This window comes from Diadema antillarum, unplaced genomic scaffold (assembly GCF_040938485.1).
Source record: "Diadema antillarum isolate AM-2024a unplaced genomic scaffold, OU_Dant_1.0 seq00000243_RagTag, whole genome shotgun sequence".
Lineage (NCBI taxonomy): Eukaryota > Metazoa > Echinodermata > Echinoidea > Diadematoida > Diadematidae > Diadema > Diadema antillarum.
Window position 1 is genome coordinate 1,002,064 of NW_027271287.1, and position 144,179 is coordinate 1,146,242.

The following is a 144,179-nucleotide window of genomic DNA, read 5'->3' on the forward strand; positions in this document are numbered from 1 at the left end:
TAAGCACTTGGCGGGATTCAAACTCTGGTCCTCCGATTGGGAATCAGGAGTCTTATCCACTATGCCACAGCGCCCCCACGAATTGAATTGATTTTATCACAGTTGATGGCTATGTTTCCCTAAGATAACAAATCATTACATAAGATATTGTAATAGCTGTATACTGTAACAAAATACTGTTCCTTAGTAAACCAGGGACTTTCCACAGACAAAAGATATAACTTGGCAACAGTCCGATTATGAGCATTTTTGTTTGCTTGATTGGTTTAAACCAGCCACCTTTATATTTACTTCCCTGTGAAAAGTTGAAATATATATGATCCAGTCAATAAAATCTAGATGTCTTCATGACTGAAGCAATCAATGAATCAATGAGTTCGCATATTTTCCTCAAACGTACGACTGCACTCAAACCCATCAATAAATTGCAAATGCCACAGTACACATAACCATAACTTTTTTTAAACTTTTAATTGCAGCAAACCTGGCAAATTTTCTCTACAACTTTGCTGCACAGCATTTCTAGCATAAAAACTTCTATAAAAAAGTTAGCGGTACATGGCCATGATAAACAATGTTTTCCAAATGTGCTCGTATGTTGGGTCTCAGAACAATGTGGTACACAGGGGGTTTACACGGTGGCACAAAAAGAGCTAAAATACATATGCTGCATGTTTGTTGTGTATACAAGATTTTTTTAGACCCTGGCAGAGAAAATCTTGCTGAGTTTGCCTTTTACACACAATCATTTGATGCAAAATACAGTACAGATTGCCCTGGACTAGTTTTCAATTGTATACGACTAAGCACATGAGTCACTGGTAATGTCATACTACATAGAATAGTTGGGTCAGATGGATATTCCCCCGCAACAACAAACCTGATCAAGTATTTACTATGGAAAGGAAATGTTTGAGGAGGAAGAACCTGTTTCAAGAGGTAAAATGTTAATTTAAGAAGCTGATACACGTGTTTACCCGTTTCATTGACCAAGATGGGCAACTACTGGTTATACAAAATATATGCTGGCCTGCAACCTGTGTGACACAGTCCAAACAGCCAAAACCTTGTTGATATTTGCGGCACTAAATGTGATGAACACAACTTGGCCAGTTTGATGAAATACTGCTGGCATCATTGCAGTATGTTACCAGCCTAGACCGGTGGACCACTGGGATGGCATCATTGTATTCTGGCATCCTTTGACCATCCACAAAAATGACCTCATGTCCGTAGGACCAATTCATACCTCCTCAAGAGGTCTGTCCATTCAATGTCCATTCACTCCAAACTAGACGGCTGCTGAGAAGATTTTTTCTTCTTATTCCTCTTCTTGTGTTTGGACTTCCTCGCTGCCGACGACGAAGAGGCCGATGACGTCCCTGATGCCACTGATGGTGTGACGCTCTCCTCTGCATTATCCTCTTCATCGCCTCCTTGGGAGCACGCTGCCGGCTGCCCATACGTGACTTCCGACGGGTGAGGAATGACGGGTTCTCTCCGGCGGTCCTCAAAACGTTTGGTGACTGCATTGAGGCAAAACAAATGCATACTGTTCAGCACCCTTGACACATGGACAGACCAGTGGTAACGTGATCACATTTTAGGAACAAAATAGTTTGACACCATGGAAACTGGTTATACAATGGTCCCTGGTAGTGGAAAAGTCGGTCATTATATAGCGGTTTTCTCTCAGTATCCCAAAACTGGAAGATCTGTTCAGTTATATCATTTGGGAAAAAAAAAGTGTCATATGGCATGAGATGTGTTTTGTCACATTAGATCTCTTTTAAAGGGATGGTAAAGTTTTGGTTAGGATAGGGCTGCAGGTTTCCAACTTTTTTTGTAAAATAATGAGAAACCTCGAATGAAATATGAATGAGCATGTAATTCTCACAGGGGTTCAAAATTTATTTGATGAAAATTGGTTTTGAAATGGCCAAGATATCCAAAACAAAAGGAGTCTAATAAAAGATGGGACTCACCTTTTATTAGGATTGCTTTGTTTTAACTTGTTTTTGGACACCTCAGCCATCTCAAAATTCCTCTTAGCATTGTATGATCTGTAACATGCATATTAAAGGAGTTTCTTAGTATCACCCAAAAGTTAAACGCTCAGTCCTAATCTCACCCAATACTATACCATCCCTTTAATAAGCTTTTGCTGTACATGGATAAAGTTTCAATTGGTCCATTTACCTGGTGCATGCTGGGCGAGATCCATAAGCCTCAGGCTGTCTCTCTCACCCCCCATGGCAACCAGGAAGGGAGAGTCTGGACAGAAGACAGCATTGTTGATCACTCCCATCTTGGGATCTTTAGACACAATTAGTGCTGGCTTGTTGTCCTAGAAGGAAAGAACAGAAGACATATTAACTGTATTAAAGCTTTAAAAAAAGAAGACAACTGGATTATACTTGTGTAACTCAATACCGTGAAACCATAAATTTTTGCATGCATGAAACTTTTGCAAATTTCTTGAGGAGCCAAGATTTGCGAAAGTAAATGCATTTGTAAGTAATTTTTTTTTTCATTTTATTTTTGCCTGATATCTCAACCCACCTGCTAGAGTTTCACTGGTTGAGAAGTGCTGGGGCCTGTCTTATAAAGACTTGTGATAGAAATCAATCACAAGTTTTTTGAGAGCTGCAATGCAAGTTGTGATTGATTTGAGGACTTGTGATCGATTTGAAGGCTTTATAAGACGGGGCCCGGACTACACAAAGCATTGAATGCCGGTGCGGTGCTGTACAACGTACAAGTAGTGTACTAGTACGCATATTAGTACTGCATGTTCATTTGCATATTTAGTAGTGCACATTCAGTTTTGTTGTGTGTTTCATATCGACAAGCAGCATGTGTTCTACAAATCCCTGAATCACTCGTGCATGTAGTGTACTCGCAATTTTTTTGTGTGTGTTTTTTTTTTTGTGGTTGACAATTCATGAAGGTTTCATGCTGCAAAAAAGGCAGTGGGCTGCAATTCACATAAGTTTAAAGGGACTGTACAGTACTGGTTGAGGTGAGGATTCAGGTTTATAACATTCCTAAGTAAGATAATGAGAAACCTCTTATGAATTGTGAAAGATCTTGTAATTTTAAGAAGGATCCAACATTCATTTGATGAAAATTGGTTTTCAAATGGCTGAGATATCCAATAAAGTGAAAACAATAAAAGGCGACAGGCCACGCCTTTTATTAGGATCTCTTTGTTTCACCTTGTTTTTGGATATCTCAGCCACTTCAAAACCGATTTTCATCAAATAAACTTTTGATTCCCCTGAGAATTGCATGCTCTTTGACATCTCATAGAGTGGTTTCTGAATATCTCGCAAAATGTTAAAAGCTAAATTCTCACCTCAACCAGAACTGTACAGTCCCTTTAAAGAAAGTTTCATATTGTGAATGTTGCTGGTTATACATATTCAGTGTTTCCCTGTTATTTTTTCTCCTACCTCCCTATCCATCTAGCTATCTATGAATGTTTACATAAAATACAAACAGAACACACAAGTCTGTGAGTCACATACGTACCTGGATGTCCCAGACTTTGTAGGAGGTATCGGCTGAGCAGGTCACCAAGAGGTCGGGGATGGTGGGTGAGAGGGAGACACCTGTGACTGCCTTCTCGTGGGCGTGGAGGCGGAAGAGAGGCTTGTCTGCTCTGATGTCAAAGTTGTACACGAAGCCTTTCTCGGTGCTCGCCTGTAACAGAAAGACAGAAGGGGAATATATCATCACCCAGGTGTTATATATACAGTGAACATTTGGTACAAAGAGATCTGATACAGTGTCATTCTTGATATAAAAACTCCTTTTTGGGGGCAAAAGGGAAATAACTTTTCTCTGTATTGTTCGTCTGTTTTTTTTGTGTATGCTTCTTTTTGGTACAAGTAAGATATAGTGAGGACGGGCTGATTTTGCTACAACACGCATTCCCATGGACCCCTGCCCGAGTATACTCAGGACTCGTTCTCAACGGGTTAAAAGCTAAACTCAATTTCTAGTTCTCCAGGCCCTTGTTGTATTAAAAGTCCATAAACAACAATGTAAAACTTTCATAAAGGAGAGATCTGAGGAATACATTCATTGTGCATGTTCCTGTCACATGAAAATTATGATTGACATCAAAAGTGCGAGTCAGACGCGACTCCTCCAGGCGAAATTTGCAATTTTTTTTTCATTTTAAGTTCATGGTATCATTGAGTGCTAATTTTTCTTAATTTTCACCGAAAATTGTTACGCCACATGACAACGGCACAGACATTTGAGAGAGATGAAGAAAGAAAGGTACAACAGGCCTTTATTGTTTCTTGCACTTGTGCTCAAATGTGATATAGTGGTTTATACAGCTTCTTAGAACTTAGAAGTGCACAGAACTTGTACAGAAGTAATGGTCAAAAGTACATCTTTAAATAAAGCTTTATGGAAGGTAATAATTATGTGCAGCATTATCTGATAAATCCTTCTGCTTACTGTTCTGATACATGTCTTCAGGGGTTATAGCCAAAGAACCATTTGCATCATCAATTTCAACATAGTTGGCATTAACTTTGCTGTTGAAACTACATGTTAAACCCCCACCCACAACAACAACAAAAGCAAACAAACAAACAAACAAACATCTAAAACATTTTATGCGTGATTATGTAGTATCATATTCTTCCCATCCATAAAAGAAAATAAGTATAAATTCACATACTCTTTATGACTCTGGGTGACAACCCCCCAGTCGGCAAAACTCACCAGGAAATTGAAGGGTTGATAGTGGTGCCACATGACCCTCTCAACCTCACCATCCACAGACCAGGTCCGGAAGCTGTCATCGGTCCTACAGTCACACACAGTCACTCTCCTGGGGGGAGACAACAATTTCACAGGCATGAATCAAGAAAATGTACAGACAGGCTTACACTCGTATCTATTGTAATGTGATTGGAAACACTGTGTTGCCTCTTTTCTATAAAGTGTGAGTTTGCAATTACTGTGTTTTCATGTTCTACATGGACCAACATATTCTAAGAAACTAAAATGTGATGGGCAGTATTTACCAAATGATAACAAGGCATTTTCAATGTACTGTCCATTTCATTTCATAAGCAGGTTATATAGAAAACAAACTGAACATGTGCTAACTTTTGTCAATGGAAAAAAAAAATGAATTAGCATGTGTACCTTTTCTGGGTTTTTTCTTACACCTGTTGGACAAAGCCAACCAACTCTGTCCTGACTGTCTAAATCCAAGGCAGACAATTTACTGAAAGCCTTAATTCAGCCATTACACCATACTTACTCATCAAAGCCACCACTCAGTAAAGACTGAAGTTCAAATGGATGCCATTCTATCGTTTGAACCTGTTTGACAAAAAAAAGAAAGAAGAAAACACCTCATACTACTATAGAATCACACTTGCACATGAGATCACCTTTTTTCAATTCATACATGTACTGACATTACAATTTGTTCCCTTTATTGTACATCCCTAGACTAGACATACATTGCACATCTTGAAATCAACTCATTTGCTCAACTATATCTAAACACTAAACAAAAAGTAAGTTCCGCCTAAAACAAACCCCTGTAATTTATGAATCAGGAACCTTTGAGGAAATCAGAATACAGGATTATGTAGCTGTATTTCTCGGCTACCTTTTATGTGAAATTCAGTGGAAATCATTTTGTCACACTTGAGTGAGCATGACTTCAAGTAAAAATGGTCACTTTTTGAAGTTCACCAGCCCAATTTTGCATCTTTGATTTGGTGATATCAGAACAAATTTAAATTTTCCAGGATAAAAAGACATTCAACATATAATTATGTACTTCTTATTGTACCATGTGACTTGTGCACAAAATTTAATGGTTGAGTGACCACGAGGTGAAAATTGCAAAAATGGCCGATTTAACATACAGTTGAACCTCTCTTATCCGGCCTCCCTTTATCCGGATCTCTCTATTATACGGACGCAATCTCGCCGTGATTTTTTTTTAATAATTGCGGAAAGGGGGATTCCCAACTCCTTGAGAACTCCTACACAAACACACATGAATTACATATTACTTCCAACATGATGATCGAATTTTGAAGCGTAGTTTCGTCGACTCGTACTGTTTATTTTCAAGTTCTATTTGATACATTTCTTAGTAATTATTTAGGTATATCATCCCAAGAATTTATAAAAGAAAATGATTTCATTCTTGCAAACATGAACCTCTATTTTGGGGTCTGTTACCGAGTGTAACAATGAAAAGGTTGCGGTATACACATTACTACATGTGGTACTACAATGGGCAACATCAGTATTATTGTGTATATATATATATGTACATGTATAAGGCATTGAGTCTCCCGTATCCGGCCAAATCCCTTATCCGGATGAGTCCCGGTCGCGACTTGTCCGGATACGAGAGGTTCAACTGTATTTCTCGTGATAATTTCTATCAATTGAGATTGAATCCATGTATTGAACAGTTTTTACACACAATTCACATAATTTCATGGTTGAATGAGCACATTAAAAACAAAGAAAAATAACAATCTAAATTGTGCAGTAAGAATTGCGATAATTTTGCGCACTGAAATCAACGTATGATGCTTTTTTACAGTTGAACCTCTCGTATCCGGACAAGTCGGGACCAGGCCTCATCCGGATAAGGGATTTGGCCGGATACGGGAGACTCAATGCTTTATACATGTACATATACATACACATGTACTGATGTAGCCCATTGTAGTACCACATGTAGTAATGTGTATACTGCAACCTTTTCATTGTTACACTTAGTAACAGATCCCAAAATAGAGGTTCATGTTTGCAAGAATGAAATCATTTTCTTTTATAAATTCTTGGGATGATTTACCAAAATAATTATTAAGAAATGTATCGAGTAGATCTTGAAAATAAACAGTACGAGTCGACGAAACTACGCTTCAAAATTCAATCATCACGGCTCGGCAAAGTCGACTGTAGGTCGCCATTGTTAGATGGTCTCCCTCTCTCTCTTTGAGTGTGTACTGTGTGTGAACAATTTATGAGTGTTTAATATCATTCGTTGCTCAGCCAATGACTCGAAACAATGCATGTCTATCTAGTCATATCGACGGCTGTGTATGGACCTATATATGGCAATGCGATATGAGAGGACTCGAGCGCATAATCTGTCCATGTTCTTGCGATGATTTGGGGATGTTTGGGGATGTTAAAATGTCTGAAGGTAAGCAATTTGGAAGGAAATTTGATGTAATGTATATTAATCATGTTGGAAGTAATATGTAATTCATGTGTGTTTGTGTAGGGGTTCTCAAGGAGTTGGGAATCCCCCTTTCCTCCCGTAATAATTTTAAAAAAATCACAGCGAGATTGCGTCCGTATAATAGAGAGATCCGGATAAAGGGAGGCCGGAAAAGAGAGGTTCAACTGTATATTGTGCTAATACCCACACGCATATCAGCGACCACCTGACATTTCAGTCACGCTTCAATAAGCATGTGAGGCTGGAAAACCCCCTTTTTTTTACCCTACATAATGAAAAATTGGCAGTTTGGCCTTCATCCCCATGGTAAGTTCATGTGAAGAGGGGGAATTTACGTTCTCGAAAGCTAATAATGGCATTTGCATGCAATGTGGTTTATTTTACTGTTGAATGACCATATCATGAAACAATGATTTATCTTATTGAAATCATCCATCTGGTGTTGCATTGATATTCTGCATTTAAAATCAACTGAAAAACATTTCATTATTGCGTTTGTTGCGTTTATTGCATGGGACCGAAACCCCCCTTATAATCCATGGCTACCTTTGATTAAATATTGAAGTATTCATGGGAAATTGGTCTGCCTTTACTTTGATGAAATACCCTTGTTGGGGCAGAGATGAGAAATTGTGCAAATGAAATCTCTGGGCCTTTTTTTTCGCTACTGGATACTAATTTTGGCATTAAATTCTTGATGTCTTTGTGATGTCATGGAGTCATGCATTAACTCAAGGGAAAATAAATGCATTTACTTGACATGGTGCCAAATTTCACTTTTGTTAAACATCAATATCCTCCCGTGCTGAAAATATGAACTGAGAGTCTGGAGACAAAAGTTCGAACACCTGCCCTCTCATGAATGAGTGACCACAGAATGCATGTCCAGAACTTGGACAATAAGATTACATACCACAGTCAACACACATGAAATGAACATGATCAGATTTGTGAAGAAAAAAATGTCTGATTTTTTTGTACACAAATATATGAGAGTCAAGAACATAGGGAATAATGCACCTTTATGCCTAGGCTGTCTATACAGCACAGGGGAATCGCCATAGGGCTTCTTCAAGCAGGAACTCCTGTGAAGGAGGTTGCTGGGAGGGTAAGGGTGTCACCCAATGCGATTAGGAAGCTGAGAGCCAAATATGAGCAAACTGGAGAAGTTGGCGATGCGGCACGAACAGGAAGACCAAAAGTTACCACTCCAAGAGAAGATCGGGCCATTACAATGAATGCATTGCGACGGAGGTCACTTACAGGTATAATCAAGATCTTTATTAATTTTAATGTTAAAGATGCTTTCCAATATGGTTGTCGACATAATTGTGACCATTTTGATGACCATTTTGTTTCGATTACTTCGAAGTCTCGCTAGGCTAGCTGACATTGAATTTAAATGCATTCCATAAGTTATCGTTAAATTACAGCATGAATTACTGTCATGTCTTTATCCCCATTTAAGCGCCACAGATTCAAAGGGAACTTCGTCCGCGTCATCAGCAGAGAGTAAGTGCCGGAACGATAAGGAACCGGTTACATCATGCCGGCCTTCGATCCCGCCGCAAAGTTAAGAAGACCGAACTCAAGGCACTCCACAGGCAAGCCAGACTAAGTTGGGCCCGGGAACATGCCCGCTGGACACAGAGAGAATGGGGATATGTCCTCTTCTCAGATGAGACTTGTCTGTGTCTGAGACACATTGATGGCAGGAACGTGTTTGGCGCCAGAGAGGTGAGAAGCACACAGAGTGCTGCATCCAGCCTGTTACAGCGTGAGGTGGTGGCAGCGCCATGGTGTGGGCTGGCATCAGTCTGGGAAACACAACACCTCTGGTTCAGGTTAATGGGAACCTGAATGGACACAGGTACGTGGAGGAGATCCTGCGTTCCCACGTCCTCCCTTATGCAGCGGCCCATGGCCATGGATTCGTCTTCATGGATGACAATGCCCGTCCACATCGTTGTCGAGAGGCGAACACTGTCTTGCGCAAAGAGGGGATCCGGAGGATGGCATGGCCTGCCAATTCACCTGACCTGAGCCCCATTGAACACTTATGGGACCAACTGAAACAGGCTGTGTATAGGCGAGTGAACGAGGTTACCACTGTCGAGGACCTGACACAGATCTTGCAGGAGGAGTGGTTAGCCATCCCCCAGGAGAGAGTGGCAAAGCTCATCCGCACCATGAGGATGAGATGCAATGCTGTCATCGAGCAAAATGGTGGCTACACTCGCTATTGAAAGAGACTAGTAGAACTCTAACTTATTTACGCCGAACCGAAATTAGACATGTCGGGATAAAATTTCACTTAGATGTTTGTGCTGCTAATAATTGGTTTCCTTGATTATGAGGGAAGTGCTATGTTTCCCTGCACTTAAGTCCATATTTTTTGTTTGTACATCTTGTATTATTCTCCTTTGAAAGTGTTTTCTAGTGTCAAGAATTTTAGTGCTTTATCCATCTTTATTCATTTTCTATTAAGCTTTTTGTTTTCGTATTGTTTTTCATTATTTCCATGTGAAAAATCATTGACGGACACAATCTGGAAAAACTATACTAAGAATAAAAGTTTGAATTTATCAGCGAACACAGATGAGTAAAAGTTGGGTTCATTTATTTGTCCATTCATATATCTTCTTTATTTTCCTCACTGTCTCCTCCCTCTTCATTTATCTGACTTCCTGCTCCATCTGCTCCTTGTCTTCCTTCTTCTTTTTCTTCACTTTTTTAAAAATTTTCTTTCTCTTCCTCTTCTTTGTTCATTGTCTCTACTTTTTATCTTTCACAAGGTTCCGCATTCATAGTGAATCATGTTGTTTAAAGGGAAGGTCCTGTTTTGGTTGATGATGGCACGTCGGGATGAAATTTTTTGGCAAGATAATGAGAAACTACTTATGAAATATGAAAGAGCATTGAAATTTATGGGGAATTCAAAGTTTGTTTGACAAAAATTGGTCTAGAAATGGCTGAGAAATGCAAAAATACGTCGTCCGATAAAAGTGTGGGACCCACACTTTCCCCCGTGATACGACCTTACCTCCCTCTACCGTTTGAATTTGACTACATTGGGCTTGGGGCTTTTTCAACCGTTATCTTCCGCACACGCGAGCGATGTGTACCGCACGGCTTGGTCTGGGAGGTTGACCTTTTCACCTCCGTGAATTTGGGAGAGAGACGGCGCGGCGAGGGAATATTGCGTAATCATGGGGGTTCATGGCACATTTGCAGACCTGTATGCACGTCGTGTCTGCGTGGAGTTCTGTGATCGCACTGCGCTATCAGCCGTCGCGTCGTTCCGTTTGTTTACTTGAGGGCACATAGTCTCTTTTCCTCGGTGTGATGCTGCGTATAGAGCTCTACGGATTCCGACTCGAGAGCAACTGAAACAGTTAGGTTTTGCAAGACGAGGTATACATACGTCTCCGACCCAGAAATCTCGCAAAAGAATATAGAATCTTTCGAAATGAGGCGTAGGGGACAACGAAGGGATCGCGATTATTGAAACTGGACAAGATGCCTTCATCCCGTAGAAATGAACCGACGCGACACCTGGATTACCGACCCCAGCTCGCGATGTCCTGAGTGAAAAAGTGAGTATACAGGCATTTAGTGTAGAAGTTAGTCAGTCCGACCCATCTTTATCCGTAATTGCATGATGTGAGAGCTTGAAGTTTATCTCGTGAAGAATATCCTGTGCCTGCTAGAAAAGATGTATGTAGGATGACCCACAAAAGACTTGATTATTTTATTTTTTCACCTTGATTTTCAAGGTTTTATGCGTGTAAAAAGCTCAGAAAAATAGATTTCTGAATAATGAAATTCGCAAGGGGTAATCGGCCAAACGAGAATGAAGTAGGGTCCCTTAGTGCCGAGTGTTCGTTGATCTGAAAATGAAATAAATTTCGTTATTCTGAAGCGTCCATAGTATTCTCAAGATTATGTGTATCGATCCGAAAACGAAATAAGGCTCGTTATTCCAAAAAGGAGATTCGTTAGTCAAAAATGAAGGAATATTCGTTATTAATTCTAAAAGTGAATAATATGTGCCCAAAGAGAATGGGGGAAGGGGTGATCATAATTTCTGTCGAGTATAGTTTACATGAGATTTGGAAGGGGATGATCTACACTGTATACTACTAGGTAGTATCAGAAACAGGGGAACACAATGGCGCGGCAGCATTACACCCTCGTCGCGTCATTTTCTTTTCCCTACCTTTGAGTAGCCCCTATTTATAATAACCGTTTCTATATCATATTACAAAGCTCATCCTTATAATGTAATTAATTGTTAATCTGTCATATCATAATCATAAAAATGAAGCATACAATACCTGCAACATAACGACTAACGCTGGCCGTTTGGCGGAGGTTCAGTGGTCCGATGCATCATGGTAATGTGCGTGTGTTTGCGTATCATTTTCATTCAATTTTCTCTGCGTAGTATCCTACACTGTAAAAACATCGGTGTTAGATTTAACACCACGGGTGTTAAATCTAACACCGATCAAACTTCAATAAAGGACCACACCCAAAGGTGTTAAAAATGCACTGTGATGGTGTTGAAAAGTGTTCACCTGACACTTCGTGGTGTTAATTTGACACTGTGCCTGGTGTTATTTTGACACTGTACTGGTGTTAATTGAAAAATGACACCACATGGTGTTGATTTGATATCTGTTGGTGTTAATATCAATGGTTTAACATCCGTCCAGCTTCAATAAGAGACCACACCAGCTGGTGTTACTTTGGTGTAAATTTATTTTCACATTTTTTCAAAAATCTAGTATTTTAATGTAAAATTCTTGATCGTCTTGTTTAAATTAAAAATCAACAAGAAGTGCAGTTACTAAGAAACTCTTCAAAAAACAGTTTAAAATTTGGAAATGACACCCGGAGGTGTTAATTTAACACCATAAATGAGCACCGAAAATTTAACACCAGCTCGGTGTTCACTATTTAACACCGGACTCTTTGCAGTATATATACTTTTTTATATGTATTTTGATTTGTTTGCTTTTGTTTTCAAAGCTCTTCAATTACTGTTTGTTATTATTAAATTGACTGAGACTCTACATGTATATGCCGTAGAAGACTGTAGGTTGTTCATTCACTGTGTCAGTTTTGTCCATCTGTAGATCGTACATATTGTACATAAATCCATCATGATGAATTGCTGTTTGCTTTGATGTGCCCTTTTCTTTGAAGTGCTGAATAATTATGAAAGTTATAATAAATGGAAATATGAAATAGATTTTGTAATTTGACAAGCTATAAGATGATTTGCAGGTTGCATAATTCCATTTCCATTTCATAATTTGTTATCACAGTCAGTGAGAACAGCTTGATGTCAGGTTCTTAAACTTTTTAGGATGCTATGATTATGTTCCCCGGATGAATCCCTTCTTCATCCTGGGAACAATGCGTGCATATAATTTTTCATAGATTGTCGGTTGTAAATGCAACCAATGTCTTTTCCTTTTACACTTTCAGTAGGCTATGGATACTCTACATCTCAAATGGCACTTTAGTGGTTTCTCGGGACCTCTGAAAATGAAATCAGACCACCAAACTTCTAAACAGTTTATATTTTGACGGTTCCATCGGAGAACTGTGTCGGAAAAAAAAATTAATGTTTCCTTTCATTGGTAGGCCACGATACATTTCTTTTTTCGGGTCGTCAAAATTCGAATTGAACGTTTTTGTAAGCGATCCGAACAGGACACCAAAAATAAATGAATAAATAAAACTCAAGTTTGTCTCGGAATTAACTTGTGAAAACTCAATTGATTCCATTAACAGGGAACGCGGGATATTGCGATGAATCATGGTAGTCAATGAGATACGTTGTATGACCCGACGTTACTCTTTCAATATACGTTTACGCGTGAAAAAAGAATGAATCTCTAATTCCACTGTATCAATTTTTTTTTTATAGGTCTCAGGAGCAAATCGAGAAAAGACAGGAATGCGCATTGGAAGCCAGTCAACAAAGGTAATGTTATTCTAATAAATATATCAACAAACGTGACCTGTTCTTTTTCGCATTGTGTGTGTGTGTGTGTGTGTGTGTGCATGTGTATTTGTGTTTTTGTTTTATTTTGTTTTGTGGTTTTTTTTTTGTAGAATGTGAAAACACGTAAGGCCTATATCGGCCTATATGACGCTTATTTTTATTCCGCGAATTTCTTATTAGTCAGAATGGAAGGCATTGTGTGAATATCATTTTACTCTGGTACATAAACTACGGGATGTGCAATTGAATCGTATATTAGTTGAAGAAAATGTCTACTCATGGAACCATGGTAATGATAAAATTATATATGAAAATGTTTCTGTTTTGTTCTTTATTACACAGGCAGATGTGTTCAACAAAATAACAAAACCAAAACCAAAAGCACTAAAAAAAATTGGAGAGGTTCGGACATGCCGATTTTCTATTCCCGGCCACGAAGTATCGCCAGAGACAAGTCGCTTTATCCATCTGTCTTTCTCCTGAAAAGTTTCTTCCTCCACCTCTCCGAAGTTCGGCTGAGCCCCTTCAGAGCCTGAACGTTCCTGGCGAAAACCATGCCCAGCCCGAGGCCTGTCATTCCATCTGGCCCGCTGCTACCACTGCCCACCTGTCTAAAGAGTTGAACATTGGGGAACGACGTTGATGGCATCACAGCGAGTATCCACGGTGGTTGTTCAAACTGTGTGAACAGTTCCTTTGGTAATCTACTCTGCTGTGGAATCGGCAGTAGACTATATCATGGTGTACTATTAGGCCGTAATTTTTTTTAATACAGTGTACTGTACATTGTTCTAAGTTTTGCACGCAACTATATCCCCACAAACACAAGAGCCACTATTAGGGTTCGCGCGTATGCCAAAAAGCGGGACACAAATCTCGAGATTTACATGACCATCGTAATCTCGAGAGTTTTGCAAATGTGCACACAAAATCCCACTAATTTGCGCGATCAGCATCGCGACGGTACCCCCAACAAATCTTGCACTTGATTTCTGAAATAGTGCGCTGATTTGTTCCCGGTGACCGCGTAAACGGCTGACCGAAAATACTTTACTCATCTCCAGATTTTATATTCCATCATTCAAGCGAGCATCACAATAATGGGTAAATGACAACATCACGCTACTGTGTGGTACCTGCGTAAATATTGTCGGTACATGCAAACGCGTGAAGAGGGGGAAAAATCTTGAGATTTGGAGTTCAATCGTCATCCTGGGTCGTCATCCCGCTATGTTATACGTGTGGATCCGGCTAATGGCGCGTAGATATTCTACATACTGGAAAGATAGTACACACAATATCAAGACATGCATGATCATGAATGCGAACGATCCGGGTGAACAAGCGCATGTTGTATCATTGTACTGATAGGGTATTATGAAGGAAATTGTACGTATAAGGTCCACGAGTGTTACTTTAGTAGCCGCGTTTGTACGTACCATATAGCGGGTTACCAAGCTCCCCGAAACTCGAGTTTTTATTTTGTTTTTTTTTTTATTTGTTTTCTTTGTTTTTGTTGAAACCGTTAATCGACACTCTCCAAATTAATTGGTTAGTAGAGTATACTATGCGCTCGGAAACTAGAGTTTGTTGGGCTTTTTGTCTGTTTCTTTATTTGTCTGTTTTTATTTTTGCAGCCTTTCTCCCTTACAGAAATACTAGTAACTCGCTAATTGCCTATCGATAAATCGATAAAACTACAAGCATTGTTCTTGAACCTCACATACATTGTCGAGTGTACGCCGTTGTGGCGTGCGCTATGAATGATGGGATATGAAAGATTCGAGTTTTTGTGGGCGACCGTTCACACGTATCTGCGGGACAAAGATTAGCGCGCTAATAACAGCAAGATTTCTTGGGTTTAGCATTGCGCTGCTGACCGCGCTTTGTTGGGTTTTTGTCCACTCGTGCAAAGAACTCAGTTTACTAGCGGGTTACAAATTTCTCGTTTTGTTACCCAGCAATTTTTATACGTGTGAATCCCCCTATAGGCGTGTATAGATGGGTAATGAATGCCAGCGCGTTTTCACTTATTTTTCATGTTTATTTAGGCTGTATAAATGTTTGTTTATTATTGCCCTTGTCATATTCAACAAAACAACAAATTACGATACAAAATAATAATATTATACTCAGTATACATTACGCAACAGTCACTCCAAAGATATTACCCTGAATGCCCATCCCCCGTCACATGGACGTAGGGCCTAATTTACACTGTACAGCGACGTTCAAACAGTAAAAACATTGACTCAACGATCAATCATTAGTTCACACATTGTATACACACATGTTTACATGACTGTATGCTGGTTAATTTCTTTGGTAGTGGAATACGCTGTACAGGCCTGCTGGTAAATTCCCACAAGATGTTCGTAATCTGTCCTTTTTAGTACCTCGGATAAGCTTGATTTTCAGACATTTCCTTTTTTATGTCGAAGGTATATTTTCTCTCTTCCTTTTCTCATATTATCCCTGTGAATTATCCCTGGATGAATTTTCTTAGCAAATATATGTGGCTGGACCGTAAGTTTCTTATAGATAATTACATCGGTAAGTATGTAAATTTTGCTATTAACAAACAGGCAATGTTCGCACCTCTTTAAAATAATGGCAGAGAGAAGTTTAAATTTGCGCTTTCAAGCACAGCGATATGCTTGACGTAGAATTAGGTGATATATTGAATACGACTGGGAAGAACACTGTCGAACCGAAGATAATGATAATTCACATGTTACTGCTCAGTATTATCAGTGTAATTCATTTTTGTATAATATTCACATTATTAGTATTATGTCTCGCCATCGTTGTTGTTCCTGTTACAGGTCATTGGTCATTGGTGTTTTTTGTTTTTGTATGTGTGCTATATGCCTATATCTCGCGAATCGTGAAGAGGCTAATGGCTGGGAACCAAATGATATCAGATAATTATTGTCGATAGCATTAGCACTAACTGGAACGGATTCCACGTACTCTGGCGTTATGAGCATCAAAATAATCTTGACAAAACATATTTTCTCCTCAATCAAAACAGAGGTTCTCAGGAGGTTTGTAATGACAACTTATATAGAGAATGAAATTATTTCTGATGATGATAATAGTAACAGTATTCATGATAATCATTACAATGGTATAAAAAACGGTAACAACAAAGGCAATAATTTCAAGCGGCAATACCAATTCCAGGAGTTAGCTGTTTTGTTTAGATATAACCTCGATTTTTTTTTTAATACCACGAACTGCGTGTTTGTGATTGATGAAAAAAAAAAGTTAAGTGCATTAATTACTTCACGCAACCACATTGGCCTCATTAGCTGTTATGCGAGTTGATAAGAATAATCACAGAAATATTCATTTTCAAAAGTGATTGACACTTCGTCTTGTAATTGTACTTACATTTCCCTTGAAATGTTGGTATGTACGGTCCGATATCACCATCTCCGGTTCTGTCCGAGGTCATAATGTGCTGTAATCGTGGATACTGGTTAGCTCGGTTAGCTTCAAGAGGGATAATTTTAAAGCGAGATGCCGATCCAGAGCACTTGCAAGATAAGCTTTATACACTGACGAGAAACTAACTGTAAACAATCGAGGGAACTTGATTAACCACAACTGAAATGCTCTTCCAGGGAATATAAAGCATATGAAAATATGTATGTAGGGTTCACCTTCAAGATCAACTGTTCTTGTTTTGTTCTAATTCATTTATTTTGTAATTCAATTATTTTTTAGTGTCTTTTTATTGCACTTCATTGTACTTGAATGATGGTGAATAAAACTAGACTGAACTAAACTATAACCGAGTTTGTAATCCTTGACAAGATCAACCTTGTTTCGTTATGTTCGTCAAGTTCACAGCTTTGTCGACCTCATGTTTCAGCAAGGAACTATGAACGGAAAGATATCCCCTCCCTCTCCCTCCCTCCCTCTCCCTCCCTCCCTCTCCCTCTCTCTCTCTCTCTCTCTCTCTTTCTGACCTTAGTTTCAGGCTTACAGTGTTGTTTTGTTTCAGTTTTTACATCAGAATTGTCGGAAAAGATTTGAATGTAATCCATGGTCGGGGAGGTGTGCTGCCGCACATTTTCAGCCCTCGTCTTACTGCATCCGATTGAAAAATTGCCTTTTATACATCGACGTTTATAAGCATTAGAAATCTGATCAGTGTTTTTGAAGTATCTTTGACAAAATAAATCATGGATGTACATAATCGAGAAGAATTCAAACCTACGACCTCCTGATCTCCGGATTTTCAGGAATATATTGACATACTACACAAAATTTTGGTACACTGTCTTTTACATCTATGTATCTGTGTATGCCCGAAATGAGTTGGATGTGATGTATACAATTTCTATAAAATGATACATGCATCTATAGTTCACACCAATGTCTCATCTGTATTATGGTTTGCGAATTGTCTCATGTTGATACTTCATAGTTTTCCCCTCCAAAATAGCCCAAAAGAGTCTTGCTATTTAATTTAAAGAGAATTGCTGCAGTCTGTAGGCCTATCGTATTTTTATACTATGTGAAAATTATTTACCATAATACACGCATTTTTTTAAATATTACAATGTTATTGTATATAAGATCAACAGATTTATCATTATTTATTATAAGCCTTGTTTCTTATACTACTTACCTTTCCACATCAAACAAGATACATTGTTTAGCACTGTCAGAATTGTGATTGAAAAAAAAATTATGTGGTGTGGTTTACGTAGGTACATGTATACAAGTATTTAATATATATATAGATATATATATATATATATTATATAAATATATATGTATATTATATATTATATTTATATTATATATATATTATATATATATATATATATATATATATTATATATATATAAATATATATATATATATATATATATATATATATATATATATTATATATATATAAATATATATATATATATATAGTAATTATATATATATATTATATATATATATATATATATATATATATACACTACTCAAAAAAAGTTAAGGACCACTTTTTAATGTGTGTATACAATTTTCAAACCGGGTGTTGTATTTCTAGAAATACCCGAATATGGCTGTCTTGAATCTCCTCAAACACCCTGTAACAATTTCACACATGGGTGGTTTCAGTTGTTGCATGATGTCTCTCGCATTATTGCATATCCTGAAAAGTGGGCCCATTGTGAAGTGGTACAAATGTGGATTCAAATGCATTTTCTGTCTTTAGTCTCTACAATCAACAAATTGCTGACAACAGCAATGCCAAGATACAGCTGTCCAGGATGCCATCAAACACAATGAAATCAATTTCACACATGCAGTTCTTTCATGTCTCTTGCATCATTGCAATGTGCCCGTACAAAAGTGGCTTCCAAAGCATTTTCTGTCTTTAGTCTCTACAATCAACAACTTGCTGACAATAGCAATGCCAAGATACAGCTGTCCAGAATGCCATCAAACACAATGACATCAATTTCACACATGCAGTTCTTTCATGATGTCTCTGGCATCATTGCAGTGGGCCATAAGACAAGTGTCTTCCAAAGCATTTTCTGTCTTTAGTCTGTACAATCAACAACTTGCCGACAACAGCAATGCCAAGACACCACCTAAGTGAAACAGATGTAGCCAGAGCCCTAGGGATGCTGGAAGCTGGCCTCAGTCAGCGAAGAGTAGCCAGAATGATGGGCGTGTCACACAGTGTCATTAGCAGAGCAAATCAAAGACACCGAGAGACAGGGCTATACTCCGAGAGACCCCGCAGTGGCCGACCAGTTTCGACAACCCCTAGAGATGATCGCTACTTGACGAATCTCAGCCTCCGCAACCGCTTTCACAGTGCACGACGCCTCAACAATGACTTCGCTGCAGCAACTGGAGTGATTGTTTCCACTCAAACAATCCGTAACCGACTTCACAGAGCCAATATGCATGCCAGACGGCCAGCTCAGTGTGTCCCACTCACCCCTGCTCACAGAAGAATTCGTCTCAACTGGGCCCGGGAGCATGTCAGATGGACCAGACAGCAATGGCGTAGAGTTCTGTTCACAGATGAGAGCAGATTTTCCCTTGACCACAATGATGGACGTTCGAGAGTCTGGAGGCGACCAGGGGAGAGATTTGCAGACCCCTGTATTGCAGAACATGACCGTTATGGGGGAGGCAGCGTCATGGTGTGGGGAGGCATCACCTACGCCAACCGTACTCGTCTCTACGTGGTCCCAGGGGGAGCAATGACAGGAGTGAGGTACAGGGATGAGGTCCTTGAACCTATAGTGGTGCCATTTGCAGAAAATGTGGGACAAAACATCATTTTCATGGATGACAATGCCCGTGCCCACCGAGCTAGGGTGGTGACCGAGTTCCTTGAGGGCCAGGGGATTGAGCGTATGGAGTGGCCAGCGAGGTCCCCGGACTTAAACCCGATAGAGCACGTCTGGGACATGATGGGGAGGAGTCTCGAGCAGCTCGAAGCCCATCCACTTGGACTGCAGCAGCTGGGTGTTGCTCTGGAGGCTGCATGGGATGCACTGGATGTCAGAGACATCAATCGCCTCATCAGCTCCATGAGACAGCGCTGTGAAGCCGTTATTGCTGCAGGAGGTGGTCACACTCGTTACTGAACTGCCTGAAAGACACTCAGACATTCGTTTTTACCACTTCATGTCGGTAGCTGATACCCCTCGGGGCCCACTTTTCAGGATGTGCAGTGATGCGAGAGACATTGTGCAACAACTGAAACCACCCATGCGTGAAATTGATTACAGCGTGTTTAAGGACATTTAGGACAGTTGTACTGAGGTATTTCCAGAAATAAAACACCTTGTATAAAATTTTTATGTACGTTAAAAAGTGGTCCTTAACTTTTTTTGAGTAGTGTATATATAAAGTAAAAGAATTAGTAGAAGAAAAACGCCGTAAAAAATAAATTATAGATCTTGAAGATCTTAAAAATGGAGCATAGCTCTCAAATACTGAAAGGCAAGGTCACACTCTTCATCAGTTCAAGAGTGTGACCTTGCCTTTCAGTATTTGAGAGCTATGCTCCGTTTTTAATATTATCTTCAAGATCTATGATTTATTTTTTTTAACGGCGTTCTTCTTCTACTAATTCTTTTACTTATTATCATCAAGATGCCGAGCAGACCAATTTTCTTATTACATTTCTGTATATATATATATATATATATATATATATATTGGCCTCTTGTTATTACTATTTCTATTTCTGTTCAAATGCATGCAAATTGGTTGCTATTTTGTTTTTATGTTTATGTCTCATCAAGCCCTTGAAAAAGGCTGGTGAAACAGCCGAAAGCTTGGGGAATAAAGGCAAGACTGAACATCACTGCAACGTCTATACTGCAAGTTTTCCTTCCGTCACACACACACACACACACACACATACATATATATACTGTATATATATATACGTAAAACTGTCTCGAAATTACTCAAATTTCCAGTACTATTCTGAAGACTGGGAAAAGACACGCGAATACAAGCGGTGTTCAAAATTTACAACAAATACACATGTACACACATCTCTGTATGAACACTGTCAAACACTGTACAGTTTGTGATATGATGGTCACTGCATGTTATAGATTTTGCTTGTGGAGATAGATTGACAAGAGTTTTTGCTTGACGGCATCGTCTTCCATACGGTTACAGCTCGTTATTCCGAAGGTTCGTTATCCCGAAGGCTCGTTATTCCGAGGCTCTTCAGTCCGAAGTTTAGTTATTCCGAAGGTTCGTTATTCCGAATTTCATTTTCGGATTAACAAAATCTTCGGAATAGCGAACCTTCTGAATAACGCTACAAAAATGTTCGGATTAACGAACCCTTTTTCATTTTCAGATTAACCAACCTCTAGGTATAGGGAATTTGTGTGTTTCGGATTAAGGAACCTTCGGAATAACGAACCTTCGGAATAAAGAACCTTCGGAATAACGAACAGCACCCTTCCATGTACAGCCAAGATTTCAACCTGCAGATGAGCCAAGACACCTTGTTTCATACGTGAGTATATAGGTATCATAAAAAGCTGTCATTGATTTGAAATTGTAACACGACATTTCCATATAGAATAATGTAAACCTAAATATAGAATCATATAAAATGTCTTTCAGGGTGTCTTACTAAAAATTGTTTGATTAAAACATTGCTGATTTCTCCGTACCGAAACTTTTATGGATCATCACATCGCCTCCAATGTATACGTTGTTTATAACAAACGCTCAGTAAGATTTGTGTAATATGAACCATGACTCCATTCTGTCAATATATTTCGAGTTTTGCAGTCGAATTTCACTGTGGGGTGTTTGAGAGATGTACATCATGATAACTGCTAGGGGGTTGAATGTTCCAGCATGATCCTGTCGAATTTACTTGTATTATAGGTATACATCGGAGCTCCGTATTGTAGCTCGATCCACTAAACATGGGCAAGTCAGTTTGCATGCTATATGCACAGTGAAATCAGTGAAATTTCGGCCACTATAATTATACTGAACAAAACATACGATCCCATCGCTGACAAAAACCTGACAATTGATATTATAGATAGCATTCTAACTAGAAGTTTCCATGAAGTATAATAGAACATAAATATGTAATCAAGTCACTGCCAGGGGGTCTTACCAAAAACAATTCTGAGTAAAATATTTTTGATTCAATGATTCATCACATCGCGTTCGGTACGTGTTTACTTATTTTGTTTACACGCGCTAAGCAGAATAAAGCAGAATGAACCATTTGTCAAGCAGGTAAGTCGTATTATTCATGACGTGATTGACAATACAGACTTTGCCACAATAGTTCCGTAACGGTAATTAACACAAAATCTATAATCATCGTTTGATGATAAGAAACCAAGTGTTGTCTTTATTATATTCCATGAATACTTCACGTATAAAACGTTGTGACACTATTATACGTACGATACCTGCCCGTTATATGGATCATTCACGTAAACAAATCCCCGCTCTTATTTTTTTTTCGGCAGTTGTAACGGGGAAGTGACTGTATGTGTATCAGACACAGCTATTAAAAAAAAGGTGATTTCATTCATGCAAACTTGTATTATGACTATTTTGTCGCATGATTTCGGACATGAATTTCATACAGTTCAGAAGCAGCAGTGAGATTGAAATATTAACATACCTATAGAGATGACCCTTGGTTGCTAAACATACCGATTTGGCAGTCCAAATCAAGGAACCAGCCAATAAATGGTATATGTTTTCCTTCTCTAATTCAATTCAATGTATTAATTTCTTTATTTCCATCTTTGAAAAGACATGATTAAGAAAAAACTTTTGAATTTCAGAAACTCAAGTCCTACAGGCCTACCGGTAATTGCAGTGTCGTTGATTTTCAATTGATAATTACAAATGTATGTCGCATAACTCACATTATTATCAAACATAACTCTCTAAAAAAAAAGATCGAGTGAAAATATTCACTCTCGAAAGAGTGAATACAAAAAAAAGTGAATTTCGAGTGAAATTGGAGTGAATTTCGAGTGAACATGTTCATTTTCACTCATTTTGGAGCGACCGCAGGGATCACTCGAAGATTTTGGACTTGTTATTCCGTAACAGTAAATTAACACAAAATCTATAATCATCGTTTGATGATAAGAAACCAAGTGTTGTCTTTATCATATTCTATAAATACTTCACGTATACGTTGTGATACCAAGGAGGTACTACGTACGATACCTGCCCGTAATATGGGTCATTCACGTAAACAAAAATCTCGGCCTCGAATTATACAATTGGTAACAAAAGCTATCATTGATTTGAAATTGTAACACGAAATTTCCATAAAGAATAATTAATAAACCTAAATAAAATGTCTTTCAGGGGGTCTTACTAAAAATTATTTGATTAAAACATTGTTGATTCCTCCGTACCGAAACTTGTGTATGGTTCTATCACATCGCCTCCAACGTATACATTGTTTATAACAATATAACGCTCAGTAAGACTCAATAGGCGCTTTCACATCAGCCCGATGTTTCGAAATAGCGCGCTATTTTCTGACTTGGGAAATTAGAAAATATCTCGAGCTTGGATTTTTATCGGGCTGATGTGAAAACGCCTATTGTGAACCATATAAGCATTATAACTCCATTCTGTCAATATCGCCGGTGGAGCTCTATTGTAGCTCGATCCATGGCATGGGCAAGTCAGTTTGTATGCTATGCACAGTGAAATCAGTGAAATCTCGACCACTATAATTATACTGAACAAAACATACGATCCCATCGGTGACAAAAACCCGACAATTGATAGTACAAGTATATATAGCATTCTAACTAGACGTTTCCACGAAGTATATACAACATAAATATGTAATCAAGTCACTGCCAGGGGGTCTTACTTAAAATAATTCTGATTAAAATATTTTTGATTCAAATGATTCATCACATCGCGTTCGGTACGTGTTTACTTATTTTGTTTACACGCGCTAAGCAGAATAAAGCAGAATGAACCATTTGTCAAGCAGGTAAGTCATATCATTCATGACGCGATTGACAATACAGACTTTGCCACAATAGTTCCGTAACAGTAAATTAACACTAAATCTATAATCATCGATTGATGATAAGAAACCAAGTATTGTCTCTATTATATTCTATAAATACTTCACGTATTATACAAAACGTTGTGATACCAAGGAAGTACTCCGTGATACCTGCCCGAAATATGGGTCATTCACGTAAACAAATCTCTGCTCGTTAGCTTTTTTTTCGGCAGTTGTAACGGGAAGTGACTGTATGCGGTAAATTTTGATTAAAAAATGATAATGACCGGACGATAGATTGCCTGAATTTCACCCCAGCACTACATTTTTTTTTTTTGGGGGGGGGGGGGCTGTAACTTCACAATTAATTTCTATAAAAATGTAGTGTCTATACTAATGTATTTTGGCTCATTTGGAGGTTGAAATCTTGATGCAAACTTCTTTCGTTTCATGTGTGTGAAGCTGCAGCCTGCAATATAGGTGTAGCGTTTCAAATATTGGCGTCGTCTATCTGTTTGGATACTTTCTGAAATGTCTTGACACACACAAAAAAATCGGAAGTTTCCGATCGAGTTTTTTTCCTACTTTTGAGAATTGTGAGGGTGGCTAGTCGCGATTATTCAATAGTGCCTCACATGCGCTGATCAAGCCTGTGTCAAGACAGTCATAAACATATCTCTGAACTGGCGGTTTGAACATCAAAAATTCAATCGAAATCCATCTAGGATCTTTTTTTCTCTGTGTGTGTAGTAGCTAGTACACGTGTGTCTAGTCTTCAAACTTTCATGTTCGAATAGATGATAAAATCGTTGATGCCGGTGGTTCTCAAGTACAGACATACGCGAAATATCTACAGTCGGTGCCATAATCATTCAATTACTTTCTTCGGACTCACAAAGTTTAGTACCCAATGGAACAACCTTGGATACATAGTATTCAATGGATGGAGTTGTACATTACTAGACATTCGGATCATTTCCATAACCAGGTAGGTAGGGATACTGGTATCGGCGACCCAACACGTTCAATGGGGTTACGATACCGGTGTGTGTTCCACCGTACACCAAATGAAGCAAGTGGCTGGGCATTGGGTATTGTGTGTGTTTCTCTGGTGTGTGTAGGCCTGTACGGCGAGAGTTGGGAGAAGGGGAGAGAGATTCTGCCGAGAGTCCTTGGGGAGCTCGCAGAGTGATAGGAAAGCCTAAAAATAGATGTGTTTCGGTCAAGGGGTCAGGAGGGCCTGTCGCTTGGTGGAATGGAAGGCGTGGAAGGTGGCTGGAGTTTGGCTCGCAAAACGCAGAGACAGTATCGTATTGCAATGGAAACGGCAGGTGGCGCTCTGTATGTAACGGTCATCCTGATAGATGTTGGAAAGATTTTGCCTTCTTGCAGCAAATTACTATGTACTAAATTCGTAATTTTCTCATCTATTTTACCCTGTAATGTGAAACGAACCATCGTGGATGTTGATACTATCCTTCCTCAACACAATTTCATCAAGTATTCTGCAAATACTAGCAAATAACATTCTGATACGCCACATAAACAGGAACAGGACCATCCCTTTAAAGGGGATGGCTAGTAACTGATCAGTGGGAATCAGTGGGAATGCTGGAGGACGATTGTTCCAATCCATGTGGGATTCATTTAAGAGTACATTATATATCTATTGTTGTGTGAAAATTATTTGCTTCAGAATGATCTCATATTCAAGTAATATGCAATTTAATGTTTCCAGGTTAGCGTGCCTGGTCAGTGACGGGGTATTAATCTGCATATTACTTGAATATGAGACCGTTCTGAAGCAAATAATTTTCACACAACAGTAGATATGTAATGTACTCTTAAATGAATCCAACAAGGATTGGAACAATCATCCCTCAGCATTCCCACAGATCGGTTACTAGCCATCCCCTTTAACAAACAAAAGGAGAGTTATTGCTACTTACTGTTGGTATTGACTGTGATGAGATAGTAGCCTTTGTTGTTCATGTGGTGTTCATAATTGTTATGGTGATGATAGTTGCTTAAAATGTTGGTTGACTATTATGTGATTGTTATGGCAACATAACACAGATTGGGTAGCATAGAATCTGCACTCACTTTTTAGGCTCTATCCGCTAACACCGCTGAACACGTCTTCATTTACAAAACAAATATAATCTTATAGGAATTTCAGCCAAGAAAAATGGTTTTGACCTGTATACTATGCTCATCTTATGTGCTCACTGAAGCATGTCGCAACGGCATTTTTTATTGAAATGTTATATTTTTCATTGAAATCAGAGTAAATTCCCAACATTTCAACTAAAACATAAAAAAAAACAATGAATATTTTTTATTATATAGGATAAAAAGGATTTTCCAGCCCAACATGCTCATTGAAGCATGACTGAAATGTCAGGTGATCACTGTATGCACATGGGTATTAAACACAATACAAAAAAATGAAACAGTTGATTTCAGTGCACAAAATTATCGCAATTCTTACTGCACAATTTAAATTGTTATTTTTCTTTGTTTTTAATGTGCTCATTCACCTATGAAATTATGTGAATTGTGTGTAAGAGCTGTTCAACACACGAATTCAATCTCAACTGATAGAAATTACCACGAGAAACATGTCAAATCGGCCATTTTGGCAATTTTTACCTCATGGTCACTCCACCATGAAATTTTGTGCACTAGTCACATGGTACAATAAAAAGTACATAATTATATGTTGAATGCCTTTTTATCCTGGAAAATTTAAATTTGTTCCGATATCACCAAATCAAAGTTGCAAAATTGGGCTGGTGAACTTCTAAGAGTGACCATTTTGACTTTAAGTCATGCTCATTCAAGCATGACCGAATGATTTCCACTGAATTTCACATGAAAGGTAGCCGAGAAATACAGCTACATGATCCTGTATTCAGATTTCCTCAAAGGTCCCTGATTCATAAATTACAGAGGTTTGTTTTAGGGGGAACTTACTTTTTGTTTAGGGTTTAGATCCTGTCAGAGCCTTTGTTATTGACATTCTGCAAAACTTGATATTTAAGGTATGGTAGTGAACTCAAACTCTATTAAATGATACCTGAACCTAGATACTGAGTACCTTGTCAAAATTTGTATTTTGGTAGGTTTTATTCATTCCATACATGCATTAAAACTGATGCATTGTCAAAGAGATTGGGAAAGAGGAAGAATGAGAGAGGAAACTTGATTAAAAAAAAAAAAAAAGACTCACCTTGTCTGAGTGTCTGCGCAAGGCTGAAACTGCCTTGCCCTGTCCAAGGTCCCACAGTAAGACTGTATGGTCAGCCGATGCACTTGCTAGGCCGTGCCCAAGCTGGTAATTCCAGGACAAATCCAGCACAGCGTCACTGTGGCCCAGCGATGCTACAGGGGTCTGATTATGTTTAAATTCAAAACAGGATGCTTCAGGCCTCTTCCCACTTCAAACTAGGGTATTCCACTCATTCTTATGCAACAACCTCAAACAGACACTTGCAATTATCATTTCATTTCATTTTTCATTTTATTGTTTCTGTATGGTACAATATAATCAACTTTGATCACTTTCAGAGATAAACACATGATTCATAATAATTCATGCCTGATTTTGCACATGACAGGTAATCAAATCATTGTGACAAAGAACGAAGACATAATGATGATAAACAAAAAGTCAAGGTACCATACAGAAGGATCCCCAGTAAGCCGAGCTTGATATTGGGGCCTCGTACACAAATAAATAGATAAACAGTTTCAACCAACTGTCGGTTTACTTAACTACAACAAGACAAACTAGTTTTACACAACAAAAACAGTTACACAACAAAACATACACGGACATGTACGCAGGTGATGCTAAGAAAGAAAAACAAAGAAGAAGGGGACAGCGATAATGAAAAAATGGTGAGAAAGAACAGAAGAGAGAGAAATAGAAAGACTCCTTGTTATCAGCATCAGACATTAACCATAATGGAAATTATCTCAGCCCTCGCGGAAGTGATTGTGTAACTTTCCTCTGTATCAGGTGACCTTTTTCAATTTAAACTGCTGGAGTAAAAAAAAAAAAAAAAAAAGGGGGAAAAAAATCCCCCAAATTCGTGTTGAAATTCCATAGGCTGCCAAAAAAAAAAAAAGGATTGACACTTTGGACATTTATCAACAGGAATTTAAATATACTCATGTCAAGATAAAGTGAGAGTAAGATGTATTGAAGCTTTCAACAGAAAATCTTAAATCTTATCAGTGGTTGGAATATGAGTATCTCATTTCCTGTTCACAAGACCTCCTTCAAAAGTACACACATTCTCTCAGATTGTTCTCTGCTGTGAGGAGGCAGACATACCTTTCTAGATTTCTTTTTGACTTTCTTTCCCAGGGTATATGCTGGCTCCACTGAGTTGATAATGTCTAGATCCCAAACTTCGATCACCGGTGTCATGTTACCGATAGCAACCAGATTTCCTGCAAATTAGTGAGTGAGGATAACATATCAAGTACAAATATCAGGTCCTGAAATCTGTCAGACTGTTCAGCAGATGGAAACTTTAATTTGCAAATCAGGAATGGGTTAGGGAGGAGGGGAGGGAGAGGTGTAGCAATCCATAAAACGACACAAAGTCATTGAAATTGAAGCGATGAACAGTATGTTGACCACATTTGACAAGGTTCTTACCTGATCATGTCAAGGCCATCAAATAATGTCTTTGAAAACAATAGAAATGAAATAAATTCAATGAACATTTTCCTTCTCACTTGACACATCCTCTGGCAGTATGCACTAATTGTGCTTTGTGCTACAAAATGCCATCTTTCAACAAATATGGGGCATTGCTGGAAGAGTGAATGATGCTGTTGTTGAATTTGTGAAATTCTTGTGGAAGCATTGACTGTTTTGCACAGAGATTCTGAGCTAATAATCAATGTTGCTATGCTAACATCTTGATTGTTACCTAAAATCAAGAGGGTCAGTACCTGGTTGTGCTTCCATGGGGTCAAAGTTCAGCCATTCCAGAGCAAGGGGGAAGGACGACAGGAGAATATCATGGTGAACGTAAAGCACTCCTTCTGTCTCGTTGAACACTATGTGAATAAAGTAACAACATAAATCATTCAACACAAATAAAACTACTGACTTGTCATTCATGTTTACTTGAACAAAAGACTAAATGCACAAGGACATTCATGAGCAAAAAAAAAAAAAAAAAAAAAAATCCTGGTTTCTGACCTGGACACAATGAACAAAGGTTTCTGTCATGATACCAACACACAATATTAAAATCAGTAAATTTAACATCTAGGCATAAACAGATTAAGAACATATTTTTCCTAACATGTCACCCAGGAGGAGAAGGAGAGAGGAACAGTTGAAGAGTTTGTTTGCAAAAAACAATAAGTCCATATTTGTCAAATGGAGATATTTGCCATTAAAGGGAAGGTAAACCCAAAGAGCAATGTGGATTGAGTGAAAGCAGCAAAATTAGTAGAACACATCCGTGAAAGTTTGAGGAAAATCGGACAATCGATGCAAAAGTTATGGATTTTTAAAGTTTTGGTGTTGGAACCGCTGGATGAGGAGACTACTAGAGGATATGACGTATGAGTGGACAACGATACAAAGAAAATATAAAGAAATTCAACAAAAATTCACTTTTCTAGAATTATGAAAGAGCAATGGACTAACCGCTTTCAGAAAGCGGGGGGAATAATTGCTACCCTTAATATATGTAAATATCAAGTTGATGGAATTTGTAATGTTCATGAAAAATGGATTTTTGTAGTATTTTCTTTATATTTTCTTGGTATTGTTGTCCACTCATACGTCATAACCTCTAGTAGTCTCCTCATCCAGCGGTTCCAACACCAAAACTTTAAAAATTCATAACTTTTGCATCGATTGTCCGATTTTCTTCAAACTTTCACTGATGTGTTCTACTAATGCTGCTGCTTTCACTCAATCCACATTGCTCATGGGGTTTATCTTCCCTTTAAAGGTCAAGAAAAATAAAGAGAATAATTAGATTTTTTTTGCTTCTTTTGACCATAACTTCAAAAATGTACCTTTATATGTAGTGACCAACATATCATTTAAAAGGTATTATTTTGTACCTTATAACAGAGACCGTACTTCAAAATCTTTAAAAATGGACTTATCGGTTTTTGCAAACAAACTCTTCAGTTGGAGAGACAGACAAGCAACAGTTTTGCAATATCATTTCCTATATGACGGTTGATTAATGCACTTCAGCAGATACACAAATCACAACAAATTTGTGCACCATTTCATATGTAAGCAATCAACAAAACAACACACACAATAGTTGCAGCTGTAGATGTTTACAGGCAAGCAACAGCCAACCAACTTTCAGCATTTCAGAGATTATCACCAATGGTGACTGCAGTCAAGGCAACCCTGGGTTGCGAGGTGTTTTCATGATGTGGCATGATGTTAGAATTTCCCATCTTCGAGAAATCTTAGACTATTAATTTACACGGTTACGCACGCTGCCTAATTATCTATAATCTGAATAGCAGCAATGAACTTTTAGTACACATTATAGAATGGGTAGCGAGAACCCTGTGATCTGATTGGTCGAGAGCTATGTGTTCATTTTTTACTGGCCACACGCTGAGTCACAGTGGTAAACATGTTATCGCGCACTTAGCAAGAGTACGCGTACTTGTAACAAAGGTTCGCGCACTAAAGCAAGCGTTCGCGCACTCACTTGGCCATGCATCCAGTAAACGCTGATGCATGGCTGGCCATGCATCCAGTAAAAACGCCATGCATCCAGTAAAAACGCCATGCATCCAGTAAAAACGCCATGCATCCAGTAAAAACGGTAAGTACGGGTATGCATGCCCGTTTACGGCAAGCCAAAAGGAAATGCATCCAGTAATTTTGTCATCGGGTAACACGATAGAAAAATGGGTTTTTGACAAGAAAATTACCCATTCTATAAATCAGATGACGCACATGTCTTTCGTGCGTCAGTCGGAATATAGTGTGCATGCAGTAACTATGGAATTTAGCCTAAACCCACTCGGCTTCGCCTCGTGGGTTAAGCATTCCATAGTTACCTTATGCACACAATTCCGACTGACGCACTCAGACCTGTGCGTCATTTGTATATTACTTCTAGCGACTGTTTTCTCACCATATACTTCTAAATTGCAGAAGTCCTCTTCGGCTTTCCCGATCACTATCATGTTGTCAGATGGCTTGATATTGATATCTTCTCTGTCGATATCATCTTCCTGCACAACAAAAGCATGAAATACTTCAGATCTGAAGGTGCTTTACATCAAATGCTTTCTACTACAGTGGACTCCCGTTACAACATAAGTCCTCAGGAGTCCATTTTCATCTGGCCTTTGACCCTAAAATTCATATGATAATCACTGTCAGGCAGAAGATGCATGAATATGTAGTACGTTTCAAGATAACTTGAGCCACTTCCGAGATATGGAGGAAAAACTTAGTTCAGCACTTCACTTGATCTTTGACCTTTTGACCTTTGAGGCATAAACAAAAGAAAAAAAAAAAACTATCCAGAGAATCTCTATTAGGTTAAACATGCATACACCTAGTGTAAAAAAAAAAAATAATAATCCTGCTGGCATTGCATAAACATGAGGGAAATATTTAGTAAAATTTTGAAGTGTTGCCCTTGACCTTTGACCCCTGACCTTTGACCCCATGAACCCTAAATTCTCTAGATAATCACTGCCAGTCAGTACATGTATATATGTGACCCGCTACAACAAAAAGGTCCTAAAGTCGCGCACGATCGAAGCCGTGAAAATCGAGTTTGAAGTCAGAGCATTAAAATTGGTCAAAACTTACGATTTTCTGATTTTGATATATTATTGAAGTCTAACATGTCTTCTATCATCTGTCGAAATTTTGAAGCAAAATGATCAAAGGAAAGACCAAAAAATAGCGTTTTTCTGAGCCATGTTTTTTGGCATTTCAACGAAGCAGAAACTGGTTCGAAAATGTGGATTGAGCGCCACAGATAGGTTCCGCCCCTAACAACGACCAGAGTGATCTCATTGGTCGGTTTGCTGCTTGCTGCTAACCGAAGCGTGAAGCTCGCACATTGCCCAGTCGACTGGTGCGTGCGGGCAAGGTGCGCTATGCTCAGCCGCTTCTCACATCCTGGTCACTGATTGGTTGGTGAGGAGACCACCGACGCTGATGTGCTTGAATGAACTCTTCGGGGGTTGCTAGGGCTTACCTTCTATTGTCCAGAGGTGAAAACTGACTTGCGTGTCCCTTGATCGCGATTGCGTCGAAAGGAAGACTTTTAGGGCGCTTTTCTCGAAACAGTGATTTTCCAGACGTCTCGACATGCTCTCTGTTAAACATCGATATCTCCGCAGCCGATTATTTTTTATGAAATGTGTTATATATCAATTTAAAGCAGAAAGATTAGGGGATTATATCATGCAGTTTTCAAATAATCGACCTCGCCTGACTTTAGGATCATTTTGTTGTAGCGGGTCACATATACTATGCTCCATGAAGAGACCTTGAACAATTTCCAAGGTACAGAGAAAAAAGGTCAAGTTTTAATATTTTTACTAGACCTTTTGACCTTTGACCTTTTGACCCAAACTTTCACCAGAGAATCTTAATTGGGTAATACATGTATACACTAAGTTTCAAGAAAATATCTTCAGGCATTGCATAGATATGATGGAAATAGTGAAATTTTATGTATTTGACCTTGACCTTTTGACCTTTGACCTTGAGCATGTGCCCCCAAGAGTTGATAGGCACAACTTCACCCCCTAATACACATACATGCCAAGTTTCATTAGGATACCTCAAAAGGTTTTGATAGTTACCTTGTCCACAAAATTCATTACGGACGGAAGGACGGATTGACGGACGGACAACCCGAAAACATAATGCCTCTGGCACCACTTCGTTGCGGAGGCATAAAAAATAATAAATGGAGGGGAGAAAGATAAACTAAAAGTGTTGTGTGGATGCTAACTTTATGGTATAGTGATCAATGGTTTACTGAAGAAGAAAACAGAACAGAAGAATTTCTGCCAGGGATCCATCAAGCAAATTGTCACTCACTGTCCAGGAAGATGTAATTTAAACATGACAACAGCAGAAGGAATTGATTTGATTCCTACAAAGGACTTACCTCATCATCTTTTATACTTATGTAGGGATCATCATCATTGTCTGTGAAGGTGGCAAAGTTCCGAAACCCTGATCCAAGCACATCAGAAACTGGGGGAAAAAAACACCCACACAAACATAATAGAAAGTTTTTATGTCTAAAGTTTGATATATTATGCATTCAGTTTATGTAATGTCATAGCAGCAATGCAATTTTGGCCAAACAAGATGTCCATCCAAAAATATTCAATCCATGTGAAGGAGAGTGTATGTCACAGAGAGTTACTTTAGGCTACTGGCTCAGAACACAGGGCAAAGCTTTAAACTTAAAATGCAAGCAAAAAAAAAAAGCAAACTATTATTACTCACTTATATGATGCCAGAGAGTCAGACAGGCAACTACATCACATGGGGCCAAAAGACAACTAAAGAACGAACAGTCCTAGGACTCTGCTCTTATTTAACACTACTCCTAATTTCAGCATTGTGCATGAATGTCACAGATGTAACAAATCTCTAGACCACTCTCTTTTACCTGGAGGGCTAAAGATTTGAATCTGTCTTTCCACAGCTAATCCACATACATCTTTTTTTTTTTCAAAGTGTTTCAGGTCATGAACGAGATTTCACCACATTCTTACCTTCTGGCTCCTGGTCGTACTTGTCCAGGCCATATTCTGCCAGGTCCGCATCCACATCGGCTCCAGCCTCTTCCATATCTTCCTGACTTTCACCATCTGCTGTGCCAGCTGTCCTGGTGGCAGCATCCATTTCTCCATCAGGTTCCTGGTCCCCCACCTCCTCCTCGTCATCATTATCATCATCATCATCATCTCCCAGCATCAGGTTACTGAGGGACCTTTGGCTGTCCTCTACCAGAGCTTTCAGTTCATCCTTGGACAATTCCAGCTGCGGAAGATTGGATACTTACCATATTACTTCCAACAATATGAACTAGCTAGTAAATCTTTTTTTTTTTTTTTTTTTTGACAAACTTCATATTGTGTTTGCTGGATGCAGTGATTCTGTCATCGGTCAAATTATGGACGTACAATAAAACTTAACTAATGCAAATCACACATAATTTATATGAACATGATACATGATTACAACTAAGGAGAACATTGTGAGTCTGTAATAAAATAGTACTATTAACTATCAATACATAGCAGAGTTTACAGTAACATATATTTTTGTAATTCAAATTTTCTGTTATCAAATATTGCATTATAATCCTGTGACTTTAATGGTACTGTTTATCATTGGGAGCAGTCATTTAAAAAAAAAAACTGTTTGAGTTATCACATTTGATGGATATGTGTAGGTCAGGTGTACGGCAAAACATCCTACCATATAAAAATTTCGCAATAAAGCCTAAAATATAAGGAGATGTCTCTATTTTTCTCAATAAACCGTAACTGTAGATGCTTTAGTCTATAAAAAAAAAATTCTATTTATAACTATTGTTCACATTTTGTATATTTTACAATACTTAACATTGATTATACTGATTCATTTTTTTTTTTTTTTTACATTGGTTGTTTCTATCCCTAACTCACATTTTAGAACTATTTTGAAGCACTAAAGCTGGGTTTTTGTTTCATTTACAAATGATAAATAATGCCTTTAAAGCTTGGCACTTTCTGAAAGCATGGGATCCTCAAAGAATATAAAATCCTACACACCTGATGATCATTGATGGAGAAACTCTAGAAATCTATAACAATTTGTCTATCATTTCTTAAATAGTACTTCTCATTTCAAAATTGCAGATTGCAATCACACATAGTTGCCTTGCCTTTGGATGTGATGAGGTTAATGGAATCAATGTTCAGTGGTATTACCACCTTGCTGCGCCACACAATTACCTTGTCTGGAATATGCTTTGCAACGTTTCTCCTAACCCACGTCAGACTTGTTACAATAGCACTGGCCATGGCTTCTCAGTGTCTCAGCAGATTCATGGAATGAGCCTGTGACAAAAACATACAAGAAATAGAATTGATGCAAGTATGCAAGTGAAGGGGAAAAGATAGAACGAAACAGTGCATGAGGCTACTTAAAGGACTTTAAGCCCCAAATTGTCAAAATCTGACTAACTTCAGCTAACAATCCTCCTAACTTTCCTAGGACCTTGTGCACTACTGCTAATGCCAATGGCCTCTAGTCTCTAGAGTTTGCAGTTGCACTTAAATCAAAAGCTGCTGTATTTCATGAACTACATGTAGGCCTAAATCCAGTGACTTAAAGGGATGGTACAGTATTGGTAGAGATGAAAATTGGGCTCTAACTTTTTTTCTTGCGAGATACCAAGAAAACACTTACAAAATAGTACAGAGCATACCATTTTAAGAGGAATTCAAAGTTTATTTAATAAAAAATCAGATTTGGAATAGCTGAAACATCCACAAACAAAGTAAATCAAAACAATCGTAATACAATGTGGGTCCCACACTTTAATAGGATTGATCTGTTTTGGATATCTCAGCCATTTCAAAAGCAATTTTCATCAAATAAACATTGAATCCCTCTTGGAATTAAATGCTCTTTCATATTTAATAAGAGATTTCTCACTATTTCACCAAAAAAAAATGATAAAAACTTGAAGTTACACAATTGCAAGTCTCAACCAAAACTATACGATCATGATCCCTTTAACTGTGTGTATCTTAATCCACAAAATATAACAGGTTAAAAGACTACAGAGTTAGATCACCAAATCCTGCAGCATGATCTCACCCAGCTGTCTACCTGGTCATCTGTCTGGCAAATGAGCTTCAATGTAAAGAAATGCGGTGTTCTGTCGATCACTCGCAAACGTTCCCCAAGCATCTTCAACTACAGTCTACACAACGATGTAATACCAAGGCCCACTGAGTACAAATACCTAGGAGTTACGGTTACACCAGATCTGAGATGGAATACGCACTGTCAGAATACCAGACGCAAAGCAAGCCGTACTCTCGGTCTTATCCGGCGAACACTGTCACCATGTTCTATGGAGGTCAAGACCAGAGCTTATGCTGCGTTAATCCGCCCACAACTGGAATACGCAACTGAAGCATGGAATCCACACACTGTTACAGCCATAAATGCACTTGAACTAGTCCAGAAAGCAGCGGCCCGTTTCGTGCATGGGGACTATAGAAGAACAACATCTTCCTCAGCCCTAGTTTCTGCCCTAGGCTGGCACACCCTTCATAACCGTCGACTTCTAGCACAGTGTGTCCTATTCCATAAAATTCATTATCAACTGGTTTGCATCCCACACCCACAAGTCATCACACCTGCAACTTATATTGGAAGACATGACCACAAACTCAAGTACACAGTACCCACAGCAACCATCGACCCCTACAAGTTTTCACCATTTCCAAGAGCAACAAGACTGTGGAACAGTTTGCCAGGCGCAGCTGTTCAACTCACCAACCCAACAGAATTCAGAGAGGCTGCACTCCAACATATCATCATAATGCAGCCTTCTTCTGGTTCCAGTGTCCTGTAAGGAGCCAACCTTATTTTTACTTGCACGGGTTCAACCACTTTTATTGTAAATATGTGGGTTATGATTATGGCACCTCTGCACCCTTGTTGACACACAGCAGGGATTGTTCATCCCGGTATAGCTTCAACGGAGCTGCAGTTTTGGGATTATTTCAACAAGTAACAAGTAACAAGCCCACACACATCATATCTGCTTTCTTCAAAACAAAACATAAATGTGAACTGCATAAGGATCCTATGTAAACAAACTTAGTCAAAAAGATAGTCATGTGTAAAACTTACAGATGATTGCTAGTAATTGCATGTCTATTAGACTTGTATTAGTTGTATGACAGGCCTAACCTTTACACGATATTAAGGAGTCATGTTTTTCTAAAAAACAATCAGATTTTGCAGGCCAGTGCAGTAGCAGTTAATACAAGCATCTATAAAAAAAAAAATCCCATATCAAATACTTATTAAATCTAATCAGAATAATTTTACAAGCCATCAACTGATTAGATAGACTCGTCTACCAAATGGGCAATGACGCGACTATTTTTATTAGTAGAAGTGACACTGTAGAGGTGTGAAACTGCACCATCCATGATACCGACCGATTTAACAGAATACTCTAACTTGTGAGTTTCATGTTTTTGTTGGTACAATGGTAATAGCTAACCAGGTTCTACTTTTTTTTTTTCTTTTTGCTACACCATTTGTACACGTATGCTATTGAGCATGTTAAGTACACAACTACCACACTAGTCCACAGTTCATCTTTTGTTACACTGAAGAAAATTTTAGTAGGACATAGAGGGGAAGGGGAAAACAGGGCGAGCTAAACAGAAGAAGAGGGAGGGAGCAAAGCATGACTATTAAAATGTGATAAAACCAGGCCAGGGTCTACGCAAATTGCGCAAATGTGACTAGATCTAGACCCCCTAGCTAGGTTGGCCTAGTCTAGATCTAACGTTAGATCTAGCTAGTTTTCTCAGACTGTGCTAACACCCATATACATGCATGGGACTAAACAAACCACACCAGCATATCGAGGTTCGTGATTACCAACAAATCTTATTTGAGCAAGCATCAAATGAATGACGTACATAAACTATTAATCAGTAAATACGACTACTTTTTAAATGACTTCTCCAACGAGACTTTGTTTCTTATAATATTACCTCTGAAGCGGTATCACTCCTTGTTTGTGTACATGTGTTCCCACTTCTAGCTCACTGATTGCAACACATTTGACACACATGTGCACCTTACACACATAGCGCGTCCCTATACAGAATCGGTCAATACACAGTACATGACAGTACAGGCGAGGCACACACGTGGACTCTTTTGCTTTGATTGCTGCTGTGTGTGTAATCGAGAGGGTGGTGACGAACACTGAGGGAAGCAAACAAGTTACTAGTACATGTACTACTGTATGTTTCGCTTCATGACCAAGGAGTATACAATCATGTACAGTTGTAGTTCTATTACTGCAATATCAGTTATCTTTTTATGTATAAAAAAAGAATAAAACTGACCATCTTCCAGTGTTTCAACTTGGCAACTCTATACTCTTTGATTATGACTAGATGAAGACTAAAAGCGTTCTTTTTCTTCTTTTCTACTTTTTTTTTGTTTCCTTCATCACTTCTTGGCATCTTTCTTTTTCTTTTTCTTCTTCTTCTTCTTCTTCTTCTTCTCCTTCTTCTTCTTCTTCTTCTTCTTCTTCTTCTTCTTCTTCTCCTTCTCCTTCTCCTTCTTCTTCTTCTTCTTCTTCTTCCTCTTCTTCTTTTTCTATCTTCATCCTTTCTTCTTCGTTTCACTTCTTGTTAATTTGACAAGGTCAATTGCATTTCATTTAATTATTTACCATGCCTTGCTTTGTATGTCTCAAGAGACTGTCTCCCCCACTTATAAACAGTGGGATAATACAATTAGGGCTGTGATCCCTGGAGTGTAAATATCCAACGAAATGATATCATGTTATTTGATAACATCTCTTCACTTTATGAACGAGCACTAGATTAAAAAAAAACAACAACTCGTGATAAAGATCCCTTTTCACAGTTACTTGTCTAATTTGTTACGGTACATTATACTTATGATTCATAATGTATGACTATGTGCGCATGTAATGTGTGTGCAATCTATCATAAATTAGGTCCATCTATTATCATTATTCATTGTTGTTAGGCAACTCTGTTGGCAAAGATATCATAAATTTATTCCAATAGTTCACTACACGCCATTGTCTGTTGCAACTGTTTTAGTAGTAGCTATGATAAAAAAAAAAAAAAATCATGGTGACTTCTATTTAAAAACAAAACAAACCACTGATCAATTCAGCGCTAATTTACGTCGATGTAGGGCAATACTTGTCAATCAGTTGCAATGAAAACACCTCGACCGAAGAATATTTCATGAATTTAATTAGCTACGGCGCTGTATACCCGATACATGCTACAAGGATTAGAACCAATTCACTTGCTGTCGGGTGGAAGCTCGGTGTTCTAGTGGAGATGACACCTGTCCGGAGAACCAGGAGGTCGTAGGTTCGAATCCTGTTCGAGTATGTGAGCCCAGGCAAGATTTCTTTTATCATGGCTACTATTAAAAAAACCTACTCAATTCAGTGCTTATTTGCGTCGATGTAGGACAAGGTTTTGTCAATCAGTTGCATTGAAAACATCTCGACGGAAGAATTTCATGAATTTGAACGCCATTTTCCTCTTTATGAAAGGCATTAATTACGAAAGGAAGCATGATACAAAACATCCCTTGCTTTCTATTGTCATATAATTTCATGTATATTTTTCTAAAAGAGTCAATTGTATGCGATTCCCACCCCCAGCTGCTCGCATGCACTTGTGGGCCAAAATTGCTACCGTACTGCTGAAGGCGATTCAATGAAGACCTTCGTACATCGAACAGTTCGTGTTTGTTGCAAATGACCTTTGTTCTTGAGTGTTTGCTATTTCCTACCTGAGCTAAGTTTTTATCCCCTTTTTCTTTCTTTCTTTTCTTCTTTCTCTCTCTTCTTTCTTCCACACACGCACTCTTCACTTGCCCGTTACAGTCGACGATGTCCCATGGAGGGTAAACACGGCTTGGTTGTTATGTGAACTACTCTTGGGGGTAACATGTGTTTAGGGTGGTGAATTACTAAATGGTGACACCCGAGTGCATCGAGTCAATAGCCAGATTGGGACCAGTCACAATCTGGGCTTTGCCGGTATTCACGTTTTCTCTGCCTCGCTGCTGGTGAGATACGGATTGAATGGACGGTAAATAGGAGATCAGTTGCCCCCCTGCAAGCTTTAAAAGTGATGGCACAATGTGAGCTGGTATTGTCACGTTGCTTTTGTATAATGCATGCATGCCGAGATTGGGTATCAACAGGAAAACAAGTGCTTGAAGAAACGCAATTTTGATATGAGAGGGATAACGCCTCACGTGCGTGACGTCAGAGATATCATTGCTGCTTCAGCATGAATCAGCATTGATTTAATAAAACAAACATGCGAGGACATCTAATTCGTGGAATATCTACTACTAACTGCCGTCCACTGTGATCGAGTACCTTCGATTCAAGGCTGTGCCAAGAATGAACTTGCCAACGTATACTCCAAACGGACATGTTGGGTGAGTACACCTGTAATTCGCTATCATCAGTTTCCCTAAACTCCTTGCTTTATCGTTGCCCATATGTGGTCGAAGAATGAGACACTCTTCCACGTTAAAATTAACTCAAACAGATGGAAAAGCACAGTTTCAACCAATATAACTATGATAAGGCAAAAACAGTTTCAAGTGTTTCGAAGACAGGCATGGTTCCAATCAAAATATCATAAGATGAGTTGCAGTTGTCAGGGTCTGAAACGTCAATTTGACTTGCACAAAAAATTTCACCACATTCGATTCATCTTTTTAAATGGAAATGGCATGACAGTAAACAATGGAGTAATACTATTACATTGTATTAAAATAGATTGTATTCGCACTCAAACATAAGATAATGCAAACTGAACATGGAGTGATCATACCGTACTCTTTTAGATTTCAAACATTCCAAAAGGCATTGGGTTTTTGAAGTATAGTGACAACTATGTCATCGTTACACGCTCAGAATTAATACGGATGCGTAAGAAATTTCTGCACGAAGAATTATTCTATCACATTTCAATATGTGTATATATATATATATATATATATATATATATGCCCACAATGTATAATGTTTTGGATGTGAGTTCACCAAAAAAGTTCGTGTAAATACAGAGGTACAAGAGTAATAACGTGTCATCAATTCAGTAGTTTAAAAGGGCATGTTTAAAAGCATCTTACTTAAATTTCATATGCACATTGCATATAGCAATAATAGCTATATAGCGCATTTCAGACTTGTTAAGAACTTCACTGGGCTTTACAGACTATTATTACCCCAGACACTGGATAAAGTATTTCCAGCCAGCACTGGCAGTGATCACTTTCGACTCCCTAATCAAGGAATATTTTGTGAAATTTAGCGAAACTTGACATTTTCAGAACTTATTCGGGTTTTTTTTTTACAGATTTTGAGAAAAATTTTACTGTGGTGCTTATGCATTTTGCTCTTTTTTATCAGACTGATTTAATTTTCTGATCTGGAACTCCCCTTTAATAACATTGATTTGCCGATAATTCAATCAACTCAACATGATATGAAGATCTTGATTCAAAAAGTGTCAAGTCCATGATACAATCGCATGAAAATGAAGTAACAAAAATGAAGTTATGAATGTTTACTTGTCAGTCTAAAGAAACAGACACTAGGAAATTTGAATTTTAGGAATGAAACACTTGATGCGATTTGACCATGCATTATAGGCTTACCTAAACACAAAAATAAAAAGGGTATGTGCAATGAATTTCATACATTACGATAGTAACTAACACAATCAAGTCCCCATCACATCATTCCAAATGAATCCTCTTCTTCGTCCTACAACGACGCAGTGCGAAAACATTTTTTTCTTTTCACCTGCCATGCCAATACAGAATCAGTTTGTTATGTTAAACAGATGAGCCTTCATGTAAGTCTCTCAGGGCCATCATCTTGATATGTTTTTGACAATGTAAATACACGTGTTGTCGATGGGTCCTGTAAGGATTTGAAAGGACTATGCGATGCAAATGGATGTTGACTTGTAATGGTTGATGGTAACCTGATCATCACTTATGTAATGAAAAGATATTGATATGTCCCACATATCTTTTTTTTTCTGGTATTTTTCTTTAGATTGTACCTAGATACGCCCACAAAACATCATTCAAACCAAGATTCTGTCGATAAACGTCATCTGTCAATTACTGCATACTAATTTGATTAATAAAAACATTATGCCCCAGTCACATAGACATCCCGGATCACCCCGGACCACCCCGGATCTGATCCGGGGAGAGATCCGTGTTGACGCCGGGAGGCCAACACGGCAATTTTTGGAGGTCAAAAACATCCGGCGTCATCCGGGGATTGCCGTGTTGGCAGAGCAATCCGGGGTGGTCCGTGTGGCTGCCGTGTAGCTGCCGTGTTGATCCGTGTAGATGCCGTGTTTGTCCGTGTAGACGCTGCGCTCTTCCTGCCTTATCCGTGTAGCTGCCGTGTTGATACCGTGTGTACAGTCATACCAAAATCCCGGATCTCCCGGATCTCCCGGACGTCCCCGGATCTTCCCGGATCACCGTGTAGATCCTTGAGCATCCATGTTTATATGTGACTGGGGCATTAGAATGCACCTTCCTCTGACCTGACTATACTTGCATGTTTCCATACAGTATCTTTTGTTGATCTTAGGCCTAGTAGTAAAGATACGGAAACATATTCAGTTCAGGGGAATGTGAAATCCAAATTTGGATATAATGCAGCAGTGATTGACAGATGATGTCATCGACGGAATCTTGGCTAAGAAGATTTTTTTTTAATTCATTTTTCTTTTGTTTTGTTTTGTTTTGTTTGGGGTGTCTACAATGTAAGTAATCTAAATAATAATAGCACATAACGTATCATAAAGTTTACATGGACATAATTATTATTCATATCTTCTATTTGCCACGTATAAGTGATGATCATCGTATCATTATATCAACGCAAGTCAACATACATTTGTAATATATGCATAAGTCATTTATCACAAAATACAACGATGAGACTAATACCATCATGACCGCATACAGTCAATGAGAACAACGATTGCTGTCTTATATGACAGTGGATCTCTGTGGGATATTTTATTTCTGACATTATGGAACTTGAATCTTCTCATTATTTTGATGTTGCAAGAGAATATCAAGTAGAGAGGTGAAGGTTGAGGTTTGAATTTTCTTCCGTTTGTCTCCCTCTAACGAATGAAATTTGTAAGATTGCAACTGCTGATCTGTAATTTATAAACAAACATGTCGGAAAAAAGGAACCACGGGGCTCGAACCTCTCATCTTCTGGTTTCAGGGCAGCGACACTACCACCAGGCTATCACTGGTTGCCGGCAGTGACACGATGAACTTGTAACAAATACCCCAGCTCCGAAATTCCGACATGTATATGTTAAGTATTCCAAGGCGGACAAGGCATCTATGAATACAAGAGAAAAATGATGTCTTTGTGCCATACAAAGATCACTTGTTATTTGTACAACAGTCAATGATTGTTATCAATTTGTCCTGCCTTGTGTCGGAAATAATTAGTACAATACGCAAAAATGGTTCGTACCTAACCCTTTTTTACTGACACAAATTTTGATGCGACACCTCGCGCCGTTCTTTCCTAAATAAACGACATTATTATAATTATGTCATGATTGCTTTGGTGTTGAAACGGCATTGTTATTAGCGTCGCATTTGGCTCTCCAGTATTAAGCTATCCCGATGAGGATGACAAACTCATGTCATTCTTGGACAATGTTGTAGCGCAGTCGACAAGTAGGGTCATTAATTCGGAGAGTCTTTGTGAACCAAACGGGAGATAATTAGTATCGATTCATGCAATGGTGCCTCTTGCATTGACTGAGCTGTGAAATAACCTGTGAACGAGCTAGCAATATCCGTTTGCAATTTAATCACAACGATAGCTTGCAGTTAATGAGAAAAATTAATGGACTGGTCTAAAGCGAACAATACACCAATTCTATAGTCAAGTGTTTCAGTTCCGTGAAAACACACAATGTACTCTCTTTTTTTGTTACAATGTATGCATTATTTCTCTGAATTGGATCACTGAAATGACATATATTATCTCAAGCAAATATAATGTTAGAATGCCGACATTTTTTTCCCAGGGCAGTCAACGCCGATGGCTAAACATTAAGTCTGCCATTCAAGCAAATGCACGAGACTTGTAATGCTCTTAGATGGTAGGTGTCTGTACGAACTGATGGCGTCTATACACTCTTCTTATAATAAGAGTGGTTATAACTGACAAAGGGAATGTGCATCTCTTCTTCATTTTTTTTTTTATGAGAAGTCATCTTAGCTTGCAATGAAAGCAAGGCAGAACTTTCTACCTACCGGAAACAAAACTAAGAGAACAACATCTTGTCTATCGATTTCTTACCGCCTTATACTTGCAGATATTTTCTATCCACTTAAAATGATACACACCTGACCAACATTGAATCACAGAATTAAAGATACGAATGTGCAAGGGGTGACATGATACAGTGTATATCATGCAAAATATTCAGAGATTCGGCAGCCATGAATCTAATTTGAGCAGGTTGAGACATTCGAGCTTACCTTAAAGTAGCGCTTTCTGAGATTCTAGCTCAGAAGCATACATCGTTCTCAAAACGATAATCTGTGAAGAAATTGCATGGCATGAGAACGAGGTTAATTTGTTTTTGGAGAGAGTGCAAGCTAAATACAGTACTTCTTTCTTCTTCACTTGGCGCTAATGATAATACATATCGAGAGTACGATATTATTCATGGAGAGTAACAGAAAAAAGACAAGAAAAAGAAACCTCTGTAAATTTTAAATTCTGAGAAGAAAAATGCATGAAGATTTTTTTTTTCATTTTTCTTGTCATGTAAGTTTTAATCATGTAATCTTTTTGAGGCAACTCCTTAAACAATTATTGAGACGTTGATTTCGTTGAATTAGAAATGAGAACAAGAAAGAATTGATGAACAAATTCAGGAAAAATGAAACGAAAGAAAGGAATGGTATTGCTTTTACCAGCTTAGTGCTGTCATAACGTGGATTGGAAATGTTTCGATAACGTGATTGCACATCGACCCCCATCTCTCTCCCTCTCCTTTTTTTTTTTTTTTTGGGGGGGGGGGGGTATCAAAAGATGTATTTTGATGGGCAGAATTTGTGATGAAGAAACTTGTTAGAACAATGAAGCGACATCAGTGAATAATTTTGCAAAGGTTTATATTTGCCAGAGTACAAGTATGTATATTCACAAACAGAGAAAAAAGACGGACAGACAGACAGACAGACAGACAGACAGACAGACAGACAGACACAAACTTTTAGTATTGCACACACGCATAATACACAATCATAAAATGCATGTATGGTCCTCTGTGTGGTGCATGATGCATACAATGTACTTCTTTCATTTCTCTTCTTTCAGGTGCATCGAATAGTTTATAGTTTTGTGAACTGAAAGAAAATGTACGTGGCATCTCCGGGCAGAGGAGTAGTGAGCGTGAGTCCCTGTGGCCAGAAGCAAACGAGTGCCAAACGGTCGAGCCCCATCAGGTCTTCGGGGCCTCGACCTCTGGGCACCCCAGCCAACGACATCTCCGTCCACCTGGACAGGCGGATGGTGTTTCTCGGGAGGCGGGGCGGTGGAGCGAGCACCCGTCATGGCAAGTCAAAGTCGGCAGACATGGAGCGAAGGCAACGTGTCACACACCACACAAGGTACCCAAAGTCACCCTGTCTCATTTTCAGAGATTTTAAAATAAAATGGGTCACGTCGTTCATTACACGCGTGTTTAGATCTTGATGAAGAAAGAATATCGTACCTTCGCATTCACGGCGTATACTTTTGGGACCATCTAAGAAATATTGTATGTTCACGATTAACGTTATGTGACAAAAAAAAAGGCAAATGTGTAATTGTGCCTATTCTTGGGAGCGTTTTTCTGGGAAGATTTAAGTAAAAAGATTTAAGTGGGGGCACTGTGGTATTTCAGTGGATCATGGAACTGACTTTAGAAGTCCCGAGTTCGAATCCGGCCAAGTGCTTGAGTCCTTATAGACAAGATATTTTTACCCGCGAGGTCCATCTCAACCAAGACGTAGAACGGGTACTGTCCAAAGCTGGGGTAATAATAATGGCAGGGCCCTGGAGGCGCAGTGCTAACACTAAAGAGACCAACCCTATAACGAGCTGTAAGACCATTAAGGATAATATCAAATTACATACATCTCTATCATTACAGGCTACAAGCAACACATGAGAAATGTCATTATAAGAAGCATAAAACTGAGGCAACTTTGCTTTCCGTCATCAACACACACTTTACAATCTATCTCCGTGACACAGCTAAGTCCGCCAATGTATGTGCATGATGATATATTTCGGTCTTTACGACATGAATACTGATCTCTTCCTATAGTTGCCTTGTGTTCCTTGTGAGCACATAATGCTAGGCAGACACCAAAGGCAGGAACCTATATAATTCTCGAGAACTACATTAACGGATGTACCATGCACTCTCTGCGTCATCCCTCTACTTTGCCTTATAGGCAACTTGAGGGCGTTCTGCCTAATTCTCTAAAAAATCGACTTTGCAAGAAGACCGTCACGAAGGAAAGATTAAAAAAAAAATTGTCTTAAGTCGATGAACATGAAACCAACAACAGCTTCAAATGCTTTCACTGAATGACATATCGGTTGTATGGTTGCACAGCAAGGAGAAGTGCTATTTCACTTCAGAGGTTTCCATTGAGCCAAAACCTTTGTGGTAAAAAAGAAGGCCATTGGCTTAGTAGCTACTCGAGAAATGTTAGGTTCCTTAACATCGGACAATGTCCTGGCATGTTTGGGTATGGTTAGCTCTTTACCGCTGCGGTATAAGGAAGGTCAGCGGCTTCATGGGACTCTGGTGTTCTATTGCATAGGTTCTTTAACTTCAGACAAAGTGGAAGGAAGATTGAGACTTGTATTGTTTACGGGATTTCGATCGCTGGTTTGATAAAGGATGTCTTGACCGCTGCCGTCCGGTGGATTTAGGTCAAAACATGACACAACTTCTGCGGCGGTATAGCAAATATTGTATTGCAAAAATAAATGCAGATGTTATGAGCATATGATCAGGAACATTGAGCCTAACTTCAACCTAATTAAGAACATACATCATTTGCTTTAAAACATTGTTTGCTTCATGCTTTTTGAAATATGTGTACTCTTTGGAGGGAAAAGAGAAATAGATAGAAAACTTTTTCCAGAAGACTATTTTTAAAAGTATTGTCAGATTATTTCGTTTCCTAAAACTCCTATGTTAATATCAAAGAGGACAGATTATTGAAGTGAACAGAGAAGTATAAAATAGCCTGAACAACCTTAACTGTCATGCAGCAATGAGATTTTATAGAACAAATTATTCACTGAACATGCTAAACAATAGTTTAAGCACTCCATAAGTTAACACAATGAAGCTTTTAACAATAACCCCCAAATTTTAAGGAATGGGTAACTAAAATATAGTTAACAGATCCGGAGATAATCATGAATTCATTTGAATATCACAAACAATCATTTGGGTCTGAAATCTTTGAATACTAATAGCGGGGAGACAGTATATGTCTTCCCTCATGTAATAGAAGTTCCTGTATGTTATCATGTACTCACATATTAGCGAAATACAGTATGAGGTTGACTCACTGGAACGAAATGACCGTTAATATCACTCTCAGGCTTTTGTGCACAGTATACTGTTTACACGCACAGTATAATTAGAGTAATTCTACAGTGATATAGAAATGACCTTGACACTAGCATGACCTGGTCAACTAGTTTGATGCTCTTGCAAAGGAGATTGTGCTATACTGCAACTCCTAATTGAATACAGACCCCCGGTGTCCCCGACTCGTTGCACTTACAAAATAAGACCCCATCCATAGCTATCAGAGCGTATATAGGGTGCAGATTTATTAACATATTGCACGGACTAAGTGACAATAGAAATATTTGTTACAATTTAGGATCCCACCCAAGTCTCGCTGATGGGAACGGAGGGGGTAAAAACAAAGGGTAAAGGTCCAATCTACGAGTGTGCTTCTTTTATACCCCTTCCATTTTCTCAGAGGATCCCTATCATATACCTCAGTGTCAGAGATCAATTGCTCTATGGATATCCGAACACGTTAATCGATCCAGGACCAAGGGTCGGTCCTTTCAGCTGTATCATCCAACATCTTGGTCTTTTGTGTTCGCTGATGCGTCCTGCTTTTATCCCAGGTGACAACTCGTATAAATCAATACTAACATTTCTTCTCTCGATCTCGCTCTCTTTTTGACTGAATACAAAGGGAATCATGTTCGAATCCCTTTCAAGGCGATATCTCTCCCTTGCCTGGCAATCTGACGATTGATTTAAAAAAAGAGAGAGAAATATGAAACAAAATCAAGTCAATAGTAATTCCTTCATTTTGTATTTGACAAGTTCGATGCCAAGTGCTTATGTCCTCAAAGATATATGCGCTCCGTTCCATCAATTTCGTTTCTACGAATATTAAAACCAACCAAAGATTAAGTATTTCATTTAATTAGTTTGTCTTCTTGTTCAACACACATTTGTCCATGTCTCATCAAAACAAATCTCAAACTGATAGCTCATTCTCCTTGGAGATAACGGTATAATTCTGAAGAAATTACCATGAAAATTCAGCGCCTCTTGTCTCGCGGACAATGCCAGGGTCCTTATTCCTATATAATTACATTCATCCACTCACAGCTACATTGAACATCCCAGGTAAACCTCTAGGGAAGAGGAAAAATCCTAACAAAAAGAAAAGAGAACAAGAAAAGTTGAATCAGTACAAGTCGGGCTGCCGAATCGCCCGTGGCTAGTCTTTTGTCTGTCCGTCGAAATGAGAGACTCACAAAGAAACTTCACAAGACGGCGGCCAGTCGATAAACATCGATTGTGACGACTTGCTTGCAGACATCAGTCAACGATTTTAAGATTGTTTACGCGTACATCCATGTCGGTACCTGTCGTGGTGGGAGAACGTGTTCCTGGTTGTCTGCCGGTGTCATTACACCTGTTGTTCATCGCTACCAACACACACATACACACAACAGGACTTGGATGTTATCTGGAGTCATTACATGGACACGACACGAGAAGTGGCGGTTTCCCTTCTGACGTCATGTGACCAGGAAATTGAGGAGTTGGTATAAACTTGTTGTCATGGCATTTGGAAGCGGGTGCATTGACACTTGTCTCGTGAGGACTCACCTGCAGTAAATGGTGAGCGGTTGGCAACCACTTTCTCCCAGGCTCCAAGTGTCATGAGAAAGAAGAATTGCGCCAAAGGAGAGGGAATAAAGACACACTTCCAGTCATCCAAAGCTTATCATCTGATTCGTAATCAGAGCGGTATCATTATGTTTGGTTTTGATGTTGTAGTTGTATAGGTGTACATTGTCGGACCATTCATGAAGTTTTCCCACGTGAATATTCTGGGAACTTGCTCAAACTTTCTCGACGGTCAGGTCATATTTCTTCTGCTGTTGGTACTGTCTCAAGTGTGGCGAATGCAACATCATTGTGTCATACGACCAAAATGATATAACTCGATACACTAAACTAGCAGTCTACCATAAACGGATAACATGGAGACGGTATCCTGGTCAGTTCCCCATACGTCTTTTCATGGTAGAAAAGTTGTGGACGGCATTTGACATCACAGCGACACATGACGTTGAAAGATCCTTCCAACCGGCTGTGCATAGCCACATAAACTTCCATGGAAAAGAATTAAAAATCACGCTATCCTAAAATGGATTGCGTTTGCATCGCTGGCTGAGGCAAAGACGCCGAATTTCACCATGACTACGCAGTAAGTTCTGAGTTTCTTACGAGAACGAGAGAATAATAACTGTCTGCTACGCCGGGATATAGCCTCCTCGCAGTATTAGCACTGTTTTCTTGCCCTACCAGTTTTATTATCCAAACTTTGCTAGGTAGGCATTAATGCTCTGCCAAAAGTTAATGAGCATAAATTTCTCACACTACCTATGGACAAGAAATTGATGTGGTACGCACAATTTTGAGTTAGAAAAAGTGAGCAATGTATAATATCAACGGTTGAGCGCGCAGAGCAGCAATCGAACCTCGTATCTCCAGTTGATAGTCCAAAACCTTGTTCACACGGCTATGATAGGCCCTACCCACATACATATATTTATGACGGTGTGAATGTTACACAGATTTGCAGTAATTCGTGGAAATCTCTGTCCAAGGTGACACCTATCCACATGGATATACATATTCAGGAATGCCAGTGACTTTGTCAAACATCATGAATGTAAGATTTGATTTTATGGGAAAATGAGAATTGAAGCGCATTTCCAGATAGATGATTGCTGTTCCATAAACCTCTATAGCTAATTTTTCATTCACTGTGCATCTGGCGTTCTTGCATTCCGTTCTGTGATAAATACACTCGATATTGATTTATTACATGAGATTTCAGAGGGTAAAAGTTCCCTAACCTATTGCAGGTATAGAGGTAACCCGGGAATAAAGTTTCATATCTATATTGTTCGTTTTTCCCACAATATTTTCACATGATTGTGTTAGAACGTATTATCACTTGTAATTTTATGTTACATCGAGTCTGACCAAAAAAGTTGGACAAAAACGTTTACTACTTTACGACAATATAGAACCCTGACCAAACACACACAAACACACACAAATCAATTTCGAATTTACATTGTAATAATTGATAGACAATGGCATGTTTGCAAAACGGATCACCCAAAACGTAGTACCCGCGTCTACCCATCAAAATGGAGAATGAAAAATATAAGATTTGAAGTGTATGACACTGTTCTAAGAAATAACTGCAGATTGCTTCCATAAGTGGCTATATTATGATACTTGACATCACCATTTAGATAATGGGTTAAAGGGTCCCCCACTCACCTCGAGATAAAAATGTGTAATAAATAGTTTGTGAGGTACAATCTGTATATTCACTCGGAAAAGTATCGGAATTCATGCTATTCTTTTCTATACCTTCGAGACCCTACGACAAATTGCAAATATATCAAGAAAACTGCATGGGTTTTTTTTTGCAACGAACACCACATATTTTCCCTTTGTTTCCGCCAGAAACTGGTCGCAGATTGGTGCTAACGCAGAGGACCAGGCCTTTGTTGCTCTGGTCTCTCCACAGCTATACCGCCGCCAGGACCGCTGCAGCTTGCCTTCCGCAGTCAACGATCGGACGAAGAACGGACGGACGTCCCGCGGGCTGGGCCTGCTGAGATCGCACACCGTAGCCGAATTCCGAACGCCCAAGATCAACCTTACCGGTGTCGTGGGCGAGCGGCCGCGTCCGAATTTGCCGCGATCGTCAACGTGGTGCGCGTCCTCCAAACTGTCTTCGATCTCGACGTCGAGTCTGCCGGTGATCTCGACTACCGCCAATGGACGGGCCGACGCTCTTCTCAGCGCGTCGTGTGACGGCCTCGTTGATCGAGTTTCGGCTCTTCGTAGTCTGGCCAACAACCCCAAGTTTGAGGTGAGAATCACCGTCTGAAACTACAAGTACTTTTGAACGTGACATTTTTGTTTTGGCGATGACAGCGTTAACTCCACTTGCAAACTTTCTGTTTCTCTTGCGTTCTCCCACTGATGAATGATTTATGCTTCTGTTTTATAATATATGTAGTAGTTGTTTGTGTAATTCCTCAATGAGAAATGCCTATTGCTTTATTGTCAAATCATAAGGGTCCAACGAAAGTTATTATAAACCCGTTTGTTTTGTTTAATTTTGTTTATTGTTAGATGAGAGAATGAACATGAGATGGAAAAAAAGAAAAACTGGAAGAAAATGTAGATGATTTTCTTTTTCTCATACCTTAAATCAAATACATTTTCATTTCAAATTACTAGTAATTACATCATATTTCCATTATCATCTGTACTGGTTTCGTAAATTATTCTATCTAAATAAGCTAATGCTAAAGGGGTGCCGGGTATAAGAAGAAGGATATGGCACCTATAATGGATATTTTTTTTTTTTCATATTCCACTTTTCACCTGAAGGATTCCTGTCAACTTTTTTAACTTTTAACTTTCCGGCTTTGTCATGATCTTCAGGTAAGCATCGTGAACGGTTCACCGCAGGTAACTCGTCGACGCAACTCGCGGCAGACTGATGCCACAGTTAAGGCGGGTCAGAAGAAGGGAGACGTCATCATAAAGTGCTCGAAATATGGTTACCACGCTCGAAGCAATTCGCCGACCTACCGGCGGCTGATTCACGCCAAGGAGCAGATGGACGTGGCGCTGTGCAAGCGGCTCCTTTCCGTCAGACGTGACCTGGATGGGCAGAAAGCGCGGGAAAATTCCGCCATCGACGACGGCCTCAGAATGAACATGGATGACAACGAATCCGAAGAGTGGTATATGAAGATGATGAAGAAGGAGATGGAACAGGAGGACCAGGACTCGGGTATTATTGACAACATGACCACGTTGAACGAGGAGCCGGTTTGCGGCTTCGAGGCCCTCGATATATCTACCCCGCGGCCACATGTCCACCTAAAATTCGATCCGAAGTTTCTGCAGTCGCACATAAATGATTGGAACATACTGAATCTGAACGTTGAGGAGGAGGAGGAGAAAATCAGAGCCCGGCGAGAGAGGGCTAGCCTGAAGGATTCCAGACGCAAACGCTCGCAGTCCCCGACGTATTTCCAGCGACCGTGTGAGGCGTGCTTTGCAGAGAAGCCGCAGATCGAGAAACCTCGCGTGGAGTTCCTGCGGACGAACAAATCGCGCCGAGTGAAGTTCTACCGGCGGGAAAAGAAAGAAGAGGACGATGACGACAATGGAAGTGAAGCGGAATGCTTATCAAATTCGGACCAGTCTAGCCAGAAGGTATCTGAATCTTCACAACAGCTGCCCAACGTGGTCAAACCTGCTCGTAAGAGGCGACACTCACACGCGAAAAATAAATTGGTTAAGCCTTCGAAGCCAGTACCATCACACCACCTTACACATGGCAACTCGGATAGGACAAAAGTCATTGACACGGAAATCGAGGAAAATGGTCTCACAATATCAGAAAATTCCGAAGAAGGAAATGAAGAAGTTGTAGCAGAAGAACAAGAACAAGAACAAGAGGTAGAAAGCAAACATTTCTCGCTGCCTACTTTGGAGACGCATGAAAATGCCCGTAGTCCCCTACCGGACATAAAATCCCCGCCACCGGTGAAGGAGCAACAGCCTGAGGAAAAGAAGGACTCTAGTCCAGATGCCCCTAAACTGACCGACAAGGAGAAATTTTTACTGATGAGAAAACGCATGGAGGAGCGACAGAAAGAGCGATTGCAAAAGCGGGAATCGTTTATCGATTACTCCATGATCGCCTTTGCTGGCTCGCGCAAAGATCGAGCGGGGCGAGGAGAGAAAGGACTTGGCAGTACGCTGTCCAGTCGGCTGGACAGTATGGCGTCATTCCAGTCCAATCAGGATGCTGGCGAGAGAAAGGGACTTCTGGCCTTGGTGAGCTCTGATGATGACGACGACGATGATGACGATGACGAGGAATCAGATGATAGCGATTACTAAGTTGTTTGTTCTCATTTCAGTGGATTAACGCGAATGTCTCCGGCTCCCATTTGCGCTGCTCATCATGTGGTTGAAATTAAGACGGCAAGCTGATTGGAGACATTTTTTATGGATACACTTTAAGCATAGATTTATTTGTTATTTTATTTGTTTTGATTTCTCATACGATAATGTACAGCTTTCTTACGGCTTTCGGGCCGTCGATATAGTGCAATCGATTGTAAATAATATTGTTTTTATCTGTCCTGCTGTATACATCGTTCCGAGTAAATTTATTGTGATTTAATTTCACAAAAGAATGTGATCTGCATGAGCGAAGTTGAGGAAAAATTACTTCAGGAAGCGCATTATAATTCGGCAAAATGAAATTGAACTGTACGCACAATAAGCCTAATGAAGCTTCTTTTTTTTAATTCATCCGCAAAAACAAAGATTAGTGTTCTCTGATGTTCTCTCTCTATGGCTGGACATTATCTCTAAGGCGCATTTTAGTCGATAACATTCAAGAAAATTGTGTCATGTGTCTTAAGTTCAGCTTATATGGCCATGGCATTACTCTTTTTTTTCTCGAAAAGTTCTTGCATTTTAGTGTGTCCTCTCTATTTGATTACGCTACGTTACATAGGAGATCTTGATCAGCTGTCAGAAATGATGCCCCATGTTAAGAAACGATTCAGATTCATAGAAACGTATAAAGACAACAACCCAAAACTCCCAGATGAAGGCTACTTTATTGGCAAAAACATCTGAATAACAATGTATCATTTCAGAGGACAGAAATTACAATCATAATATTCAGGGGGCATTTCATCAAGCGTTTTGTCAGATATATTTTTTATGAAAAACTGTTTTAAGGTACTAAAATTCTTGCATCTGATTGACCGAGAGCAAATATTTTTCAGGAAAAAAAAACCACATCTGACAAACTGCTTGATGAAATGCCCCCAGTAAGTTTATTGACAGCTTTGTGGAATCAACTGAAAATGCACAATTGGCATAGGAATACCAAAAGCGTACTCTGGTACGGACAGACTGGCTACAGATCGCTTGTCATACACTATTTTCTATGCTGATGTCATGGTAGATGTCTCAAATTCTAAACAATAGGGAGCTTTCGCAAGCACGACGCGGCCGCTATAACTAGTTGAGCGTGCTGTGTACAAAATTGGCTTCAGAGCATGCTCAAATCCGAAAAACCTCCAGTCCTGGAGAAAACGAGAAGGGTTCTCGGCCAAAAATAGCGTCCGGTCCCGATGTTTGGCTCGATTGAGCAGCCAGCCTGTCGCCGCGGCTCCGTCGGTTCACACAGAAAAGCAGAATTTAGAAATAGGGACGTTAGTCCGACTGCGGGGACCGTCGCAGCTGCTTGCTTCCGCGTCCTCTCGGTCTTCCTGTCGTGTAGCGAAAGTTCCCTAGACGCTGATGAAAAGTTGGTACATCGTAATATTTTACACCCGTATGAATAACTCTGCTTTCCCGGTTCTCTAATGCATTGAAGTGTATGCATATCTCTATCTGAGGTTCAGTTAACGAGGCATTTCTTTCATCTGTACCTGTTATTCTTAGGGCTTTACAGTAAATCAAATATAGCTTCTTGGTTGTCGGGAACACCCCTTCACATAAAAGTATGCATGGATGTGAAATATTCAGTAAGCGTACGCTCTTTGCGCGACAGAAAACTTTTAGTTTGATTTGCAGTTGATTATGATTAACATGCTCACTACATCAGATGTTAAACGCTCATCGCAGATCAAACGAAGAGTTGCAATAACATTCTCTTCAAGCGTGACAATCACTGAATAATTATGATATGAGTAAATAAAAAGAATCTCCCAAGTCATGTGGCAATAAAATATCACTTCGTGAACAAATTAAAGTTGATGACTGAGTGCGTCTGTCGTTCATGAAGATTAAAACTTTCCTTGATCTGGTCTAGGGCAATTACCCCCAGGGCAATTACCCCAGGCCCTTCCCCTGTCCCTAACCCTAATCCTAACCAACCCTCTCTATCCTAATCCTAAACCTAATCCTGCGTAACCAAACCCACACTCTAACCCTAAACCTAACCCTAATCTTAACTCTAACCTTATCACTAACCAGTATTTAGTGTATGTGTGTGGTGTGCGTGGGGGGGGGGGGGTAATTGTCCGGGGGGGGGGGGGTAATTGCCCTGCCACGCCTTGAGCATCTTCAATAGCTTGAAGATGATTTGCAAGCAACAGCTAAGTATGAATAGACGTGGTGACAAAGATCAAGACGACTGTGCGCTGTGCCGAAGTGATAGCGTGAACATACATGTGTGAAATCAGCGTTTTTTATTGTGCACTGCGTGTCTACTGAACATGACGATTGTGTGTAGTGGGCTTGTGTGAGATGAATACATGAATCGTGTAGAGAAAACATTTGCGTATAGTGAACATGATTTGTGTATGTGCAGTAATAACCATGTGAATAATGGCGTGCGTAAGTTAACGTATATCCCTCGAGGTAAACAGTACTGAAAACTGGGTGAAGTGACTCAATGCGAGGATTCCTTTTCTGTTCGATAGTGCGCCAGTAATTGAGAGATTCGATTCAAGTCGCTCTCGTGACGTCAGTCACCACGTAGAGATTCTAAGGATGTGTTTTCAAGGACGCTTGGCTCTGGAGGACACTCTGAGTTTTCTTTAACTTTATTCTAGTGATACGTTGATATGTACTTTGCAAAATACTAGTATTGTGACAGATTATGTCATCACTCATTTGTATGCAGAATGATATGAGAAGATATCACAACAGGATAGAGAATAATAGTTGGACATAATTATTATGACAAGAAGGCCTAGATGGATAGAGCAAGCTGCATTATTCATCTATGTGGAATAGAAATGGGGTATAGATAAAGTTTGAGTCTTGAGATATAATTATGCACACACACGCACACAATCATGCACACACACAAATACACACACACACACACAATGAGAGAGACAGAGAGGAAAAGAATGAGAGTTGACAGTAACTTCAGTTGCATGATTAATTTTCCATCACTACGTGGCGGTGTTGAGAATGTGTTTGTCGTACACTGTGTACAGATATGTGGCACTGCATGCATAATCATGTATATTATTATTACCCGTATCCGGCATCTGAGCTGTGGTTCTTCGAAATTGTATTCCCCTTATTTGATACGCGCGGGATTCCGGGCCAGCAGGGAGAAGAGGAGCAATTTCCCATATTCCCCGTTTTAAGAAACGCCTATGGAATTTGCGTGTTGAAAACGAGGGGAATATAGCATCCGGGCACTTGAGCTCCCAGTGAGGAAAATTTGCTGTTGATGACAGTACAGTTTCTGGCGGAGTGGTTTTGCGACGAAGGGCAAATTCCCATCACGTAAAACTAAACGACGATCGCTGTTGCTGTGTGAGCCTTGCTGTTTCTACGCGCGCCGCATACCCGAGTTTTGCGACAGAAGGCAAATTCCCATAGGTAAACACGTAGAAATAGGGGACGATCCCTGCGCCTGTGTGAGTTAGCTGTTATACGCGAGCCGCGTACCTGAGCTATGTATAGGGATGCAGCGCGCAGTGTGGTGTAGAGCTCGAGCTGGCGCCGAGTGGAAAATTGTTAGAATTTACATTGTAATGATTTATTTTGCTGCTCAAGATGCCTGAAATGGGTAATAATAATGATATGGACTGTCTACTTTCGGGGATACGACATTAATTGCCCTCACTAGAATTGTATTGCCCTCGTCTTCGACTCGGGCAATACAATTCTAGTTCAGGCAATAAATGTCGTATACCCCTCAAGGCCAGTCCATATTATATTATTATTGCCCGAGTTCGCCTCTGCTGGGTCTACTTATATATGTAATATAAAATAGCTGGGGTGGAGGAAATCTAACATGAAACTTTGGGATCTACGGATAGGTATCTGACAATACATGTACTTTTGTATCAATATTCTACACACATTCCTTCCCAATCCGGCATTGATTCGACACAGTTCCTACAGAAAAAAAAATACACAAGAGCCAACAACTCACATACACGCATTACCGAAGCATACATAGTCCAATCAATAGAGATTTCGCCAGAGTTTATTCCATTTATTGTGAAACTTAGAAATAAAAGTATAAAATGCAACGTATCGAACGGAAAATTCAAAGGATCTCACAAACTGAGTTTTTCCCAGGACTATTATAATAGATATAATCATACGCTAAACAACATTCAGTTAATTTTACCCTTTGTTGACAAATACCACAGAGGTAGCAATCATTAAGAATACAAATTTGACTTTGTTTTTGGAAATCGGCTAATTATAGCATATTCACACACCATGACGATATAGGGAATCCTGCATGTAGTCATATCTAATACATCGATAATTTCTTCTTTAAATAGGTATACAAGGGGATTTTAATAAGGCTTAAATAGCACCTTGAGCCAAAAGAAAGACAAAATTTCAAAAGGAAGATGATAACGGAAATACTTATCTCCTCTGCAAACAGAAAGAAATAATGTCCATGGAGCTCGATCGCAAATTTGACATCGACCCTGTGAAAATTATTGACACTCCATCGATAGCACAATGCACTTTGTGAAAGCGGACACCGATAACATTTTAAAGAAGTCTCACTAGACTACCTACAATGTACTGCACTTACCTGCGATGTCGTATCATTTTTCACTAAGGATGAAAGATTAATAATTTCCAAGACAACACAATATTGCAAATTCTACCTTAATACCTGCTCATACTGAAACGAAACTTCTCGCAAAGAAATTTTACGACTCTACATGAAAAGACAAACAGTGACTATAGTCGGAATGTGCGAAATATATATAAAGTACTGCATCCACAGATATTAAACTGTTTTATCTTTATCAGATAGGCCGGAGCTGGATATAAGTTACTGGGCAGGTTACTAGGTACGTTGATGATATCACATGTAAAATTACTTGAAAAAAATAATGATTATGGGGTCCGGCCATCCTGCGTTACAAAATAGCATAACCTAACTAATGTGCAAAAATCGCCGAAAATACTAAAAACACTCAATAATGATTATTTTCATCCAATATCATACAGATTTTTATGCCTCAGATTACAGTAATAACATCAATTTTTAATAGAAACACTACAAAGTTTGTGCAACGGATATAATAATAGTACTTGACGTAATATTCCTAAGCATGAAAGCTTATTGAGTGTGCATATTCTCAAGACTAATTCTTGTTAAGAAAGTGAACGAGCAGGACATTCGTCGGCCGTTCGCGCGTCTTCTGGGATTCAGCATCTCCTAGAATATTTCTTGAGCACCTATTGTGGCAGCCTGCCTTCTAGCACTCTGAGACCTCCTTGGCAAGCAGACGACAGAGTTTTCCGCCTTTGCGCACTTCACGGGTGCGCGTTCTCATGCCGTTGACGCACTCTGTATAGCGCCCCCACTCTTCAAACTTGCACTTATCTGGGAAATAAACAATGAAGAAGGGGGGGGGGGGAGTAAATTCTGATACATTTGTTGTTGCAAACTATTTCTACACATTCTCCAATTAATAAGATGCAATGAATAGGTACAATTGGCTACAAGGAACATCACAAAACCTTTGTTCGCCAAGTCTACATACAGAATTACATGTCTCCAGTGTCGTTTTTTATGCTACCAAAAGATACGGTGATGTTTTGCTTTTTGTCATAGAGGTACAATTAAATTAGTTCATCTGGACCTACTGCTTTAATTACGAAAACGGTTTCACGTCCAATCCTGGACGCTTCATCAGCTCGTCTGATTTGATGGCGGGAAGGCGTCGTGGCAACGACGCCTTCGTTTTGGCCGTCTTCTCCCACCTGAAGACATTTAAACACAACTTCAAAGACAAAAATGTGCGCATCTTAGACAATGAGCCTTGGTGGTTTGAGGGGGGGGGGGGGGGTGGGAAGTTGTCTACGTCAAATCACTCCGAAAACTCCACACTTAAATAAGGATGGAGTTTGGGGTGTATACATCTTTGTTATCCGGGGAATTCCTCAACGACTGACTCCGAACAATAACGTCGGCAACGACATCTTTCCGCCATCACTTCAGACGAGCTGATGAAGTGTCCAGGATCTTCCGTAGATTATAAAATAAAAAATTCTCATCAGTCATCAGAGCGTCATAAACAAGATTATGAAAAAAAAAAACACCGACGATCTCTTTAGAAGGAGAAATGACTTACTCTTTCTACAACTCTTTAAGGACTGTTTTCGTTATGTGTGGGTGCGTTTTGGCATCACAATGTAAGTCTAGCTTTCAGTCTAATGCTATTTGATTCTCTGTTGCTATTTGCCTTGTAAGTTACGATCATTGAACCTTATAGTATTGATTGTTCATTCACTGCTACGACTTACCTTTTCCATTCTTTTTCGTGCATGGGACAGTTTTGGTCTTGCTTGACTCGCACTGTAGGCCGCCCTCTGTGTTCATCAACGTCCCAGTCAGCATTAGGGTGTTGGTGCTCGAGTCGCATTCAGAACTGACCCAGTTGTACTCACAAGTTGCTGCAGAGACATAAAAAGTATAATTAAGGACGTTAAGATGTAGACTAAAGCCCGCCGCACACTATACGACTCACGACTGTATACGACTGACAGTCTTTGGACCCGAAATAAATCACAATAGACACAATAAACACGCTTGTTATTTCAGATCCAAAGCCTGTCAGTCGTAATGTGTAGTCAATTGTATAGTGTGCAACGGGCTTTAGATGGAGTAGTTAGGACGAGCCGACTTTGGAGTATGTTTGCTTTGTAGGGAATATCCGCATATCATTATCAGGGAGGTTCCATATCCCAAACCAGGCAGGCACAGTACATGTGTGTTGGATGTATTTCAAAGACTAAAAGTAGCTGCTACATTGGGTGGATTTTGTATGTTCTCTCGTCAGGACATGAAGAGATAGATTGCTCACATGCCCGAGATAAGATTTAGGCGAGATTACCCCTATCCCTCCAAGCGCAATATAAGAAGGCCTATGAGGCTTGTCCTTCGGGTGCCGAGTTTTCAAATAGAGCTTTGTGACTCATCGAGTTCAATGATCGGTGTATACATGACGATGAGTCATTGGTTTTACAGTCTGGGTTTCATGGACGGACACAGAATTAGACATTTTGTATTGGTAATTGAGAGGTGGAACAGTTGTTGACAAGACCCGAACGAAGGATGAAATAACTGTGGAAACTAAAGCAGATGGTACTGACATAACGGTTGGACACCCACAAGAGAAAAATGATATGGGATTTAAAGTTAAAGACATTTTTTCTATGACACGTAGATTATATTAATTGTCATTACATTGAAACGACGTGAGCTATTAATGGGGATGACATCGTTTCAAATCTCTCCCCCTGGTTGTGCCTCTGGAAGTAACACAAGAAAGGAATCTACAGAATATCCGGCCAAAGTATCATACCGAAGAATCGTTAAAAAAAGAACAAAAAATGGGGTTGTACAATGTATTCAACTTTTCGACTGATGGTTTCTTATCAAAAAGGACTTTAAACAATTTGGCAGTCCGGAGATAGAGGGTGCTTTCTAATGAGGGAACGAGCATAAACATTATACGTAATATACCGTAAATGATTCGGGGGGGGGGGGGAGGACATCGTCCTTCCTATTATCATTGAATCGTCCACTGTTCTGTGTCCTTAATCTTTCTCTCCTAATCACAAGAAACCAACTTGAACACGGAAGGTGGAAGAGATTGCCCCTACCCCTTTCTGGACACGGCTTCTCCAGGGTTCTCGACGGCCGGCAGTCTTCCGAGGCTTGCGTGGGGTCACTCAGTGTATCCACTCGGTAGCGGCGGTTTGTGGTCTCGTTACATTCACCCCAATTTCCCATCGTGTAATTGCAGCCTAAAAATGTCGTGAAACAAACAAACAAACAAAAAATGAACAACACATACAATCACAACGAAATTTATGCCACGAGTTGCAAAATTTATATGCTAATAATGTGTATAATAATATGTGTATAATAAATGGTATCGCCCTGATAATGACGATAATGATAACAACACTAATAAAAATTTTATGATTATCAACCGAGGATAGCCTTTCCACTGCTTTCGAGGGGGCCGAGTACCTTTTTATCAGTACCCCAGCATTGTCGGGCACCCATTTTGTATACACCTTGGACAAGAGGAATACATGTGGGCAAAGCATCTCCTCAAAGGGTGCACGTGCCGAGCACGATTCGAACCTACAATTGTTTTGCTTAACTGACCAAGAGCACCATCCACTGGGCCAAATCGCTCAAAATTTTCATAGTGACAGCATGGAGTTTCGAAAACCTTGCTGCCGATTTTTGTTTTGTTTTGTTTCCTTGACAGCACAAACGTTGAGTGCATGATGCTACGGTTTCCTGCTTTTAGTAAAGTGTGATATAGATGTTTCATTTTTATCATGATTATTTCCAGAAGAGTGCATTAGATTATGACCTCGATTTTGGACCTTCCCTGATTTTGTTTTATCTTGCAACAGAATGGAAAAGAAACACACCGACGAACACTGAAGAACTTTTGTTCTCTTTCTCTCGTGTTTCATCCTCTCGCAGTCTGTATGTGTGTGTGTGTAGATGTGTTTTTGGAATTGTGGGTGTAATTTGAATTTCCATGCCATTCAATCATGATTTTGGCTATTGCAAATTACATGATAACTCCATGATAACACCTAGGCGTTTGTAACAGCTTAAACCATTTATACATGCCTTGCCATTGCTCTCTTCACATTATCTTTTTCCATAGCGAGTTTCTGCAAGTCCTAATTTTGCTGAAAGCATGTGATAATCTGACGGTACTAACAGCTCCTGAATGAGCCCAAACTCTGGTTATCATGAATATTCAAGAGCAATATGCAAATATTCGTGACCAAGGTCATTGTTTGGCGGTGAGTTAGCTCAGTTGGTAGCGCGTCTGTCTCACGATCCTAGGACCCCGGTTCGATTCCCGGATCCCACTGAGCAATGTTGTGTGTAATCATACCGTCCCCTCTATATTCAGAGGCAAAACACTCTATCCCTCGGATATAGGACACCTAAATGTAGGTCCCGTGTGTGAGAGAGTCACAACTCATGTACGCAAAAGATCCCGCTTCATTATTCATCGTAAAGAGCAGGCTGTTAAACCCGGTGAAGTGGTCCCGCCTTACATCCAACGGTACCACATGGAAGACAATCTATTGCAGCTGAATATGGGGTTTCCAGCCATCTTCTCAGATGGAAATGAAAAACAAAGAAAGAAAGAAAGAAAGAAAGAAAGAAAGAAAGAAAGAAAGAAAGAAAGAAACTCACGCTTGTTTTCCTTCCGTATGGTCTTCCTGCCACACAGGACCTCACTGACGATGGTCTGGTTACAGGTATCTTGGTCGCCTGACTTCAGCACGCGTGTCTTGTTCTGTCGACCCGTGGTGGGGTCACAATCCGAAAAGGTAGCCGGATGGTACTTGCAGTCTACAGGTTGTAGAAAGATAGCGGGTGCGCTGCGTTATGACTTGGGTTGTTGATTGGTGACATAAAGCTTTATCATCATCGCGGTCTCATAAGGTAGAGGGAATGCCATGAAAGGATACTTCTAATTAAAATGCATATCTGCATCAACATTATTAACATCTATTCCTCCATCTCCATCTCGATCAAAATTATACCATTGAACTCGTAATATCTTACTCTTTCTTATCAGACTATAACTGGATTTCCCCTTAAATAACACCCTTTGTCTTACCTCGTGGCTTCTTGTTGGGCTTGCCTGGCTTCCCTTTCTTCCCCGTTTTCCGGCCTCCGTCCCGACCGCCGTTGCCCTTGTCTCGGACATTTTCCGCACCTTTTTTGCCCCCTCTCCTTCCCGCCTTGTGGGCCTTGCCACCCCTGCTCCCCCTTCTCGAGGGCGCGGGTGAACTTTCTCCTTCCACGGTCGCCTCAGCATCTTCCCCCTCCTGCACGGGCTGTGCTGGATCGCAGTTCACGCGACACTTGGCCGTGGTGGACCATGACATGCAGCCGCCACCGTGGCGTGAACCCGTCTTCTTGCCTTTCCCGCAGACTCCTGTCTTGGGCACGCACTCGCTCCATTCCCACTCACTGCAATCGCCCTTGATGGGTGGGTACTCTGGATCTTGAGTGGTGGTCCGTGTCTCGCCTCCTGCGATGAAAAAAAAAGCAAAACAAAACAAAACAAAACAGAAGATGATTTGTGCTTGTTTGTTTGCTTTCGTTATGTTTTGTTCGTATGTATAGTAACTATCTGTCCAATAACTTATTCGTACTATAGTCAACTAGTCAGCGGTACATTTTCGTCTCACACAGGGCCATTTCCATAATTGCAATCATTATGTCAAAGAAAAGTCACTCTGAATACTGATATCCTCTCGAGTGTTTCCGATGTCTTCTCATAATTGTATTCACTATTATTAGTGTCCTACTTTAAGGACCACATTTCGTTATTCCGAAGATTCGTCAATCCAAAAATGAAATAAAGTTCGTTATTCAGAATAGGTTCGATATCCCTAAAGTTCGTTAATTCGAAAATGAAATACCGGTAAGAATCGTTGTTTCGAAGGTTCGCTTATCCGAAGGTACGTACTTATACCTTCTTTTCATTTGCGGATCAACGGACCTTATTTTATTTTCGGACTAACCTTCGGAATGACGAACATCACCCTTAAAAAACAAAAACAACAACAAGAAGAGACCCGGGGGGGGGGGGGGGGGGGGGTCACGCGCTCACCTGAGTATCGCAAGTTCACCTTCCATGCATTCTTGCAGACTCTTACCTGAGAACATTGGAAACTTATGGTGGAGGTAGCTTTGAGAATGGGGGCATGGTGTCCATTTACATATTCCATCACACTGGTAAAAATACCTACCAAGTACACTGTACTTTATAGAACGTTGAGTTATGCAGCTTGGGAAAAAAGACTTAAAGCCCTATCACTGTTGATTAGAACTAGAGAAAAATATTATTTAATATTCATTAATTTAGGAGGTTTGGACCCCCTGGGGCCCCCAAGGAAAGCATGGTGCCCATTCAAACACTTTGAGATCTTATCCCTAGAACAAACTTGAAACAACAGTCATCAATATACTGACTCATTGTATTAACTTAGCTCAATCACTTCCAGTTCTAGAGAAAATCTGTAAAGATTCCTTACAGGGGGGGGGGGGGGTCCCCTGGGGCCCCCCAGGTGGGGCATGGTGCCCATTTGATGGAATTGAGATTCTATCCCCCTAGGGATGCTACCTGCCAAGTTTGGTGAAAATTAGTGATAGGGTTTTCAAGAAAAAGATGAAAATTTACAATTTCGGTCTAAATTTAGGCCCCCTGGGACCCCCAGGTGGGGCTTGGTGCCCATTTGATGGGAATGAGATTCTTTCCCCCTAGGCATGCTACCTGCCAACTTTGGTGAAAATTCATTCTGGCATTTTCAAGAAAAAGATGAAAATGTACAATTTGGGCCCCATTAGGACCCCTCCCCACTCCCCTCCCCTGGGTCCCAAGGGGGACACCCCTGATTCCGCCATGAACAAACTTGAAACTACAGTCATCAATGTACTAACTCATTGTATTAACTTAGCTCTATCACTTCTGGATCTAGAGAAGAAGATTTTTTAAGATTCCTTAATTTTTTTTTTTTTTGGGGGGGGGGGGGGTTGGGCCCCTCTGGGGGCCCCCCAGGTTGGGTATGGTGCTCACTTGAGTAAATTGAAATCCTATCCCCCTAGGGATGCTACCTGCCAAGTTTGGTGAAAATCGGTCAAGGGGTTCTCAAGAAGAAGATGAAAATGTAAAAGTTTACGCACGACGGACGACGGACGACGCACGACGCACGACGGACGACGCACGACGCACGACGGACGACGCACGACGGACGCCGGACGAAGAGCGATCGCAATAGCTCACTTGAGCCTTCGGCTCAGGTGAGCTAAAAACCCGACACGAAACACGCCCTGTTTCCACTCGAGTCTGTTCTTGAGAACAGTTTCGTGGAAAACAAATAAACAAATAAACGAACAAACAAATAAACAAACAAACAAACAAACAAACATTATTTACTTCGCTTGTGTGGGTGACTCATCGGGTAAATAGCGATGGGCATGTGGCTTCTTTGTTGCAGGAAAAAAAAACCCAACATAACCCACACAACTTGGAGTAAAAAGGTACAAAACTGGTCGATTTTATGTATCAGCGAGAATTAAGAATTTTTCATGGACGAATTTTAAGTGGTGTACCTCCAAGCAATGGTATGACAGGATGAACGGGAATGAGAAAGGTCATTGAGTAAAGGGGCATTAATTCATACTTACACCAATTAACTGTGTTTTTATGATATCAATAACATTCAGTGTGATCAACACTGCACACTTCGCCCTAGCATTCTGAATGACAGCTGATGCGATTTTCTATATTATTATAGAAGGAAATCATGGTATGGCTAAATTTCAAATTAGACGTACACTTTGTCTTGACCTATAACATACACCACTGCACTAAAACAAACTCTTCCTCAATATTACACGCACACACACGCACACACACGCAAACTGGTATACACAGATACTTAAGAATAAATGCACATTACTTGCACATGGGTACGCACTAAAAACAACATTCAAGCCTTAGTCTACCTTTGTATCATAACCGAAGAGAGAAAATATAAACCCAGCAGTGTCGAAGCAAAAAATAACGAAAGACAAGTTCTGTGAGTGACCATCAAGATGATTATTAGAGTATTATATGTAATAGATATTTTTTTTTACAGATACAATGTCCCACTTGTCTTCCAAACAACTCTAAAGGAATTCGTTGAAAGTGTGTGCAAAAGTACAAGGAGAAAAAAAACCAACGCTCACTTATATAAGAGGCCAATTATTTTAGTGACTGCAACTTTCGTTTTCACACGTTTTTGGTCACTATCATTACACGTATCATCACTTTCGCCTTATCAGTGGTTAAAAAAAATACAAAGCGTGCACAAACATTGCATGTATCCATGTTATGCTTGTATATGTACGGCCACAATTGGGACAGTGTCTTTCATTTAACCCATTCCTTGCAGGAACCTGACAGCCTGCATGTGCATCATGTCTATTATGGGGATTTCAGAATACAGTATGGAACGGGTTAATGAGAACTCATCTGACTCATTCGTGTATCTCCGGTTATCGAGGTTACCTTTCTCTCTCCGGTTTCCTTTGTCTGCTTTTCTTCGTCGGTTTTGTCGGTTGCTTCCTTTGGCGTCCGCCAAACACAGGAATACGACGACCAAAACCGCCAAGACCAGAATGCCTTTCATTTTAAAATCGCTCCCTTCGTTTTCGAGAGGAAAAAACAAAACAAAACAGAAACAAACAAAACAGGTTATGAGACTAAACCGCCTCAGAAATGATGCTCGACATCTTCTGCACCATCAATTAGCCAATGAGAAGACTGGTGATTGGTAATGGGGGGTGGTGGTGATGGGGAGGAGGAGGGGGGGGGGGACTTGAGAACAGAGAAAATTCATGAAGTCTGTATTTATAGTCTGATAAATTGCGAACGTTGATGTGTGTCATTAGCATTTTTTTTTTGATGAAGAATTATGTCTGAAAATTGGGAGTTCTATCTTTCCCTACATTTCTTTTCCTGCTATCAACGTTTACCATTCATAAAGTTATGTATTCAAACACCACTGAAAGCTCAGCAGCACGTGACATATAGGCAAGAAACCTTGTGCAAAGAAGTGAAATGAAGGACCAACATCGAGCGCTCGATGAAGTATAAGAATAGCGCTGTACATCAGTCGCTGTCATGTGATTTTAGTGTTTTGGTGGATGGAGGTCGTTCAGCAACAAATAACTCCTGCGTGGGTATATAGGAAAAAAAATATTTCATATTATTCCAGGACGTGACTTCATCAACGTTGGAATACAATAAATTCGAAATAAGTTGGTTATACACTGTTATGCGTATGTAGTCACGGAAATGTTTCGAAGGATTGATATCCTGTAGTTTATTTATAGAGGAAATGATGCAATGAAAGAGGGTTACTCATCTTTCACAAGTCCATGTTTCATTTCACATGTTTAAAGCCCTGCATGGCTGTCAGCACCCATGGTCCATCAAAATGTTCACTTACTTTTTTTTTATCATGAAATCAATTGTAGAAGGGATGGAAACTAATTCACATCATAATATGTGTGTGTTTTATCATTGTTATAACGGAGCTATAACTTAGCTCCATGGTGGTATGTAACCGCGTGTTGTTTTTTTTTTAATCTTTCTCCGAGCTTTGATGTAAACCTCGCCTTGTATTGTTGCTATATCATTTATGTTTTCTTCAGCAATTCGTTCATTTCTTGGGAGTTTTTTTTTTTTAATATAAATTTCGTCAAGCACACATTCCTGCTACTATAGGGTTTGGTTTTCATGGCTCTATTGTGTCTCCTCCTCTATTTTTTTTTTTTTTTACAAATGTAAAAAATAAAGGAGGCACCAAAATCGATAATTAATAAACGTTAATTAGATTCGATTTTGGTGGTTCCTGCATTACCATTGTATATTTCATGGTCTAAATTTGAAAGAGATGCTCTCTGCTCGTTTCATCAAAGTAGGAAGAGATGCCAGTATGTAATTAATGATTAACACAAATTAGATTAGTAATTATATACAGAGAAAGTCATGTCTTTGGAACAACAAAAAATGAATTCAGTGAACAGCACATCTACGAGAGCACAGACATATTATAAAAAAAAAACAACCAAATAAATCGTATTCATTTTACAAAAGAGCAACGAGGTCATGATATTGTAATTGAGGTTGCCGACCTTGTGACTATAGTGTTTATGGAATTTTCGATTGCATATAATGGTTTCTCAATGACTAACAGATGCTCCATTATCCTTTCGGTTGACTTGAGAGAGAGAGAGAGAGAGAGAGAGAGAGAGAGAGAGAGAGAGAGAGAGGAAAAATAAAAAACAAGAGCAGAATGCAGCCCTTGTGATTTCAATTAATAATTCTTGATGTTTGTTTTAAAAAAATGGCTTAATGTAGGTCATGCATTGTTCCCTTGTTGACTTTTGGATATTCGTAGGAAGTGAAGTCATTAATATGCATCTTTTAAAGCAAACTAAGTGTTTAATACTCAATTAATGAAAAAACTGACAAATGCGCAGATATGCATCGAATTAACAGCTACTCAATAATCGTTCAGCAACACTTACCACGATTTTTTTTTCTTCGGTTACTTTGGTTACAGGGTTTTGGCGATACAGGGCTTTGATTACAGTGTTTTTGGTTACAGTGTTTTTGGTTATAGGGTTTAGAACTGTTACCTGTGCTATGTACGTAATAGCCCCGCAAATCCCTTCTCTTTATCATTGTGGTTATTATTAATCCCTCATCCTTATCATTATGATCATTAAGTATGACACAGTATAGTAAATGCGTATTATAGCAGAAGATTTACAAGTATTTTTAAAGAAGTTTAAAGATCTAAAATGGATCGTGCTAACATAGAAAAATAAGCACATGGAATTGTTGGGGTCGCATGTGAGGAAGGTGAATATTCCTAATCATACTTTTCAAAATACACCCTTACAAAGTTGCTCTTCTTCTGAGAATGGGCAATCATGAGAATTCGGGTCGCATATTGATATCACGTCTGCCATCTCCATCACGAGGATTTGAGTCGCAAATCATATCGCGTCTACCATCTCAATTTTCAACACATGGCTATACTACCCTGTCAATGACCCTTCATTCCTCTGTTTGTGAATTTATTTGGTGACAACCTTTCAATAAAAATCAGACTTTGATCCGGGGCCTCCCTGCAATGACGGTGCGGCAAACCGCAAGGACCTAAATTACTGCGACTATACAAAAGGGGACTTGTCTTGTGGCGCGTCTAGCGACGCGCGCTTGGTGTCATACTCAATTTCGTGTCGTCTGCGATCACGACTGTGTTGATGGAGGCGTGTTTGCGCGAGCTTGTTTATAAGGAGATAAATATGATGCAGAATATATGACGTAGTGAAAGAGATGGGGGAGAGATAGCGAGCGAGAGAATGAAGAAGAGAGACGGAGACAGACAGAGGTTGAATAGGAAGCAGACAAATGAATTAAAAGAGGAGTTGGATAAAAGGGGGAAGTTTGATTTCTTGGAATTCTGTGGTTAGGCATTGTGTCCACCACTGGTTTGAACGAATTTCTACTTTCATCATAATTAGAGTCTTCAACTACGCTCACGAATGAGAATTGGCATACATGTATGACACGTGATATGTTCTATACAAATTACAATCCATGTCCCCCCCCCCCCCCCAGGATTTGACAAGCTGAAAAGACCTTTCTCAAAGGGACAGGACAACCAGTCATGCCTAGAGAATTGATATTGGCAAGGAGTAATCAAAAACTCACTCAAAAATGCAAAAAGCACATTACACATTACACGTTGTGTTAATTCAACCTTCTTGTTGAAATGGTCAAAGAAACGATGATTGGGCAATAACTAAGTAGGTCATAAACCTTTGCAACCTTGTAATTAAGGCAAAGTAATTCAGTGAACAATATCTTTATAAAGGAAACCAAACCCCAAAGAGCAATGTGGATCGAGTGAAAGCAGCGACATTCGTAGGACGCTTCAGTAAAAGTTTGAGGAAAATCGGACAATCCTTTCAAAAGTTATGAAATTTTAAAGTTTTGGTGTTGTAACCACTGCATCAGGAGACTACTAGAGAGTATGACGTCATTTGTGGACAACAATATAAGCAAAACTTACAGAGAATTCCACATAAATTCATTTTCATGAAAATTACACATTCCATCTATTTGATACTGACATGGGTAGCAATAATTCCCCGTGCTTTCTGAAAGCGGTTAGTCAAGTGTTCTTTCTTACGCTATAGAAAAGTGAAAGCATGTTGTTGTTTTTTTATATTTTCTTCATATTATAGTCCACACATGTGATTTTGCTTCTTTTTTTCACAAGGAGAAGCTCCTTGCTTTTTCTAAATCAAGGCTGTACGCAAGTAGAATTAAACTCGCATTCTAGCAAACAACTACACGTTCATCTCGTTCATGAACCACTGCGGTAGTTTGGCAACCTTATAATATAAATGAGTAGAATCCTCACGCTGTGTACATGAACTTCAGAAGATTAGCAAACAAGATCGTCTGTATGGACACAGCTCTCTCTCTCTCTCTCTCTGCACATAGTCCACGTATCAGTGATATATCGCAATGCAAAACTTATATTATTTTATGGAGTAAACCCGTATCCAATCAAGCAGCATGCAGGTGTGAGGTAGTAAAGATTCATAAACAGATAGGACTACTTTGAGTTCACTTTGATATTCAAAGTGCATGACTCTACTGATTAGAAATGCATTTGGCTTCCAGTAGAATTAACACAGGCGAGATGATATATCAAGTTATCCCGTTCTAGAGGTTTCTAATTCTCTTTTCAGGCAAGGTGTCAGGTATCATAGACCCCCTAGATACCTATAGAAGGCGGCAAATACAATAACATGAAAAACGACGACTGTTCGGTTACCAGGGAAGGACAGAGCAACATGGGATGTCAACCTTCATCATAAGCCACCAACAATCTTCTTAAGACTTAGGCATATGTCATGTATTTGCAATTAGACGTGAGTCGTGAATAAGTAGGCCTATAGGTTAGTAATTGAGTCGTGAGAAGTAAAGGCAGCCCGTAAGTATAGGGAATACTGCATGGGATATGTTTTCTTTCATGCAACAGGGCCATGTTAATTACCATCTTATTTGTCATCATTGACCATTGGTGACTGTGGTGAGCTCTCGATACAATGTGTACCTCTTTGTTACGTCATAGTAAAAGTATAATGACAGAGGCTATGCGCAAAATGTTATTCTATTATTGACATCAATATTGCGGAGAGTTATAGGATAGCAGATTTCGCTGTTTGTGATGACTTGTTTACAACTTTTGGTATCTTTCTTTATCATTTATTTTTCACAACAAAGTTTATGGTTTTATGTGTGTTTCAGCTGTGACAATTTGGGCACAAAGAACGTTTTATAATGTGTTTCCCATTTGTATTGTCATTTTCCCTGTCTCTGTCCTCTTTCTCTTCTGTTTTGGTCCCTAGTAGGTCTCTAAAAACAAACAAACAAAACAAACAAAACAAAATAAAAAAGGTAGCTCAGCCGTCGTCGACTGTAGTCAAAGGTGTAGGTATATACCGGCCCTATAAGCAAAATGATTGCAAATGATATTGCTATGATGGCATAAATTTATTACTTGCCCAACATCATTGAGATAATTGAATTGAATTGAACTGAAAAGGTCTTTATCAGAATCTGACTGATGACCAAAAGTCGAATTGCGCGGATTCACATAATTATACAAAAGCATAATCAATGACATATAAGAGGAATAATAATTCATGTACATAAACGACAATCAACACGTGTGAATTACATGTAGCACTAAATAATACAAATATATGACTTCAAAAATGATTATTCAAAATATGAGATACTTCAAATCCGACCAGACTTAATAAAAATTGAAAGAATCAGCAACTGAGAAGTAGCCAACAAAGTCTTACGGAAAACAAAATACAATGTATCGTAAATCCCTCAAACCTTTTCACAATCAGACGCACGTCGGTAAGAAAAAAGAAAATCCTCTGTACATTGATTGTTGGCATGGTTTGTATTATGTCTGTACATGTATTTATATGATTGTGGGATATGTCAGGCTGCAGTAATCATTTAACATCAATATGATTCCTGTGCAGTGGTGATGTCCCTCCTCGAACACGTGTCGAAGAACCGCTTTTGATATTTTTTCCATTTTCTTTTTTTTCCTTCAAATTGACGTGAAAAGTCGAAAAGGAGCCGTGCATGGTGTGTTGCCATGAATAGGTCCGTAGATAGGTTTATTTATTTTGAAACATATTAAAATGCAGATGAATTCCACTACATGATGACTGTGAATGCATGATATCCCGCAAAAAAAAAAACCCAACAACAACAAAAAGTGCTCTCCTCGAGGTCAGCTGTGATAAGGTCACTTATACGCATGCGCGCGAAACAAGGTGCTGTAATAAGCTAACAAACTCCTTGATCGTCATTCCTGTTTGAACTCGCGCAAACCGGTTCGATACGAATTGTCTGTTAAATTTCTCACTGAACGTTATTAGTGGAGAGATAGATAATATGAAATACATATCTTTTTGTGAATCTTTTCCTGAGGTAAATATAATTAAGGCAGTCGAAGACAAGGAAGGGAGGGAGAAAGAAGGAGGAGGGTGGGGGAGAGGGAGAGAGAGAGAAAGAGAAGAACAGATGATACGTTGTATACGGATATATCGTCCATCATAATCGTGATTTCGGGCAAATTTCAGATATGCTGGTTGCTGAACGAGCAAAGCTGAAGATAACTGAAACGGAGCTTACCTGAACCCCTGATGTGACGTGAAAAAGTGGCTTGATGAGAGAAGAAACCTGTAAGGTGCTCAAGAGGCGCAGCTATGCCCCGACATCAAAGAGATGAGGCACCTACTGTCTACGTGCCCGACGCATAACCCCCTGCTCGCAGACTACAGGCACACTCGCCAGAAAGCGTGCATATCACGCTTTGCACAAAGCCCCCGACAATATGGACGCTCCGTGCCAACCTCGGCCAATCAGAAGGCAGCAAATTAACCTCTCTTGCGAACAGACCATGCGCAGCACGATTTCGTGGACAATGGGCTTCATTATTAGCTCACGGGGGTGTGATTTGCCCTTCTGCAAACTATAACGTTTCGGACCCCCCTGTTAATGTCTCTTCATGTAAACACTTGATTGAATTCCTCCATAATTCTGCAAAAAACGAGCGGGTTGAATTGAACCAAAACCAGAGCAAGAAAAACATCTCTTGTGCTAATGTCAATGCTTTGAATCGGTCTGTCTTACCAAACGACGACAGAAGAAAATTTTAATGGTCTAGAAAGAAAGGTCAAAGGTCACAATGAGCGAGAACAAGTAATCAGCTACATAAGCAAACGAAATTGCGACTGTCCCTACTACTTTCAACCAATTGTTATAACAATTTTTCGTAGTAATACTTGTTGTCAGCATGTATATTAACTATTCATTATTATATATTTAATATATGCAAATACACGTATATGCGTGTCTTCTTTCGTAAGAATTTATGGTATATCACACGATTCCCCCTCATCCCGTCACAGACAGCCTCAACAAAACCCAAGCAATATACACGTTTGCCAGTCAGGTAACTATACGCTATGGATTTTGCACACTGTAGCCATTATTTTGAACATAATTCAACTCACATGGTGTTTCATTGGCATCTAGAATATGCTCATCGTGTTAACCTTCGAACCTTTGCACCCTAGAAAAAGCGGCTTCGGCCCAGGTACTTCCATTGGCATTACCGTGCTTTAAATATAGGTTACTTATGAATATTTGACTCATTTCTCACTCTTCATACATACCTTCGAAAACCCATTACATATCTCTGCACACGCTGTTGGCTATCAGACACATTTGTTATAAGGTTTCTCTCATATACTCCAGAATATCGAAGCCAGTCCAAAACAATTATACTGGAATAGTTTTACCAAAGGAAAGGACTCTCCGAATTTGAATTTGATGGACTAGTATGTAGACGGGCTTTCACTGGCAGTCGGCTTAAAGAAGCTGAGCGATTCAGATGAATATCAACTGAGTCAATTTAAATTGCAGGACTTTGGTGAAAGTAATCACTGACAAATATAATGTAAGTTATGTATCAGAACATAACTTACATTATATTTGTATCATGGAGATATAATTATAGCACGATGAATATTAATCTATATATGTTATGAATGTTGGTAGTCGTAGATTTGCACGTGCGCTGAATGCAATGGGAAATTACACGCATCAACATCCTGAATACTTGCGTCATTAATCAAATAATGTACAACAAAACCCTCTGTAAACATGGCTGAACACCAATGAGAAATATGACATTTCCGTCATGACAGTGGCTTCAGGGACATTTCTTGACGTTCACTTTTTCTTCGTCAATATAATTGTGACGTAGACTGAAAATTTTACTTTCGTTATTTTTATCATTTTTTTTTTTTTGGGGGGGGGGGGGACTTAGGTAATTCCTTGACTAAATGGACTGGATGGAAAGTCTTGGGTCACAAGATATATGGAAGTACGTGGCGGTTGATTAGGCACTGATGATTGTTGGGATTTCGACGCGACTTTTTGATTGGTCCCACGTGTTTAATTTGCAGCTGTGAAGTATGACTTGTGTGTCTGTCGTGAGAAGGATGCGCACCCTCCTCGGCGGACATCTTGACAGGAGAAGTGTTGGAAATGTCGTACGTCGGAGTCTGCGTGGGGAGTTGGGTGATTACACAGGTGCACACGGGTGATTGAAGAGGTTGAGAAACGTGTTCTATTTCCAAATTTCGACAAATGTGGAGTACGTTATAAGAATATAATACACCATGTGTAATATGTTATTTTAGTGTTATTTCTTTTAATTAAATGTAATATGTACAGTGGTTGCAGTAGAATTCAAGTGTGCCCTGATAAAAAATAAAGATGATAAACACAATCAAGCGCTATAGAAGATGCCCTATTTCGTCAAAATTTCCTTAACTGTCATTCGTTTTTAAACATTCTACAAAATTAGGTTTGCCATCCAACTGTATTTCGATATTTGGATTAATGACCATCATAATTGATAACGAACTATACCATATTGTCATCTTCTGTTACTTTTTTTTTTTCAATTTATTTAATCGGTTTGAATTCAAGCATATCCGTTGTGTCAAGTTCCAGTTAGGAAGCAAACGAGTTTACGTACTGTAATTGTACGCAGTTACATGTATAGGCAGTACAAAAACAACAACAACAACAACAACAACAACAACAACAACAACAACAACAACAGCAACAACAATTCCAATTCATTCAATTGCATCAGCGTATTGTTTCAATCTTTATTTTTGTGTCAGAATTTTTTACATCCGTGCTAGTCATTTTTTAATGGTCTGGCTACACTGCTATACAGTAGGAACTCGATTATCCGGCCACGTCGGAACCGACAGGCGTCCAGATAATCGCCGGATAAGAGAGATACAATCATACCAATGTATGCTCAAATGCAACACTTTCTACCATGTCATGCTATTGGGGGTATACAAATGTTTTATACTTCAGGAATTGATAAAGAAATAAAACGAAATACAAGCAAAATATCCCTTCGCATATCATTGGTTTGATAGATAGTAACCAACAATGAGATCGATATTGCGACTCGTCAAATACTACCGTTGCATGATGTACTGTAAACACTGCTGTGCACTCAGTGCCAGTGACAAGCGCGGCTCCAGTCTCTGAAATCGTTATACGAACTGAATTGAAAGTTACAGTCCGCTGCAAAGATTGGGATATGTTCCGTGGTTTAATCACACGACAATGGTTGAACGTGTGTTTGTTTTGAGTGAGATTTGGCACTCAAAATGCATGAAAACATTAAGAAAAAAAAAATGTCAGCAAGTCGACGTCCGGATAACAGAGATCCGGATAATCGATGGCCGGATAATCGAGGTCCTACTGTACCTTCTTCCAGAGGGAATGAGGCTTTATCCACATTGCCAGCCCCCCAGAGGGGAGCTGTAATTACAAAAGCACGCATCGCTTCCTTAGCAAATACGTCAAAAAATAATAACACATAGATACAACAGAATACTTAAAGATAACATAATTACAGAACCTTATCATGTTTATTACGTCAGTGATAACCTTGAAAGAATAAAGCTTATTTGCTGTTTCACGAAGCGAGGAAAACACGTGTTTACCTTGCCTCGTCAGACAACAGATTAGCTTTATTCTTTCAGTCACTACAACGATGATGAACATCTTCCGTACTAGTAATTACCTTGTACGGTGAAGGTTTGAAAGCCATTCATTTCAAATGCATTTTTGTGATATCGTCACATCACTTTACATTCGTTTCTCTTTCGAACAAATATGTTTACAAATACAGCTGTACTTTTATTTCCAAGTGTTATCAAATTGAATGAATGACAATGAACATACCGAAGACGGCATTGGATGATTAGCAACCTGGTTCCAACAATATGAGCGCTCATTGTTTTGAATTCTTACATCTTATTATCCTATCATTATGGAGCTGTTTGTGCGAGTGCTCATTGAATTTCGAACACTTAAAGGAAATCTTTCATTTAATATTTTACTGGGCCGAAAGTAGCTCCTGTAATCTGGATTGCTCTTAACATCAGCTTGAATGACCAATAACAAAACTAAATGGGGGAGTGCTTCTTCGTTTCATGCATTAGAGTAGAATACGGACAGACGTACTAAAGTAGGAAATTGTACGTTTATCAAGAGCTTAACACTTCATAATTATATCCTTAAAACCCGAGTGTAAAAAGAGAAAGCGTCATTTTCATCAACTTTAGCAATGACATAGCAATCATAGAGAACGATCATTGTACAAAGCCTTTGCTTTTATGCACTTATGCTTATCAAACCGTATTCAATTGAGAAAAAAAAACAACATTCGATAACATCTTGGAAACTTTTCTTACATTTTGAGATATATCTTTATAGATACATTTCTTTACTTCTTGCAGAGAAGTGATACAAAGATACAATGAAACATCAGAACAAATAATGATAACATAATTACAGAGCCTTTATTACGTCAGTTATAACCTTGTCACGTCAATATACATACATTTCTCGTCGATACATAATGACCTGTTTACAAAGTATAGTTTCCGTTTTCTTTGACTGGATGACAATAAACCTACCAGAGATGGTATCGGGTGATTAGCAAGCTGGTTTCAACAACAATCGAGGGCTCATTGTTTTGCATTTGTACATCTCGTTTATGGAGTTGAATTTGCAAGCGCTCAGTGAATTATGAATATTTAAAGGGACATTCCAGACGATTTTCATAATTTCACATCATGTAGTACAATCGACAACTCCATGTATAGATTTGTGGAATTCATTTTTGTTCTTAAGCAGAGAAATAATACTCTGAAAAACCTTAAACAAATTACACTGAACAAGGATGATGACATAGGAGGTTCACATAATATTTCAGAAATGTAGCAGTGTAATTCCATTGCAATACCGCTTGCTTGCGAGTTCACCTGTGTATAATCTATGAAAGCCTTCTTCTTTTGTTCTACTTCCTTGAGCCCCAACTCCGTTCTTATAGTGACTCTGCCATGTCATCATCCTTGTTCATTGCAATTTGTTCTAAATTTTGAAAATATCCTTCTTCTTCATCCCAATTATCACAAATTCTGAACTCTGTCCTCGGTATATTTATAGTTGTATATTTATAGATGTAAAAATCTGAAAATCATCCGGAGGTCTTCTTTAAAGGTAAATTCTAATTGAATATTTTACTGGAGCAAAAGCAACGCATGTATTGTTAAATCTGGAATGCTCTCACCTTTAGATTAAACGAAAAACAACGAAGGTGAGTGGCCGGAGTAGTTTTTGGTTCCATTCATTAGACTGGAATTAAAACGGACGAATGTACTGGAGTGGGAAAATCAAAGGTCAGCGCTTGAAACACAAACACAAAACGTTCCCTTTAAATCGTAAAAACGTGCGAGTGAAGACGGACAATGTAATTTTCATCAACTTCAGCAATGACCTAGCAGACCTAGAGAACGGAGATCGAACACAGCCTTTTGGTTTTTGTGTCTACTCGTATTCAAGAGAGAAAAATGTTATAACTCAATAACTTTTATCGATGTCTCCCTCTATCCATGTCATGGGACTTTCCTGAACGATTACAAATCCTTCCTCTGAATTTCAATAATACAATGTATTATTAATATTTTACTTGTAAAATGCTCCGAAAAGCTAAAAGGAATGACTTTATCAGGAATAACGCGGAGGTTTCGATACGATTGCATCTTTCCAGGTCCATTGCGACACTATTGTATATGGGAGCCATCATGTGTGTGTGGTTTTTTTTTTTTTCTGCCGTTTATCACACAATATTATTTAGCATTTAATGAATAACTCTATTCTTTTTCCAATTCTTCTTATATACACCAGAGATTTAGCTTTAAAAAAGACCCTTTTCAGGTCGATAGGCGCAGTCCAGTAAAACCTGTCTGCTACTTCAGTTGAGTATTACTCAGTACGTTTACTATACACACATGAAACTTTGAAGGGAACATGCCGATTAAGATGTGACATCATAAATAGGAAACAAGGAGCAAAACCACATCGTTCAGAAATGACAGGAGTGCTGGAAATATATATATTTTAAAATCCGCACATTGGTCAGGCTGTGTGATCGAAACCCAGGAAGCTCCTGACTATGATGATGATGATGATGATGATGATGATGATAATAATAATAATAATAATAATAATAATAATAATAATAATAATAATGATAATAATGATAATAATAATAATGATAATAATGATAATAATAATAATAATAAAATAATAACTCCATGCAGGAAGCATAATTCCCGTACATTGTGCATGTGCAGGCTCACATCAGCACATTAATAGTATTGATCTGAATGCGTAAACCTGTAGTTGTAGCTGACTCAGGTACGTCTCAATTCTGTTATTAATCTGCTACAGAAAAATATGTTCAAAATCGAAAATAAAAACAAAACATCTATACAAACGTTCTACCAACAATCCTGGTCGTTCTCCAAGTAAATCCCACTTCTACCCACGGTCATTAGACTAACAACAGATTTCTTTTTTCCCTGCTCATATCTGCACAGGGGCCTTTTAAGCAAGACTGTGAGCTGCTTCACATCTTTTTCTTTTTCATGAATTTCCTTTTCGTAGATGTCTTTAAAACTTCACGTATATATTCCCCGAGAAGCAATTAGAAGCTTAACAACAGCCTTCTAGCTTCGATGTTCTCAGGTTTTCCTTGTCATTTTATTGGTATCACGCATATATAGACGCATAGATATCCCTACAAACAACATCAACATCTCTGACACATCGGCGCAGCAAAGGGGGGGGGGGGCGAAGAAGATTTGGATCGGGGATTTGGAAGGCGAAAGAAAAAGACAAATTGCGTGTGTATAAAGCTGTATGCATGTGAAGCCGCTCCCTTTCAACACTTTTTTTTTCCAAGTAAGATTATTGTTCCAATATTCGCTCAAAATTTGCACCAGATTGTTGAATTTTAATTCTGAAATTGCAAAATCTCTCTTGGTTGGGAGGGGGATACCCCCTCCTACACCCCTCCTGTGCCCCTTTTCCTATCCTTAGTACACTTTTCATATTGAAAAGTGCACAAGACTAATCACTACAATTTAAAAAAAATGCAGGAGAATATACCCTTTTAATCAACCCTTTCCTCGCTCAGTTTTCCCGTATCAGATTTAGCACATCTTTTTTGGACAATGTCCCAAATATTCCATCAAACATTATATGCGTATATACATGTACGTGATATCTCACTTTCAACTTTAAAAAGGCAAAAGCTCCCTCGTTTGGGAAGGACGGGGATTACTCTCCCACGCATACTAGTAGACTAAAACTACACTTATTGAACATAGATTTTTTTTTTCAAAATATGCCACAAACTGTGTGCACCAAATCGTGCAATCATTAAAATACAAATCTCCCTCGTGTAGGAGGGGGAATAGGACTTATCCCCTCCCGCATCCTTCTGCTTTGTCTCCTTTCACAAAGTTTCTACATGCAATTCTCTGATTGACAAATTTCCAAATATTACAACAACATTGTTGAAAAAGAAAAAAGAAGAAGAATGAAAATAAATGAATTGAATTGAATTGAATTGAACAAAAGTGTGCGCCATTCGTTGAAACTCAGTTCTAAAAATGAAAAAGCTCCAACGAATATGGGAGGGGTATCTTGTCACCCTCCTATTGCTTGGTCCCCTCTACAGACTCAGTACACTTTGGGGAATGACAATTTCCGAATTTTCCACAGAAAGTGTGCTTCAGATTGCTTTGTTTGAATTCTAAAAACACAAAAGCTCCGTCGAATGGGAGGGAGTATCCTATCCTCCCACACCCCCCTACCTCATTAGACCTTGTGTACAGTGATGATGCAAACGCGGAATCAGAGCTCAGATTTCGTGATGTAACTATTAACACATCCCTGGAAAAAAATAACCAACTATTTGTTTCCTTTATTTTATCATTATTATATATTTTTTTTTTTGCTGGAAAAAGACATTCGAAGTATTTCACCAAAAGTTTCCACCAGATCGCTGAATTTCAGGTCTGAAAATGCAAAATCACCCTCGTGCGGGAGGAGAAATACCCCTCTCCTACACCCTCGTTTTCATGCTTTCTCTGTTTGATTGCTTAACAGACAGTTTTTCATGATATCAATTTTAAGAATTAAGACAAAAATGATTACAATTTTATATAAAAATTGTTCAATAATAATCTGAATCAAACTACTGCTACCTTACTTAAACCAGTGGGACTTTTCAAGTCGATAAAAAATGCAAAAACTTGCATCAAAATGAATTGCACTATTGACAACATCAAATGCACAAAGTTCTCACGGGGGGCATGATCAAATTCTGGCTACGCCGGTACTCTAACATTAGTTTTTCCATTATGGTAATGACAAGATCAACAAAATATTTGATGAATCATACAATTAATCGATTAATGAAATAGAAAAGCCTACTGAGGAGGCGTTGTAATAAAATCGAGTTGCAATCAATAGCAAATATCGACTGTCTATCTTGCGATTGATTGATCAAAAGCAATTGGCAATCAATTGCCACTTTTCGTTGGAAAAAAAAAAGCAAGGGCACAATCAATAACTGCAAGTTGCAGTTGACTAGGGGGATTTGCAGTATTGATTGCACTTTTTTGTTATTTCTTTTTTACCAACGCCCTCTATTGAAGACAACTGCTATGATTTTCTGTGGTACATTGCTGTATGTTTTTGACGAAGGTTCGCGAGGTACTCCCGAGAATTCGGCCCCAACCTTTGACACGTTTTGTTGGTCCTCTTATCGGCCTTCACTACGTACTCGGCCAAACCAGTGTGCTTCATCGATCCTCTGGATATGTTACGCGGCTTTGTTCCCTTCATGCACTCCTTCTCAAATTGTTTGCACAGATCCTTCAGCTCGGCCACTTCTTGATCCATCTTCCTCCTTCCATACGCTTCGATCTTCCTCCAAAGCGTCGCGTTAAAGTAATTGTACAGCATTACGTCTCCGGCATTCCATTCAGTGAGGCGCTTCTCCAAACCTGCAGACATTTCGGAATCAACCACAGGTTGGAGTGAATCTGTTGGATCTATTGATATTCTGATTTTATTACTGAGGTGCACGAGCGAGCGTAAATCCCAACACAGCTCCTCCTTCAACAAAATGAGGGACTCGAAGAAGTATTCCCGTATGAGGACCAGGGATAACTTGGAGTCCAAGAACTTAATGTACTGCTCAGTTTTGTGGAGGTCTCCAATGCTGCTTTGGTCCATGCCGAGGTCGAATAACATCGGATCCCGCCCGTTGTGCCTCGACTTCCGGCGATGTCGTTCGTAAAAGAACTTTGGATTCCGAGAAAATTCCTCTAGCGAGACCTTGTAAATAGATTGCATGACGAAGTAGTTATACATGCTCCTGAACTGAGTCGGGGATTTCCGAATGATGGTGACGAACTTTGAGTTTGTTGGCATCAACTTTTTGATATCTGTAAAAAACAAGAAGATTGTTAGGAGAGGTACAGATGACCTGTGTAGATTAAAGTTATCACAAGTTGTATGTGACTAAAGGACACCAGTAATAACTGAATAATATTAATAATAATAATAATAATCATCATCATCATCATCATCGTCTTCATCATAATAATAAGGGCAATCATAATATCAGTTTATGAAGCACATAGAATACATATTCATATTCTTCAGGTCTTCGAAAGCTTCTGGTATACCTGACAAAAATACAGTTAGATGAAAAAAAAAAAAAAAAAAAAGGTGTCATGAGTCTTGACTATTACAGTTGGTGTTTTCCTGACTTCCTTCAGTCATACCACAGTTTGGGAGCTGCACATTCTTGAGTTCAGTGACAGTTGGTGTTCATAATCATTAGCATCAGGAAAAAAAAAACCCACTTAAAGATCATTTGAATTCTAGGCATTTTGAAAAGTCACTGTCTAAGTTTGGTTGCAAAATACTTGCATCGTCCGCATTAGCACATTTTGGTAGGTATACTAACGCAACATAAAATCCTCTGACTAAAGCCCCATTTTATCAGAGCTTTTTAAGCTTGAGTCACGACGCCCGGGTAGCGTCCGGCCAATCTATTTCACCAGACGCGTAACAAGGGGGTGGGGGCGTTCAGAAGGTTCCGCAGGAACTCGCCCCCGTTTGCTAGCAGCAAAAAATAAATACATGTAAATGAATAAATAAATCATAAAAACAATGATGATAAACTAAAGAAATAAAAGAAAACAATGAGCCGCGGACCCCCCCTAAAAAAAAAAAAAAATGAAAGGGTGCGTGTATTAGTGACAAAAAAAAAATGTGCTGAAGCCGATCATATGCATGGTTTGTCACCACTGATCTATATGTACTAGTAGCTGAGATTAGTGATTGGAACCACAGAACTCGAATCAAGTTCGGTGATTGCAACAGTCGTTGTCTTGAATGTGTACAATCTAGAACGATAGGCGGCGCTTGTCAGTGGGCGGGGTAATCGCATCAGTGGACACACTCCCTTCGGAGAATCCTACCCTGAGAAGGTTTTTGGAGTGTCTTTGTTAAACGGTACCTCGCGCTGTTTCTTACGGTTGCCCGCGGAATATCATCTTCTGCGCATGCAATTTGTAGATTTCTCTAAGTGCTGTTTTGGCTTTATCCATGCATCCTGACAGTCGGCGGTAGTGGTGAGATCAAAGCAGGAAAGCATGTTTAAAATGTTATTGTGACGCTTGTGATAGAAACATGTGTTTGAATTAATTTACAATTGATATATGTCCATGTGTAGTAGGTCCGTGATCCAACCATATACAGGTTTCGAAATGAAGTCTAAAATATACGGAGATATCACTATTTTTATGCCTCCGCCACGAAGTGGTGCCGGAGGCATTATGTTTTCGGGTTGTCCGTCCGTCCGTCCGTACGTCCGTACGTACGTCCGTCCGCTTTCGTTTACGCGATAACTTGAGTAATATTTACTAGAATTTCACCAAACTTGGTCCAAATATGAAGTATGATGGGGCAATTATTTAATTAGATTTTGGGTGCAATCGACTAAAGGTCAAAGGTCAAAGGTCAAGGTCAAATCATGAAATTGCATCCGTTTATGCGATAACTCAAGACTGGATGGAGCAAATTTCACCAAACTTTATTGGAGGATGATGTATGATGGGACAATTACTTGATTAGTTTTTCAGTGAAATTGGACAGAGGTCAAAGGTCAAAGATCAAGGTCAAATCCTAAAATTTATCTGTTTACGTGATAACTCAAAACTGGATGAAGCAGCTTTCACCAAACTTAATCCAAGGATGATGTATGATGGGACAACTAGTTGAGTAGATTTTAGTGATATTGGGAAGAGGTCAAAGGTCAAGGTCAAATGCTACAAATGTTGCAATTTCTCCCATATCTATGCAATGCCCAAAGGTATTTTCTTGAAACTTGGTGTGGACATGTACTACTGCGTAAAGATTCTCCAGAGAGAATTTCATGTCATAAGGTCAAAGGTCAAAAGGTCAAAGGATAGGTGAAAATGTGGCAATATCACTTTTCTCACAAATTGTTCAATGTATCTTCGTGGAACTTGGTACATACGCATGTACTGACTGGCAGGGATTATCTAGGGAATTTAGGGGTCATGGGTCAATAGTCAATAGTCAGGGGTCAAAGCTCAAGGTCAACTTCTCAAAATTTTACTATTTCCATCATATACTAGTATATCAATGCTTGCATTATTAGTTTCAAAACTTAATACATGCATTACCTAATGGAGATTCGCCAGGAAATTTCCAGCCAGAAGGTCAAAGGTCAAAGGTTAAGGGTCAAAGGCCAGGTTTCAATGCCCCCCCCCCAAAAAAAAAGAAGAAAAGATCTATTTTGTACTATCATTACACTCTTTCTTCATACCTTGGAAATTACTCAATGCATAAACTTATAAAAAGGTCCGTCAGAATTCAAGTAAAAATTCTCATTTCCCCAAATATGTGTACCTGCACTCATAGAAAATTATAGCAAACCCAGTTCATTTCTGACAAACCTGTCATTTCAATATTTTGCCAGTTATGTGAAACTGTCATGGATCACACATTGTGAAGACATTGTACTATACGCCTATTGGGAAAATCATGCATTATGGCGGAGACATCAGTCGCCATAGCGACATTTCTAGTTCATAATAAACCATAACTGTAGACGGTTGATTCTAGAAGAAAGAAGTATTATAACTACTGTTCTCATTTTGTATATTTAGCAATACTTAACATTGATTATACTGATTAACATTTTTGCTTTAGTCGTTTCTATCCCTAATTCACATTTTTTATCTGCAAATGGTAAATAATATCTTTAACCCTAAAAAGGCCGGGGGCGGAATCCGCCCCCCCCCCCCCCTCGACGTTTTGCGCTATAAATCTGTAACGCGAGAAGGCCTCGTCGCGAGGCTTCTTGACTTTCTTCGTTCAAGTCTCGCGCAACTTTTGAGACCAAATTTGCAACGTCCGCGCATACTTTTGCGAAGCCACGCCCATTTTTGTAACGGAATGTCGCCCCAAAACAGGCACAATTTTGTGATTTTGTGTACATTTCCTATGGAAAACATTGTTCTGTCATGAAAGTTATAAAAACCTGATTATTTTTACAATTAATCACTTTCATTGATTAATTTTGTGCTTATAATGGTAGAAAAGTGGTCAGTGACAATTTCCAATGAAAAACAAAGAAAAAACAAAAGTTGAAAAACAAGGAAATACATAAGAAATTCTGAAAACAATAAAATACATAAGAATTGAAATGAGTTTTGGAAGTTTTTGTGATGTACAATTGTTGAATATGCTAAAACAGATTTACAGATCAAAAATCAGATTCTCAATGCTTTTAATTAGGCTAAAATATCATCTTGAGCTTAATTTGCATAATTAATTAATTAAAATTAGAAATTGATTGTTTCAAAAAATCTTATGACATGATCTTGTAGATTATGACCTGGGTCTCACGCATGCAAAATTTCATCGCGATCGCACCACCGATGGCCGAGATCTCAGGGGGGCGGAATCCATTCCCCACCCCCGGTCTGAGCATAGCCGAAAAAGCCCGGCCCCTTTAGGGTTAAAGTGTGCGCCCTCGCTATAGCTAAACTGGTCGGGTGCTGTTGACTTGTCCCTTTATTTCACACTGTCTCATTTTTCTTTCCACATTGCGTACTAGCGCACAAGGGGATGGGAGAGGAGGGTGCGTTAGGCTCACACCTGGTAAAAATTTTCCCCAGGAACTTGTAGATGCAATGTGTGTCACGTGTAACTGAAAAAAAAACCTGACCTCATTTACCAGCTGGGTTTTCCTTTCCCACATTTGCACGCATATTGTAAATCTGCTCCGAAATAAGTAGTCCCTCATGCGAAGAAGAACTTGGGATTGAGGTTGCAAAGGACCTGTATTTAGACATAGCCAACTAAGTGGTCTCTAACTTGCATTCTATTTTGATTTTCTGTGGTTTAATAAATCTAAATCCCTACGTCTGGTGACAACACGGAAAGTGCATGTATATTACTATGTCTTACATACATGCCAATTACATGATATATTTGAAGAAATAAAAATTAGTTTACAACCTTCTCAAGCTCAGCTCTTGTTTTATGTATCAAATTTCGTCCTCTAACATTCTAAATTACACCCGTAATTAACTCACTGTACAAAATATTACAGGATATTACTTCTCATGTTACTGGTGTTCATATATGAATACAATAAATGACAACAACAAGTACTACGTATATGAAAGTACGTTGTGTTCTTACCATCATACAAAAACCTGGCGTGATTGGCCAAAATGTTGTAGGCCACCCCCGGGGGTGCTGGCAGTACACTAGACGGCGGCACCTTGGAGATGGATCCGATATACACGTCTCTCACAGGGAGGGCAAACGTTAGATCTCTCTCGTCACCGAATCGGTATAAGATATTCTGTAGAGTCGAGCTGGCAGTCTTGTGCGTTTTGATGTAAACGATGTTTTGCCACGGAATGCATGGTGTATGACTCGAGTTCTGCGTGTATCGTTTCTCCTCAGAAACAGCATCCGTTTCTTCCGGACGGAGAGGTGGACGCATCGATGGACGACGCTCGATGGACGATGGACCATCAGTTTGATTTTGTAACACGTTCCGATAAAGACTGAATTCAGATAGAAAAAAATACAGAAAAATCCGAGTGTCGCCAGCAGAATTTTATTCACTACATGCTTACTGATCTAAACAGTAATGAAATTTCAATACGAAACGAACAATGAAAATGATCACTAGCGCAAATCAACCACTTTTCATCATTGTTAAACGATTCAGAAAAACTGAATTTTACCGTATAATCAAATATTCCATAATACATCGTATTTGCACATGTAAGATCACTTTCATGTGTAAAGCAATTTACCCCTCAAAGGTCAACCGGATAAGATAACTACCAATTCTGTCTATCATTTAGTATGCAACGTATTTTCCCCCTATACCACTATCTACAAAAGTATACAAAATTATTGTAATATTTTATAATCGTTGTTACGAAAAATGTTGCCTTGCCGTACTCATTCCGATGCGGTCTTTGCGCCATCCACATGGAAGAGTCAGGTGTGATTTTTCCCAAAAGCATGCTGGCTGTGATGTCGTTTGAGGACAGCATCCACCCGAGGACACAGGCTACAAAGACGCCCAAGAGTAGTAAGAACTGGAACTTTACCAGGGAACCAGGCTTCATGTTGTTTGTTCGTTTGCCTCCGTCTGCGTGTCTACAATTATATCTGTAAGACGAAGACGAGAAACAAGGTAATTCCGGCTGATTGTCAAGACTTGTACGTTTGAACAACTAGAAATATGTCGTACTGGGTACAGAGTTTCAGAAATTATAGTGATTGGGATTATAGTAATACGAATGTTTTCAAAACTTACAATAAATTCCTACAATGAAAATGATGATGACACAGCTACTTCACCATCCACTAAAGGAATGCATGAAAGGGGGTTCAAGAAAACAGAACCTATGAGGTACTCTGAGGCAAGCCTAGTATACATTGTACCTCCTTGGAAGAACAAAATGAAGAAAGAAAACATGCATAAATTCTACACAGGTGACCTCGTTGAGCAAGCGGTATTGTGATGGAATCGCATTGCTATGTGAGCCTTCTGTTCACACATTCTTATACCATGGTAAGCCTCCACTCATGCATTCCAATGAGGAGGCTGCTGCCTTGTACAGTGTAACTTTTTTCCCTTCAGAGTATTGTTTTCTCTGCTCAAGAATCAAGAGTGATTCCACAAATCTATACATGGAGCTGTCGACTTATGTACTTCATGATGTGAAATTACGAAAATCGCCCGGACTTCCCTTTAATTACAATCGATGGATGGCTTTACGAATACGCCTAATATCTCTTGAGAGACAGTCAGAAAATTATGACGTAACACTTTTACTTATGCAAGACAATGCACCTGCGTATAGTTACTTGTCAAGCCAGCCTTACGTAAATTACAAGGATTCGGGCATTATGATAATAATATACATTCTCTGAAATTGTCGCTCGCAAAGTTTTATCATACTTAACAATGAAGGACACTCAAGAAACAGATGGAAATATTTAAATCTCCTCCTCTGTAAGAGATAGACAATGAATTCGTGCAAATGAAAGTCTCATTATCATTTCAATTATGCGTAAGAAATGTCTAGCCTCTCTCGAACTATATGGGCAATTCCATGGGAATGTGGACATGGCACTAAAATTTCAAGTTTATCATATTGCAAACTAGAATTACTCATTATGTATTTCCCATATTTTGAAGTTAAAGAAACTCAAAGAATTATATCAATCGGTCAAATATTTCCTGAGAAACAGCTACAAATGTTGAAGACAATTTTTCAGTCATCCAAATTGCTAAAATGCATGCTTAACTTAATATAATTTTTTTTTAATAGAAAAATTCTGCTAGCACTTCAATTAATTTATTTTAAAGAAGCAAATTGGTTCTACTTCAGTCTCCCATGAGGAAATTTTTATGCCACCTTCAAAAAATTTTAATCACCACATGAAAGTTCCAGCCCTTGAGTCATGTAACGCGAGTTACCGAAAAAAGGAAATATTTTTCATTTTGAAGGAAGCAGTGGAGGTAATTTGTTGGGAATCATAATTTTCTAAATTCATCACACCCTGATACTGTACACAGGATGTTGACTTGAATACTCAACACTGTCAGCCTATTAAAAAATGTCAATGAAAAGTGTAACGCGAGTTACCGACTATAAACATAAGTTTTCACCAATATAAGCAAATTTTAACCCGTAACTGAGCTAGATTGTGGTGAAAACAATCAAAAGCAGTGTTATACACATCGTTATATGCTGGACTGAAACAAAGGAGGGCAGCCTAATAAACTGTGATTGTATAATACTAGCATCAAGGCCACTGATCACATGCCACATTGAAGAGTCTAGCCAGGCTTTCACTGCATGTGTACATGTACATCTAGCAGTGAATGAGAACACAAAATTTATCTTCTGAATTCCCTGCATCAGTATTACCAAGGAGGTATGGGAGAACTCTCATACCTCCTTGGTATTACAAAATTTTTATTACAGAATGCTATAAAGCAGCAAGTGTTGGTTCTAATCCTTATTCGGCCCGGTGGTCTAGTGAAGATGACGCCTGTCCGGAGATCAGGAGGTTGTGGGTTCGAATCCTGCTCGAGTATGTATGCCCATGATTTTTTATCATGGGTACTACTAAAACATTGATCAATTCAGTGCTTATCTATGTTGATGTAGGGCAATTTGTCAATCAGTTGCAATGAAAACATCTCAATGGAAGAATTTCATGAATTTGAGTTTTACGCATTCCCTGCTGCATGATATAAGGATTATAACCAGCACTTCCTGTCGGGCGGAAGTTCGGTGGTCTAGTGGAGATGACGCCTGTCCAGAGATTAGGAGGTTAGTTCGAATTCTGCTCGAGTATGTACGCCCATGACTTTTTATCATGGCTACTACTAAAACACCGATCAATTCAGTGCTTATTTACATCGATGTAGGGTAATAAACCAGTTCGTAATTATACTGTAGCTCATGTACACATTGGTACAAACATCCTTTCTTTTTTTCTCAGTTGGTTCGGCACACTCGTTTTCAAAGCGGCGTAATGCATAAGCTTGACCGACATAACAATTTATGGAATTCATGTTCAAAGTATCTTTTTTAATGTTAAGTATCTTTCTGCAATTTCATGTGAACTACATGTATGTGCATGAGCGTTTTTGTGACACGTGTTTGTGTGATTGAATGTGTGTGTGTGTGTGTGTGTGTGTGTGTGTGTGTGTGTTTGTGTTGCATCTGTCCTATGTAAATATGTTACTATTATACTTCTTGTTAATGTTTTTAAAACTTTAGTATGTTTTGTTTTATATGTTTATCCGGGACCCCTTTTTTACAAGCTCTGCTTCTTTTGGGGTCCCAAATCATTCATTATTCTTAATGCTGTATCCTTTTGTAAAATGTCAAATGTTTAATGAATTGGTTAAATAAACTTGAACTTGAACTTGAACTTAAACAGAATTAACTTGCATTTAGATCAGGGGATCAGAATAAGCCAGTTCGTAATTAGCTCATGTGCGCCTTGGTGCAAATGACCTTTCTTTTTTCTCAGTTGGTTAGGCACTTCACTCATTTTAAAGCGGTATAATTCATAAGCTTGCCCGACATACCAATTTATGGAATTCGTGTTCAAACAAAGCATGAACTTGTGTTTAAAACAGGTGACCAGAAGAGTCCGTCATACCAGTTTACACTTTAGCAGGCATCTAATTCATTATTTCGTATGGAATGCAATAACAACCTTTTTCTTTTGACATTGCCAAATACCAGGCTTGCTATCAGGTGGATGTGCTGGCAAGCACTATTTAAACAAGGATCACATGAATAATCATCACATCACAGATACTTATGTCAGTGAATTAATAAACCAAAATGCCTGTTGGTACAAATGACCTTTTTCTGCTCGTGCGCAAAGTGGAATTACGAACTGGTCTATACTCCCATCAGTTTATAATTCAGCAGGCATCCATTTCATTGTTTTGTACTGAACGCAGTAACAGCTTATTTCCTTTTATATAGCGAAATACCATTCTTGCTGTCAGGTGGATGTGCTGGCAAGCATCATTTATGTAAGGATCACATGAATAATCATCCATGACATCACAGATGCTTACTTGTATCTCAGTGAATTTACAAACCAAAATGCCTGTTGGTACAAATGACCTTTTTCTGCTCATGCGCAAAGTGGAGTTACGAACTGGTGTATTTGTCAATCAGTTGTAAAGAAATGTACTAGTTTTCACTCCTCACAAAGATAGGATTTTAATTTTTGAAAGATTGTAAGCTTTTTTTGTAAACTTGTAGATAGGGTTTGATACTTTAATGTTTTGTTTAAAAAAGACTTTCAACATTTTTCATCTTTACACTCTGAAAATTACAATGTACTTATACACCTAAATCATCTGGGTATATATTCAAACATATTCAAGGTCTCTATTTGGAGTGAAGCTCTTATTAGACCCCGTTTACAGTGCGGGGCTGGGCCAAGCCGCGGCCGAACCCAGCCTCAATTGCGGGGCCGAGCCCCGCAATTTTGACCGTTTACACTGCAGGGCTCGGCCCATGGCTCGGCCGCGCTTTCAATTCAAACCTTTCAATATTTTGTCGTAGTGGCGCTCTGCTTGTAAACAAACGCAATTTGGTATAGTCTGGTTTTCAGATCCTTTGCCAACTGGATTCCGTGGCGACGAAGTCATAGTACTGTATTAACTTAGCTCTATCACTTCTGATTCTAGAGAAGAAGATTTTTTAAGATGCCTTAATTTGGGGGGGGGGGGGTTGGGCCCCTCTGGGGGCCCCCAGGTGAGGTATGGTGCCCACCTGAACAAATTGAGATCCTATCCCCCTAGGGATGCTACCTGCCAAGTTTGGTGAAAATTAGTCAAGGGGTTCTCAAGAAGAAGATGAAAATGTAAAAAGTTTACGCACGACGGACGACGGACGACGGACGCCTGACGAAGAGCGATCGCAATAGCTCACTTGAGCCTTCGGCTCAGGTGAGCTAAAAAGTAACTTGTAGATCCTACTAATTACGAAGATATTGGCACATTATCCCATAAATGTACCCATTATTTGTAACGCGAGTTACCGTGGAATTGCCTATATATGACACATATACCATTATGTAATACATCAACCTGGCGAAGTTGATGGTTTTACTTCGAACAGCTTAAGATTTGTGAAATAAAAATATATATTCCCAGAAGCTGTTACCCGCAAATTTTTATCATGATTCTCACAAACAAGATATCACGTCTATCTCCGCATCTCGAAGAGCTAAATAATGAATTCGCGCAAATGAAAGTCTCATTAATATTACAAAATGGAAGAAATGTCCATGCACCTCTCGAACTGCATGACTAATACTATTCTGTACATGTATTATCAATCTGGCGCAGATGATGGTTTCAATTCACATGGCTTAAAAATTTTAGAATGAAAATTAACATTCCCAGAAGCTGTCATCACCTGCAAAATTTTATCATCATATGCCTATTATATCTCACCAACAAGGACGCTCAAGAACCAGAAAAAGATATCATGTCAATCTCCCCCTCTCGAAGAGATAGGTAATGCATTTGCGCAAATGAAAGTCTTGTTACGTAAGAGATGTCTACAGATTCTCTTGAACTGCATGACCAATACTGTTCATTATGTAATATCAATTTGGCGGAGTTGATGGTTTTACTTCGAACAGCTTAAGATTTGTGAAATAAAAATATATATTCCCAGAAGCTGTCACCCGCAAAATTTTATAATTGGATATCTCACAAACAAGGACGCTAAAAAAAAACAACAGAAGATATCATGTTAATCTCCTCGTCTCCATGAGCTAAATGATGAATTCGCGCAAATGAAAGTCTCGTTATTATTACAAATATGTAAGAAATGTCTACATCCTCTCTTGTTATATGACCCATACCATTTATGTAATATAAATCTGGCGGAGATGAGGATTTCACTTCAAACAACTTAAGAATTTTGGAATAAAAATATAAATTCCCAGAAGCTGTTAGTCGCAATTCTTTTTTATAATCATAGGCCTATTATGCCTCACCAACAAGGACGCTCAAGAAATAGAAGAAGATATCATGTCTATCTCCTCATCTCCAAGAACTAGATAATGAATTTGCGCAAATGAAAGTCTCGTCATTATTACAAATACGTGTATGTACGAACTGTCTACAGCCTCTCTTTATTTTCATTGAGTCTCTAGTACATCCAATGAACAGATCCACTTATCAAAATGTTCATTAACTTCACACAGTTTGGTCAGTAAACAAAGTGCATAAAATCCCATGTCCATTTTGCGTCACGGTGTTACAGTGGTAATTAATTATGCATAACTCATTTACCAAAGCAATTCTTTTTCTTTCTTTTCTTTTCAGAGTTGCTTATATGATGATATGCATAGATACACAATAAAAAAAAAGGTTCTAACACATTGTATTCTTTGATATAGTTGCACAAACGATAAATTATAGTGACGCAAGTTGCATTTAATATGGCCGCCTTTATTTCATGAGCTTGCTGTCTCTTGCCCTCAGACTTTACTTTCTCCATAAGCTGTGTTTCTATTTTATTCACATTTAATTACACAATTGATATCATAATTATATAACGAAACTAAAAATTGTGATGAAAATGATTAAACCGTAGAGGACACAGAAAAGTAAACATTAAAACCACGATTATTTAGTCCATATGATATAAATTATGGTACATGATTAAGAGATGTCAATTATCTGGTGAGGAAACCTAGACCTAGCTGTTCGGTTTGGACACTGTATATAATGTTTATGGCATTATCGTGAAATTTGTCACCAGTGACAAATTTCCACAGCCGGACAACTTCTCCTTTGACAGCTCGCGTATTGCGCTCTGCAAGAAAGTGACTCGCACAATCGCAGTTGATCGGTACGGTGGGGGTCGCGTCGCGTGCGATCAACGATTGGCAACCTTTCAAATCGCTCGTTCGTTGCGCGATCTCAAGCACGCGATTACGTGTGTATTCAAGTTGTCGACCGTTGCGCGATCTCATTTCAAGTCAACTGTTACGTGATGTCTGTCTCCACCACTTTTCGTAGTGAATAAATCGTACCAGTTACTGAGTCCATCAAACCCCACTTTTCCCTTCTCTTCAAGATCACTGGGCCACTTTTAGAATATTGCTATCCCATGTGCACATAATAGGCGAATCACAATTAATATACAACACGATTTGATATAGATCACCAGCCCATGCTCCTTGCATCAAAATATCCCATACACGGTGACAAATTCCACTACAAATTGTATCAGTACTATAGAAAAATTCCTTGACCTTCTAAGACTAAATAAGTCGTGGATTGTTTCGCGATTTATCCATGGTGGATAGGAAGCATCTTAATATAGGGACTTTATCACCACCACTTTCCTACTGAACCTATTGTAATTAACACGTTTATTCCTATCAACCCCACTTTCCCCTCCTCTTCAAGACCACTCTGCCACTTTCAGAATGTCTCCTATCCAACATAAACGAATCAGAGAAGGAAACTCCCTATATACTGATCGTGGAATTTGTCACCACCACTTTCCTACCAAACCTATCGTAATTAACCTGTTTATTCCATCAACCCCACTTTTCCCTTCTCTTCAAGACCACTCTGCCACTTTCAGAATGTTATCCTATCCAACATATATACGAATCACAGTAGGAAACTCTCTATATACTGATCGTGGAATTTGTCACCAGCCCGTGTTAACTGGCGTCCAAATCCCATAGGCGGTGACAAATTCCACGATTATAACTAATCGTGGAATTTGTCACCAGCCCGTGCTCACTGTGTTGCGTTCCTATAGGCGGTGACAGATTCCGCGATAGGCCCTTAACTCTCGACCAAACTCTAGTGTCGTTGAGTTTGTCACCATGTTCGGCCACTCCTGAACTAAATAAATCGTAATTAACCTGTTTATTCCATCAACCCCACTTTTCCCTTCTCTTCAAGACCACTCTGCCACTTTCAGAATGTCTCCTATCCAACATAAATGAATCAGAGAAGGAAACTCTCTATATACTGATCGTGGAATTTGTCACCACCACTTTCCTACTAAATAAAGCGTAATTAACCTGTTTCTTCCATCAACCCCACTTTTCCCTTCTCTTCAAGACCACTCTGCCACTTTCAGAATGTTATCCTATCCAACATATATACGAATCACAATAGGAAACTCTCTATATACTGATCGGGGAATTTGTCACCAGCCCGTGTTAACTGGCGTCCAAATCCCATAGGCGGTGACAAATTCCACGATTAGTATAACTAATCGTGGAATTTGTCACCAGCCCGTGCTCACTGTGTTGCGTTCCTATAGGCGGTGACAGATTCCGCGATAGGCCTTAACTCTCGACCAAACTCTAGTGTCGTTGAGCTTGTCACCATATTCGGCCACTCCTGAACTAAATAAATCGTAATTAACCTGTTTATTCCATCAACCCCACTTTTCCCTTCTCTTCAAGACCACTCTGCCACTTTCAGAATGTCTCCAATCCAACATAAATGAATCAGAGAAGGAAACTCTCTATATACTGATCGTGGAATTTGTCACCACCACTTTCCTACTAAATAAAGCGTAATTAACATGTTTCTTCCATCAACCCCACTTTTCCCTTCTCTTCAAGACCACTCTGCCACTTTCAGAATGTTATCCTATCCAACATATACGAATCACAGTAGGAAACTCTCTCTATATACTGATCGTGGAATTTGTCACCAGCCCGTGTTAACTGGTCCCCAAATCCCATAGGCGGTGATAAATTCCACGATTAGTATAACTAATCGTGGAATTTGTCACCAGCCCGTGCTCACTGTGTTGCGTTCCTATAGGCGGTGACAGATTCCGCGATAGGCCCTTCAAAACATAAATGAATCAGAGTAGGAAACTTTCTATATACTAATCGTGGAATTTGTCACCATCACTTTCCTACTAAATAAAGCGTAATTAACCTGTTTCTTCCATCAACCCCACTTTTCCCTTCTCTTCAAGACCACTCTGCCACTTTCAGAATGTCTCCTATCCAACATAAATGAATCAGAGAAGGAAACTCTCTATATACTGATCGTGGAATTTGTCACCAGCCCGTGTTAACAGCAGCTAAAATCCCATAGATGGTGACAAATTCCACGATCAATATATAGAGAGTTTGCCGAGAGTTTCCTATATACTGATCGTGGAATTTGTCACCACCACTTTCCTACCAAACCTATCGTAATTAACCTGTTTCTTCCATCAACCCCACTTTTCCCTTCTCTTCAAGACCACTCTGCCACTTTCAGAATGTTATCCTATCCAACATATATACGAATCACAGTAGAAAACTCTCTATATACTGATCGTGGAATTTTTCACCAGCCCGTGTTAACTGGCACCCAAATCCCGTAGGCGGTGACAAATTCCACGATTAGTATAACTAATCGTGGAATTTGTCACTAGCCCGTGTTTACTGTATGGCGTTCCTATAGGCGGTGTCAGATTCCGCGACTCTCGGTAAACTTGCTGCTCGTGGAATTTGTCATCAAACCATTACCGAACTAAATAAATCGTAACTAACCTGTGTATTTTCCATCAACCCCACTTTTCCTTTCAAGACCACTCTGCCACTTTCAGAATGTTATCTTATCCAACATGAATAAATATAGGTCACAATTCACGATTTATTTAGTGTAAGGAGACTTGGTAAACTCTCTATATACTGTTCGTGGAATTTGTCACCAGCCCGTGTTAACAGCAGCTAAAATCCCATAGGTGGTGACAAATTCCACGATCAGTATATAGAGAGTTTGCAGAGGGTTTCCTATATACTGATCGTGGAATTTGTCACCACCTATGGGATTTTGGCTACAATTAACACGGGCTGGTGACAAACTCCACGATCAGTATATAGAGAGTTTCTTATGAAAATTATCATTTATGTTACAAGTTAAAGTGTCTGAGCATTCATCGTCCCGCCAGGAGATAGTGTATCAATAGGGAGATGCGTGGTGGAAATCTGTCACCGCTTGCCTCTCGTGTGAGGAGAGCAAGCTGCATGCTTCGCACGCACCGAACAATAGCTTTCATTCAAAATCACGGAAGCGTGCAAGCGGTCTGATATTCGGGTACGTGTTAGAAGATGTCACCAGTGACAGAAAACACGATATGGCCATGTTTATTTCTATTTCATCCATAACTGGGGGCTTTACAGTAGGCTTTTTAGATATCAATTTATGCACTGATATAGCAACGCACCTTAGTCTACTGCGTTATAGGCCGTAACCCGTTGAATCATCTTTTCTTCTTACGCTGAAAGCCCCCCCCCCCCCCCCGTTACGGCCGACATATTGGTTACAGTGTTTTAAAACTATACTTTGTAGTTCCATCCTGTAAAATGCACAGCAAAGACAGCAAGGATGAAAAGAAAGGGACGCAAAGACTATATTTTGAAGCCAAAACACCATATGGCAAAACTATATAATAGAACCCGGAGCTATGTAACGTTTATTATGACTGGTAGTGCCTAAATTTACAGGAATTGCTACTAAATTTACTACTAGCCCGACAAGAGAAAATTCCAGACTTTCGATCGAAGTAACGCTCGATCGATCATATCCAAGTGGATAAGATATTCAAAAGGAAAACATAAATTAGCATGATAGTTTGTAGCATATCTAAGTCTAAAACATACTGGAACTAATATTAGATATAAGTAACAAATGTACATGTATTAGTTATCATTAGTAATAACAGACTAGAACCCATCCGTCATTAACACTGACAGACGTATCGAAACAATGATGCTTTGCGCAACGATGTTGTTTACATACGTAAAATCTATATTATCAACCGGTGTATGGATTCACTTACCTTCCTCTTCTGCTTCCGGCACCTGCAAACGAAACTCTACAGCTGCAGGATTTTGACAGCACCTACCACGACATGATGAAGACTTGTAGTTGTAGTGGGGGTAGTGACATGGTCCATAGTCAACGACAGCTCCCCTGAGCAGTGAAGAGCCTCGTTCTTTATAGTGATATTTCAAAAAGAAAATCAATATGCCTGCCAAAGCATGACCAAGAAATGCATGCTACGAAGTGACTTCTACACATCTGCCACGTTCTTCGCGCGGAGTATGCCGCGCGGAGCTGTGCGTACGAATAGACCGATCGAAGTCAATGCACGGCTTCTCCAACACAAGGTCGGAAGAGAGGAAAAGTTATTGCACACACACATGTATAATAGGGTCAGGTCATCTTTGCATTGGTCTTTCAGCACCAACCCCCCCCCCCCCCCCCCCAACACCCAGCTCAAGCTGTCAACCATCTACCTGATGCTTGTTCCAAGATACCCCCTTTAAGAAGGATGAGAACTTGGGAATGGACTAATGTTGTTGGTGGTGTTTATTGGCGCTTTTCAATAAATCTGATTATCTGCGCCACGTCTTCTCCATGCTATAGCAGGAGTCTGATCCATTAAAGAGTCTATGAGCTCAGTTCGGTTTTGATCACGTCACACTCACTCTGTTCTAGGTTTCGGCTTACCTGTCAAGTGGCAGTGTGTGAGATCAATTTCCCGCCACCGTTAATAGTGCAGTATGTGCAGTGCATCTATATACAAATACATATGAATATACTCTTTTGTGTGTGTGTATTTTTTAACAAAACGTACGAGCACACAAAGTGTGCGTATTGCTAGTAAATACTAACAATATCAATAATCAATCTTTATAAACGCTTTGTATTTTTTAAATACACACACAAAGCCCTAAAATTATCTTCTATACTAACCTTCATTATATTTCTGATATTCAATACTAAGATTTAATCCCCTTTTTGGTTGGGAAGCATGCATTACGGGTACATAGACAGTATTTCAGTCGATTAGATTGTTCCTATACTCGCGTTGCCACGTCTTGTTTCTGTCAGTTCACCTGCTCATATATTTCATGGTACGCATAGTCTAATATTCATGACTTTGTGCATGGAGCCGAAATTGTACAAACCAGGGGGGTGAGAGCTCACCTCCCTGATCTTAACGAGTATAATGTACAAATCATATACTTCAGCGGTACGTACCGATCGGTACAATGTCCTTAGAGCTAAGACGAGCTGGTTGCGGTGCAGAAAATGGACCATTTTAGACCTTGATTTCGGTCTTATATCCCACCCCTCGGATTCAGTCATTATTGGGATATGGATGCACTAATATCTCGCTGACATTGAAACATCGTTTGGTGTTATGAGCTGGATTATAGATGACCTGGAGTGCATTTTTATCAGGTCTTCGTCACAAGCAAATGCTAACTGAATGCAGAATTGTAGCATTCATTCATTCATTCATTCATTTATTTTTCATTCATTCAGCATTAATACCAGCCTCAGGAAACAAGACGATCAAACGTGTTATCACGTGCGAAAACGACCTAAACTTGATATGACAATACTGTCAGTTTCTTAGTTATATGAGTGCATCATTATACCACAGTCTTAAATTTGATGCAGCTAAATATTGCTGTATTTTTTGTCGCATTTCACTGTTTATGACTTTTTGGTAACCCCTGTTCAGTATTGTACAACATAGTTATACCATACTTGCTGAGTGTGTGTGTGTGTGTGTTTGTTTTTGGGTTTTTTTTTCTTATAATTTGTAACTAATGGGCAAGAAATATCCATGTACTTTGTGCTCTAAATGTGTCAAGAGTAATCAAAAGGGTCTTTTATGTACACACTGAAAAATGGGTGCATATTTCATGTGCAAGCATCCCTTTAAATGTCTACAATGATTTATCAGAACAGTTTTTCGATTGGAAGTGTCCAAAATGCTTGATGAAGCAATTACCTTTCTATGATGAGAAATGCATTAATGATTCAAATAGTAATACAAAACGTAAACCTCCAAGAGTAACAGGTGGAAACGGTTTATATGGATGTGAATTTAAATTCAAGTCATTGTGTGAGAAAGGTTTGAAATGTATACAACGGAATGTTGTTAGTATAATGAAAAATTTTGATGATTTGAAATCTATCATCCTGCAAAATGATGTTTATGTTTGCGCTCTCAATGAAACCAGGTTGGAGGAAGGGATTCGAGACAGTGAAATAGAAATCCCTGGTTACTCGATCATAAGAAAAGATCGAAACCGAAATGGTGGAGGTGTAGCCATTTATATTCGGAGTAGTATTTGTTACAAAGTCTTGGAACACCGGTCTTTATTTGAGTTGGAAGCTATCTTAATTTCGATCGAATTGAGAAACTTACAACCCATTCTTTTTTTTGAATTGGTACAGGCCGCCTAATTCTGGACGTGCAGTCTTAGATACGTACGAAGACTTACTAACATTAATGGGAAATTTCAACTGTCATTCAATCATCATGGGTGATACAAATTTTGATATTTATAAAGGACCCTTTTCTCCACATACAAATGTATAAGCAAATATAATCAGATGAATAGTATTTATGGATTTTATCAATTAAATAGTACGAAATGCACCAGAGTTACTGAAGAGACAGCCACTCTAATTGATCATAATTATGTTGACAAATAATACTGACTGTATAAAGACCGCAGGTGTTCTCGAGGTAAGCATGGGCGATCATTTCATGAATTATCTGATCTGGAAAACGAACAGTTCAACCACCCATGACCACAATTATGTAACCTTTAGAAAGTCAAAAAATATCAACTGGAATATATTTCGTAAAGATCTCATGAAGCAAGACTGGAATGAAATTGAAACTTGTTATAATTTGGAGGATGCTGTTAAGAAATGGGAAGAAAAGTATTACTGGTCACCAACAAGCACATGTCTCTAAAGACAAAGCGTATGCGTAACAGATACTCTCCTTGGTTGAATGAATCGATTTTTTAATTGATGAGAGAAAGAGACAAGGTTAAGAAGAAAGCAATTACACAAAATAATGAAAAGTTGTGGAAGGAGTATCGACGGCTGAGAAATAAAGTTACAGGTGTACTAATGTTATAAGGAAAAAACAGTATTACATCAATAAATTGTCTGAATGTTCCGGAAGAAATGAATCCTGGAATGTTTTAAAATCTTTTCTGCCAAATAACATCGTCTCATCATCTCTCTTGTGACGATGCATACAGTAAAGCCTCCGAATTTAATGAACACTTTGCCAGTGCTGCTATGAATTTGTTAAATGAACATCAGATGGAGAAAACGGACGTGACCGAAGTAGATATTATTAGAGAATCCGTATGTTATGATAATATGGACACATTTGCAGTTGTATCTGAAGCTCAGGTTATGAACGAAATCAACAAATTGAAAAATAAAAAATCGACTGGAATTGATGGTATATCGGTTGAGATTTTGAAAGTATGTGCTGATATATTGAATAAGTCTATAACGTATTTGATAAATAAATCCATTATTGAAGGAGTTGTCCCAGAGTCATGGAAAATAGCCAAGGTAATTCCGATATACAAAAAAGGAGATAAGTCAAACCCTGATAATTACATGCCAATTTCCCTGCTGCCTTGTATCTCGAAATTACTCGAGCGCATAGTCTCGTTGCAATTATCACACCATCTTAATGCGAACAATGTCTTAGCACCGGTTCAGTCTGGATTCAGGGCAAATCATTCCACTGTAACTGCCCTTGTAAAGGTTACTGATGAATGGCTTTTGGCCATGGATGAAGGTGAATATACTGGGGCGATATTCGTCGACCTACGGAAAGCGTTCGACACTGTCGACCAAAATGTAATGTTAGACAAGTTGTCGAGAATTGGTATAAATGGAGGTACACTTCAGTGGTTTAAGAGTTATCTGACGGGCAGGAGGATAGTGACTAAGGTCAACAACGCGTTGTCTGATGAATTGTACTTAACTCATGGTGTGCCCCAGGGCTCTCTTCTTGGCCCTCTACTGCTTTGTGTTTTCATTAATGACCTGCCTCGCATTTTTCAGTCATGTCGTGTTCATCTTTATGCGGATGATACAGTCATTTACTACTCAAACAAAGATGTTAAAGTCTTGGAGTCCATTTTAAACAAAGAAATGCAAGTTTTGGATCAGTGGATGTCACAGAACAAACTATTGGTGAATTATTCAAAGACCGTCAGTATGCTTTTTGGTACGAGATGTATGCTCTCAAGGTGTAATTCACTAGATGTAAAAATAAAAAAATACCTAGATTCGAAATGTTGAAACGGTAAAATATCTTGGAATTCATATCGACGCTGAGTTGAAATGGAATATTCATGTAGATAAAATGTGCCAAAAAATCAGTAGATTGATTGGTTTTCTTGGAAGATTTAGACATGTTGTAAATGAATCAAATTTGAATTTGATATATAAATCTGTGATTCTTCCACATTTTGATTATGCAAACGTTATCTGGTATTCCGCTCCACAAGGTTCTCTGTCAGCCCTTCAAAAGCTACAGAATAGAGCGGGTCGTATGATTATGAGAGTAAATCCATATTCTTTTGTATCTACTCAACATATTCATGATATTTTGGGCTGGGAATCTCTTGAATACCGATATAAAAAGAATATAAGTATGATGATTTATAAGATATTGCAGAACTTTCTCCCCAATTACATGTCTGATAATATTTCTAGAAGATTTCTTAATTATTCACTGCATTCAAACCAGAATTTGAATCTTCCAAAGCCAAATTCGAATAACTGTAAAAGGACTTTCTTTTACAGGGGAGTATCAATGTACAATCAATTGCCCAATGAAATTCGTAACGCATCAACTTTAAGATCTTTTCAAATGTTATTATCTGATTATTTAGATAGAGTATTATGGTTTAAAAAAAAGACTCAATGGAGTACCAAATGTAACAGCCATTTTTTGTGTTTTTTTAGGGGGGAGGGGGGTATATGAGTCTTGCCTTTTCTTTTGTAAGTTTGTTCTCCTCCTCTTTTTCTTTTCCTTGCTCTGCTCGTCTACCTATCTCTGATTATTGTTGACTCTCACTGTACCAGTTCGGTAAATGATTTTCATTGTTTTTTCTTATGTTTTGTATATACAGTGTTTATTATTCTTGTATTGTACTGTAAATTATGGACCCTGTGGAAGAACAGACATATTTTGATAATATGACTGAACAGGCAATCCCCCGTTTCTTCTGTACGTATATGCAATGTATATGCAACTTGTAATTTGTGTATTTTTATATGAAGACGGAAATAAAAACAAACAACAAACAAAAACAACAACATGGTAGATGAATTCGATGTCTATCAAAACTGCGCATGAACCTGTACTATATTCTCATTTCTTGTATAAAACCCCACAATGGATTTTCAACAAACCTTACAGATAACATCTTTACAGTGATATGATCTTAATTTGTTTAAATGAGCCCGAGAGCTGAAAAAATAGAGCTAAGTTAGTACTATAAATGACCGAATCAATTTTTATGATTGAATATGACGGATTCAGGTGTTCCCTGGTCGGGGCGGTGGGGGAGGGGGGGGGGGGGGACAGAATACTGATGTTACTGGTCATTCAAAGATTTACAGTAAATATCCGTTCTTCCATTGGCAAATCGTATCATTCCATCATTCATTTGATGTTTAGATATATAATTGAATTGAAATCAGATAAAGTAACCACAACAAAAGTTAAAGTGTGGAATGATCATTCTATAGAATACTGAAAACAAGTTTTGAGTTGACTGATTGGGATATGCTTGTATAGGGAGTGCTGTGGACTTAGAAGAAGCAGCTAATATTGTCAGGTGGTGCGTTCTCTTTTGTGACTAGAGCTTCTTGTTGGCAATTAGACGGTAAAATGTTATCCTAATAATAAACCACGAACTGAAGGCGCTGTTTCATGCAAAGAAAATCGTATTTCAAAATCAAGACTTCGAAAAAGTGAAAGAAATACGCCAATAAGTGACAAAAGAAAACTCGAGTTCGAAAATGAAATACAAATTGAAACTTCAAAAATGTTTTCGACCAAATAACTCGAGGGAAGCATTGAAATGTTTACATACATTGGCTGGATTTAAGCAGAAAAGGAAACAGGAAACTGTATTTCTGTCAGTAGTCACCTTGATTTGTACAGTTAGGGTTGTGATACGGTTTTAGGTTTATTTGATGTGAGGATTCGAATTAGGGCTGGACGGACGTAGGGTTATGTGCGTGGGTAGAAGCTATGTTTGGTTTAGCCGGTAGATAATTATTTCATATAGGAGCAGTGGTCACAGGAGCCAGGACGGGGATACCTCCTCCCAATTCCCCCTTGCATAGTCTCCCTCCACAGGTTAGAGCAGCTGCCAGACTTGCCACAGGCACATCCAAATTCTTCCACATGCAACCTGTCCTCCGTCAACTGAACTGGCTTCCCATCGTGTCCAGGATCCACTACAAGATACTTCGGCTCACTTTCAAATGTATCCATGGTCTCTCTCCCCCCCCCCCCTTACTTATCCGATGTCATAACCATCCGTCATCCATTTTTCATAATTCTAACTTACTTCAGAAATGCTCCCGAATGATGGCTGACTGTATACTCGCACAAGAAATATTGCCGGCATATTCAGATTATAGCTCATTATATTCCTTTCACACTTTATCAAACACAGACAGACAGACAGACACACACAGACACACACACACACACACACACACACACACACACACGCACGTACAGAAACAGACACACATACATAAAAAGAATATGAGTGTGTCCACATCACACGCTAAACTTCTGATAATGTGAATAAAGAAGAAATACATGAAAGCGACAATAAAGACTATCAGATACTAAAGGTTAAAGGATGCCCATAATATAATTATATAAGTACTTCACGATTGCAACGGTTGAAAAAAAAAGAGAATCTGACAGCAAATCTGACAGCAAACATGAGTAAAAGAAGTGTATAGTTAAAACAGATGATATAAAGCATATTCACAAGACAGTGATGGATACCTATAAATTTCTTATGAACTAGTAATGTGTATTTTTTATGTCACAATTATAACAACGCTGATGAACATCAAGGAAATAATCATGACCTACATTGAAACATACCTATAAAACTTAATTCTCCCTAACTGAGACGTCACTCAAAACAAAACAATTACTTTTTACCTTCTTCACAATTCAATTTAATTCAATTCAATTCAATTCAGTTCAGTTTTTAAAAAAATCTGAGATTAAAACGGCTTCGTACATAAAAGCCTATCGATAAAAGACGATAAAGTGTTTCAATATGATTTTTCACATTTGATTTATCTTGCACTTCAGTCTAATCACCGCAGTTGTGAAGCATGAATGGTAATTACCATAATTTGTGAATATGAAAAATCTTACTTTGTTCAAATGATAGATAAATTGTTCGTGAGAAAATCATAGTAAGTTGTTATCTTATCGAGCTTTTTGTACATGAGTAAAAACACACACACACGAATAATCTGCGGAAAATATATACCTGTTGATCTTTATATTCAATGTGGAATTTGCATATCATAACATGATTGCATAAACAAGATAATGGATTTTCCTGTTTGTTCATGTTTACCCGTTTTAAAAGGCATTCATCTGACACATTAATGATTCATGTAATCATAAATATCATATGTATTATATGATTTCCAGTTGTAATAATGAAAAAAATATATATAGACCACACTCTATAATGCAAAAACACATAAACCACATTAAGCTGTGCGGAGCAATGGGCATTCCTAGTCTTCCTATAGTCTTCCTTCCAATGAGCATTCCTAGTTTTCAAAAAATATTTAACAAAGCTGGCTAACAACAACAACCACAACAGCAACAACAACAACACACATGCCAAATATAATATTTCCTGACGAGATATCATCTCAAAAAAGTAAATGGAGAAAAATCACACATATTCAGAATTATATAGACTACGTAATCATGGTAATCATGATATTGATAGGATCGCGAAAATGGCAAAATGATGATGGAATTACTGTTGGTGTCATAAATTGCGGTAGCACGTTTAAACGATTCATTATCACTTATCCCATTGTCAATACTGAGCTATGAAGTTTTAAAAAATGACCTCCTTTTTTGCTGACATTCAGGGACATGTTAGTGTTTTTCATGTTTGCATTTTTGTATCTGAAGGAATTAAAAAAAAAACTTTATGTCCAACCTGTAATCTGTTAACAGCTACTCAAAGATGTCATTATTTTCTTTATGACATTCATATGTTTGTTACTTATACTAGCCATTCATATTCAGCAGAGAAGTGAAGGCATTGCTGAAGACAGCTGAAGGCCCAAAAGGCATTTCAGCCGTCTACTGTATAAATGAATTGTAATGAATCTATATAGCGGAATAAGTCGCGCGTAACTTTCACCAAGGAAGTTTAAGAGTTGGAGTTCCAACTGGCTGTAATTATTCAAACAGGCTGTTGTTAGTTTTCTATCGATGTACAAAAGAATTCCACAGGTGCATAATGTGCCTTTGATAATCGATGTTCAATGCCGCCGTCTTGATGAGCAATATGAAGATTTGTTTCGAATGTCAACATAATGTTGGCTATATTTTGTTTGTTTACATAATATCAAATGCTATGAAATCTCGCTTAATGATAAAGTATATGAAACAAAAGTCAATTCCGTCTAGAAATTTGCGCAAAAGTGTAAATCAGAGCTGTATCATGTGAAAGTGTTTAAAACTGTACCATCCTTGAAAACCGGTTTTATCACTCTCCCCCTTAATTCCCACAAATAAAACTGATATGGAATAATCTTCAAGTATAATACTTACTGATAGATATATCAGATTAGTGCCCGGGCATGCCCAGTCGAGTAATTCTCATTCATATTTCATTTTTTTTCGCAATTTCTATTTGTGCATCCCCGTGTCTTTACCATTATAATATATCACCTATCTTTATTAAGTAGGGTTAGCGACAAGTAATTACCATCACAAAGACATATCTCCCCTAGATAGTGGCTGGTGATTATGCAATGTGACACGAGTCAATTGTCTTCCTGTCTGCGCGGGAGTCCAAGTTTGGTACATGCTTCAAATATTTTCGACTGGCGGCATCGAACATCTAGCGAAGGATATAAAACGGTTGAGACTCCATTCTCGTAAACCTATTTGTTTTCACAGAAGAAGCACCTTATGACAGATGGTGACTTTAGTGGAAAAAAGAACACAGAATGATCCCTTGAAAGGGCATTAAAAGACTATTCAGGCATTCGTAACCACCCCTCCTTTGGGAGCACTATATATAGCGTAAGGAAGCAAAACTACATACAAGCAAAGATTTTGCATAATTAGATAAACGAATGTGCAAAAACAATAAAAGATGTGAAATCATACAACACGCGCACTAATAAACATATATCTTACCCAACACCATATCATATTAGAACATATCTTTGAGTGCATGTAACAGACGAAACTTTCTTACGACCTAATTCACATTCACGCATTATCAATGCAGTACAAAGTACATGTAGCATGTGTAGGCTGTGCTTGAACTTTGTCACTGCTACGAAAATATGTACGACTCTCATTGAACAAAGTCGTTCTATAATTATCCTCTACATCGTAGAAAATTGTCATATACCCTACATAATTTGTCTGATGGAGTGGAGAGATTCCCGTTGCGGCAGGCAACAGTCTGAGGTCAAAGTTACTTTAAGACACATCCAGAACACCCCCTTCGGCCCTCTGAAAAGTAGTAGATGTTGCGCACACATGAGCATTTTTGATCATATTCCAGCATAACATGTTGACTTAACAACTTCTGATGGGTTCACGAAAATTATTCATAACAACTTCCTGAAATGGCATGTCGTTGACGTTATTAGGAGTCCTTGATGGAAACTTAGAATGCACGATGTCATTCCACTGTACGAAAGGATTTCAACGTAAGCAAACAGTATATCTACAACAACAAAAAAAATGAAGAGAGAAAATAATATATATATATACTGCTTGTTCCAGCCGCTGCAGCAAGTAGGCCTATATAAAAGTTCAAAAAACGAAAAAGGAATGTGCTGATTTAAATTATGTATAACAGTGATTTGAGCCGCAAAAGACCATGGGAACATTAAAATCCCGCAGCCATCCAACTTGGCTCTTCGTATGGCTTCAGGTTGTTTGTTTTTTCAGACCATATCAAAAGATCCTGCAAAATTTTATACACCTTACGGAATGATTTAGTTTCAAATCCTAAGAATACTTTGATCGCAACTCTTACTAGAACAATGGAATACACGGGATGGAGAACCTCTTACAATCTTCGTCGGCAAATGTTTGATCGAAAATGTTTCGAAATGGTAATTAGAATGTAATCATGGCAGCATGTATTGTAGCTGGGAGTGTGAGTGGTAAGACGTATCACGATTTGACCTAATGATCGTCAAAACTTCGCAGCTAAGGCTTCCTTGAACAGTGTATATAACATAAAACGAAAATGGTCGCTGTACAGTGTATCTAGTTTGGAACTGCGCGCCTTGCTGATATACCTTTACCAGCTTTCTTGCTATACAGTGCATGGGAGAGTATCTGCGCATGGCGCTGTTGCTCTATACCAGTATCCCTGCTAGCAGCACGCGCTATAAGAGGGATGTGCTTCCGTCAATATTCTAGTAAAATGGATGCAATTCATGCATGGTGTTGTTTAAGCAGCTGACAATACAATGTGTTTTGTAGATGCTTGTCACCAAGGCACATTATATCCAGGCCTGCTGAGTGTGAGCGTGAAGCTGTGCATCCCTCCGTCCCACACGATCGAAAACAACAGGTAGAGCCGCCTTCGGTCGCAGACGGTGCTCCAGCCGAATCAAAGCCATTTGAAAACCTTCTCGAAAAGTGACTTCCGGCTTGAGTTTGGTGATGAGCGCATGCGCCTGTTTGAGAGTCATCCCCATGATCTGTATCAAGTACTGGGTTACAATGGTGGGGGCCAGAATAAGTCCGGTAACGCAGTAGATGAGGACTCTGCGATTGGACTTGCGGGCGCCATGAATAAACCGATTTATCTCGTCAAAGTAATGACTGATTTCATCACCAACACTTTCATCGAGGTGTAGGTTGAGTCTGATTCGTTTATGTTTCATGGTAGAGGCACACAGGCATGGGCAGTCCTTCAGGCGAACCGTGCGTGTCACCTGCTCGCCGGACAGGTTGCTTAAATCGACAATGTACTCGATGTTGAGGCGGCACAACAATGGTTCGCGGTTGGCAGCTTCCACATCCCCCATGTACAAGAAGTCAAGGATCTCCGTTACGTTTTTGTCTTTGTACGGGGTCTTGTCGATCTTTATCTCGGGAATCACTTTGCTGGGGTCAAGCTCCTCGCCGTCGCAGGATACGTTGTCATTTTCGGACAGCGAACGACAGCTGGACGTCGACGAGGTCTTCCTCATCCTTCTGGTCGTGAAGTGAATCATCACCGGACTGATGACGCCCTTCTCGGAGAAGGTTGGCGAGGCTCTCTGGGACTGGCCGTAGCGGCTGTAAAAATCGGCCTGCGTCGACTGTTGTTCATCACTAAGAGAGACCGACAAATGAAGACGATTGTGCATGGCTGTCTGATTCGAGCGTTCCTCCTGCACGAGAAAGAGATTTGGGCAAGAGGCGGAACCGAGAGCGGGGGAGGTGTTCGCGGCGTTTCCGATCTCTGAATCGACCACGCTGAGGGAGCTGGAATCACCTACGCGAGATCGAAACGGTCCATAGCCTGCTGATCGACTGCGGAAGTTCTGGCTGTCATGGGGTTTGCTGTTCATTGTTCATCGTAATCTGTTTTGGCGAAGAGAAAGCAAAAATAAGTGTCCCAAAAGGGACATCATGACAATGATACAATTCTTTTACAGTACGTATGTTTTTGCATAAACAGATAAACAGCAACCTATATCTGTTTATCACAATCTGTCTTTTTTTTAATATACTTCACGGAGGTCAGGAATATAATCCGCTTGCAAAACGGGATGAAACCCATCAAGAGCGATCGACTTTGTAGCGTATATATGGTAGTTATAAATAGCAAGCCATAAATATAAAGAAGGTCAGGAGCAGCATGGATGAGGTCGTGGAGATTGGCTGCACGTTTCGCCTCATGTGCCATGGCATACTGCATGTGTCGTAACATATACAGCCTATACTAAACTTTGATTGATCACGATGATTCCCGGATATCCCGATTAATATAAGAATATGTATACATAAATGAAAAAAGAACAGTTTTGGAGGAAACTAAACACTCCTTGTTTGTTTTGTTCTCTTTAGATGAGCTAAGCTAATATCTCTTTTCAGTTTCAGTGTCATTTTGATTTTATTCATACCCTTTTTGTCAAGGAAATGCATGAAAATGACAACACGTGTATACAATATCTGACAACAAATGTAATACGAAAAAAAAAGAATAGTAGTACATTCACAGTATGATAATTACAATAATCTTTAGAATTTAGACATAACAACTATGAGATCAAAGGAATCAACGATACACTTGTTTCCAGGTAAAGAGGAAGAAGAAAAATGCCAGAGCCTGCCATCTCAAGTGGTTGATGGTGACGGCAGCCTCAAAGGGAAAATAAGAAACGTAATAAACATATTGCTTTTCGAGCAGCGTAAACGTGGTTCATGATAAGAAACCGTGTTATATATGAATAATCAGTGATACACCATGATCATTATGTGCATTCCCTTTGTCAAAGACTTGATAAATGCGCATGCGCAGATAAAAAAAGATCAACTCTAGTCACCATTTTAACCAACTAATTATATCAGTTATTAGATATCCCACACCCTTTTCATGTCCTCTGTGAATTGTACTCTTATATAGTCGTAAATGATATAGGAACCTCAGGACAAATATCAATCAACACACATGCAATGTCTCACTACAAGACAAAACACAAGATCAAAATAGGATGTCAACTATACTTAAGCTGGTTAGTCGTGCATGGCGGGTAACTGTTGCTTGCTTTAGCTCTGTTCTTTTTAAAAACGTCATGTTGGACAATTAATTAAATCTTCAAGCAATACATGTGTCCTTCTAAAGTTCTAAGTGGGTATCTCACGAGAGCAAATCTTTCATATTCATCAAATCTAAATATTTGTAAATTTAGGAAACATTTCAATTTTTCTCGATACATACATGTAGTATTTGATGATCAAATAGATTATGAAATAGCGTTTTTCACCTGTTTTGATAAAGAATGGTGTGTTGTAATAGACCGTTTTATAGTATTCTGCTCTTTCTTCTGTCTTCTGTCCTCTCTCTTATTGTTCTTCGTTGTTTTGCATTGGATGCTTTCTTCTTTGTATGGTGTCATGTCTTATGTGTACATGTATGCATTTTTTTTATAGTGTGTATGTGTATGTATGTACTTTTGTGTTTGTATTTTCGGGTACACACGGCTCAATTCCAAGTGTCTGTATATTATGTTGTGACACTGTTTGCATTGTCTTGATTTTTGTTTAGTTACTGCTTAAAATGATATCTCTGTTGCCTGCTATAAAGGAGTTCTGGATTTAGTTACATATCACCCGTTAAGTTATCCACATTTTACAAGCCTTCCTTTTCAATGGAAAACCTATTTTTTCGTTGCTATTTTTTTTTTCTTGTAAACCTTGCACAGTGTGCAGTGCTATACGTATTCTCGGTCATTCTACAAAACTGCATAATATAGTTTGTTAATGCTAAATGTTCCTTATGTTATGTATTTCTTACAAAATGATAAAGCAATAATTGTGAAATGTATGATTTGTATTTTGTCTCCATTTTTGTTGGATGGAAGTAAATGACAAATTGAATTGTAAAGTGAAATGTGTATGTATATATAGATATATGTATATATGTTTATATATAGATATTGATATACATATACATAATTATAGAGATATGTATGTATGTATGTATGCTAGTATGTTTCAAGCGCCTGCATTCCATAACACCCTTCGTTTTTTGTTTGTTTGTTTTTTCTATGGTAAAGGGGCACTCTGGCGGGAGGGGGGGGGGAAAGGACATTTAAAAGCAATGCGTTTTCTTTTATTTTTTTTTCGAATTTCCGATTTTGTAAGACAAGTGCTAAAAAAGAAAAATCAAAAGAGAAATTCAAACAACTGACGAAACAAACCTTTAACGAGTAATGAAGTCACAATGATAGAAAACTAGTCATACGACTTATATAATGTTATGACATTAAGTACGTACTCAAAAATTACACTCAGTAACTGCGGAAGAAGATACAGACACCCAAAATCGGATCAAAAGGACACAAGTTTGAAATATACGTACAGGTATTGCATAGGGCCACAAATTGAGACCGAGGAGTGTAATTGTTTATACACTGTAGTAAGATGATGGGGACATTCATAGCGCTTAAAAAGATATGTATAGTATGAAAATGATGATAGGATTAATATTAAAACATCAGTTTCGTCTATCACGGAATGTGCATTCCTTGGCTAATATATGGACGGAATCTAAAATTTTATACAATATACAAAATGCTGTTTGCATTAAATATGGATCACACAATGCATCACCGTATGAAACTGATTTATGCGCATAGAACTGACACGGCGGCATGATTGTCAATGTCTATCAAATTTGCCATTGTGCCCTCCGTGTATATAATGCGTATATGCATGTCATGGTTACAATAGAAACGTGACGCCATAATTTACTATCACAGCATTAGTCGATACATACTATTACGTACCCCGTTATGGAGAGAAATAAGGCGACGTCTGTCTCCTGGCAACCGATATAACGCTGCATGAAAACAAGATATCGTCACAGTCGAAAATCAATAGATGGAAATGTCGCAAACAACGGCGTAAAATCTCGACATCAGATCTTGGTGCGCGGTTATCCAATCATGCGTCCAGCCGTCTGTTCCACAAATCAGTAAATGCACACTGATTGGGCCTCAGCTATGTGTATGTGTGTGTGCGGTACGACGGGCGTTTTCCGTGAAGTGCATGGGAGTTCCGCGAGTCCGCCTACCATGTTGATTCACTGCTTACCTGGCCAATGTAGAAGCATCGATGGGGACAAATCTAAATACGATGTGAACGTCGTGGCAGGGTCGTGCTTTGGCACAGAAGCTAGCCACGCTCTCAATCACCGCAACTGTGGTTGACGCAAAGAATGACCTCTCTTAAATTACGTCGCCAACGGATTTGCCTAAATTATGCGTTGAGGGCCGGAGACTGATAAAGTCTGGGCGCCAAAGTCAGATTTTGAAACTAACCTTGTTTTACCGTCTAACCGATTTTTTTTTTCAGTGGTTTTTCTCTATTTCACGGGTGCCGAATCCGAATTCGAATCGTACAACTCTTGCATCCTTGAGGGGTTTGAGTTACCGTTATTCAAAATAGCGGCCAAAATGGCCGCCAAATTCTAAAATTCCTACATATTCTCTCATAAATGGTTAAAAATGAACTAAAAAATCAAGTTTGTTCGTATTTCTGTGGTGCTGAATCCAAATTTGGATGATGTCATTTTTGCATCCGTAAGGATTCTGAGACAGACATTCAAGAATACCACCAAAATCTAAATTCCTGCATTTTTCTTTTAAGATAATAAAAAGTTAAAAAGACTTGATGGTGTTAACCTATTTCGAGGGTGCTGAGCCGAATATGGATGTAAAAAGTTCTGTATCCCTGAAGGTTTTGAAATATCCAATATGCCGCCAATAATTGAATTTTGATATTGAGTTTTTCCCTATGCATTGTAAAATTGAAAATAAATTGATGGGTTTAACCTATTTGTAAAGTGTTGAATCCAAATCTTGTTGATGTAACTCTTGTATCAATGAATCTTTCGTATTATCCAAAAATAAAAACTCTAATCTAAGCATTTCCTTTTGAATGGTGATTAAACCAATGATAAAGAGATAGTGTTACCCTTGTCGAGGGTGCTAAAGTCGAACATGGTTGATGCAACTCTTGAATCCTTGAGGATTTGAGATTTTCAGAATGTGTATGTGCATTTAGCGACCATGTTGAATATCTAAAAAACCTCAATGATGCAAAACATCAAACAGATTCGGATTTAACACCCTTGAATTGGAGTAACACCAACAGTTCCTTTCCAGTTTATTCGCATTTTATAAGGGAATACTTATATCGAAATCTCGATTTTTGGCGGCCATGATATCTAACAAATCCCCCTCCCCCCCCCCAAAAAAAAAAAAAAATAGGATGCAAGTGTTGCTTCATCCAGATTCGGATTCAGCACCCCCGAAATAGGTTAAAAACCATAGATTTTTTTATTAGTATTTTATTATCTATAGGGAAATATATAGGAATTTTCATTTTTGGCGGCCATTTTGAATATCTCAAAAACCCTCAAGGACTTTAGAAACAGTGAATCAAACCAAATTTCAGGGTAAGAAACTATAACTTATTACCAACGTCTTGCAGGTTACCCCATCCGATTTACTTCAGTGGTCAAAGAGAAACGAGGATTTTTGTATATAGAGCATGTCGGGAATCCCTTCCCTCCAAGTTCTGTCCATTGTGCTCACACATTAATATGCAGTTCCAAGAGCATCCAAGTGCTAAACTTGGAAGAATCACATCCACGACATGCTTCACAACGATTCACATTTCTTTGTGACCACTTAACTAAATTGAATGGGTTTTCTGTAAAAAAAAATTGGTCAGATGTAATATATAATGTATATGTTAGTATTTAATTCAAATGTTCATTACCTTTATTCCTATGGGGTTATGCTTTAGTCAGTGTCGGTGGGCCTAACTAGAAGCTTGGACGTAATAACCTATAATTTGTCATAAATTCCGCTGGCAGTTAAGCTTATATACGACGTCGATTGATCAGCCTAACTCAAGTAAATCAAATGGCTGTAGACAGTTACCGTTATGACCATGCAGTGCTATCAAGATAGGGAACAAACATGATGTTAGTGAAAACTGGGTCAGGGAACGTTAACGGGTCACGCGGATTCACACACGATATAATTCCGGCAGCAAACGCGCTGTGGTCCTGTATAGTCGCTATAGTAAAATCAAATTGTTCCAATGTCTGCAAAAACTAGAGACAAGTTGCTGTCTCAAAGAAAATCAAAACAGACAATATTTAAAGATTTGCTCAGTTTTTCGATTGACGCAGCAAAGGGGGTTATTTTTGTGATGATATACTCAAATAATGTTTTGTTATCTATCACATACATGATATATTTTTTTTAAAAATCAAGTTTAATCATGGCCAATTTACAAAAGAAAAAAAAAACAACAGTACGAGCACGCAATAATGTCGAAGGTGCCTACCCCAATAAAAAAATTCTATAATATTTCATAGCACTCTGCCAATGAGTGAAAAGACAAAAAAGATAATCAAGATGAAATCGGGTGAAACATTAAACATAATACCAAAATTTTCATAACTATTACATCGTGTAAATTCTTCGACTCTTTCTGAATCGTGAATCACATGCGAGTGTTAGAGTTTCGTTTGCTGTTACTTACTCTTTACACTCACCAACATGACTTAAATGTCTAATATATGTTCGAGGTAATACTCCACTCTTTCGAGATATTCCGAATGTCCTTTAATAATGTCATTTGAAAAAGACATAATAACGCATGACATTTTGTATCAGATGAAATTGAAGGGCTCTATGGGAGGACCGCTAATTCAACCCTTATTGAAAATTTTGTTTTTAACAGCCTGGAGGCGTCTCACAGTCTCATTATGCATTTAATCGACTTGAAATTTTCCGTTCTTCTTCCTACTTTGTGATGACAGATCGTCTCAACATCCCCCATAGTACTTAGTGAATAGCGGATACCGACCCCGCCACAGATAATGAACAAATACCCCTGGCAAATACCCTTTCTTTTCCTTTTTCTTTTTTTTTTGGAAAAGTCTTATTACATCGGTCTTTAAAAAGAAAAAGAAAAAAATATATCTGCGAATATCAGTCATTAACAAGATACGACATGCCAGCGTCTGTATATCTCCGAACTGACTTTAACCTTAATGTCGGAAGAAACAAAAAACGAAAACAAAAACAAAAACAAAAACAGAAAAGGGGAGTGCGTACGAAACCATGCACAGTCACAGGGAATACGTCATTCCATGCAGCTTACATTATTCCATCCACGCTCCGCAGCTTCATCAGATCACGTTTGTCAATCAGCCGGAAACCATATAATGACGAATATAACACGTATCCTGCCTACACATTTGCTTCTATCCGTCTTCCTCTCCCTCTCTCTCGTATATGTATATATATATATATATATATATATATATATATATATATACACATACATATAGGAAAACTCCGTGAAAGACGTAGTTTTGACCAATTTTCGCCCATATAGCTTTGTCAAGTCAAAACTATACGTCTTTCACGGAGTTTTCTTATGAACTACTGTTGTGAACCGATATTTTCTTGGTCTCCGAGCAGAAACTACATATATATATATATATATATATATATATATATATATATACATTGTATATACATAACATTTTTTCATGTGTGTGTGTGTGTATTGTCATAATATGCCATATTAATCAAGGGTTTTCTCGCAATCGGATTTACTTGTGTTATATTGCTCTCATTTGCTCTCTCTCTCTCTCACACACATATATCATATATTATATATGTATATATATATATATATATATATCCTACAAATGAGAGATGGAGAGATAAAGTAAGAGGGAGGTCGAGACACCTTTTGAGACCTCCGGAGCTTCATCAACTGCAGACCTTTCCACTTCACGATATTTGCATTTTCATTTCAAATCCGCATCTTTGGACAGTTTCCTTCAGCAAATCCTGATGTCGATTACGATATACTAATAGATGATAGCCCGCTGGTGATGTACAGTATTTTATGTGATCTTCAGTCGTACTTTCTTCTAATTCGGTTTAATGGTAATCTATCTCTTAAATGGCACCCGCAATTTTGATCTCTCCCCGTCTTTGACGTTTTCAAAATTTGTGCATTCACTGATGGAGCAACCGGGACTTGAAACCCAGATGTATATTAATTATTTTCACTCTTCTACCATTGTGAAAAATCACTTGACTTACCTCTTTCAGAATGCAGAGGGAATAATATTACTCTTCACATAATAAATAATGCCAGTAATGACTAGTAGAGGGACTGTGTACTTTTCACTAAAAAGAGGGGGGGGGGGCATCGACAGTAAACTGATTTTCAAGCCTGTGTCAGTGCATTCGTATTCCTTAACATTTCTTTCTCTATTTTACAGCACTTGATTACTCTGTGCCAAGGCTTACTCACCTTCTTTCATCAAGAGACTATATTCATTCTTTTTCATATTTAGATTATTTTCAGTAACCATAGAAACAAATAATCCTAGCAAATCCGATTGGTTACCGACTGGCGATAATCGATGTGATACTGAGTAGCCGCACCGCTCACTGAGGTTGGGGTGACTTATAATATCGTGCAATATGGACAGAAATGACGCCTATAAACGAGGTTGGGTTTAATAGGCGTATCATAAAAGTCAATGTGCATCTCCAATAAGATGACATCGTTCAAAGTCTGCAGAGATGAGATTCACCGGATGTAGGGCAATTTCCCAAGAGATCATTCGCATAAAAATATACACGACCCTGTCTAGATTCGTGGTATTAACCTAGGCCCCATTCACATCAATTCAAATAAGGATCATCTGTGTGGGGCTAGTTTCCGTAGATCATTCCGAGGGGTAGGTTGCTTTTCAACATGTTTCAAGCATTACTATACTGCCCGACGTGTTTCGTCCTCACACAAGCGAGATAGTCATGATAGTGACTGTGTACAGTGGAAAGTATGTCTATTGCGGCCACCCAGGGGAGACGAAAAGTGTGGCCGTTATATACAGGTGACCGCTCCAGGCAGGTTTGACTGTACTGCTTTGTGAGGAATGTCATTGGCAGCTTCACCACGAGTGCTTCAGTACACTCGTCGTATAGAAAGGGACGTCTATGGTATGACTCGTCAAGTTGCGAGAACAATAATTTGCCACAACTGCGGAAGCCTGCATCAATACACTAGTATTGTATTACAGCAACAACCAAAAAACAAAAAAACAAAAAAACAAAAACAAAAAACAGACAAACAAACAGAACAAAAAACAAAAAAGAACAAAGCAAAAACAACAACAAAACAACAACAAAACAACAAAACAACAGCAAAAAAAAATCTATGTACTTCTTACATCGCCGTCAGTTTTCGAGTGTGAAATGGACCCAAGCTAGATGTTGGTTAGCCCTAGAGCAGTAGAGTGCCTTACTGACGCACATTATGACGTCGTAAGACAAACGATAAAATTTCATCTGCACTTAATGGTCGTTACTATACTGGACGTATATAATAGGAATAAGTTATTATGGGATATGATCGGATCGACTATGACCACTTCGACCTCTTTCGGGTCGTAATCGTGCCAGCTTGTGTCTTCCTTTCTTATGTTGTACCACATTCTTGATTGTATCATGAATTATAAAGGCAAGGCTTCATTATACTTCCAGTTCTGCTGATGAGGATCTGATTTTGCAAGTTACCGCCATGTTTAGCTTCGATTCAGCGTGACAATATATTCAGATCACGTCAGATTATCAAAAGAATCACTTATGGTTTTAAATATCATAATCGTCTTTTATTCTATATGAAAGGGCGATAAGCTAAAAGGATGATGTCCCACAAGGATAATGATACGTTGTATTGATGTGATTGCCGAGATAAAAAAAAAACTTATGACATTATGTCTTTGCATGTACCTTTTTAGCTTGACTTACAGAGCTGGTAGAAAAAAAAAGTTGAAGCACCTTCACCTCTTGAATTGTAAAGAGGTGATTTAAACTCTTCAGATATCTTGTCTATCCTCTGTTCTGCGAGATAAAATGCAATCATTTATGTATACTTCTTCTGACCTTTATCTATTACCTTTCTACTTTTCAGACTTCGTGTTGCAAATGCTGCCATCTGCTGTTTTCCTGGTCATAATCAAATGTTTTAATCACTGTAAGTGCGTAAAAGACAACTGAGATTGAAGACCATTTAACGGTGGATCCGTTGGGTATCTCTTTCGCAAACCGATAAAAATAAGATAACATTCGTGGAGAAACAGTTACTGATGTTTGTGATGGTGGTAATGATAATTATGATAGTAGGATACCAGCGCAAGTAACACCAGTAAAAATGACGCTGATAAACAAGGTAACCTTCGTATTTCCATTTTTTTTCTTCAAAATTTCATTCCAACTGTTGCCTCTGCTATTGTACCGTCAATCTGACATTGCATCATGCCTTTCCCCCTCTTTCTAGGTCCTACGTTTTCACTACGATTGTACCACATGAATGATTAAGCCGGCACGTTGTTATTTCTTTTTAATATTGTATCGAAAATGAAATGCAGAAATAAAGCTGAACTAAGCAATGACAACAGTTTGAGTCAGACAGGTATATAGACAGATGGATAGATTGATAAATAAACAAACTGATAAAACAAACAAACAATATATATACATATGTATATGTATATACATTTGTGTACTGTAGTATATAGATATATAATATAGGGAGAGAGAGAGAGATAAGATAAGCAAATATATGAATAAATAAAGAAAAAGTGTGATATAATCACTATGTAGCAGAATAAATTGCTATGATAATTATTCATAATAATCATGGATGATCGTTTATTTTCATATTTCCACAGGGCTGTCTCTTCAGTGTCAGGGTCATTGTCCTCTGTGGGAGTTCCTACCATCATCAGTTTTGACTTTCACAGACACCATACTATGATTCCAGGGAGACCGAAGAGCGGTTCTATGTAGTGTATTCAGACTTTATGCATGCTTTGTAAGGTTGTCCTTACAGCTACCAAGCTTGCCGGAGACTTGCCCTATAGCTAGCAACAGCTCAGTGAATTCCCCCTTAATCTGATAATTCCTTGGTGGCAGACACCGCGTATCCTTTCTTATGTATACCCACTCCCGGCGTTTCGGCAAGAGTGCTCTTTAGTTCTCAAGAGTGATTTTCAAAAATGATAATCTATTCATTCCTTGCATCCTTGCACAGAGCTCAGCACAGTTACAGTCTAGATTAAGCACTAAATAGACCATAAACTTCAAAGCCTCTTTTCTCAGTACACTGTCCACACTTTTCCAGAATGTGTAAGTCCTACTTTCTTTCCATTATTTTGATAGGTAACACCCTTTTTTGTGTTATACATTACTTTAAAGCTTAGAATCTGCCCTTTTAAAGGGCATATCCATGTCTAACGACTTTTTTATGGTTTTGTGATCCAGGTTCACAATTATTCTAAAGCGTCGAGGTTCTACTAACAGGAGACGTTTTTACAGAGCGGTAAGCGGTAAGATGTGATGGTACAGTTACGACGATAGAGGGCGTTACTCCATAGAAGCGCTCAACCAGCATTTTGACCAGGGAGGTGGAAGAGGGGTTACACATCTCCTAGGCTCAACTATGGGGTTGACGTTCTATAAATAATTCTCCATAGACGGTCACGCTATTGTTGAGATTTTTTAAAAAGAGTATCAAAATGCGGGAAAATCTCATTAGCCGCGGTCACCCTGGTAAAAGATCGAGATCTTGTATACCTTCGCGATCCTTTGCCAGTGTGACCACGACTATTGTCTTTCCTGTTTCATGTCTGAGCTTGCAAACTGATTTCACTCTAATTGTGAAATTTGAAAGGTGTGTGTGTGTGTTTTGCTCGTGTGTGTGTGTGTGTGTGTGTGTGTGTGTGTTTTGATTTTTTGTTTGTTTAAGCACTGCATGAACCACTAGTTATTCGGCCCATCTCTGGATGAGAGGAGAAAAACGAAACGAATGCGCACACCTAATCCAATCCAATCCAATTCTATTTAATTATATTCAGTTGTATGATATTATATTCAAATTAATCTACTTTGATTTAATTCATTTCATTTCAGTTCAATTCAGTTCAGTTCAATTCAATTCAATTCAGTTCAATTCAATTCATTTCGATTCGATTCATTTCATTTAATTTCATTTCAATTCAATTCAGTGAAATTCAATTCAATTCAATTTAATTTAATTCAGTTCAGCTCAATTCAGTTCAATTCAATTCAGTAACCATGTTTTATTCAAAAGCATGTATGGCAGCCAAAGACTGAATTGCAGATGTTTTCAATTATAATCATTCATACAAGTAGACATTACCGTAGTCTAAAATAGCAATTATTCAAAACTTTGATAAAAGAAGATAAATCTAACTTTCTAAGTAAAGATACAAGGTAAAAAGTTCAATTCAACTGAATTCGATTCCATTCCATTCGATTCCATTCCATTCCATTCATTTCATTTCATTTTATTTCATTTCAATTCAATTCAATTCAATTCAATTCAATTCAATTCAATTCAGTTCAGCTCAATTCAGCTCAATTCAGCTCAATTCAGTTCAATTCAACTCGGTTCAATTCAATTCAGTACCCATATATGACAGCCAAAGACTGAATTGCAGATGTTTTCAATTACTATCATTCATACAAGTAGACATTACAGTAGTGTAAAATAACAATAATTCAAAACTGTGATAAAGGCAAATAAATCTAACCTTCTTAGTAAAGATAGAAGGTAAATTGAAAAGGTGCATGTAAAAGATGAAATTAAGATGATATGATACAATACTAACAAATAGTAGAGTCAACATGAGTATGATAATAATCTCAAATTTATGTGAAATATAAATGTAATTGAATTTTTTGTTTAATTTGTATGGAGATGAAACAGACTGGATTTTCAAAAAAAAATTGTTCGTGCCATTCAAACTTAATTTACCTGGTAACTACAAATGTGGCTATGGCGACTGGTAGACCCCATGAATTTCGCCATATCATTTCATTCTTATCATCAAACTTGACCAGAAAAGCATTGGGAAACATTGGGAATTAATGTACCTACTCAATGACGTCCAAATGGTATAATCAGAGATGTAGTTCATTCAACTCTCTCTCGGTTTTGTGCCAGAGCGGGCGCCATTCTACAATTTTGTGGAGAGGCACAGAGAGACCCAAGATAGCAGGTGGTGACGACTTCACAATCAACACACATCTCTTCTGCAACACGATTTTTCTCTGTCGTATATTTTTTAACTTTCTCCTCAGCTTCTCCTTAATCCCGCCACTCACTCACCACACCGACACCGACAAATCTAATCAATCAGTCAGTCAATCAATCAATCAATCAATCAATCAATCAATCAATCAATCAATCAATCAATCAATCAATCAATCAATCAATCAATCAATCAATCAATCAATCAATCAATCAATCAATCAATATTGCCTGGCCGGGGGATCTGTTTCCATTCCGAAAGACTCATGGCTCTGGTCTGGTGCAACGAGAGAGAAAAGGCCACCTGGGTCGAAATAGTGCCCTCTATCGGTCATAACGTGAAAATCTGTTTCGCAATGAACAAGGCTGCGTCCCTGCAATCCAAAGGAATATGTTGACCTCTATTGATGCCTTTTGGTCTGTACTTAGCCAAATCATTAAATACTTCATGAAGATATACCGTACAATTAAAAATCAAGTCTTAATTCCTTCTGCACCCCTGTTAAAAACCACCTCCAAAATAAAATCCTCACATCATCTATGCTCTCATCCAGCTGTGCAATTCATTCTCCTGTAACACTTTAGCTGAATGATACAGTTATGTGCCGTAATACTCATTGCTACGTCAAAAATTTGTCAGCATTTGCGTTAAAAAGAACATGACTCTGTGACTCTGTTGTGATTATCATATTTCATAAGAGATTTCTCATTATCTCACCAAAAACTGATAAAAATCTGAAATTAGGTCTCAACCAAAACTATACGATCCCTTGATTAAGGGATGCTACAGTATTGGTGAAGATGAGAATTGGGCTTTTAACTTTTTGCGAGATACCAAGAAAACACTTATGAAAGAGTACAGAGCGTACATTTTAAGAGGAATTCAAAGTTTATTTGATGAAAATCCCGTTTGGAATGACTGAAACATCCAAAAACAAAGTAAAACAAAGCGATCGTAATACAAAGTGCGGGTCCCACACTTATTAGAATCGCTCTGTTTTGGATATCTCAGCCATTTCAAAACCAATTTTCATCAAATAAACGTTGAATTCCTCATGAAATTACATGCTCTTTCATATTTCATAAGAGATTTCTCATTATCTCACCAAAAAAAAAAAAATTAAAAACCGGAAATTAGTTCTCGACCAAAACTATGTTCAGGTTGTAATAGCAATCCAATGTGAAAACACATAACTGTGCTCGGCTTAGGTGTTACAGGCGGATGGTATCACAGCTGGAATAAAAATAAAGATGATCAGCTGGACGATTTTTTTTTCAGAGGTGGGGCTCAACAGGGAGCAGAAAAATTAAGAAAATTTTTGTAATATTACCCTTGATGTATATTATTTTTGCATGCAGGGACCTCTTAAACAAGCAATAATCATCCCAGTTTTCATGGAACAAGGTAGATATCTTGATCTTGGTTTGAAATTTCAAATCTTAAATATATAATGCGTGTAGAAAGGCAGTATGCGTGTGTAGACTGCACTTCTGTAAATAGTGCATTATATTGTATTAATGCCTGTCACCTTTTTATGGTGAATTTGAAGTGATTCACTTATCAAACATTCTTGTACTTGGGCCGATAGGAGCCCAGATGTCTATCAAAATCTATAGATATTTATCAAAATTGATCATATCTTACACCTGCACATCAAGCAATCGCCTAGTAGATTGTTTGCTCTGAAATTCAGAGTAAAAATGGAGGATATCTGTTTTAAAAAAAATGAGTGATTGATCATCGAAATTGAAGAATGGCTGCCAACACTTCTAATGTCAATAGATAGGGCCTATTATAATCGAGTCTGCATTTGCACAATGCTCAATAGTGAAATTTGTCACGATTTCACTATTGCCAGTTATACGTTCAGTATTTCATTTTGGCTCTGGTACTTTCTTTTGCCCTTACGGTGTTGTTACTGAAATACAGAATTTTCCCTTAATTATTGATAAGTGTTTAGTATAGAGTACATACTTTATATATATATATATTTACCTAAGAGCTTCCACCATGTGGAGCACCTCCCCCCCCCACAAACACACACACACGCACACACTCCTATAACTTCACGCTGTCCCATCATACATACCGGCAGTGCTCTTGCAATGGGAAGTGTGTAGCTGATCGAGTGGAATAAATACTGGCCGTGACGTGATAGACAATAAGTAAACATTTGTGAGGACGTTCAGTGCAAACCGCCCTCACGCGCGAAATAATGCACATGCACCACCCTCCTCAACTCACACTCACGATAATCACGAGATGGCTGAATCTCATAACAGAATACTCCATCAAACCCGGCCCTGCGGGCTGACAAATCATTTTGCCAACGCGGGCGGCGCTATCATCTTCTTATTTCTGTGCAAACTTGGCGTGGCATAATTTTGGTTATGGCTTGGCACACTCCATTCATAAGAGCTGGGGATGTGTATATTTTTTCCTGCGGCAATATTCGACACACGCCTCCAAATCGCACCCGTGCACGCTGTCCGCGCGCATGCGTGCCAATATCATAGCCTCGATATATAAGATTTGTGTGTGTGTTTAGCTTAGTTTTATTTTGCCCCTGTTTTTTTTCACCTACTTGGCAACATCGACTTAATTAAAGAGATTGTTTATCTAATCTATATTTGAACTCAAAGCCTGATTTCACTTACTGCACTTTGCTTACAGTTGTCGTGAAGCGCATTCAGAAATTTCGCACGTGTTTCCTCCTCCTTCTCTTCCTTCCTCTCCATCTCTCTCCTTCTCTTCCTCTGTCCCTCTCTCTGTCTTATTATTCTTCGTTTGATCCGTCCTGTTTCTCTTAATTCCTTTCTCTTAATACAGACTCTGAGTTATTCCTTGGAAATACCCGAAAGTTTGTAAACCGATATACCGAACGTTAAACTGCACTTCAGCGTGTAGAAAATTAGATTTTTTTTTTTTAAAAAACCTTTGTACATGTATTGATAAATGTATAGTTTTAGCTCACTGCATGTGTGAGATGATAATTATTAATTCGCTCCAACCCTGTCATTTGTATCAATACTAAGAAGCTTTCCAGCAGCCCCTTCCATTTTCAACGACTGTGTTTCGGCATAGTCGTCTAAGCCACACGTATAAGCATAAAATTGCATTTCCGTTCACAGTATTTCCTTTATTATACAACGATGTACGGCATTGATTTTGTAAAATTATTTCGGTCCCTGTGTGTATTTTTTTTCTTTGTAGGTGCATCTTTTCTGGAAAATAAAATGAAAATAAATTAAATGAAAACAAAATGAAGCCGCTTTATGAATTCATATACGACTGTCAAGCTTACAAGTATTATATCAGTGTAATGTTTGGAACGTGATCCTTAACTGCAAGGATAAGCCAACTTCAAGGATAAGCTCGTAGTTAAGTATGGGGCGCCAAGTGTCGCGTGGTCTCTCTCGTCACGAAATTGTCATTTCTTGACGAAATTGTTTTTCTTTGACAAGACTAGTGACAACGTCAGTTTCGTTAACGAAATGACAATTTTGTGACTGACGAAACTGTTATTTCGTCGACAAAATTACAATTTCGTTACGAAATTGTCATTTCGTTGACAAAATTATAATTTCGTGACGAGGAGAGCATATGCTACACTTGGTACCCCATACTTAACTACGAGCGTTTATCCTCAAATTAAGGATCACCGTCTGAACGTATAACTTGCATTGTAACATGGCAGTGTCATGTATTCATACAGAATGCTGTGATCGTTCCATAAAACTTTATAATGCAGAAATGACACGCTTCTTTCGTGAGCGTTTCAGGGCTTAATAGAGTCATTGGTTTACTCCAGGTGTTGACATGCATTTAAATATCAATGTCTATCGCTCCTGAGTCATCGACTAACTTTACATTCAACCGGCAGCAATCAAGCATTTTCCTCATTTCGTTTTCACTAAAGTACTAGTACTTTCACCATTGCAAATATTGCACCGTAGGAGGCGCTAGTACTGAAAGATTCGCTGCGCTAGTACTGAAAGATTCGCTGCGCCGAAGGATCGACGGTCGATTACGGATCTCATTGAGATAACATTACCACTTTCCATTCATTTTCAACCATTATATGTATTATATACAAAGGTGTATACAAAAAACTGTCATGAAGTAGGCCTACATGTATTTCTTGTCTCATTCTCATGTCTAGATCTTTACAGCCTTTGTTTATATACATATACATATATACAATATATTTGGTGCTCGGTCGTAGATCGAAATCACTGTGACATAACATTGCCATGAAGTCGATTAGATAATTATATTAAAAAAAAAATGCTAGTGAACTCAAAGTATGCTATTTAAACCCCTTTGTACCAATTACATATTGCCTGGCCGTCATGATCAATGTCACCATAACCCAATCCATGCCACCATTTCACCACCCTTGTTACTAAACCTTTAAAAGTAATATCTCCACTTTGACTTCATGTTGTCATTTTCCACGTCGCCATAACGTCATTAATTTCCTTTGTCACTATGTTATCACTATATGTCACCTTGTAAACACTTATGCCACAAAACATAAATATTAGATTATGCAATCAGGCCATTCCCCGTGCACCTGTAATCACCCAAGTCACCATGTCACCACCTACGCCGCCATTACACCCCCTTTTACCTGCAGTTTCCATACTCATGTCACAACGTCAATTTTATCATTTGATTTTGCTAATCACCTTCTACAAAGGACACCATGCTTCGAGATTGAATCCTAACGATTTCAGTGGAACATTTTTTCTTTCTTTTTTTACACGTCATTCAAGATCATCGCGGTCTCTAACTAGACAGCATACCACGAACCACTGAATGCGGTCCAGTCGTTCTCGAGTAAACTGACTTACCGCCGCTGTTACACAAGCCCAACCAAACTACTTGTTACACCCGACGGATCAGAGGGGACCGCTCTTGTTCGTCTCGCTGTCTTCTGGGAGAGCGCCCACGCGCCATACCCGTCATCCACCCGTCCCAAACATACACAACGTTGCGTGTGGCGCGGAAATGAAGGCGCCGATTCGATTCTTTCCGACGTTGGAAAGACTTGTTCTCGCGCACGCCTGAGCGTCTCAAATTTAAAACTCCATCCAGCCTACTCAGTGGAAGGTCTGAGGTTTAAGTCCTTATCTTCTGTTTTTGCTGTCTTTCATATCAGGAATGCCATACAAGAAAGAGAGGAATAGAGAGAAGAGGGGGGGGGGGGAGGGGGAGCGTGTTCTTACAAGAATTACTGACACTCCACGCGAGCTCTAAGAATCTCATCATTCGAGGAAGGGGTTTCTTACTTGTTTAAACGTCCTCTGGGTTGTTTTCTCTACGAACACCACGTCAAGAGAATAAATAGCAAAGCCTTGTACCGAGCGAAGAGCACGTGCGAGAGGACGAGGTGCACGGCGCGCGCACGTGGGCAGCCGGGTAGCAATTATGCATACGGAGATGCTCGGAGTCTCTATAGCGACCACGTGCAAGTTTGTAGACACCCACCATGGCTACACAGCTAATATTGCATCCGTCAAAGAGAGTGTGAAATGTGAAAAGAAGATGGAGAAGAACGAGTCAAATTTAGCCGTCAACTCCTGGCACCAAATGCATGGAAATCAGTCATTATTTGCCTCGGTTTATTTGTTGGATAGGAAAAAAAAAGTCATATCGGAGGTTGGTAAGTTGTCGTCACGTCAGACTGGCTGTCTTCGCCTTTCACAGGAGGTCGATGTCTCCGCTGACGCTCTGAAGGAAAGAGGGGAATTCGGTTTGGATTTCTGAAGTAGCAAAATCTGAAGAGTAAACACGAACGTTTGAACGAACCTCGTGATGACTTATATCAGAGCTTTCATTACTTTAAAAGCGAATTCCAGATGATTTTGATAATCTCACATATTGTACATACATCGATTGTGTCATGTATAGATTTATGGAATTTATTATAGTCACTAGGAAAAAAAAACAGTGCTCCTAAAACCCCCAAAACAAATTACACTGAACAAGGATGATGACATAGGAGGCTCCAGTACTGTAGCAATGTAATCCATTACCAAGCCACATGCATAACAACTTCACATGTGTAGAATTTATGTATGTTTTCTTCTTTTGTTCTGCTTTCTTCAGCATCCATCATGCATTCTTATGGTGAAGCTGCTGTATATGTCATCGTCTTCGTTCATTGTAACTTTTTATGAACTTTGAAAACGTTCTTATTCCTCATTACAATCACTAAAGATTCTTAAACTCTGCATGTCAATATCACCAATATGAGATATTCCAAATGCTTTAAAATTTGAAAATCATCCGGAAGTCTCCTTTAATGTCAGCGTCATAATCACCCGCTGACAAGACTGCTTGTCTTTGTTTATGACATCATACTAACTACACATTCTCATAGATTGAAACCATGTACACATACCCTGCATTCGTTAAACACGTCTAATTTCCATCTTACAGTCAACCAATGTTTACTCAAAATCATTTGTAATTTTCCTATATCATGTTCAATGGAAAAAAATAAAAAATAGATTTATATGAATAGACAGAATGTTTCTTATACTTCATACAAACAGAAAAAATAATCTTTAGTATGACTGTGCTATGAGCACCACAGGATGACGCTGATGACGTAACGGCACATGATGAGCATTTTAGAGATGATAATGTACTCTTCAATTTTCTTGTTTCATATTTTCGAAAGCACACTTTTCTCACGTAATCTCATAAGGGTTCTATCCATGTTCACAACTCATGAATCGTTTTTAGGTTTTGCCTCTATGTTACATATCAGGTTTTCCGGAGCCTGTATACTTGTAAATTGTCTCATGATCATTATAAATGTTTCACAAAAGACTTGATCGTTGGTACGTGATGTAGTATTTGAGGTTCATGTATATATTCAGCAAATTTGGTTTTATTTTTCTTCAGTCATTATAATCATCTACCTTGTGTTAGTTATCCAACATAAGATTTAGTGAATGTGTGATTTTTTTTTTATAGACATAAGAAGGATGCTCTATAAATTCAAATCTCAAAAAAACTGAATCCCCCTTATAGAGTCTATCAATGCCACCTATTTTTCCTCGTTTATAGGTTTAACGGTGTTTAAAGAATCCTATACCTGTTTTAACATCGCAGTCTGCCTAAAAAAAGAGATTATATTTACTGTATAATAAATTAATATGGACAGTCACTATTGTGCAAACTCATGAATTTACGAGTATGTCGTGCTTCTTTACTTTCTTCATAAGATACTGGAAAATGTATTCAAAAGAAATCCAAAAATAAAAACAAAACAAAAATCTTAACATAATCGAAGAGGAATAAAGTTTTCTTATTCACGTTTGTATATTCTCAGAAAGTTTGTCATCGCATTATTGATGCTCCATTTCTTTTTGACCAAAAAACCACTTTAATTGATATTGACGTTTTTTTTGGAGGTGAGAAAAATACCAGCTATATTTTCCTTGATTCTATAATGCAGTAACAACTCATGGCAACTGCATTCCCCATATAATATCGTAAAAATGTAATTGAGGGTAAAAGTTAAAAATAAGTAGATGTCAGATATTGAAATGCGTTTTATGAACATTGGCCGTGGTTTTTTTTTTGTTGGTCTAAAGTGTGTGTGTGTGTGTGTGTGTGTGTGTGTGTGTGTGTGTGTATGTTATGTGAACGGGGGATGATAGTTGACCTATTGGGGTCTATAGCATGAAAAACTCACTAAAGTTTGGTAGAACTATAACTGTAGTCACGGAAGAAAAAGATATTACATATGAGTTTATAAGAATAGTGTTAAATACACACAAACACACACACACACACACACACGTACTCACTCGTATATATAAATATATATCAGTATGTGTGTTTATATATACATATATATATACATGTATATATATATAGTATGTATATATATATATACATATATATGTATGTTTATATATATACATATATCTACATCATATACTTTATTTCCAAAAAACCCTCCACAATGGAACTAATCAATGGAAAAAATATTAAAAGACAGATGTTAAATTAGACGAAGTGTTATGTGGAGCATAAAAGAAAAACAAGAGAAGAAAGATTACACTAGCTTCGTAAGGTATTGTTTGTCCTTATTATGTGCTTTGATCCGCGTGCTCTTCCGATTAGTACTATTACTTTCTTTCCATCGAAGCATGTGTGATTACTAAAGCCAAATCGTATCGTGGGCAGCACACTATGTCTTCATACCTGCTTTGATATAAAAATGAGAAGTATTGCTCTTGAATCAATAGATTTTATCTCATTGTTGATGCAAAACATGGACTATGCCATGTAACCCCCTCCCCCTCTCTTGCTGATGTGCTGTTCTATCCACGACCGATGTGTGGTTAAGGTGAGTGAATTAGTTGATAGCATTTCACACCATTTATTCATCTACTGAATATTCTACCAATTCCTTTCTCGACATATCTTGACACATTCTATGAAATTGAAAGTCTGTGCAAATGTGCGTAATTGCAATCGATTGACATATTGCCCTTCATCGACGTACTTAAACACCGATATTCAGTGTTTATTAAAACTTTACGTCGTAGATGACACTAGACTACACTTGAAATAAATTAATGAATGAATATATATATATATATATATATATATATATATATATATATATGGGTGTGTGTGTGTGTGTGTCTGTGTGAGTCTGTGTGTGTATATATATAGATAATCTGAAAATACATATACATGTAGCTACAATGCTCCACCATTTAAGAATATATACATTATTATATCTGTGTATGTAAATATGTATATGTATGTAGGTATGCATAGATATGTATATCTATATTATATACAATTTATTATACACACAGTCACACGCACATCACACACACATATTTATATCTTCTAAAGTGGATGAGCGTAACATAATACCATTTTACATCGTTTTGTACAGAAATGCCCTGATCATCAGTGACTTATGGTGATCGCATTGAATGATTAAACTTTACTGTCCTGAAAGAGCAAATCCCAAATGTTTGTTCTTGCGACAAATGTGGACCCATTAAGATAATAATAACACGTAAGATACATCATTAGGGTATTACAAAACTTTATAGAAGTATACCTCTCTCGCGCACTAATCCTTGCAAGCAGAGTCTTATTTGTGATTAATTTCATCTTGCTATTTGCAGGTTCATTATTCAAAAAGGTGTGATACGATGTTCAAAGACAAGCCTATAGATTTGAAGGTGAAGAGAGGAAATAGTTCCATAATGTGTTTTTAGCATGCTTCATTACTTACACTCTTCTTTACGCTATACCACCGTAACACCTGTTGCCTTCTGTCACGTTCAAGTTTCCCGCCCAATACTTTCTCAGTACACTCTCTGAAAAACTGTTATTAGATCTAATCCGAAACCCGTACGCGGTTGCAATGCCTGTTTAAAGTTAATCGAGGAACATATTTTTTCCATTCTCAAGATATGACTTGGAGGTGTTCGGGTCATGAACCCACGTCACCGCGATGGAAATTGAATAGTTGCTGGGGCTTTTTTTTTTTCACGAAGTGACTTAATGTCCTCATGTAACCCATGCCCTAAACAACAAGTGGAGTTGAAAGGACGTAATGTTAAAAAACACCAACAACTATAGGCCTACTAGAGCGATCTTTGATACAAAATTTTGTAAAGGATACCATATTGGTAGAACAATCTAGCATGCAACACACATCTTGTTACACTTTACAGAAATACAAAATATTGGAATATCACCGAGTCATGACGAAAAGTGGACATTTATTTGCATTTATTAAAAAAAAAGAGGAAGAAGCAATGGAAAGGTACCCATTTGGCGACATTGACAGAATCTAGTGAGTAATTTATCCATGTTTACTTCATCGAAAAAAAATCATTATGTTAACCATGCAAGACCACATGATGAGCGGTGATAAAAAATCTATATTTGAAGAGTTTGATCGCAAAAGGAGGTAACACAATTCTAGTTAAAATGAAATATTTACGATTAAAGCTGATTAAAACAAACAGAACATAACAAGAAATTATGGTGTGTTTTCAACTCTAACTTCGAGGATATTCCTTGTTTTTTGACAAGTGAGGTATCACTGGAAAGATTTCATTTTGCCCTATCTTACCATAGACTTACTTCAAAATGTTTTTGAAATGGCGCTTAACTCATGTTGTATTCAAACTCTTCGTTTTAAGTGTGTATCTTTCAACATCATAACGTGAGATTAACTTCGCTTTTCTTACTCTACATTTAAGGACACATGACATCGTTTTGGGTAATTTGTGACTGCTGACAGTCGATGTATATATATATACTAATCAATACTGTCAAACAGGATAATTAGCTGCAATTTTTCGGCAATCGGGCCCTAATCGATGAAACAGAGCTCAGGGAATGCAATTACGGAACATTTCTCGTTGTTCGTGAAATCATATGTTTCTCGAGAAAATTGTCATTGCAGAAAACCAGTGTCGTATTTCACATGAAAATGAATACTGCAGAAACACAGATTTGCTTAATGTCAAAACATTTTCCTTTTTTTCCAACCTGGAAAATGTTATTGCAACGAGGAACACGTACATCCACATCAAAACTACGCGTACAGAGTTATTACATACTGCTGAACAATATGTAAGATACACGAAAGATTCCTTATATTTTTGTGCAATAGCATAGCACACTTTCTGCCTTAAATAAAATCGTTTGTTTTAATATTTACAAGTATATACAAGTCGATTGCACATTGTTGAGCACACAGTTGTCTTGATATACACACGATCTATCGATCTACGTCTGTTCATCAAGTTATTAGCTTGAAGTATTTCGCGGAATCACCAAGACTCAAGTTCTTGCCGGAACCATTTTCTACAAGAGTCAGCGATGGAATATTAGTGCATATTCTTATCAGAGTATTTGAAAATTCTGTTTCAGGAAAACCACTTGCCGATTTTTGTTAATCTAGCAAGTTGCGCATATAAGTGGATTTGAAATCATAGAAGAGGGTAAACGCTGATTCAAACAATTATTCGTCGTCGGCACCAAATTTCTATAAAAACAGATAATCTATATTCTTTCGTTATATGCACATTTCCTGTTCGTGTTTGAAATAACCATGGCATATAAGGGCATCAACATGTTTTATAAATTCAAAATTTTGCCGTTGTTCACACATTATTCTAAGTGTTTCCTCATGTCATTTATCGCACAGGTGTGCTGCAGTAAATTCATGAGATTATTTATTTCTTAAGAATCTAGAACACTATTTGCTCATGACAAATAAAGCCCAAACTGAGATTTTGTTGTTTTGTGGGTTCAACCAGGGCACAAACATTCAATGGAAATGTAAAACTTACTGGCTCTCGAACAGTGTCGAAGTTTTCAATTCTCAAGGAATGAGCGATCTTCATGATTATGTCCTCCCGTTTGGGATTTTAATTCTTGATAACTGACACTGAATGTCGAAGTGATGCAGTCATCATGCATATCATAGGTGAGATACGTAAATCCAAGAATAAGAACGATCGAAGTCGACAACAATTCAGTATATATCGTGTATAAATTGTTGGGCGTGGCAAGTCATGTAGTTTCTTCAGTTAACTACGAATTTCGAGCAGTTGTAACTATAGTTTAATGAGTGTTTACAATCTGTTTCATTTTTCGTCACCCTCGCTGCTATGGTAACCACTTTCCTTCTCTTCCGGTTCCGCACAGTTGTTCTCCTTCTCCCCCTCGTCCGTGTCGGTCAACACTCCCTGAAGATGCTTGATGTATTTGATGGCAAGCCGCAGTGTCTCTACTTTGCTCATGCGCTTCTCCGGGTTGTCGCAGGGCAGGTGCTCCCGAAGTCTGGCGTAGCCTTCGTTGACATTCCGAACCCTCTCGCGCTCGCGCTCGTTTCTCCTGCGAATGAAACTCGGCTCGAGGTCGTAGAAGCCGAACGGGTTGGGCAGCGGCACGTAGCTGTGACCGTAGTGGCTGATGAACGAGCTCGCGTAGCGGGGGTCGAGGTAGTTCGGCATTGGAAACTGAATTTCAGGATTGGTGGCAGCCGGATGGCTGGGGTCTCGTAGCGGGTACATTCCTGCCGGACAATCTGGGAGGGGGATGCCAAGTTGGACGCAAGTCGGTGTAGAGTACAGCGCCGATTCGGAGTGCGATTCTTCCATCATCATCATTACAACAAAGTGTTCTGACGTCCTCAGAGGATGGTACTCGAACTCGACACCAAGGCCACCCTCTGACGAGACACCGTCACGACACTATTCTAACTGATGAAATGCACCAGCAAGCGATATCTCGAAAATTACTATCGGGACAATAAGGCTTAATTTCCCGCTCGGCGAGTTAGGCTGTGTCTCCTGTTTCTCCTGAAGTGAAGGTAGTTGTCATTAAAACTTGGATGAAAGTTGAAGAGCCCGACGTGAACAGGAAGTTGTCAGAGGTGATTGCACAGATCTGGAAGAGAACGAAAAAAGAAAAACTCAAATGAGTAACATTGCGCTCAGAAGAATCATAAAGGCTCCCATCCATGCCCACTATTTCTTGCAATTGACACACAAACACACACACAAAACAACTAAACAAACAAACAAACAAACAAACAAACAAACAAGATTGATTCATCGATCAGTTTGCACTTTTTTAACCTCCGAATAAGCTGTTGTGGCTTTTAATTGTGAAAAAAAAGTTGTCGAGTGCATAGGCTGTTTTATCATCTTTTAGAACAATTCACTTGAACGTGTGTTGTATGGTAGCTGAAAATTTGATTTACATTCGAATGCCTTATAGGCGTGAACATAAAAAAAAAGTGACAGAATAAAGTGAATGTTTATGTGCAAAATATGTAATCAAAAGTGTAAAAAGTGCAGAACAACAACTCCAAAATGATCTGATATTACTTAACCATTTTTGTACTTTCAGTGCCAATTAGCACAGAAAACCTAAATCGTTGTGCGCGATGTCCAACATGCGTGGCACAGAAAGAGTTAAAGGCGCACACTGATACATTCCACTAAAATTTTAAATAATGTGACATGAATGGCAGTGCTTAAAGCAAAGAGTAAAGGACGGAGTGAGATGAACTGATATCATCTCGAGTGACAGAAGTGCGTATATCTGATTGACAATTGTACTTCATCGACATAAATAAGCGCCGATCATTCAGAGTTTGTTTTGTTTAATTTTTTTAACAATGGCTATGCATGATTAAAAAAAAATATGGGCATACATACTAAGGTATGATCATGGCTATGACTTAAAAACATTGAATAATCGGTGGTTATTTAGGTCGAAGAAGGGATTTTGTCAATCAGTTGCAATAAAATCAGCTCGACCCAAGAGTCGTTGATTTAAACAAAATAATATGCGTATATCTGTTTATCAAAATATCCATATGAACATGATGAATACAAAGATACACAATTTTGCACTTTCATACATGGATATCAAAATAAGCGTTCAACAGAGCAGGAAAATTTGAATCTTTGAATTTAAGTTTTCTCGAGTCAATATGCCAGTTACGGATCAGTTCTCCTATACATAAGGGCCTACCACAGGAATGAGCGTATATGAATTCCCGATTGATGTTAAAATTAGACGCAACACGGCCTTGTTGTAAAGTTAGAATGTGAAATTAAACAGTGGTATAATGAAGCATGTTATCTACTCAGATTTATAACGTATCTATGTGTGTTTATGCATACACATACACACATACACACAAAACTAATTATCGGTTATGCCTATCATTATGAGTGCGTTTGCACTTCTGTTGTGCACGAATTTGGAATGTGGACAGTTGACATTCTATGTGTACTGTACATGCCAGATTGACCCAACTTACTATATTATAGTTTCAAGAATGTAAAGGAATCATTTTTATTATCTTTCATTTTATACAAAAGGTGAGAACTGTGCAACCTTTGATATACAAAAAACATGTGCATAGTCAAACACGCACACACACAGATATACACACAAAATGCATGCGATTCTTTATACATTGTACTAGGCATGCATCATAATATTAAAACCTCGAAGTAACAGCATCTTTTATCAATTAGAACATTGAAATATTGATTCTTATTTCATGTGTTCGTAGCAATGAAAAGTCTCTTAATCTTTTTTTAATTATTTGATATGAAATAACTAAATAATTAATAAATAATTACAGCCATTTATTTTTGGGTGTGTATCGATATGCATGAACATATAATGCATACTGAGTACATGTATAACAAATTTAAAGTATTCGTGAAGGTGATCAACTTCATAGAAATAACAAGAAATAAAGTATCATTCTTATCACTGAAAAGAGATTGTCATAGTAACATCCCTTTATGTTTTGTTGTGGCAAAGTATGTTATGGTGTATCTAAAATATTATGTGGTAAATATACTATACTATACATATACTATGCTCGATGTTAATTTATTTGGTGTAGTTTAAAGACCCAAAGAGAGCCCTCAATCAACAATGCTTGACCACTAACCACACTACACTGGATTGATAAAGCTTTATAATAATTATTGATAGATATAATGGCTAATAATTCCATCCACAGCATAAAATCACAAAAGAAATATCATCAATGGACAACATAATTATATTACGACTAAAAAAGACTATTTTGAAGCTAAACAGGAGATACCATGCACAACAAAAACTTTCAAAAGTGTGACCCATTTTACGCTAGAAATACGTATCATATTGTCACTGTCATTATCCGTTCACTAGACTATCGACGCCGGAATGATTACTAAGAGGACTCATAGTCCCCGGCAAAGACAGACAGAAGTGTTTTTGTTTGTTTGTTTGTTTGTTTGTGTGTGTGTGTGTGTGTGTGTGTGTGTGTGTGTGATCGATCACTTAAAAATTTAAAGGATATGAACAGGAATCATCACTCCAGATGCAAAGGGAATATGAATTCATTCTCGGAGATTATCATGTTGTGTGATTGCATCAAATGTAACATAATTACGACAAACGTTACTGACAAAAGTCCGTGATGTTCAACGTTTGGTATATAATATAGTTCCGCCATAGAATTAATGTATTTTGAACAGAATTGTTTTGATTGTACTCCCTGTAACTGTTCGGTCCATTAAACAAACAATGATAATGATAGGAATTCGGTGGATCCTAACGAAGAGAATTAAAACTTACACCACTATACATTATAATTACTTAAACTTCACTGAAACACTACAAACATGATCTCTTCAGAGATTACACAGGTGCGGATTGAGTCCTAAATGCACAGTCTAGTTTGTACCCCATTAACTAGACGTAAAAAGAACCACTACTTTATCACGTTGTGACGAATTAATGCTGCATTCATGTTCTACAGACATTAAACAAAGTAAATGCGCACAAAAGTGTAGTTGATCGACACGTGCTAAAAGTGAAACCATATTTATGCACCTTAATAGGAAACATGAACAATATCAAATATGAAACAGTCGAGATGGGATCGTCAAAGATCTTTGACGAGCTTCGACCATAAATCAAACATTTTATTGCTGAAAATCATGGATTTTGTAATCAGTACAAGAGATGCATAAGAACAATGTTACCTCATTTGTTTTTATGACTGAATTTTACGAGAGACGCTAGAGAAGTTCTTTTTCGTTTCTTTTCCTATTGGTAATGTTATCTTGCTTACAGAGCACTTCGATTACTGTTATCACAGTAAACAATCATCCAAAAGCAGAAAAATGAAACCCTCCCTTGTAATTCCTTGGTAAATATGGGTGGATAGGTTTTCGTCGTGAAATCTGTACCACCAACGGACTACTTTCCAGCGGGCCAGTTCGGCGCACGTAAAAAGCAGCGGGTGGCTTCCGTTCCCGTAGGAATTTTTCCGGTTCGAAAATCTCTCTGTGTACCGGTAGGTATAGGTTCGAGCGAAGTTTGCAGGTTTCCATCAAAGTTGATAATTGATGCGATAAACCTGTCAACCGTGTTTCGACTGTGTTTACGGGACTTTTTTTTTTGAACCCCAGAGTAATTATTTGCCACCACAGTATTGTGTTTTCAAGCTCTGAAAATGTCTCAACACAATAGTCATATCATTTTATTGATGGATCTTTTCTCGTGGCTAAATATCACAGAATACCACAGTAATGGGTAAAGAGAGAAAGAAACTGGGCATAGCCGTGTGCGAAGAAGTAGACTTCGTCACTGGTTATATGAAACACTGCTGGGCGAAACTACAGTATTTGCATGAGAACTTGCAAGTTATCAATTCCATTCGTCAGAAAAAAAAAAATAAGCTCACGACATTCTTATATGCGTTTTACAAAATATCAAAGTATTCTTGTCCAAATAGGGTGATGGGGGATATCAGTAACCATTTTAGTGACAAGAAACGGAGAATATAAAGGTAAGAGACTGACGTGCAAGCAAAGTCATGGAGTTCAAGGGTGCAGGTGATAGGTGCACACAATGAAGTGTGTAATCATGCACTGGTTATAGGAAACTGGATGTACATTGACAAGAATTACAAACTGAACTGAGATCAACGTTTATTCTGGTGGGGACATTGTGACCAGAAGTGTTAGAAAACCTAGAGAATGATCGTTATAATTCTTAATTCTAAACTAAACTTAAATCAAACTTCCTCCTGTGTTGGGAGGGGGGAAGTAGTGAGCAACGGACTAAAGAATTATAGAGCGAGACCACAGACTGAAAAAGGTATGAACTAAAATTGCACTATCGACAGCCACAGATAATAATTGGCCAGTCGCTCAGACGAAGATAGTGAAGAAGTATTATGGAGTTCGGCATGAACATGAGATGGTTGCAAAGTTGAATTGCCAAAATACAAACACAAACATGTATTTGACTCAAGGGCCAATCGGTCATCCTTGAAAACACCATACAACGTTTATGACCCCCCCCCCCAAAAAAAAAAAAGAGAATAGATAGATAGATAGATAAATAAATAGATAGATAGATAGATCAATAAATAAATAAATAAATAAATAAATAAACAAGATCACAAATGCATTTATAATGAAATTTATCACTTTCTTGTCACATAATGAAGTCAGACAAATCTTATCACAACAACAACAACAACAACAACAACAACAACAACAACGATGCAAGTGGTTGAAACTTACCATCTTATTCTTTGAAATGGTAATCCTGACTCCTTTGAATTTGTCGATGCGACGCTGAGGTGAAATGGTCAGCTAATCACTGGTCCAGCCCTCCCACTGCATATTCGCGAATCTTGCTACAATCAGTTTACGCTCTCTGCGAGACTGCAAAGTCCGTACTTCCGTGACGAGTTTCTGCTCATTACGTCTTCCGCTGTAAAGTGCAATCTTTGTTTTATGTTTTACCCAGAAGTGTGTGGTGAGGGGGTTGATTCCAGTGCGGAAGTCACGTCTGTGCAGTGTCACGCCCAAAAGTGGCGCACACTCTCCTCTATTTCTGTGACAACGTCACTGTCACTCTAACGGTGTGCGACTTACTTCTCGAGCCAGCTGCTGCGCGGCGCGCACTGCCGGTCTTGATAAGTACAACCACACCACCGTGTTGAGAAGAGAGGTTAAGTGTCGCTCAGCCCGTTCTTCACATAGGAGTATATCCCCCGTGCGAAGCCACCGCAGAAGTAGCCAGAATTTGTCGAGGCGATTTATGATGGATATGATAATCCCCTTTATTTGTCATATAGGGGACCTTGATGTCAGAATGTCCCTCTCCCTAGATGGCTCATTTTGCAGCTAAAATAGAATCAAACTACGTATTTCAGCATTGCCACCATGTCATCAATAGAGGAAGGGTTCACCGGAGAAATGAGTTGGGGCGGCTTTTCGCGTCTTTATTTATCCGCCTGCGTTCGTTGCATTCCTGCCTATGGCAAGTTTTGGTTCTGCCGAACCAATCGAATCAACTGTTTTCTTTTAATACTTTGCTTTCCTCAGCGAGCACCGACGCCTCAAAAGTGGCTGATTGCGATATCATTTGTTTATCAACGTGCTGACAAATCCATGTAACGTTTGCCCTACACAAAGTCTTGTTAGTGAGGATCATTCATTTTGTCATGCAAAGTGATGCGCGGAAGTCATACTGCGCATCTACTTCAGAGCTGATTTATGACATCTCTTCACAGAGCATGGTGTAAACACGAAACACTGCTTAAGTAATTAAGCACACACAATTTGCGCATGCGTCCCTGGCACGCGCCAAACAATAAAGGGGGAAGGCCCTTTCCCCTGTTTAATTGGTTAGGGCACTACGATTTGTCGGTCAATTTGCCATCAACTTTCTTCGTCGCCCACTCTCCCGTTCGCTCCTTTTCCCGCCTCCTCCCTCTCTTTTCATTTTTCTTTCACGCACACACACGCACACACACGCTTACACATAACCTCACACATACACATACATGCAAACACTCACATAATCTTTTAAAGGAAACTTAAGCCTACACAAGTCTTACACACAAGCCCACACACAGTGTGCTTCACACCCTTACAGGGGGAAGGATCTGATATCACACGTCCTCCCTAGTCAACCTTCCCTCTTGTCTTTTTCGCTGAGGCCATCGGTCGTTCGAGCTCACTCAAGCGACGTTCGCCCCTTCGTCACCCCGAGCCCCCGGTCCCGCTGCTCGGAGATTCATGAAACGACTGAGGTGTTGGGTCTACGGGAGCTGAGGCGTATACTCTGAGGAATTCTGCTCAAGCAAAATCTTGACAGGTTATTAAATCTGAACCACCAGCACGCATGGACTTTGTTGATGTAACAATGGTGCGTTCATACACTACTTATACGCTCCTTATCCTACAACTCTAATTATTGTGATCCCGTATACGTGATGTTTTGATAGGGGCAATGAGAGCAGTTATATTTTTCTCTTGTCCTCGACGGGTATAACAGGGATCTAGCGGACTGTTTTAACATTCTTCTGAAAGCATGTGAATGTAAGTTCCTCACGAATATTTAGACGCAAGTCTTGTGTATTGATTTAAACAAGCTGTGGGAAGTGTTATTATTCTCTGAATTCAATGTATCATGTGCAACTACCCCCCCCCCCCCCAAAAAAAAAAAAAAAAATCTTATAAAACTTTTTTTTCGCTTTGTAAAGAATCTTACAGGTTTTACGTCACCCAGTAGTAATAAAGCTCATTTCAAGCTGCAGCAAGGACATCACTCTACGTCAGTATATGAGAACGTGAATTACGTTGATAGCGTTTCATCATTAAAACGGTTTATTAGATACAAAATTTTTTAAACAATTTGGGTTAAGAATGAAGAGAAAATGCACACTTAGAATAAGTTAAAACAAGAACACTTTCATTGTTGTGAAGATATTTGATATAGAATTATATCTATTTAAAAGGTTTGTAATATCTTCTTGAAAGTATAATATTCAGAAGAGCTTTTTTTCCCAACCAATTTGAAATTTCTTGAACCCAAATCTTTCACTCCCTATGTATACTTTACTAGCATTTCCAGCTGTCGAGACTTTTCGTTGCCACAACATATATAGGGTGGGAAGGAAAATCTAGTATACGTAAATGTTCTCATCATCATCATTAAGCTTCAAGTTATAAAGTGGAGACTTCGGAAGTTCCTTTTGTTCCTTTGTTTCTTACAAGGGTAATCGCGGAGCAAAAACATCGTAATATTAAGATTACAAGTCCACGTTTAACTTCAATCTTAGGAGTTAACAGAACCGTGGCTCAAGCAAGGAATGGAAGTTAAGACAAAAAGATCAGGGTAAGTTTATAAATTGCTGGTGGCCAATTTTAGGTTGCACTCAAATTTGACGTGTCTTAATTATCAAAATAATATTCAGCTGTCTATTTTTCTATGTACTCAGGGCAGATATCATTTCGTCACCTGCGTGAAGCGCACATCAAATTTAAGAGTGAAAAGCTAACTGTAAAGCGAATTTTTAGGGGAAGAGTGGACCGGACTTCGTCCGAAATAATTCTCATGGCGTGATAATCCACGTGTTTGGCAGCACAACGCCTACAAAGAGTGAAGAAAGCTCTGAAAGAATTACGCGAGAATCATGGTAGTTTCTTATGTATCATACGATTGGCGGTTCCGGCCAGTCGTGAAGCTCTATAGCGCAACACTGAACGGAATGACAGGTAGCACCCGCCATAACACCTCCGCTTCTCTCTGCTCCCCCGACACTCCGGCGCGCTAGGTGGTAACGTGGGAACCCAAACACACCGCGATGAAATCTAAACACGATGACTATAGATCACGATTAAGTTTCTGTTGCCACTGTCTTTTTCGATGGAAAACAGACGCTTAATTCCAACTACAAAATGAATTTTCAAACCCTCGCAGAATCTAACGCTACATCTTTGATTCAGCTCAAATGCATATTGCAACCAACTGCGAGACTGAAATTCCCCATCATTACTCCATTCGAGGGCCTTAAATTTCGATAAAACGAGATGATAAAAATGACACCAATAAAAACACAGCGAGGCAGTAGTCTCCATTGGTAACTCAGTGTTGTTTCTATTGCGGCTTTAAATGGCAAACTCATGTTCATGACACCCAACATTCTGTAAACATTCTTAGTCAAGATATAATCAAACATCATCACTGGATTTACCTGATCAATCTTAACCTGCCAAATGTAATTTGAGATGAAACAACTGGGCAAAATGTTACGGATAAAATTTCATGTGAAAGAGGATACCACCTGTATTAGGAGTGCAGACATCATTAATGATCGAAAACTCCTCAAAGCCTTAGACTGGAGACTCTAAACGCGTTAAGAAAATCTGAACAACCTCGGGCAACATTCATTTGTTTACAGTTTATTGCATTGCCTATAATGTGAAACATAAACTCAATTACGCATGCATCCCGTGTAACGATGCTGTTTCGACAGAGTGGTGATGTCACAATCTTTCGCTATAGCTTGTTGGTTGGAAGCAGGTGCGAGCATGGTTCGCAGTAACAGTGTTCACAGATATGCAGGCCCGATGATATTGTTTAGAACCATCTTTTATGGCGATAAATGGCTATGACGTCACAGTTCGGTACTCTATACACGGTACTTTATTTGTCACCTGGGACCCATGTTGAAGAATAAATGTTAACGACACGTATGCCGATTTAACTATGCATCTGCCAGTCGACTATCTATTCATTAATCAGATAATGCATCAGTCCTTACATATTATGTATGTCAATCAATCAGTAAATCACGCAAGCAAGCAATCGATTATCTTCATCTATATCTATCCAATTATCCATCTTTCTATCTTTTCTTTGTCTGTTCATTCTTCTACCATGGTCACCGCATCCAGTTTACTAATCTCTATGCTTGGTATACTTGTTTGTCTATCTAACACTTTTATATTGTTTTTCTCTTCTTCCTTACAGGTTTCTCTCTACTTTCTCTCTGTTTTAAGTCATCTTTTGTTCTGCCTTCTCCTTTTTTTTCCTGTCCCCTTCCTGTGAATTCTATCTTCTCTGCCTCTCTCTGCTTACAAGCCAAGTTCGCCGAATTCCCGGGAGCGAAACCGGTGTTAGCCTACGAGCACCACTCGCGCGCGGGTCTCCGTTGGTGTGGATGCAGCGACTCAACCCAATACCACCCCGCTGGGCAAATAGAGCGGCTCAGTGGAGTTTACGCTGTATTTCAATAGGACCGGTTACTTTACTCTTAGTCATCGACTTAAAAAATTTGACTTGTCTGAAAAGACAAAAAAATCCGGGAGTCTTTTTCCCTCCCCCCGATAACCGTGGCGCCGCAGTGCTCTTCATTATTCTCCACATTATCCGTCGGAGACGATTTACGAGGCGAACTGCGTCGTCTTTTGATATTGTTGCATTAAATTCGAAATCGCCCTTTCACGAGGTTGGCGAGGTTTTTTCCCCCTTTTTTTGATCAATCCAAGTCGATATTTGATTTCAAGCGTCACTTGGAAAGAAAAACTCCCGGAGACCACAGACACGGATTGTTTAAGATCTCATGATTTTAAGATGTTGAGATGCCCCGTTAAGGGAGACGGGACTCGGAATTGAGATGATAGCATGGCGTTGAATATTCCTCTGGTTCCTTTTCAGAAAAGAGCACTTTGGCTCCTTAAACAGCCATGATTGAGGGTCTTTACCGATTAAAATCAAGGGATGACGTCATTGTAAATCAGACATGACTACACAGATAAAAAACGCTTTCTGGTAATGTTTGGAAGGTTGATGGACAGTTGACAATGGTGACGTCGCCAATAAAGTGATAAGCTAACCGGAGTCAAACATACATGATGACGAATAGTAAATCATGGAAATTCGGATAAATAAAGGGAAATAGAAGGTTTGGTCGATACATGATGGAGTCGACAAAATAATGGTGACTGATGACACAAGTGTGCCTTAAAGAAGGTCTGGTGAAGTACGCTACACACACCCTCGATCACCTCCCCCCATTAAAACAAACAAACAAACAAACACACACACACATTCATTCATTTATATTATATATACTATAATGGTATGATGTGCATG

The 144,179-nt window shown here is 38.7% G+C and overlaps 6 protein-coding genes across 6 annotated transcripts; 1 reads left to right on the forward strand and 5 right to left on the reverse strand.

Annotated features, from left to right (window-relative positions):
- Positions 1–782: 782 nt before the first annotated feature.
- LOC139729479 (periodic tryptophan protein 1 homolog) lies at positions 783–37,673 on the reverse strand. The gene is made up of 13 exons (XM_071640400.1): positions 37,615–37,673; positions 34,816–34,920; positions 33,589–33,856; positions 32,970–33,058; positions 30,963–31,062; positions 28,780–28,887; positions 28,151–28,269; positions 27,041–27,202; positions 5,294–5,355; positions 4,747–4,855; positions 3,535–3,705; positions 2,200–2,347; positions 783–1,526 (listed from the first exon to the last, which is right to left on the reverse strand). The coding sequence occupies exons 2-13, from the start codon at positions 34,882–34,884 to the stop codon at positions 1,282–1,284; spliced, it is 1,650 nt and encodes a 549-aa protein (XP_071496501.1). The 5' UTR covers positions 34,885–34,920; positions 37,615–37,673; the 3' UTR covers positions 783–1,281.
- Positions 37,674–45,089: 7,416 nt separating this feature from the next.
- Positions 45,090–53,348, forward strand: LOC139729490 (uncharacterized). The gene is made up of 3 exons (XM_071640416.1): positions 45,090–45,343; positions 50,776–51,187; positions 51,769–53,348. The coding sequence occupies exons 1-3, from the start codon at positions 45,090–45,092 to the stop codon at positions 53,242–53,244; spliced, it is 2,142 nt and encodes a 713-aa protein (XP_071496517.1). The 3' UTR covers positions 53,245–53,348.
- A 3,860-nt stretch (positions 53,349–57,208) lies between these two features.
- On the reverse strand, positions 57,209–72,832 carry LOC139729460 (uncharacterized). The gene is made up of 7 exons (XM_071640382.1): positions 72,690–72,832; positions 66,441–66,575; positions 62,994–63,410; positions 62,564–62,722; positions 60,985–61,128; positions 59,623–59,772; positions 57,209–58,699 (listed from the first exon to the last, which is right to left on the reverse strand). The coding sequence occupies exons 2-7, from the start codon at positions 66,559–66,561 to the stop codon at positions 58,572–58,574; spliced, it is 1,119 nt and encodes a 372-aa protein (XP_071496483.1). The 5' UTR covers positions 66,562–66,575; positions 72,690–72,832; the 3' UTR covers positions 57,209–58,571.
- Positions 72,833–81,093: 8,261 nt separating this feature from the next.
- Positions 81,094–97,737, reverse strand: LOC139729461 (galactosylceramide sulfotransferase-like). Its single transcript, XM_071640384.1, has 4 exons — positions 97,493–97,737; positions 87,057–87,269; positions 86,277–86,650; positions 81,094–81,973 (listed from the first exon to the last, which is right to left on the reverse strand). The coding sequence occupies exons 2-4, from the start codon at positions 87,224–87,226 to the stop codon at positions 81,186–81,188; spliced, it is 1,332 nt and encodes a 443-aa protein (XP_071496485.1). The 5' UTR covers positions 87,227–87,269; positions 97,493–97,737; the 3' UTR covers positions 81,094–81,185.
- A 10,551-nt stretch (positions 97,738–108,288) lies between these two features.
- On the reverse strand, positions 108,289–109,347 carry LOC139729462 (uncharacterized). Its single transcript, XM_071640385.1, has one exon. It carries the CDS (start codon positions 109,345–109,347, stop codon positions 108,289–108,291), a length of 1,059 nt encoding a protein of 352 aa, XP_071496486.1.
- Positions 109,348–133,333: 23,986 nt separating this feature from the next.
- LOC139729463 (achaete-scute homolog 5-like) lies at positions 133,334–133,858 on the reverse strand. Its single transcript, XM_071640386.1, has one exon. It carries the CDS (start codon positions 133,856–133,858, stop codon positions 133,334–133,336), a length of 525 nt encoding a protein of 174 aa, XP_071496487.1.
- Positions 133,859–144,179: the final 10,321 nt, after the last annotated feature.

Bases quoted from the DNA above. Each gene is read 5' to 3' on its own strand.
- LOC139729479 (XM_071640400.1), bottom strand. From the start codon at position 34,884: ATGGCCAGTGCTATTGTAACAAGTCTGACGTGGGTTAGGAGAAACGTT. The intron at 5,356-27,040 runs GTGAGTCTTTTT...TTTGTCAAACAG, and splicing joins TGCGCAGACACTCAGACAAG to GTTCAAACGATAGAATGGCA. The intron at 2,348-3,534 runs GTACGTATGTGA...CTTTCCTTCTAG, and splicing joins ACAAAGTCTGGGACATCCAG to GACAACAAGCCAGCACTAAT.
- LOC139729490 (XM_071640416.1), top strand. From the start codon at position 45,090: ATGTACGTGGCATCTCCGGGCAGAGGAGTAGTGAGCGTGAGTCCCTGT. The intron at 45,344-50,775 runs GTACCCAAAGTC...TGTTTCCGCCAG, and splicing joins CGTGTCACACACCACACAAG to AAACTGGTCGCAGATTGGTG. The intron at 51,188-51,768 runs GTGAGAATCACC...CATGATCTTCAG, and splicing joins CCAACAACCCCAAGTTTGAG to GTAAGCATCGTGAACGGTTC.
- LOC139729460 (XM_071640382.1), bottom strand. From the start codon at position 66,561: ATGAAAGGCATTCTGGTCTTGGCGGTTTTGGTCGTCGTATTCCTGTGT. The intron at 63,411-66,440 runs GTAACCTCGATA...TTTTCATCGCAG, and splicing joins AGGAAACCGGAGAGAGAAAG to GAGGCGAGACACGGACCACC. The intron at 62,723-62,993 runs GTAAGACAAAGG...TACAACCTGTAG, and splicing joins GCCCAACAAGAAGCCACGAG to ACTGCAAGTACCATCCGGCT.
- LOC139729461 (XM_071640384.1), bottom strand. From the start codon at position 87,226: ATGAAGCCTGGTTCCCTGGTAAAGTTCCAGTTCTTACTACTCTTGGGC. The intron at 86,651-87,056 runs GTACGGCAAGGC...ATCTGAATTCAG, and splicing joins CAAAGACCGCATCGGAATGA to TCTTTATCGGAACGTGTTAC. The intron at 81,974-86,276 runs GTAAGAACACAA...TGTTTTTTACAG, and splicing joins CGCCAGGTTTTTGTATGATG to ATATCAAAAAGTTGATGCCA.
- LOC139729462 (XM_071640385.1), bottom strand. From the start codon at position 109,347: ATGAACAGCAAACCCCATGACAGCCAGAACTTCCGCAGTCGATCAGCA.
- LOC139729463 (XM_071640386.1), bottom strand. From the start codon at position 133,858: ATGATGATGATGGAAGAATCGCACTCCGAATCGGCGCTGTACTCTACA.